This window comes from Eleutherodactylus coqui, chromosome 2, assembly GCF_035609145.1.
Source record: "Eleutherodactylus coqui strain aEleCoq1 chromosome 2, aEleCoq1.hap1, whole genome shotgun sequence".
Taxonomy (NCBI): Eukaryota; Metazoa; Chordata; class Amphibia; order Anura; family Eleutherodactylidae; genus Eleutherodactylus; species Eleutherodactylus coqui.
In genome coordinates, this window is record NC_089838.1 from 217,150,425 (window position 1) to 217,294,603 (window position 144,179).

Consider the following 144,179-nt stretch of genomic DNA (forward strand, 5'->3'; position numbering starts at 1 on the left):
AAAAAAAAATGCACACATTCTCTTCAATGGCGTCGCTGCTGCTGCCGGCGTCTCCATTGAAGACAATGGTCTGCTGGCACCACTGAATTGTTTTTCAGGGAAGAGCTTTACATATAGGCTCTTCCCTGAAAAGGAAAAATTTTGGTGTAAAAAAAAATGCAGCCATTCACTTCAATGGAGCTGCTGCTGCTTCCGGCGGCTCCATTGAAGACAACGGTCTGCTGGCACACCTGAATTGTTTTTCAGGGAGAAGCTTAACATATAAGCCCTTCCCTGAAAATCCAGTAAAAGTGATTTAAAAAACAAAAAAAATAGATACTCACCTCCCTTCAGCTGCCAGGGCTTAGCCGTGTCTTCTCCTGCTGTCCCCCGCACTGTGGTGCTGATCTATTAGCAGCCGGGGATTTAAAATCCCTGCCTGCTTAAAGAGCTGAATGCGATTGGCTGAGGTGCTCAGCCAATCACAGGCAGCTCTCCCTGAATGAATGACAGGTGAGCACTTCAGCTAATCACAATTAGAGCTATCAGCAGGCAGGGATTTTAAATCCCTGGCTGCTGATAACGCAGAACTACAGAGTCGGGGACAGCGGCAGAAGTCAATGCTGAGCCCCGGCAGCTGAAGGGAGGTGAGTATTGATTTTTTTTATTTTTTGCATTATTTTAAATGGCTTTTCAGGGAAGTGCCTATGAAGCCCTTCGCTAAAAAGCCATTGACGGGATGCCGGCAGCAGGATTCTCTACCGCAGCTGTCATGTGTGACAGCTGCGGTTGAGAATTGAAGAATTCCCTTTGCTGCATCTGCCACAGATGTGACAGATGTAGCAGCAGGGAATTCTTTTAATTAGTGTGGGTGAAGGAAACATCTGCCGCATGCGGCAGATGTGTTCTTCATGCCTGCGGGGGTCACAGCAGTGGCGGAGAGGTAAGTTTTTAAAATTTTTTTTTGTTGTTTTGCATTAAAATGTTTCTTTTTTAGGGAAGGGCTTATATGAAAAGCCCTTCCCTGAAAAAGAATGCAGGGAGCCGGCAGAGCATTGTTTTCAATGGAGCCGCCGGCAGCAGCCGCAGCTCCATTGACAACAAGCACGCAGCTGTGTTCACACATGTTTTTGCTCGTACCTAGGTGTGGACGTATGTACGCACCAAAACACGCTCGTGTGAACCCACCCTCAGGGTGTGCATACCTATGCAACCACATCACTTTAACCTGTTCCCGCTGCAGGGCGTAAGTTTACGTCCTGGCAGCCTGGTACTTCCCGCAACAGGACGTAAACGTCACATATGATCCTGCGCTATCCCGCAGCGGGAGTCGGCTGTCAGTCACAGCCGGCGTACTGCTGCAACAGCGGGGGGCATCGGAGATGCGCCCCCTGCTGTTAACCCCTCCCCTGCCGCGATCTAAGTAGATCGCGGCAGGGAAAGAGTTCACAGAGGGAGCGGACTCCCTCTGTGTCTCCGGCCGGAACTCGCGATGTCATCGCGAGAGCCCGGCCTGTCACCATGGCAACAGGACGCCAGACACTGGCGTTCTGTATTGCCTATGCCTATGATCGCTGTATAAGCGATAAGGCATGGCAGAGCAGTAGCTCTGCCATGCCTTATGACAGCGATCATCAGGGCAGTGGTTAAAGTCCCTCAGAGGGACACAAACAGTGTAAAAAAAACAAAGATTAAAAAAATGAATTAAAAAAATGTAAAAAAAAAGAGTAAAAAAACCCATTTTTTTATGCTTTTTCTCAGATTAGCATAAAAAAAGGTAAAATAAAAATAAAACCCCACATATTTGGTATTGTCGCGTCCATAACGATGCGTACAATAAGTTGCACATGCTTTTGATTGTGCGCGGAAAAAAACGCTAAAAAACTGAGGCAAAATGCAAATTTTGTAGCATTTTGCCTCACTAAAAACGCAATAAAATGATCAAAAAAGCCGTATGTACCCCAAAATAGTACCAGTAAAAACTACAGCTCGTCTCGCAAAAAATAAGCCCTCATAGAGCACCGTACATCGAAAAATAAAAAAGTTACAGGACTTTGAATGCAGCAATTTAGAATAGAAAAGATTTTTAAAAAAAGGGTTTTTATTGCAGAAAAGTGGGAAAACTTAAAAAAAATTTAAGAATTTTGGTATCGTTGTAACTGTACCCGTCCGCAGAAAAAATGGAATGTCTCATTTATGCTGCATGATTAACGCTGTAAAAAAAAATAAAAAATCTATGGCAGAATTGATGCGTTTTCTCTCTCTGCTATCATAAAAAAAAAAAAAAAGTTTTACAATATAGTCTATGTACCCAAAAGTGGCACCGATAAAAACTACAGTTCGCTGCGCAAAAAACAAGCCCTCATACGGCCGCGTCAACGGAAAAATAAAAAAGTTATGACTTTTGATAAACGGGGAAGAAAATCCGCCAAAAATTGTTGCGTCCTTAAGCCCAAAATAGGCCATGTCATGAAGGGGTTAATTTGTTTTTTGCCATTAAAAAAGTTCCATTTGTTTTTCAATGAAGTTGTGCAGATAATGGGTCATATTGAAGGTGGAAATAAATCTAAAATTATTCTCTTTTGTTGTATTTTTTAACATGACAAAACCATGGCAATTTAATAGGGGTGTGTGCACTTTTTATATCCACTGTATATATCAATCAGATCAGCTCCTCTTGCCCTATAGCATGTTGCCTGCAGTTTTAACACCAGTTTTGAGCTGACAGGTTCCCTTTAAGAACTCTGCATGAGTTTTGGGCATAAACTGTACCAAATATTTTTGCAAATCATGATGTGCCCGTAAATTGCACAAAATGTTTTTTTTTCAATTCACTTATTAAAATGTTAGAATAACCTGAAAAAATCGATGTGGTTTGCTAGGAGTAGTTGTGACCACTAAATGTAACAATTAGAGATGAGCGAGCGTACTCGGATAAGCACTACTCGCTCGAGTAATTGGCTTTATCTGAGTATCGCTGTGCTCGTCCCTGAAGATTCGGGTGCCGGCATGGAGCGGGGAGCTGCAGGGGAGAGCGGGGAGGAACGGAGGTAAGATCTTTCTCTCCCGCCCGCTCTCCCCTGCTCCCCGCTGCGACTCACCTGTCAGCCGCAGCGGCACCCGAATCTTTAGACCCGAGCACAGCGATACTCGGATAAAGCCAATTACTCGAGCGAGTAGTGCTTATCCGAGTACGCTCGCTCATCTCTAGTAACAATACTAAAGTCAGAAAAGGCTGCAAACTTTCGCACAAATTTACACCTGCCATAACAAACAGACATCATTTCTCTGACATCAGGACAGTCAAAATGTACCAGATATATTGAGACTAGTGTTGAGCAATTACTGAAATATTTGGCTTGTGAGTACTGGACCCAATTTTCCAAAAATAATCATGAATCTGGACAGTCCAGCTTCAATAACACGTGTGGGGTGGGTTTGCAATGAATGTGGCTCAGTTGTAAGCACTGTTTCCTTTCAGTCCTGGGATCCTAGGTTTAAATCCCATAAAGGATAACATCTGTATGGCTTTTGAAAAACTACATCTAGATGTTGCCCTTCTATGGGTTTTAAATGTTCTTTTTTGTGTTTATTCTTGTTGTTCTTCTCATTCTCTGGTGTAAAACAGGAAAGTGTGGTGGCTCAGTTATTAGCACTGCAGGTTTGCAGTGCTGGAGTTGTAGGTTCGTATCTGATCAAGGGCAACATTTTAATGCAGTTTTTCAAAGTCTATATGCAGATGTTATCCTTGATGGGATTTAAACCTGACTCCAATACTGAAAGGCAATACTGCTAACAAAGAGTCACACTTTAATAAAAAAAAATTGGGGTGGGATGAACACTAATTAAGAGGCATTAATAGAGATGAGCGAGCATGCTCGTTCGAGCATTAGCATACTCGAAAGTACTTATTACTCAAACGAGCACCATGTGGTTCTTGAGAAAATTTCACCCTCTCCTCCCCACATGTTTAGTGGCTTTTTTAGCCAATGAACATGTAGGGAAGGCTTTGGCACCTCCTGCTATGATGTGCCAACCCTGTGCACATCTATAGCAGTGATTGCCTGGCTGGATCAGGTGACCTAGGATCATAAAAACTCAGGTCATCTAATGCTCGCCTCACACGGAGCCTGGATTAGCTGAGGGACAGAGCTGCTGTGAATGAGGGAGATAGAAGCAGCGTTTAGGCAGGGATCCATCTTAACCCCTTGAGTGGCGGGTTTCCTACCACCCTGTCAGACCCACCAGGGCAGGTTTTTTAAATAGTCTAATCATTGAATTTCAACTAATTTTGCAGTTGCGTTCCAAGAGCCATCACTTTTTCATATTTCCACTGACACGGCCATATGAGGGCTTGTTTTTTGCGAGACAAGTTGTACTTTTTGATGGCATCATTTTTGGGTATATATAATGTATTGCATAACTTTTGTAAAAACATTTGTAGGGAGATTGGGGGGAAAAAAGAAATTCTGCTATTTGTTTTTTGGATTTCATTTTTACGGTGTTCAGCATGCAGAATAAATAGTGTGATAACATTATTCTCTGAGTCAGCACAATCCCGGCTATGCCACGTTTATACAGTTTTTATGTTTCGCTATTTTTGTACATTTTAAGCATTTTTTTTTTTAAAGGTTTGCTTTTGTGTCGCCACATTCCAAGAGCCGTATTCATTTTGTTTTCCATTGCCAGAGCCCTAGAAGGCCTTGTTTTTTGCGGGATGAACTCCAGTCTTCATTTATCTATTTTTTTGGAACATCTAAAATTTTGATCGCTTTTTATTCCTTTTTTTCTAGTGGCAAAATTAACAAAATCTGTAATTCTGGCATGTTTTTTATTTTTATTTTTCACTGCATTCTCTGAGCAGTACAAATAATGTATTAAAGTACGATTATGCCAATACCAAATTATAATAGTCATTTTTCTTTTTCATGACTTTTTCACACTTAAAAAAAAGTCATAAAAGTTTAAATCACATTCCTTTTGCCATATCTTTAATAAAAAAATCTAAATCGTAAAAGAAAAATACACATTTGATATCGCCGCGTCCATAAATGTCCGATCTATCAAAGTAGTAGATTATTTACCCTGCACGATGAATGTAGTCTGAAAAAAAAATAAACAACGCCACAAATGTACTTTTTAGTCACCCTGTTTCCCAGAAAAAATGCAATAAAAAGCAAACAAAAAGTCGTATGTATTCTGGATTGGTACCAACGTAAACTACAGGACATCCCGCAAAAAATGAGCCCTTGCTCAACAGAAAAATAAAAAAGTTATTGCGCGCAGAAGATGTCTTTGAAAAACAATACAAGTACTACAGCAAAAAAAAACTATACAAGTTTGGTATTGCAGTAATCGCACTGACTCATAGAATAAAGTTATCATGTCATTTTTGTTGCAGTTTGTGGGACATAGAAACAAAACGCACTGAAAGATGGCAGAATGTCATTTTGTTTTCATTTTACTCCACTTGGAATTTTGTAAAAGTTTTTCAGTACATTATATGGTACATTAAATAGCGCCATTGAAAAATACAACTTGTCCCGCAAAAAACAAGCCCTCATACAGCGACGTCAATGAATAAATAAAGGGCTTATGATTTTTTAAACGGGGAGGGGGGGGGGAGAGAAAAAAAGGAAATGGGGAAAAAAAAAAAAAGGGGCCGCGTTATTAAGGGGTTAAATAATGTATTAACTTCCTTCTCTGTGTCATTACGATGCAAGGATACCACATGTGTGATTTTATTTTTAATTTTTTACAACGTAAAGGGAAACAAGTGTTTTAATTTTTTTATAATTTTTTAACTTTTTTTTAAATTTTTGTCCCTTTAGGGGACTTCCACAGGGACCCATCAGGACCCCCTGATCACATTCCGGGAGTCCGATGGTGACATCCCTTTACATGCTGCAGTGACAGCCCTTTACATGCTGCAGTCACATAGACTGCAGCATGTAAAGGGTTAACACAGCAGAGATCGGAGGTTTTCTCTGATCTCTGCTGTAAGAGCTGGTGCCTGGCTGTCCTCTGACAGCCAAGCACCAGCTCTCCCTGCCACAGAGACTGTACACATTTTACACTATTTTTGGATTAAAGCGTACGTAAAATACCCTTATAGTGCGGATCAATAGGACACACACTATAACAAGACTGTACACATTTTACACTATTTTTGGCCTAAAGCGTACATAAAATACCCTTAGCGCGTGTCCTCTTGATCCACACTATATAACAAGACTGTACACATTTTAAACTGTCTAGTTTTGGCTTAAAGCGTACGTAAAATACCCTTAGTGTGTGTCCTCTCTATCCGCACTATTTAACAAGACTGTACACATTTTACACTGTCTATTTTTGGCTTAAAGCATACGCAAAATACCTCACAGTTTGCGTAGCATTTTGACGCAGTGCATTATACAACATGATCAACGCTAGGAGTAAGGGTCAAGGACGAGGACGTGGGCGTCCAGATGAGGGTGTGGGCAGAGGCCCAGGTCCTGGGGGAGTGAAACAGTGCCTGATGCCGAGGGAGAAGTAGAACACTGCATTTTTACGCTCCCTAGCTTCATCTCACAGTTTGCAGGTCCGCATGGTACACCATTATTAAAACCACAACAGTACGATCAGGTGATGACGTGGATAGCGGATAACATGTCCAGTAATTTATCCACCACCCAGTCTTCCACACAGTCCACTCACGCTAGCCAAGAGACTGGACCTGTGAATCCTCACGCTGATCCCCCTTCCTTCCAGCCTGGTCACTCCAGGAAAAGGAGAGATTCGGAACAGACATACTCACAGGAACTGTTCTCAGGTCCCTCCCTGAGTCGCAAACAATGGTTCATGAGCCACCTGAGGAGTTTGTCATGACCGATGTCCAAAATTTGGACCTTTCACAGTCTAAGGGTGATGAGGGTGGGGACTTCCAAGTAGTATCTCAAGACGTATTTGTTGATGATGATAATGATGATGAGACACAGTTGTCAGTCAGTGAGATTGTTGTTAGGGCAGTAAGTCTGAGGGAGAAGGAGACTGAGGATTCAGAGGAAGAGCTGGTGGATGATGAGGTGACTGACCCGACCTGGGTTGGTAAACCTACTGAAGACAGCACTTCAGAGGGGGAGGCAAGTGCAGCACCAGAACAGGTTGGAAAAGGCAGTGGGGTGGCCAGAGGGAGAAGCAGAGCCAGAGCAAGTAATCCCCCAACTGTTCCCCACAGCACCTCCTCGTGGCAAGCTCCCGTACAGAGGGCTAGGTGTTCGAGGTCTGGAGGTATTTTAATGAGAACGCGGACAACCGACGAACAGTGGTGTGCAACCTGTGCCGCTCCAAGATCAGCAGGGGAGCCACCACTACCAGCCTGACCACCACCAGCATGCGCAGGCACGTGATGGCTAAGCACCCGACGAAGTGGAACAAAGCCCATTCACCGCCTGTGAGTCACACCACTGCCTCTTCCCCTGTGTCACATTCTGGCACTGAGATGCAATCCCCCTCCAAGGATGCAGGCACGAGCGTCTCCTGCCCTGCACCCACCCCTTCACCTGCACAGTTCCTACACTGCCTCGACCAATGTTTCCCAGCACAGCGTTCAGCTGTCCATAAAACAAACATTAGAACGCAAGCGTAAATATGCAGCCACCCACCCACATGCACAATTGTTAGACGTGCACATCTCCAAACTGCTGAGCCTGGAAATGTTGTCATATAGGCTGGAAGAAACTGAGGCTTTCCGCAACCTCATAGTGGCGGCCATCCCTCGCTACTCGGTCCCCAGTCTCCACTATTTTTCCTGCTGTGCCGTCCCCACCCTATACCAGCACGTGTCACGAAATATCAACCGTGCCCTCACCAATGCTGTTACTGGGAAGGTCCACTTAATCACTGACACATGGACAAGTGCTGACAGGCAGGACACTACATCTCCCTGACGGCACATTGGGTTAACCTGGTGGAGGCTGGGACTGAGTCTGACCAAGGATTGCGGGTCCTACCTCAGTCATGGTTTCTCCGGATTATTATACATCCTCCTCCAACCCACCCTCCTCCTCCACCTCTCAATTACCATCTGTGTGCACGTTGCCTTCAGTTGGTAGCTCAAGGCACTGCAGCCGTGGGGAAGCGTTAACAGGCTGTGCTGAAACTTCAAAGCTGAGGTGACAAGAGGCAAACTGCCCAAGAGCTGTTACAGGGTTTGACGGAGCAGAGAGATCTGTGGCTTTCGCCGGTGAACCCCCAACCAGGCATGGTCGTGTGTGACAATGGGCATAACCTGGTGGCGGCTCTGCAGTTTGGCATACTAAAACATGTGTCATGCCTGGCCCACGTGTTCAATCTGGTGGTTCAGCACTTTCTTAAAAACTACCCCAAATTGGCTGAGCTGCTCAGCAAGGTGCGTCACATGTGCGTGCATTTCAGAAAGTCCACCACAGATGCTGCCACCCTCAGGACACTGCAACAGCGCTTCCAGCTGCCAGTTCACTGACTGTTGTGCGATGTGCCCACGCGCTGGAATTCAACTTTGCACATGAGCAGAAATGCCCCCATTATCAATGTAACCATCCTGCTGCTTTGCCTGCTGAGAAGGTCGCTGCTAAGCATTAAGGCCAATGCATTGCGGATAGAACAGGAGATGGGGGATGACAATACATCGCTTGATAGCCAGACCACCCTCACGTCTGTTTCTCAGCGCGTATTGGAGGAGGAGGAGGGGGAAGAGATTGCTGCCCACACTGTAGAGGGTACCCATGCTAGTTCCTTTACATCTGTTCAGCGTGTATGGGCTGAAGAGGAGGAGGAGACTGAGAGTCATCCTCCTAGTGAGGACAGCGCTGTGTTGCATACTGGGACTTTGGCACACATGGCTGACTTCATGTTAAGCTGCCTTTCCCGTGACCCTCGCATTAGACGCATTCTGGCCAACACAGATTACTGGGTGTTCACCCTTCTTGAGCCACGGTATAAGGAGGACCTTTCCACTCTCATTCCTGAAGAGGAAAGGAGTACAAGAGTGATGCAATACCACAAGGCCCTGGTGGAAAAGCTGATACTAAAGTTCCCATCTGAAAACGCTAGCGGTAGAGGATGTAGTTCAGTGGGTCAACTAACAGGGGAGACAAGGGAAACAGGCAGCATGTCCAGCGCAGGCAGGGGAACACTCTCCAAGGGCTTTGCCAGTTTTATGGCACCCCAGCCAGTCTGTGTCACCACTCCCCAGTCTAGGCTGAGTAGGAGGGAACACTGTAAAAGATGGTGATGAAGTACATAGCCAACTGTACCAAAGTCCTCCGTGATCCCTCTGCTCCATGCAACTATTGGGTGTCAAAGCTGGACACATGGCATGAACTTGCGTTGTACGCCTTGGAGGCGCTGGCCTGCCCTGCTGTTAGCGTGTTATCAGAGAGGGTGTTTAGTGCTGCTGGGGGATTATCACGGATAAGCGTACCCGCCTGTCAACTGACAGTGCCGACAGGCTTACACTTATTAAGATGAACAAAGCCTGGAATTCCCCAGACTTCTCTTCTCCACCGGTGGAAAGCAGCTTAACAAAGTATCTTTAAGCTGGAACTGGAGAACTATGCACCCTCTATCACCCCAAAAACAGGGAAGAAGTAGCTTGGTCTATCCTTCTCTGATCTTCCTCCTCCTCCTCCTAAACCAGCATGTCAGCACGCTGAACAGCCAATTCTTCAGAGGGCCAAAAGGTTCTGTAAAAACAATTTTTTTCAGAGGGCTGCCTCCAGGCTCTGTCAAAACAATTTTTTCTGAGGGCCACCTCCAGGTTCTCGCCCCCAATTTTGAAGAGGTTCACCACTAGAGTTCAGCAAATGTGCTGGTTCCAGCTTCATACGCCCACAGAGTCCACAAATGTATCCCAGCGCAGTGTCCAGCTATCTGACACCGAGACAGAATAAATTGTCCTGGTTTGGCCTTCATAGTACATGCTGTCTTTCCCTGGGGCACTGGTTAAAAAGCCCCTTGGGGAGAGGCAGGGGCTAGGACAGGTGGTAGCTTGCCTGTCGGTGGACCGCCACCTGGATCCCATTAAGCAAGTACGAGCTGTATGTTAAACAATATTTCAGGGGTTCACCTGCACTCTGGGTAAACAAATGTTTCAAGGGTTCACCTATATTCTTGGTAAACAAATGTTTCAGGGGTTCACCTATACTCTTAGTAAACAAATACCCTGCACTCTCGCTCAAAAAATCTTTCTGGTTCTCACCTGCAATCTTGGTAAAAAAAAGCTATCTGACACCGAGACATAATAAATTGTCCTGTTTTGGCCACTCTAATTACTTCATAGTACATGCTGTCTTGCTGTCTGGGGCACTGGTTAAAACCCCCCTTGGGAAGAGGCAGGGGCTGGGACAGGCGGTAGCTTACCCGTCAGTGTTCCGCCACTTAAATCCCAGTAAGCAAGTACAAGCTGTCGCTCAATAAATATTTCAGGTTTTTACCTGCACTCTTGGTAAGCAAATCTTTCAAGGGTTCACCTATACTCTTGGTAAACAAATCCTTTTAGGGGTTCACCTATTCTCTTGGTAAACAAATCCTTTTAGGGGTTCACCTATACTCTTGGTAAACAAATCCTTTTAGGGGTTCACCTATACTCTTGGTAAACAAATCCTTTTAGGGGTTCACCTATACTCTTGGTAAACAAATCTTTCAGGGTTTCCCCTGTACTCTTGGTAAACAAATCTTTCAGGGTTTTTTTGGCAAGTTGGGGTTACTTGCCCGGGATCTCCTGCTTACTTTCCCCTGCCCAGGGGTGGCAGCACCACAATGATGTCCACAAACACCAGGTATAGTCCAAATGCTGGTTTCTCCAGCATTTATTTCAGCATAGCAACGTATTCAGTATACATACAGTCCAGCATATCACATGCAACTTCACACTGTTGTCTGTCACAGTGCACACAGCAACGCAAACCGCTTCTTCAAGCGGACCTTCCAGGAAGGTGATTTCGCCCCGACAGGTGATGAGTGAGGGGCCGACTACCCCCTGTCCACTCCGTGCTTCCATGTCCCTCACAGACCAGCACCAGGTCTACATAGACATCAGGCACACAGGCCTCAATGGACCTAAGCTCTAAGCTCCAGAGGCTTCAAGGACCCTGAGTTTGTGAGGGAGGGGAAATTGCAGGTGCAGGTTAACTAAACCAAACACAGTGAGTGTGCTCAGAGGCCCCCTACTGGCCACTCTTGCTACTGAACTGTCACAGGTTCAACTACACTCCTAATAAACAAATCTTTCAAGGGTTCACCTATACTCTTGGTAAGCAAATCTTTCAGGGGTTAACCTACACTCTGGGTATAAAAATCTTTTGTTTTAGAATGGGTTGTTGAATTGTGGAGATGTGTAGAAGTACTGGCATCTGAGTCCTCTTTATGCCCAAGTTTGTGGCTCATGAAATTTTGTGATGGAGGTGGCATGGGATTGGAATTATGATCATACGTTAATCTATCAGCAATTCTCATCAGCATCAAAGAGGGTCGCTGTTGACCATATAAATCCATTTCATGATACCCCCGATGCACATTTCTTGTGCTGATCTAATTTCCAAGCAATTTTTACGTGGTATGCACTCAGCATTTGTTTCTCCTGCTCTTTGAATTTTCACAGTCTACTACTTTGTAGCTGAACTTTTGTTAGTCCATCCTAAATATAATGCCACTTACAGTTGATTCGAGAAGATCTATAATGGCCGAAACCTTTTGAAAAAAATGCATTCTTGATGTTTGATGACTCATACCAGCATATTTTTTGTAATACCACCATAAGACTATACATCATTGGAAGGATAATTTAATGTAGAATGCAATGCAATACGTATTGTTCAATTTTCTGAATTCAATCCAGAGTTTAGAGTTATAGGTAAATAACCAGAAAGAGGAAACACAACAGCCTCAGGTTGATATAAACTGACTTCCTTTGACTGGAATATAGACAATGAGCATGACTGTTTGGAGAATGCCATTGTGTTTTGGCAAGGCGTCAGTGAGGTCACAGTAGCATTCAGCTCTCAAGTTCTTCATTTATGTGAGTTTTTTTTACATTTATAGCCCCAGTAATCACTCAAATTTTTCCCACACATTTTGTTGTCATACATCTCCAGATCATAAAGCTAACTGGGTGCTTCATGGTAGCTGTAAGGCAACCAGGGTGCAAATCTTCCACAATTCTTCTCCTTTTGACCACATTTATGGTCACTGACATCAGTATGACCCATACTAATACCAATATTTGTCTATGGAAATTGCATGGACATGTGTTTTATTGTATACAGCTGTTTGCAAATATCTCGATAATTAGGAGTGATGAACACAAACATTTAGCTATATTGGGGCAGATTTACATAAAATGATCTTGCATGTTCGGCACCACATTTATAATCTTTTTTAGAAACCTTTATACATTTTTTCTGACAAATCCCAAAAGGAAGCATGACTTCACAAGTAAGGGGACTTCAAAAGTACAATGCGCATGCGCTAGAGGTTTCACTATTATGAACGGTCATGGAGGTATCCCCGCTCCGCGGAGACACCTGTATACAATGGCAAACAGCACTCTATGTATATAGAGCGTTGTTTGTAAGTAGTCATACAAGGAAAACTAACTCCTACCCACAAAATAGATATAAATATACCGCTAAGCAATATATACATTAGATAATAGTAATAATATTAGTCGGCTCCATATATTTATATGTAGTTTTAACAACAACCTTTTAGCCGAGGAGTGAGATATGGAGAGGAAGATAAGTAATATTGAGAAAAATATCATAATGGGAATCATCTTGGGTAAAGACCCTAATATGTAAATAATCAACCATCTATCATATCTCACAGCATAAATCTTTAATCAGAATATATATCTCGTGCAAAAACCTCATGGGTCTAACACTTGGATGGTGGATCCAGCAGGACGTGCACCCCCAGAAGAGGACCCCATGATGTCAAACCCCCTGGATGATGCTCCAGGCTCCATTACCAGTTTTTCATATACCGAAGATGAGGTCAGTAACATATTTGCGGGGCTAAGATGCGACACTGCGTTCCTGAGCACCCCTTCTACTGAGAATCTATATCGAAGGTGGGAGAATGACAAGAAGAAAGAAATTTCATTGATGTTGCATCTTTCCACACTTAGTGAATATTACAGAGTCAAACGGATACCGCGAGGATTGCGTCTACATGTACGTCCTACCCTGTTACCTAATAATGAAGCTTTCTGCAATAAGTTTGTGGCCATCATCAACAAATTTTCGTTTGACATTATTCTCCTTAATTTGGGGTATCTACAAGTTGAAATAGAGACCTACAGGAAAAAGATTGCAGAAACTGAAAGGATGCTCCTGGAGAAAATCTCTGCGCAAGACTGCGATGTCTTTTTTCGCAGTAAAGCACCAATTTTGATGAAATATAAAGAAGAACTTGAGAACAATAAGCGGTCGAAATGGTTCAGAGATTTTGATGACTATGCCCAGAAAAGGGTGTTTAATTGGCAGAGCGCCAAACAGAGAGATATGTCTAAATCAGGAGCTAGTAATAGACGAATTAAACCTAAAAAGAGATATCCTAACCAGAAGAATAGGGCGGGTTTCTCCACTGCCGGGTCTGACTCGACTGATGATGCCTCTAGGGGCAATACCTCTGTAGAACCCCCTATTCCTGCATCTTCTTCTTTTTTAGGGATCCATATGCGTACCAGACACAAGAGGAAAGAGGCCCCTGCATCTTCCGGCGGAGAGGCGGACAAAGACACTCCAGGGCACGGAAGAAATGCTACAGGCCTGAATACTCTACCACCGAACTGGCAGTTACCACCAATGCAGAAGAGACCCTAAATAAGGACATCGTGGTAAATATATCATCCAGACAACTGACTGATACTGAAATTAAGGTATTGGCAAAGGGTTTATCCTTTTGCCCGTCTAATCATATAGACTGGTTTAGCCTAGAACTAGATCTACAGAGGTTTTTTAGAAATCTTAACCTTAAACAATATTTTGGTTCACAAGAACATATGTCTAATGAGGCGGCAGCCACCCCCTTGGGGGGATTTTCCCTCAAGGAAGTGGGTCTACGCAATAAAAGACGGTTTGTACCACCTATAACTAACTATGCCATCGAGACTTTTTCCTCCCTTGTATTGAAAGACATCTCCAAATTGAGAATGATATCCCAAAAAAAACAGGCCAATTTCAATTTGAATTTAACTAAAGCAGAATATCGGGCTTTGAACTACCTGTCCCAGGATAGGTCGGTCATTATAAAACCCGCCGATAAAGGCGGAGCAGTAGTTGTTATGAATGCAAACGACTACTGCTCCGAGATAGAGAGACAATTGACTGACCAACAAATCTATGAACCTTTGAGGGGAGACCCTACCCCAAAATTTCAGGTCCAATTAAGGATCCTACTACATGATGCACTTTTGGAAGGTACAATAGATAATGCACTGTACAAATTTTTGGATGTAGAACACCCTATCGTCCCGGCGTTTTACACGCTTCCTAAAATCCACAAGGATTTAAACCATCCGCCCGGAAGACCTATAGTGGCTAGTTGTGACTCACTTTTTTATCACAGTGCGCAATTCCTTGATAAGATACTCAGGTGTTTCGCCGAAAATGCTCAATCATACTTAAAAGATACAAGCGACTTTCTGAGGAAACTCAGTAATAAGATGGTAAATGATTCCACGATATTGGTCACGTTTCACGTGGTCAGCCTATATACGTCCATCTCCCATACGCGAGGTCTGGCGGCAGTCAAACATTTTCTGGACTCCTCCTCTTACCCTGTCAACTGTCGGCAGTTTGCCCTGTCGCTGCTGGGGTACATCCTGGAGAATAATTATTTTTTGTTCTCCGGGGTGTACTACCGGCAGCGACAGGGCACCGCAATGGGCTCAAAAGTAGCACCCACGTACGCAAATATATACATGCGTGCGTGTGAGGAACAATATATTTATTGTTCCGAACACTGGAGCCATATTATATGCTGGTACCGCTTCATAGACGACGTTTTTGTCCTGTGGGGCGGTACAGAGGATGGATTGACTGCGTTTAACCATTTCCTGAACAACATCTTCCCTGAATTGCACTTTACCATGTCCTATTCTCATACGGACATCCATTTCCTGGATGTCAGAGTAATCCATGAGGGTACTGTATTGAGGACTGATTTATATGTCAAAGAGACTGACAGGAATTCGTTATTGTACTATAATAGCAACCATCCTCGCTCTATGGTGAATTCCCTTCCATGGTCACAATTACTGCGAGTACGACGGATTACTGACGAAAGGACAATAGATTTACGGATTGACGATATGTGTAATAAATTCACACAAAGAGGGTATCCCCCTCTTTATTACAGTCAACAAAGGAAAGGATCAGACAAGTGAACAAGGTTGAACTATTGAATGATAGGATTCGTAAATCAAGTGCATCTAGAATTCCCTTCATTTCCACTTATGGCCCGCTAAGTGGAAAAATTAAAAACATCATAATGAAACATTGACCTATCATTGGTAATTGCTGCAGTAATATTCCAGAATTCTCGCAGCCACCGATGTTGGCGTATAAGAGAGGAAAAAATCTTAGAGATAGACTTGTGAGACCCCTTATTTCTCCACATGGAGGATTAACTCAGCGAACTTTTGGGCAAGTCAGGAGAGGCAATTTTCCATGCCTTTCCTGTTCTTGCTGTAACAATATGCACAAAGGAGATTCTTTCAGACATCCCACTACTGGTAAGAAGTACATGTTGAGAGACAGATATTCGTGTCTAACATCTTTTGCCATTTATCTGATTACTTGCCCTTGTGGCCTTGCATATGTGGGGGAAACAACCATGGAGGTACGCAGTCGCATCACCAGCCATAAAAGCACCATGCGAACAAGAAAGACAGATCTACCAATTCCAAAACATTTTATTGAATATCATCATACAATCAGTCAACTTAGGTTTAGGGTCATTGACTCTGTTACCCCACTACCCCGAGGAGGGGACCGGGAGGGTATCCTCAAACGCAAAGAGATCCGTTGGATACACGAACTTGATACCCTTTCCCCCCAAGGGTCTCAATATAGAATACCCTATTATGTCTTGTCTATAAATTAGTTAGTTGATAATTACCTGGTCGACTGGTGCGTTTGTTCTTTATCTGCAAACTATGTGTTCATGATCTGATCTACGGTATTTGATTTTAATTACCTTTTTATTTTTATGTTACAGATATCTGTTTGATGCATGTGCTCCAGACTCCTATTTGCTCGTTTATTTACTGTTTGGCTTCCAGTATATATCGTCTCCCCTTCAAATATATTTTTTCTTCTTGCGCATCAATGTGTGCCAAATGTGCATAATAAATAAATACTATTTCATTATATGTATTGGCTGTTTTATGAGGTATCACTGCATGTTATGATTACCAAGGAAGCTGTACTCTAAGTGTTGGACCCATGAGGTTTTTGCACGAGATATATATTCTGATTAAAGATTTATTGCTGTGAGATATGATAGATGGTTGATTATTTATATATTAGGGTCTTTACCCAAGATGATTCCCATTATGATATTTTTCTCAATATTACTTATCTTCCTCTCCATATCTCACTCCTCGGCTAAAAGGTTGTTGTTAAAACTACATATAAATATATGGAGCCGACTAATATTATTACTATTATCTAATGTATATATTGCTTAGCGGTATATTTATATCTATTTTGTGGGTAGGAGTTAGTTTTCCTTGTATGACTACTTACAAACAACGCTCTATATACATAGAGCGCTGTTTGCCATTGTATACAGGTGTCTCCGCGGAGCGGAGATACCTCCATGACCGTTCATAATAGTGAAACCTCTAGCGCATGCGCATTGTACTTTTGAAGTCCCCGGCACCAAATGGAGCCTAATGGTTATACCAGCGGCAACATAGGACTCCAGGCGCATGCGCAATCAGTCTCTCAAGATTCCCCCCGCTCTCCTTAATCTCGCGATAGCGGACACATTATGCACAGGCGCATTTGCACGGAAGACAACCCGGAAGCATCAGGAGCCATGGAGGACGTGAGCACATGCGGATTAGGTACTGTTCAGCTGTTTCTTGTGGTTTTAATTGTTGTTCTACTATATGTAGTCTGTAACTAAGGGTGTATGTATACTTGACAAAGATCACTGTGTTGATCGAAACGTCGTATGTGTATGGAGAAATAAAGGAAGAAGTTTTTACTGCATCGCTGTCTGCTGCCACAGTACTTCCCTTCTTGCTTGCATTATTTTGGGATCTAAGGATCCGGATCCCTATTGTGGCGTGCACAAGGTTGGGTAAAGTGGAAGAGTGCTATCCTGAATTGTACTACACACACCAGATTTATCATCCGGCATGAGTCTCTATAATAAATCTGCCTGTCTAAGTTTGCACTAATTATTAGACAGCATTAACAAATCTGCCCCACTGTGTATGTATGTGTCTTGTAAGTGCAGAGTAAACTTCACTGAGATAATGTGACATCATTCAAAAGTATTTATTCAAATAAGTGGTACGAAAAAAATCCTGCCTTCGGCATTTAATAAAAGATGGACATTTGCCACATCATTCCAGTTATTAGACTTTGACACAGTGCAGTGGATTACATTGGCTTTTACTAACATTCTAATGCGAGAAGAGATGACAGCAATAGATGCAGAAATTGATAGATTTCCACTACCCATGTGCACAATCACTTACTCTCCTCTCCGGGGAATCTTTCCTTTGTCTTTCAACAATAATAAATCAGAGACAAGAGGGTACTGGCTTCAGACCAAACCTTTATGTGCTAATTATGATGTGTCCCACATAGAGCTACTTCAATGTCATCACTATATACACAGTGTAATCATAACTCAGGCTTTGTTAAACACCATAAAAACATTGTGTACTTCTCTCTCCATTTACAGAAACAGTTTAATGTGATTTAGTTCCAACTGCTGAATGGTGGATGAATGGTTGCAAAATACAGCTGTGTTCCCAGCACTACCTAACACAATAACAGAAGCTAAGCTAAAGTTGACAAGAGTCTTTTGCTCTTTCCTATAGACAGACAGTCTTCAGAGATATTTTCTTCAATGTATTGCCAATTATCTAGATTCGGGTCTAATTAAATGTTTTTCGCGCCATGGACTTGTTACTCTATTACCATTGCAAATATATTTTGGAGGAGGTATTTCTTTGGGATAAAGAAACATACCAAGTAAAAGATTTCTGGTGGTTTCCAGAAGTTCACAGTACAGACATACCACACACATTAAATGTAATGTATGCAATACATTCATAGACAGTATTGTATGGACAATTATGTAGGTATGCATGTGCTGTCTGTATAGCTGTGATGTTCACTTGGAAATTGAAATAGAGTAGAATGTAAATTAGGAAGTTTCTACTTGTTAGCAGTAGTGTTGAACAAATCAGTAGAACCACCGGTGTAACTATAGGGGATGCAGGGGATGCGGTTGCACCCGGGCCCGGGACCCTTAGGGGGCCCATAAGTCCTCTCTTCCCCATATAGAGAGCCTAGTACTATGAATAAAGCATTATAGTTGGGGGCCCTGTTACAGGTTTTGCATTGGGGCCCAGGAGCTTCTGAGTAGAACCCTGTTTGGGTTGAACTTTGCTAAATGTTCCATTCAGCATGAACCAGAACCAAGCTTTTAGCAAAGTTCTAACGAAAAAGGGTTATGCTGGTTCGGTTTGCACAACACTAGTCATGAACAATCGTGTATACCACTGTCTAAGAGCAATAAAGGCACAGTATAACACTCTCAGAGTGTTATACAGGGCTGTTGTGGCTCTTAGACAGTGGTATACACCAGTTTAAAAGGTTCTGGTTAACTGCCAGCTTGGGTCAAACTAATTTGGACAGAATCAAATCTTTTGCAAAGATTCAACGAACTGGCAAGAATGAACTTTTCAAAAGTGTGCTCATTACTACTTAGCAGTATTGGGCTTCGAGGGAAACCATTTCTGTTACCAATATTGTAACATACATAAAAATAGATTTACTCCAAATACTTAAAAGCTAGTGTCATGTTCTATATAATGCATCTTGCAAGCAGGGTTGGCATAAGCTCACTGGACTTTGAGACATCATATAAGTGTGGATAAACATGCTCTCTGCTTGTCAAGCTGAAGGCAGAAGTGGCGGGGGGCCCAGGAGTTCTCAGGCACCTGGAGCCCATCCTGCTCCCATACTCCTGTTCGATATTCCTGATCACAAAAAAAAATACATTTTTATGTACTTTTCTATTCTTTATTGCATAGCTGTAATCTTAAGAAGCTACGCTCTTTTCTTATGCTACTTCCATATGGAATAAACTGTTATTGAACAGATGATAAAACATCCTGGAATTACTTCTATACAACCAGCTGTACATTCTGATACAAGGTAACACAACTTGCACAGTTCAAATAGGAAGGGTCTGCAGGAAGAAAAATATGGCTTCAGCATATGTTACAAGTATGTAAAGCTATTAAAGGGATTCTGTCATTGGGTTCCTGCTGCCCCATGACATGGAACTCAGCTCAGAGTCAAACTTCAAAGTGTATTTATTCTGAAATGCTGCCATATTTCAAAATAAAACAATCATGAGGGCAACATACATCCTTGCCTTGGATTCATGCTGCTTATAGGTGGGCAGCATGAAACTGATGACAGAATCCCTTAAAATGCCTGTATGAAATTACAAAGCTATGTAACAGATTGAGAAATTAATTTGACCTTATGTGTATTTAGGAACTTATGATTTTATGTCAGTGTATTTGGTCTTCTTTCAGTCATTTAAAGCCAGAATTCATTAGGTCAAAATTAGGAGTGAGCACATACTGTAAGAGGGCAAATACTCATGCATATATATCTATATTGATATAGATATATATGATCGCTGGAGATTATATATAAATTCCTCCAAGAACCTTCCATTAGGTCACATGACTGTTTTTTTACCCTAATTTGCTGCTGTGGCTTTACAGGGAATGAGTAACCCGTTGATTGCCTGGGTATAAAAGGCAGGTCGTGCTCCTGTACTGTGGTTTGACTCAGCAGTTTTTGCAGAGAGCCTTGTGAGGAGTGAGCTACCCAGTGCTACTGGAGAGCTAGGCTTTCTTGTACCAGAGAGAGAGAGTGGAATAGGAGTGTCAGAGGTAGGTCTGCTGATTGTTCAAGGTAATGTCAGCTACACTTACTGACCGAAAATGTCGAGCTATCAATAGGATACAAACCATCAGCAGGGGCAGATAGACGGGCAGTCAGTATTCGGATATTCAAGCTTCATTGGCATGCAATTATGAATCCCAGGCTCTTCACAAGTAAAAAGGATTACTTTGACAACATTGCTGCACAGTCTCCCAAAAGGTACTGTGGTAATCATTTGTTCAGGTTACAGTGGCTGCATAGTTAGCTGATTTAGTTATATGGTTAGCCAACGTTCTTTCAACATTAACTTACTTTAGAGGAGACTCCTATTTTCAACTAGCATCTTTGGAGCTATTTACCCCTAGCCAGGGTAAACCATTTATTGACTTTGATAATTCTATATTGTTTTCACACTATTAAGGACACCCTATTTGTAGGGTATGGACCGAGTTATAGCGTGAATCAAATATTAGTAAACCGTTTGTATTCTATCCAATAATAGTGATGTACGTCATTACCATAGTATTCTTTAGTGTACATTCAATAAAGCATTGTTTGCACAACTGAAATGCTGTAAAGACTCTCCATAATTGGCATCATATTCCACACCTGATAGAATACCAAAATAGTAGGATGCATGTATTCATCCCGGGTCAGAATTAAACTTGTGTTGAATTGGTTAATGGATGACAGAACATACGAAAACTTACTTCTCATTTACAATCTCAAAGAAAATTTCTAGCTAAAAAAAGTGGCTATGTATTAGTAAATCATGCATCAGAGTAATGACCGGAGTTTGGTAATTGTGGGTTTATTTTACATAAGGAGATATTGATATTTTTCTACTCAATTGTGGTTGTCAAGTTTAATAAAGTAACAACAGGAAGTGCAGCCATATTGGATGCCAGTTTTAAATTAAATTCTAAGAAACTGATAGTAAAATACAGGATGAGTCAAAAGTCACCATACAAATGTGTTTTGTCTTTTGCATGACTGATGGCAGAGGTCAACATGTCCAGACATTCAGTATGACACAAGCCACATACGTTGCACATGATTGTTTATCCTGTAACATTTGTATGGGTATCAACATGTATGCAGACTGTATGGCGAATTTTGGCTCAATCAATCAATATAAAATCAGTTTATGGGAAGATAATTCAAATGCGACAACTAGTATGGCTGCACTTCCTGTTTTCACTTTTTACCTGCATCAATGGAACTAAAAATGTCAATATCTGTGTAAGTAAAGAAAATATATGATGAATTTTATGTTTCAGGTGGACATCCATTGTGTGGATAATTTAAGGAGCTGTATCTAAAAATATAATAAATTACTGAAATGTTATTAGCAAAATATAGTTTGACTTAATATCACCTAGTGTGTACTTGGGGCAACTTTGGGGGTAGTGAAAATGGGAAATTGAACAAGGCTCTCATTTCTTAGGAGCCCTTCTTAAAGTTAGGGCTACACAGCAATTTTGGTCATGTGACTCCCATTGCATTCAAAATGGCTGTGTAGCCCTAGCCTAAAAAAAATCACAGGCGTAAACTAAAACCACCTAGCACTACTTACCGTTGCGGTGTATGGTGACATTATTTGGGAGTCAAATTGCAGCATTATGTGGGCTTGTTAGGTTGGTATTATTTGAATGCTGCATATTATTTACTAAGCACATAGTAGTATTATATGGGCTGTATATGGCAGTATGGTCTTGGTATTCACTATGTGGCTGTATAGCAAAATTATAAGGGCTGAAATTACAAGGAAAAGTGCTTTGTTTCCTGCCTACAGCAAAATTTTCTATATAAACCAGTGTGTGGTTCTATGATTGGCTCGATCAGGCATGTTAAGACTAGAGATGAGCGAGCGTACTCGGAAAAGCACTACTCGCTCGAGTAATTTGCTTTATCCGAGTATCGCTGTGCTCGTCCCTGAAGATTCGGGTGCCGCTGCGGCTGACAGGTGAGTCGCAGCGGGGAGCAGGGGTGAGCGGGCAGGAGAGAAGGAGAGAAAGATCTTACCTCCGTTCCTCCCCGCTCTCCCCTGCAGCTCCCCGCTCCGTGCCGGCACCCGAATCTTCAGGGACGAGCACAGCGATACTCAGATAAAGCAAATTACTCGAGCGAGTAGTGCTTTTCCGAGTACGCTCGGTCATCCCTAGTTAAGACTCATTTTATTTGGCACCTTGGCACATAAGATTGTAGCAAATTGCAGTTTACCGTACAGGCTAATTCTTTTGCCATAATAAAAGAAAACATGTCTTTTAGATGTAATGATAACTCCTTCCAATAAAATAATGTCAAGAAAATTACAATAGACTATCATCAATGGAAAAAATGATGGAGGTGCTACTATAACCAATAACATTCCAGTATTAGAAAATATAACAAATACATTTTTCCAGTATTCACTGTACATAATTTTGCATAGTTTCATCATAACTTCTTCCACTGATGATCCATTCATCTGGCTGGAGGCATGAAAAACCTCTCGACTATTATGTTATTTATTGGCCAGTATCCTGCTTACATGTGTCTAATGTGCAGGGCTATGAGTGGTTTTACAGGACAATCAGTTTTAAGTAACATCATCCATCACATAATGGGATAGAAGGTACAACATTTCCTTGGATGCTATGAATTATACAAGGGTCAGCAAGTTAAAGTCGCGGTTGACAACACAAACATTGGCCTGAGGAATCAAAACCATCTAACCAGCTGTTCTCTTCCATATGGGTTCAATGAACTGCGGAGAGTACAAGACTTTGCTCGTTGACAACGTTTGTGCGCTTCTATTTCATGTCAACGGTATCATAAAACAACCATCGGAGAAGGTGCCTACAATTCATCAAAAGCTCATCTGGTAGCCAGCCGCTGACAAAAGGAAAAATATCGATATTAGAAAGAAACAGATGTGTTATGTCAATTCAGGTGCTAGAGACATTCAGAAAAGCTAAAATTTGAAGTATGAGGAGAAGTGGGCATTGCACCTGTGCTTCATTCACCATATGGATAGTACATTAGAAATCATAAAAATGTTGCAATCCTCTTAACAATGACTCTGACACTTAATAATGTTAATAAAGGCCAATGACCAATTCACTTATGATATCAGCAACTCCATCATGGCAGGGCAAGTGTTCAGTGATCCTGAGGTCACTAATCAAAACACAATGCTCTTCTCTCCACGTGTTTTTTTACATTATGGTTGGCGTAATGTTTTAGAAAACAGATAACAGTTAGTTAAAAACCTCTCAGCTTTCTCCTCCCCATGAGACATGGCCACCTGAGCGGTCAAACCGAAAAGGCAAACTGGTGCGAGTTTCACAATTGTTGAGCATAAACCTATGTATAATGTGTACCAAGGGAAAGTTTTTTTTGCAAACTAACTTTTGTAGAATAACCAATGAAATAGGAATTGGTACTTTAAATGAGATGTGGTTTTAGATGTTACCTGCTCCCTACAACTGCTTTTGGCAAATGAAAAAAAACTTCTTGGTCTGCAAATGCTAATTCTGTCACACAGATTATTAGCAAAACTGACTCATTTTGGCCTTGCAGGTTTTTGACCACAGATTCAGATGTGGCATTGAGCGAAAGTCTCAGTCATTGGTCTACCCTTGTCTAACGATAGATAGATAGATAGATAGATAGATAGATAGATAGATAGATAGATAGATAGATAGATAGATAGATAGATATTGAGCGATACAATATTATATGTTATATAATCAAGGGTTGTTGATTCCAAGATTATACCAACTGTCAGATTGGAGTCAGAAAGGAATTTTTTCCTCTAAATGGGGAAACTTGGCTTCTATCTTATTGTTTGTTTGTTTTTTTGCCTTCCTCTGGATCAACATTGGGGGTTAAAAGGCTAAACTGGATGGGCATATGTCTTTTTCTGGCTTTACATACTAAGTTACGATGACAGATAGATAGATATTGATCTATCTATATATATAGTGACAAGTCGGGGTTTACTCACCTCTAGATCGCCGTCCACATGGTCAGGAAGTGGCGCACTTTGCACGAAAATATGCTCCAGCAACAAAAGATTTCTTTAAACTCTGGCCCCTGCCAGCCTTTACTCACATCACATCACAAATCATACACAGTCCAACATAGCTTGGAGTTCACAACCCACAGGGTCCTGTCACTAACCCCTCCTGGGGAGTCTGGAGGGCATCTTCCTCTGTCAGACAGGGTGACAGGCTCCAAGTCCCTGATGTGGTTCCCTTCACCACCTCTCTGGCTCTCTCAGCCAGCGTCTCTCTGGCTTTCTCAGCCAGCGTCTCTCTGACTTGGCTGCGAGTCCAGGGTTGTCGTCCCTGTCGGACTCGGGCCTTTGCTGGTCCTCACTGGACCCCAGCTTGCAGCCTGTCCTGCACTACCAAGCTGTAACTTCCCCCTGGTTCTGGCAGGAACTGGCTCTTTTGTAGCCATTTCCTGCTACAACCATCAGGTGTTAACCCTTACTTCTCCTTTTGCAGGTGTCAGAATGCCTATCTAGCACCCTCTGTAGGCTAGTCTGACAGTGCCCTGCTGCAATATATATATATATATATATATATATATATATATATATATATATATATATATATATATATATATATATCAGGTATAAGTTGGCGCAGAGTTCAGCTATAATTTGTGGCAGTTTCTGGCATGAATTATACAAAATCTAACAAGCCTGCAATGCCACGGCCCCCTTTTGTATGGCAGAAATGGCATTACACGATTTAATAAATATGCCCCATTGCATTTGAAGATGATGAGTGTCGGCCTGTAAATTCTTATTCCGCATCCAATATGATAATAAAGTAAAAAAGTGTCATCACTCCCGAATACTGCTAAAAAAAAGTGTCTCCTTAATTCACCTATATGAGCAATGTTCGAGATCTAATAAACTGAATACATGTGAATGCTCAAGCACTAAGGTTTGGGGAGGTTTTTAAATACGTTTAATATTAAAATTATGTAGAACAGATGTCAACTATGTTAACCATCTGTGCCAGAGGTCCCCAAGCTTTTACACTATGAGAACCAGATGCAAATAGAAATAGAGTAAAAAACCCTAAAAAAAACTGAGTAGATATATATTAAATATGGAGAAAAAAATTGTGAATTTGCAAACATTTATTTCACAAAATTTGCCTCTAGTGTTATACCATCCATATTGGCATTGTTTGATGGTTAGGAATCTGTTTGGTATAAATGCAAATCGTCAGTGCATATGGTAATAACCTAGGATTCATATGGATAACCACACCGCATGGGGTTGCATACCACATGTGCCTCCTGAGCCACTGATCACTGATTTATGAAAGCAGAAGTATTTCCCATTCCAACCACATTTTTTTCTTGTTCTGAATAGAGCATCAATATACGATGTACACACAGGATGGACAGACAGACAAATTCTTTATAGTTAACAGGCTACTACTATTTCCGTGTTGTGGTATTCTCTGTTAAGGCAGAACCGTAGTTCTTGCTGTTGTGGTAAAAGCGGAGTTAATAGACTATAATAATCCGTGAAATTGAGGATAAGAAAGCATATTGATTTTGTGTCACTGAAATGTAGGTAAGAACATCTAAGTATTAAATAATGTTCCTTGGACACTTGCAGTATGACCAGCGGAAGCAGGAGAGCACAACATATTTAATGATCTGTAGCACACGGCTTCTGGGAGGTCAATCACGTGTACTTAACCTCTGCACTTTCCATGTTGTCTGCTTGTCTAACTGGTTTATGAAGTGTGTGTTAGCAGGGCTGGGGATTTAGGGCAGCAGCACCTTGATCTGGAACATTTCTCATAAATTGTAGAAACAATTATTCAAGCCCAACGATATCATGTAGCGGCTGTCTCTTACCTCTTGTATCTATAATGTATAAAACTATTATTTGCCTTAGATACTATAATAGTTCATAGCGCCAGCATGTAACATCTCCAATGACATATATGCCAAGTACATTATCTTCACATACCTTGGTGTCAGATTTAATTCCTACAAAGCCTTAGGGCGTTTTTATATATAGCAGTTTTCAGAAAAATGCAGCTTTTTTGTGCTGTTTTTCCTGATGTTTTTTTCTCTTTTTTTAAGGCAAAAAATGCTTTATGCAGTTGTCAGCTGAAAATCTATAGGGAAATGCACTACAAACACTGAGGCACATTTATTATTGGCGTTGCTGCAGAATGCGGATTTTAGACCAGTTTCACACGGGCGTATTCGCGCACACAAAATTTGCACGCGCAATAAGTAGGGAATAGAACTCATTGATTTCAATGGGTTCATTCATATGCAAGTATTTTCCTGCACATTTTGATCATGCAAAAGAAAACGCAGCGTGCTCTACTTGACCAAAAACCCCTATAGAAGTCAATGGGGATGCCTGAAACATTAATTGCGCAGTAAAAAGAACACATTTGAAACTCATTCAACTTATTAGCCAATTCAATTGGTGTGTCTTTGTTTGCCATGCAGAAATGAACATGCCTTGCGGGCGCAAAAAGCACAGTGAAATATGCCAATGCACTTTCAAAAAAGCATTATTCATAAATACACAATGCTCAGGCGTGCGCAAATACACATACGCTCATGTGAAGGGGGCCTTAATTGCACCTTTTTCAGTGCAAAATAACTTATAAAGACTTACTATTGATTTGCACCAAATAGAACAGATGTTACTCCTCTCAGGCCGGCTGCAGACGAACGGGTCAGATTCTACATATGGATGCCCGCCATGGAATTTGGCCCTGCCAGACATGCGCATACAGATTTTTTTCTCAAAAGTTTATTTTTCCCATGACGTCGCTAGGCAATGACACGGGTACCCACGAGCTATCCGCAATGTCAACTGCAAATGGGCTGCAAGTCAGATGGCTTCCATCGACTTCCATGGAAGACGTCCATGCAGAATCCGCACTGATTTTTAAGTGTGCAAGAAGAAGTGCTTTTACATAGCAAACAGTATTTGCTGCGGATCTGCGGTGGGGAGGCAGACCGCGGATTCCACAATGCAAATCCATTTGTGTGCAGCCGGCCTTACTCCACTTTTCGAAAATGTCTAGAAAGGTGTTCAGGGTTTTAGTGGAGTGACCTTTAGTGCCCAATGCCCACGGACGGATTATCGTTGCGGAATTCACTGTAAGACACCCGCCACGAATTCTGCAGCAATGTTTGTCCATTGACATGCTGTGTTAAATGATTCTAACCTGCCCACAAGCAGCAATCAACTGCGATTTTCCGCTCAAGGAGGAGAATCACAGCATGTCCTATTCTGTGCGGAAAATCGCATGGACGGCTTCCATTGCAGTCAATGGAAGATGCCTATCCAGTGATACTTCCACTGTGAGCACTGTAGAAGTACTGCAAGAATCCACGTCACCACCCACCGCCTGCACGTCATGCGCTGCACTGCTCATGTGCGCTAACTCGCCGGGCAAGACACTCGCAGCGGATCCGGATAGGTAAGCATGGGGTCTCTGGGGGCACCGGGTCTGATTCCGCTGCGAGATTACGCAGTCGGTTGTCTGACCGGCCATGGGCATGAGGCCGTAGAGATATTTAGGACATGAGACCTTTTAAACAGTCACAACATTTGTCACAATCTCACTCCAAGAGCTGGGTAGCACACAAAGCTATGTTACATCAGCTGCGACATGTTTATAAACATCATGCAGCATTTGATACATTTGTTGAATCTTTAAAATGCAGAAGGGAAAAATAGCTGCCAAAAATTTGTGGCAAAAATGTGCCTGATAATTCCACCCAGTATTCTTTTGGGTTTTTTTTTTGTCTTCCTCTGATAAGTGGCATTTTCTTCATTTTTTTCCCCATTGGATTCTCTAAAGAACTGGAAAACTGAAAAAATGCTTGTGAAAGTAATCTGCACAGACAAAACACCAAAAATGTTTTTTAAATTCATGGCTCCCTTTAACATGCCTAGAAAGCACTAGAAAAACTTTGAGTAAAGTAAGCCTCAGGCCTTCTGCAGACAGGGGATTTTGTGCACATTTTTGTACGTGGAAATACGCTCACAAAAACGCATAAAATAGAACCTATTTATTTCAATGAGTTCCCTCACATTCTGCCTTTTTGCTCTCAACTTACGTGCACGCAAAAATATATATGCGACATGCTCTATTTTTGCATGCATTTGCGCACCTATGACACCATAGGAGTCTATGGGGGTTTGCAGCCGATCCACACGAAAATCGCGCACTGAACTGCGTCGAGGTCAATAACATCAGGGACAAATTAGGCTGCTCAGCTTGTTCAATTACGGCATGGGTGTGTCATGTACCGATGTGAACGGTCCTGGCAGCACAGAAAAATACAGTAGAATACACAAATACGCGCACAATAGCTAACAACAGCACTCCCTTTACAGCGCAATTACGTCATGCTGTCGCGATGCTCATCTGCAGGAGCCCTTAGGCTGGTGTCAGAAGGGCGTAAGCACATTTACGTGTGCATTTGCTCTGCATATTTGCACAATGGGCACTGTGTATTTGTGTGCACGTGTGTGTGTTTTACTGTGCATGCAAATCATGTGCATTTGTGCATGCTAAAAAACATGCAAGCATGCTCCCATTTATTGAAATTGGCAATTTGTGTAATTAGTTTAATATGTACTTCTTCCCTGCGCAAATAAAGCATGCTGTGTATTTTTTGCGGAAATAAAATGCACGCGCAAAATACACTTATGTGAACAAAGCCATTGAAATCAGTTGGTTCTATTCACAGCGTACTGTAAATACGTTCATGTGAATCTGGTCTTAAAGAGTACCTGCAATTTCAGAAAAATTTTGACATGTCATAGAGACATGCTAAAAGTATTTATCAACGGCTGTCCTGCTATTGAGGGGGTTGCAGAGTTCACCCAAGCAATGTGCCCCCTCAACTATGTTTGCTAGTCTTCGGCTGCTTCCGGCAGCTCATAGAAGTATATGGGAAGCTTCTATATACCTCTATGAGGCCATCTTCAGACTTCTATGGAACACAAATACACACAAAAAAGGAGATTTGAGTAAATTCATTTAAATCATTCAGTTCTATTATCTGCGTATTGCGCATTAAAATTTTGCGCAAAAATGCGCACAAATACCGCCATGTGAAGGAGCCCTACAGCAGAGGTCTCCAATCTGTAACTGGCTGGCTGTTGTAAAATGACAACTCCCAGCATTGCTAACAGCCTGTGACTAATTAGCAGCGTTTATACATTGGTCAAAAGTCGTGCCCATCTGACCCATTGGTTTCAAATGTATTCATTCAGATTTTTAGCTGCGTAAAAACGTCATGCTGGAAATAATAGGACATACGCAACCAAATTTACACTCTGACGGAAAACATAGGTCTTGCCGTATCTTTCAACCAATATTCACTGGCGGCTCCCATAGCTTTAAAAAAGGGAGGGGGAGGGAGTTTAGCAGCGCCCAACGCAGGGAAAAGCTTGCAGGTGCCTCTATTTAGGCATTAGAAGTCATTCTGAGGATTTATACAAACCGAGGGATTTCCAGGGTGCGATGTATTTTTTCGCTAATACGTCACACCCAGTTGTGTGAATGGACGAGAACACACTAATTAAGCTCGGGACTTGATTGCGGCTTTTCTTCATTCCTGCGATTTTCGGCCACAATGCAGCCAGCGTGAAAATGCATACACTCATGTGAAGGAGGCTTTAGGCCACGGTCACGCAGGGCGTATTTCCGACAGAAATGTCGCGGTTTGGCCGCAGCGAAAAACAGCGACATTTCCGCCGGGAGAACCGCCGCTGCAAAAGCCGCGGTGGCTTTGAAGCGGCCTGGCCGCTCGCTCTTCCGCTGCAGCTGTCACTCCCATAGAGGAGAGCGCAGCCGCAGCGGAAAAAAAAAAAAAAGACATGCTGCAGTCGGCAAATCCACGCCGCAGCAGTGGCTTCTGCCGGCTTAGCCGCAGCAGATTTGCCGTCCTGTGTGGACGAGATTTCTGAAAAATCTCGTCCACATGGCTGGCTAATCCCGGGATTAGCGGCCGCATGTGGATTTGCCGCGGCGAAATTCCACACAGAATTTCCGCGGCAAATCCGCCCTGTGTGAACCCAGCCTGAGGCCTCGGTCACCCGGGCGATTTTTCGCGCGATTTGCGCATGCGCATGCGACCGGCGATTTTATAGAACCATTGCTTTGCAATGGTATTGGACACATGGGCGCTTTTTATGCGCTTGTCCGATAAATTATAGAACAGAAATCGCAGATCGCGCCTATCTGCGATCTGCGATTCCTTGTGTTCTGTATATGCGCTGAATGGGGCCAGCGCTAGCAGCGCCGGCCCCATTGAGAACATATACTACACAAATCATTCTCCTCTGCCACAGCTGTATTAGCTGTGGCAGAGAAGGATGATGTTTGCCCATTGAATTCAATGGAGCCGGCAATACAGCCGGTTACATTGAAAGCAATGGGCTGCTGGCGAGCGCAGCATGAATTTTCGAGAAGGGCTTAAAAATATAAGCCCTTCCCTGAAAATCATCCAAAAATGTGTAAAAATGTTAAAAAAATATATACTCACCTTGTCCCCGCAGACATTCAATAACTGAGAGCTGCCCTTGATTGGTCCCTGCGCTGAGCCAATCAGAGGCAGCACTCTCTCACCCATTCATGAATTCATGAATGGGTGAGTGAGAGCTGCCTCTGATTGGTGAGGGCTGTGACCAATCAGAGGCAGCCCATTCAGCAGGCGGGGATTTTAAATCCCCGGCTGCTGAATACTACTCAGAGCAGTTCAGGAGAACTGCCGGCCGGCTGCGGCTGAACTTCATCTGCGGGGACAAGGTGAGTATATATTTTTTTATTATTTTTACACATTTTTAACCCCGTCCCGAAAATTCATGCTGCGCTCGCCGGCATCCGATTGCTTTCAATGGAGCTTTCATTGAATTCAATGGGCTGGACAGCGCTTCGGTGCTCCAGCCCGTTTCAAAGGAAACGCGGCTAGGAGCAGATTTTTCCGGCGATTTTTCGGCCCCGGTCACGCGATTTGCGGATGCGCATCCGTCATGCGATCCGCAAATCGCAGAAAAAAACGCCCGTCTGACCGAGGCCTTAAGGTGAGCAGGGAGTTGTAGCTTTGAAACAGCTAGAGAGTTACATGTTGGTAAACAAAAACCTTACTCAAAACATGAAGGTAATGCTGTTGGTAATCCCATTTATTCTATTACTCTAGAGACTTTGTGATCTTGAAATCAACCAGAGTTGTTTCAAAATGTTGGGGTCTTATCAAACCCCCCATCCATAGAGATGTGGAGAGACAAATTAAACCAAATTTACCAGTTTGAAAAACTACTCAGCTGGTCAAACTTCTCCCACACTTCCTTCATTAAAACATGGACTCCATGGGAAAAACACGTCACACCTGGGACAAGTCAAGGATAAACTATTTAAAACAAAAATATAAAAATGCACAATTCAAACTAGTGCATTACAATTTTCAGACCTCAAATATTTAGAAGATTCTCTAAGTCAGTATAAGAAAGATCACCTGTACCGTTATACTACGTGAGCAAATGATATTGGTGAAAGAAGAAATCCAAGGTGTTTATGGGAACCCCCCCCCCCCCCCCTCCCGGCCCCATACCTCCCTCCCCATCCCACTCTTTCTCTTCATACTAGTTACAGTATTGCCTTTATAACAATGCTGAAATACAGAAATAACAAGTTACTGTTGACAAATGATATTATTAAAATGTTGTTACTCCACCTTATAAACGGAAAAATAGACATGCACTGTTAAATTATATAAAGTTAACAAAGCTGTAACAAATGTTTTATATCATCAAAAATCTCTTCAATAAAAAGTGATTCAATAAAAAAAAAATGTTGGGGGCTTTCAATGGGTGGGACCACCACCAACATGTACAGCACTTGGTTATCAATGTCAGTGCTATAGACAGTCAAAGGAGGGGTAGTGCATGTGTGTGGCCACCACTCTACTCATAGGGGGCTTGAGACCCTCATTCTCAAGAGCAGTGTGAGTCCCAGCGGTCAGATATCCAGCAATCATACATTTATTACCTACTTTGTCAATAGGTGATAAATGTTGGTGGGCCAAGCCCATTATTGAAGCTCAGCTTTTGGCATATTTGTGTAACAAAATATAGTAACAAATCATATGGGCTTTGTTCATGTCAGCAATGTTAAAATGGAAACCATAAGAGCAGTTCCATCACACATTAGACATCAGCAATGTTGAACAGATCCCATTGACTTACACTGGTGTATCTCAGGTTCTTTCATGTGATCATGTGTATATGTATTTATATAAATGCGTCTTCAGATCTGTTCCATTATGCCTGAGGAAGAACCCTGAGTAGGTTTGAAAGCTCGCTGTAACATCATGTACAGATAGTCCCCTACTTGCGAACAGGTTCTGTTCCAGGAGCCGGTTCGCAAGTACATTTGTTCATATGTCCGAACAAATGGTTGTATGGAGGGGATCCTGGGTGGATCCTGCTCCATACAACGTCTGGTGCCGGCTGTTTCTTACAGCGCACAGCCGGCGACAGCAGTTCTGACAAGCCATGCCGCTCATCGGAACCGTTAACACTTTAAATGCCGCTGTCAGAATAGACAGCAGTATTTAAAGCGTTAACAGTTCCGACAAGCGGCACGGCTTGTCAGAACTGCTGTCGCCGGCTGTCCGCTGTAAGAAACAGCCGGCACCCGAAATTTGGGGGTCCCGTACGGCAAAGCCATGATAAGATCGCAGGACACTGTGCGGTTGCTTGGCAGCCGGGAGCCTTCTGAAAGGCCCCAGGGCTGCCTATGCAGAGCGTCTATCAAGTGCATGGCTGCCTAGGAACCGCACAGCGTCCCGCGATCTTACCGGACAGGCTTGATAGAAGCCTGTCTGGTCCCTGCACAGTATGATGCAATGCCATAGCATTACATCATACTGTGCAGAACAGATTATTCGTATCTTACGAAGTTCGTAACTCGAACGTTTGCAATTAGGGGGCTATCTGTATTTTTGTTAGCCATTAAAAGGTATCATATCTACAAGACTACTTGGTTTCGTTTACTAAAAACAATCATATCAGGTTCTTCTGACATGTCCCTCATTTTGAAGGGAAACGTAGCACTGCATGCAGCACTATTTTTCATGGAGGCTTAGATGGAGCTTTTGATGTAAATGTGAACATACAGTATATTTAATGAACCCAAGTTTTTATCAAATGACAACATGTATTTTTGTTTAGTCCAAAGCAAAGGACTTTGCATATTTTGTCATTGCTCACCCAAAATAACTGAAACGATTTCCCTTTTATTCTTACTAGTTAGTACTGTACATTGTAAGGAAACATAGAACAAGTAATTTAATACTTAACCTCAAGAATAAAGTTGTCAAAATCAGATAGTTGTCACCATGCCCAACCTTTAATATGGGAGTTTCCCTATATCTGCAGCCTCGCAGGTTCCCCGGAGTACAATATATCACCGATTATGATGTTGTCTTTAAGTTGTTCGTATCTTATGTTTTAATGTTCTATTCACATTGAACTCGATGATATGTTTAACCCCACTGTCACTAGCACACACCCAGGGGTCTTTTTCTATTAACGATACAATTCGACATGTTTAACCACACATTGAAGATTACATTATAGATGAGATTTCTTTATCAGAATCATTAACAGACTTCTGCCTGTTCACCACATTTCAGATGAACTTCCTCATCTTGATAATCGTATCTAAATGCAATTGTAATTGTCCGGCTTTTAATTGGTGTTGAAATCTACCATGCAAGAGTTTGTCTTTTTATGTTTGTGAGCTAGACAGGCAATGATATGATGAAAGATATGGAAATATATCCCTCCTGGGCAACTGCAAAGAGTCTAGTGATGGATGAAAGGGTTAGCTGTTCACTATAACGATTACTACCAGGAGAGGTTGTACTGCTGTGGGCTTCTTGCAAACTCATTAGGCAACTTGCATTGTCTTAATATGACTCTCTATGTATCATGAAGGTATTTGGTTAGAAACCTTGTGCTGAGATGCTGCCCATGGCTGAGGACATACAGCGCTATATGCACTATAAAGAAGACGGTCAAGAAGTAATTGGAGAAAAATACCTACGTGGTGAAGGTACTTGCTTTGCGAAGGGATGTTCTGCGCCAGCATAGTAGACCTGCTGTGAATATGCATTAATATAAATAGTATATGAAGGTGTGAAATTCAGTCCTAAAAACTAATCTTTATAGAGAAAATAAAAACATGCTCTAGAAAAAAAAGGGTCAGATTTACGATCGGAAGCACAACAGTTTATTGGTGTCAGGTGTGATAGAAAACTGTCTTACATGCCCCACATGCATCATGGGTTTTTAGACACTTTTTATAACTCATCTGACAAAGAGTGCGGCTTAGCAAAAAGGAGTGATCTAATTGTGACACCTTGTGCCAAAAATTGCACCAAATTTTGGCACAGTTTTTGTCATAAACCAAGCTACCTAATGAGTGGAATGACGTTAGACTAGACAGTGTAAAGATACATCAGATTTAGCATTCAGAAGAGTCACTGTGCTACATCTGGAACTCTTAAAGACTGTTTAATCTAAGGCCCTTTTACATGAGCTGATAAATCGTTCAGATTCCCCCGTCCATTCAGTGTACATGCCTGCCCCGACTGAACGACAAACAAGAATTTGTTCGCTCTCGTTCGTTGTTCAGTTTCTTCATGCAGAAAACTGGACAACGGATCAGCGTGTGTAAACTGGTAGTTGTTCACTTATGAATGACTGCCTGCTTAGGGCTCAGTCAGATGAGCGGCGATCCGTGTGTATTTTCGTGCGGAATAAACGTCCGCACCGCATGCAGACAAAAATCCACATTACCACGTCCATTGCCACCCATATGTTCTTTCTTTGGCAGGTGCGGATTTTCGTCCGCAACTGCAGTGCATTTTTTTTCTGCGCGGAAATACGCGCGGATTTCTGCTCGCGTGATTGAGCCCTTACTGTGAATGGAGGTGGGTGGGCTGGAATGACCCCCTCTCCACCTCCATTCACTAGCGATGATCATCCTAGTGATAACACTGGCCAACACGTATTTTGGTGCAGAGCGTTTGACAGCTGTTATAAGGTATATTTTGTGCCCTGATTTCAAATATGCCATCCATTTTCCCCTATCAGCTCTAGTTTCTGTGATATAGGCACCGACTGAATTTTGTTACCCTATTCCATATTAGACATATGATTGATATAATTAAACAAATACCGTACAAATTAGTGTTTTTTTTCTACAATATTGTGATACAAAGAACAAAACAAAGTGGACTATGTAACAATTTATTTTATCGAATCAAATTATTTTCAACGACAACCATGTTCTCCCTCACAGGCCACTGTCATTTCACCCAGTGCTCTTGTTTGGCCCTAGTGTCCCAGAGGCACATAAAACACGGATATTTTGTGTACCCGCTTTGTTGGCCTAATGGGAAATTGATAGAGATGAGCGAGCATACTCGTTAAGGGAAAATACTCGAGCGAGTATCGTCCTTTTCGAGTACCTGTCTGCTCAGCAGAAAAGACTCGGGTGCCGGCGGGGGTGAGCAGTGGGTATGCCGAGTGCTTGGCTGGCTGGTCACCAGCAGTGTGTAGCAGCTGCGGGAAAGGAGGAAAGGATGCCGGCCTAAGATCACCCCAGTTGTCCTGAAGAGGAGAGGACAGCCGCTGCTATCATTCACCTCACAGCCGTCTCACATGGACCCCCACTGGCAAAGCGGACAGCAGCTTCCAGGACCTGTGGTGATGTCACCAGTGTCGGAGGAGTCAGCAATCACATAGTACCCTAGTGTGTGTGTATTCTAGTACTCTAGCGTGTGTGTAGGAGTGGCCAAAGGGGCTACAAATAAATTTTCATGTAGCGCAGGAAATGTGTTATATTTGGAAAGATTACACCAAGGGGCTAGTTCATGTATGGAAATGTGTTTTGCAGCTGTATGCAGCACGATTTAAGAAGAAGGGAGGGGTCCAAGCTGAACTTTTGCACCTGGGCCCCTAAGCCTTTAGGTACGCCCCTGAACACAATGATTGTATAGCTACAACACCCCACAACACCTCGGGCGACAAATGTACACAACCATTCCTCATTACTGGTCGGGACAAACTAAATGTACGAATAAGATTGGCTATGTGACGCAGCATGGCTGGCAATGCGCAAGCGCCGAAACTATAGCTGATGGAGAGAAACTGTTTGCATATTTGCAAATAAAAGGTCAAATATACACTAAATCAGTTGTAACATTCCCGGCACCAAACAATTTTTTCAATTTTGTTGGCCAGTGTAATCGTTCATGTGCTTTTATACAGGGACAACCTGTTTGGCATCTGCGCCCGACATGTTGTTTTATGTAAAAGGACCATAGGTTTACACGGTCTAAATTTACATAAATCTGCCTGATTGTGTGTTGACACCATCTAGAATGAGGACATGCTTTTTGGTATACACACGTTAATGGATGTGATACAGATATATATACACATTAAAATCAGTTAGTTTGGACACACTTATGTGACTAAAGGCCCATTTAGACACAACGATTATCACTCAAAATTTGCTCAAAAGCCATCTTTTGAGCAATAATCTATGTGTGTAAATGTGCCCATCTTTCACTATTCAGTTCTGCCTGAAATCCACCTTCCACAGAACAGCTGATAATCAGGACCGCATGCTGTGTTCTGCCAGGGGAGCGCTGATAGCAGCTGATTGCATTGTATCTGCCTTTTTTTCAGCTGTCAGCCCCATGGCAGATCAAAGGGAATGTAATCAGGGAACAGTGGGTGGTTTATTCCCTGAATACAGCTCCCAGCGGCTCACACCCTACTAGTCGGTACTAATAGGCATTAGTATCTAGTAGTAGTTTATGCAAAAGCCATCTTTTGAGCGATCATCTTTGTGGTTTACATGCACCTTAAGGCCTTAAAGTAGCAGTGAAGTGGATGAGATTTTCACAAATCTTACCTGCACACTATGGAAAACAATCCTAATGTGGAAATTAGGAAATTACCTGGGCACAGATTTTAAGCGCACAGCATGTGAATTTTTTTTGCAGACTTTCACAGCAGAACTTTGCAATTCTTAGAGCTTTTTCAGATGAACGTATTAAGCGTGTTTTTAAGCGCATAGAATAAAACAGGGTGAGGAGTATGTTGTGCACTCATATGAAAAGGCACTGCGTGCGCAAAAAGGTACAGAACAATGAACAGAAACGTGGGCAAATCTACGTTGTTCACGGCGCAAATACATTGTGCTGAGGCGGGCGTATTTGTGCATATGCTCATCTATAGCAATCTACAGCAACCCAACAAAGACTATTGTGCCAATCTGTTTATGCATGCATCTTTTTTTTTGTGTTACAATTGATATTTGATTACACATGCCTGGATTGCTTAGCACATATTTATGTTGAATCTAAATGTATAAGTGGTGCCCATTAAATAGTACCTTTGGATTATTAGCGAAAATATATACACCGCAGCCCGGAAATCCCTCGGTCGGCATAAATCCTCGGCATGGCTTCTAATGTGTAGCTAGAGCCAGCTGCAAGCTTTTCCCTGCGTTGGATGCTGCTAAATTCCCTCCCCCTACCTTTTTTTTGCAGCTCCCATAGGAGTCTATGGGAGCTGCCAGCATATATCAACCAAAAGATAGGGCAAGACCTATACAGTATATTGTATACAGAATACAGTATATTGGAAACCAATTTTTCAGATGGTCATCAGAGCAGGATGCAACGCATGTCATGTATCTGCTCCACTTTTTCTTTAGACATGTGAACTAAATAATGTTTAAAGTTGGATATACACTGAAATATTAAAAATGTTTCAATAATCCAACTGAGAAATCCAGAAATGAAGCACACAGGTGAAAGAGCGTGATCTCGAAGTTTGTAGTGCAGCCATAATAAATATTCCCCTATCTTTGGTTGGAGCTCACCGGTGTATGGCATAGATTATTCTGTCACATCTCATCTTTTCATTGAGTAGTGCAAGGATTATGTTATTGACTCTCTGCTGCTGCGTTTAGACAACTCTACATATTGCACCAATGTGCCCCTGGCATATGTAATAATTAGATACAGCAGTCCAATTCTTTGTCAATCGACAACAATCTTTTGCAATTCTCTATCTACAATCACCTACCTATATGAATAGAAGCATCATTTTTAATTATGTACAAAAAACATACTTTGTATCAAACCCAAAAGAAAAAAACCTAATATTAAAAACTCACAAAATAATCTGCTGCACTCTCTGTGTTCTTTCCACCTGCCCCGATCTGACTATACGTGTAATTAAAAATACAAATGTTCCAAGCTGGCGGCTTCTTATTAGTAAGAATTTTGGAAACAAAACTTAATTTATTCACATTCGATATGGTCCGTAATACCTACTATTACATGCATTCTGCTGGCCTTTGATTAGCTATGGATTAATAAAACTTTTATATCTTCTTTGTCAGCCTCATTTTGAACTCTGTTTTTGCATACTGTTACTATTAAATAAATGAATTAGTGTCTAGAAATGTGTCATGCATATTACCTAGCAGCAGGAAGTCTAATACAGTGGTCAGCTCCCCGAGAGCGTTATAAATCCGAACACGCACACTAACCTGCTCGTGTGGCCCTATTAAAAGCATGGTGATTTAGTGTGAAGCTGTATTTGTGCTTAACAATGAAATTTCTGTTAATTCAAAACAATGTAAATCATACCCAATTACTGTATTTGAATATTCACAACTTCTACACAGGAATATTTGCTGTTGCCTAGGAAAGCAATGTAAAGGTTGACTGGAGCTTAGATTCTGGCATCTAGTGTTTAAACAGAATGTTTTATAGTTCGATGTAACCAGATGTAATATTGTTATAGCTTATTTACAACATTCAGCATACTGCATCTGCCAACTATGTCCATTAATTTGGCGAGCATAATACCTATAAATTGCTATAGGCTGGATGCCAAATTGAGAGTAAAATCTACATAGTGATTGTAAAACCCACAAGTGTTAGATTTTTCTGTTCATGTTAGCATTTTAGTGGTTTGACGTGTTTTTTTTAATAGTGTGCTAAGAAGAGTAAGCTTTAAACTTCTAGCGACAAGTGCCTAATAAGTGGAAAGTTTGTAACATACATTCCAGAACTTCATATAACCTTACACAGTAGATGTAGGTTGGCTGAACCCAATAATTTTAGCAGGACCAACTAACCATCTAATGTGTATTGGGTGTCCTGATGTCAGGGAAAAGAAGGCTCAAGCTGTTAGATTTTGACATACCCAGCCCTTTATTTCTTGAAAGAGAGATAAGCTGGCAACATAAGGCAGCGTCTAATTCCCCTCTCCCTATTGAGAACACATGCACACTCAGCTTGGCTGAGCATGCATGTGCATGGTGGGTCAAAAGGATTAGCCCTCGATTTACACTATCCAATGTGTATGGCCATGCTTAGATCTTGGAGACTATAAATCCCCATGCACATAAGAGAAAAATCAGCCAAGTTCACCAGTTTAGTTGGGACAAGATTATCATATGTATATGGCAGATTCCTGACTCTACCTTGACAGATCATGTAAATATGGATTGGGCATATTTAATTTTAAATGACAAACATTTTGTTTTCATAAGAGATAAGCCACTACAAGAGGTGTCTGGTAGCAGCTTACTTCCTTCAGATCATTAAAAGCATACCAGCTGAACCTACATGTGTATATGGACTCAGTAGGAGTAGCTGGCAGCCAAACAAGCATTTCGCAGACAGGGATTGAAGGTATCTGACACTTAATGTCTGTATGCACAAACAGTATTGTGTTGACATGCTTGTTATCTGTGGTAGATTATTTTAGATTGGTATTGATTTGTAGAGTTTACTGGTGCTATGTTTGGAGCCATGGGAGTAGTTACCATGAAGGTCCAGAGAGTAATCAGGGGAAAGCCAGGGGTTGATATCAGATGGTCTCTGTTTCAGTACAAGTGGATGAGGTGAGTAGTGTAGTCAGAAGAGAAGCCAGGGGTTGGTATCAAATGGTCCAAGTAGAATTCCAGAGAAGCAGGAGGAACTGGAGCTTGATTAACCCTTTCCAATCCACTGTCTAAAGACATTCTGATTGAAGCCTGTACAGCTCCGATGTCGGAAGACGTCTGGCAGGGTATTTTTACTGTATATTACTGGCTGCTCTGTTGTTGGGGGCCTTTCCAGCATGTCCCATACCACAGTACTGCAGATGGCGCCATTGTATAATGGCAGAAAGAGAAAGCCCCCTAGTAAACCCTGAATCCAAAATTGGATTGCAAAGGGTTAAGGCTGGGAGCACAATAACCACGCAAGGAACTGGGGTAAGGGACAGGCTTTTACAGGACGTCCAATTAAAAGGTAAGGTGGAGCCAAAACAGAGACTGGATCAGAGGCACAAGAACAAGGCTAAGTTTCGGAAAGGGAACTGTCCAAGGGCTGGATAGCTCAGAGGAGGAAGCTACCAATTGGAGCACAGGAGGTTCTGGGTTTGATCCCCTACATGATTATTCTAATTGCAAACAGGAAAGAGTTCCAGTGGGTGTATGAAAACATGTTTTTAGGCAGTTTTTTTTTTTTTTTTAATATGGAAATTAGCTCATATCTTGCATTTTTAAAGCTTAGCATGTAAATATGTATATTTGACTGCAATGGTCATATAACTGAAAAAACAAAATACTTACCAATACAAGAGCAGGTAAAAATACAATTTGCTGATAAAATGCAGACAATGTTACTTAGTTTAGTAATGTTATTTAGGCAAAATGGAGGAACGTCCACTAATTTACCTGTCGTTCAGGAGTTAGGGCTCATTCAGACGAGCGTATTTATGTGCGTACATGTGTCTATTTGAACCATGTGTTTTCCTATTATGTGTTCACATGTCCGTGTTTTACAGGCGTGCAAACGCACGTACCTGCAAAAGATAGGACATGCGTGCATTGCTTAGGTCCATGGTGTGTGTAAATATTCCACATGGGGAGTCCCCTTGTCACTGAACACTGTGACAGCACTGTCACAGTGTTCAGTGACAAGGGGACTCTCCGTAGGGAGTAAAGAATCCTCTGCCACAGCTGTCACAGCTGTGTCAGAGGATTTCAATGCTCTCCCATTGCTTTCAATGGGGCCACTGGTGCTGCCAGCGGCCGCATTGAAAGCAATGGGCTGCTGGCAACCCCTGCAGTGATTTACAGGGAAGGACTTTAAATATAAGCCCTTCCTTAAAAATCATCCCTGGCATATGTAAAAAAAAATATATACTGACTTTTCTGATGCTGTGGGGTCAGGCGCTTCTAGCCGCTCATCTCCCTGCACTGCTCTGAAGCTCTTTCAGCAGCTGGGGATTTAAAATCACTGCCTGCTGAAAGGGCTGTGTTTGATTAGCTGAGCGCTCAGCCAATCACAGGCAGCACTCAGCCATTCATTGAATGACAGCTGACGGTGATTGGTCACAGCGCTCAGCCAATCACAGGCAGCGCTCAGCCATCCATTGAATTGTGACCACAAAATCTGCATTATGGCTCCTGTTCTAGCCCCAAACCGCTCAATAGCAATTGAATTATTTTAATTTGGTGGTATATGCGACCTTACAAGATGGCTGCATCTCTTGCACCAGAGTAAATAGTGTACATTAAAAATGCATTTATACTGTCAAGTTACATTCACAGAATATAATGGCTTAAGCAGATGATACTTTCATAAATGTAAAAACAAAAAAACATTGAAAGCTAAAACAATGACGTATCATCAAGTGATTTTCATGGATGCCTATCATGGATGTGTCTGGTTTAAACAATGGTGAAGAATGATTCACACAATGGTAAGCATACATATACAATGGTGTCAACAATACCATAATAGAAAGAATTCTGCAGAATCCCTTGTTCACCAAGTTGGGTGATCCAGTTTAATCATTTACCAGCAGTTGTCAGTGGTACAGGTTCCCTAGTCATTGCTGACTAAATCTTTAGCTTCCTGCCATCCTCTTAAAGGCATTACTTTTCACAAGGTCTTTAGTTCATTCATTCATCTTGATTGATCGATAATTAGTGCTGACAAAAGAACAGACCAACACAAGCTACCAGGACAAAAACATCTGGGACTCTCCATAATATGAAAGCCTCGGCTCCTCTTTAGTGCTAATTGCACAGTATGCAAAAGATTGTATTCACAGTTGTCTTTGCAAATGGCACACATTAACACATCATAAAGCACTAAAGTGGCTCAATATGCTACTTTAGAGACATTATGTTGGTTGATATTAGGTTACTAGCTCTTAAATATGGAAGACTGTTATAAGCTTCCCATGCATGAGGAATCTTCAGGCGAAGGTAGATAAGGCTTATTAATTAGCTGTGCCAGATTTCTGAATAACAATCTAAAATAATTCCAATGCTTCCATTGTTTCTATTACAATAAAAAATATAACATGAGATATTAAGGTAAAATATTAGCTGCAACATAATAGTACCATACTGTATGGAGCAAAATATTACATATCTATTTATTAGTTGCCCAGTGCTAACATCTCTCCAGCACTTTTTAAAGAATATACTCCAATATCAACAGAGAGACTCACAATCTAATATCCTTAGGACTAGGATAACGGGTAGGAGAGAGTAAGTGACTGCCTATGATGCCACAATGCCACAAGTGAAAGGGGGGAAACAATTTATTCACCATTTTTTTTGTGACACAACATTCTACACGGAGTCGATGACTCCCTCCTTTAACAAGCTCTCTCCTCACTTGGCATCACAAACTTGGCCCTCTAAAATATATAAAAAGAGGTCGGCAGCAAAAACAATGGGTCAATCCACACATATATTGACTTGGTATGAATACCATATGCACGGTATCCAAAATGGGTTTGGACCACAACCCACAAAAGTTCCCAAATAGTAAAGGGTAGAGCAGCAATCCAAGATGCAAACTTGGCCCTCTATTGAATCTCCTCATACCTTACTGACAGAATATTTAGTGTCTCCCACTCCTTACCTTGCCCTCCCTCTGTTGGTGTCCCTCCAGGCTTTTTCCTGTAGCTCCTCTTGTTCTCCATCTATACCTAGCTCATAGAATACTCATGACAAAGTGTCAGCTCTGCATACAAAATATGCCTTATTTGCTTTATAGATAGGACATCACATAGCACAGAAGACACATTTCTACCGACAAGCGTTCTTGATCACTGCTTGTCGGTATAAATGCGACTTCTGTGCTATGTGATGTCCCGTCTATAAAGGAAATAACGCATATTTTGTACGTAGAACTGACTCTTTGTCATGTTTGATTTGCCTACAATTACTGTTCAGGACTTATGGCTGTGTCTTATGCTCTGTACATGTATGCACGCATGACCCTGGATTTTCCCGTTATACAGGAGGTCAGCTGACCATTTCTTTTCTTTTTAACATAGAATACCCATGTCTACCGCTCTGGCCCAGATGTTATCTCTTTTCTATCCAGAGTCCCAAAGGGTCTATCGGTCATATCGTCCTTCTACTCCCACGTGCTAAAACTCAACAAGGAGAAAATTGAATTCATCATCTTTCCCAATTTCACTCAACACCTCCACCAGACCTATCAGTCACAAGCAATGGCTTCATACTTTCACCAGACCCAAAAGTCTGTCGTCTCAGGGTAACATTTGACTCAGTTCTCTCTTCCAATTCACACATACTAGCCCTCGACACCTCCTGTTGCCTTATAGCTCAAAAACATCTTTCCTTGACCCTAAATCACCAAAAACACTAGTGCATGCCCTCATTATCTCTCATCTAGACTACAAAATCCTTCTTTATGACCTCTCATCTAACACTCTGCCACCCCTCCAATCTATCCTTATTTCTTCCCCATGCAATGCCTTTACTGGCTACCTATCATTCAGAGGATCCATTTCAATATATCAATGACATACAAGGCTGTCCACAACCTATCCCCTTCATACATCTTTGACCTAGTATACCGATACCTTCTCACACGACCTCCTTCTGTGCTCTTCTCTAGTCTGCCCTTAACATAATCCTCTCCAGGATTTCTTCAGTGCATCACCTATGCTCTGGAACTCATAACCCCAACACATCAGACTCTCCAGTACTTGGAAAGCCTAATCTACAGCATTCACACATATACTTGGGACAAGTATTCCCTGCAAAGTGAAGCTAACCATACATACCATGTTCCCCTGAAAATAAGACCTACACTGATAACAAGCCCTACCTTGATTTTCAGGAGAAGGGAAAGATGGAGCATGAAATATAAGCCCTACCACAAAAATAAGCCCTAGCCACACTACATGAAAAAAAAAAACTTACCTAGTAGGCGCTGTCCGGGTCCCTCCCACTGATCACCGGCACTCCAGCAGGCTTTCATGTGGTCCTCAATGCCGAAGGAGCATCTCTTGTTGGTGACGGGGCTTGAATATCTCAGTCAATCAGAGTTGGCACTCGATAAACCAATCACAGCCATTCATTGATAGACATCATTGGCTTATGTACTTGAGAACAAAAAGATTGGGCATGTTTAAATCTAAGAAGATGATCCTTCTCTCCTTTAACATCTGTCATTGTTGAAGAGTCAGGATGGCCCAATACACTTTAGCTAGTCAGCCAATGCTATGGTTGGTTCAGTGAATATTAATCAGAGACAGTAATGACAGGTCCCCTGATTTCAACAGATTGTCTGTCAAAACTTACATATTATTTGTTGCAGCACATTGTGAGCGCTATGAGCCAGAAATCTGATGTATTCACAAGCTGCTTGCTACCTCAAGGAAAAAGTGGTTTTGATGCCAGGAGCAGCCAAAAATTGTCCATATTTCCTTTTTTGATTGCAGTGTAGAGAAAATAAACTCTGTTACTTTGTTTTTCACCTTACCTGGTTCAAGCTTCTGATTTAGCTGTTGAGAAGCTGCAGCTTTAGACAACAGCCACGTCCAGTTGCTGGCTACACTGCCACCTACTCCTCTGTTGCCCCAGCACCCACGCGGTCTTCTGTTGGAGCACTACAGGTTCTTGCTGCACTAACAAAGCTCAAGCATGTTGTTGACCCTCGCAGCTTATTTGAAGGAGAAGATGCCATGGAGTCATTGCTTGGTGATTAAAGGGGTTGTCTCACGGCAGCAAGTGGGGTTATACACTTCTGTATGGCCATATTAATGCACTTTGTAATATACATCATGCATTTAATATGAGCCATACAGAAGTTATTCACTTACCTGCTCCGTTGCTGGCGTCCCCGTTGCCATGGATCCGTCTAATTCTGATGTCTTCTTGCTTTTTTAGACGCGCTTGCGCTGTGCGGTCTTCTCCCCTTCTGCTCGGTCCAGGCACGAGCGGCGTTCTGGCTCCGCCCCCTTCTACGCATCATCGTGTAGCTCCGCCCCGTTACGTGTGCCGATTGCAGCCAATCAGGAGGCTGGAATCGGCAATGGAACACACAGAGCCCATGGGAGCCCATGGGAGAAGACCCGCGGTGCACCATAGGAGAAAACCGCAGTGCATCCCTGGGAAAGGACCGGCGGCCATCTTGGGAGAAGATTTTTTAAAGTCCTTATTTCGTCGGATCGGTAAGTAGCAAGCGGCTTAAAAACCGCTTTACTTTGCTATTTTATGCCAGGGAGGTGACAGGGGGAATGGGGTAAGGTAAAATTTTGAGGTTTGCCGCGAGACAACCCCTTTAAGTCACACTTTTCTCTGGCTCTTGTCCATGTATATTGTTATTGCACTTGACTGCTGAAACGGATTCTAGCAGTGACATCTGGACCTTGTCTTGCTGCATTGTTTGCCTGGTGCATGTTGTTCTACTCTGGTACTCATGATTCTGACTTCTGGATATCTCCTGACTACATTTCTAGTTTATCGTATGGCTTGCCATATTCTGATTGATCTCCTGGTAATGATCTTTAGCTTTGTTACTCACCAGTCCACTGCGTCATCAATGCTACCGCTGTAAGTTCCAGCCCTCATCCTTGGCGATTTCAATATCCCTACTAATGTCCCCAACTTCTCATCTGCCTTCCAGCTTTTAACACTTACCTCCTCCCTCGGCCTATCACAAATCTCAGTCTCCCCCACTTACAGAGACGGTAACACTTTTGATTTAATCTTCCTCCATCTCTGCTCTGCCTCTCACTTTACCAACTCCCCCCTTCCACTCTCAGATCACAACCTCCTCTCTTTCTCCATCAGACACCCTAACATCTCCTGTGACCCTCCTATCTATCGCACCTCTAGGAACCTCCAGTCCATCGGCACTTAACAGTTCACCGAGACCATCCAGTCCTCCCTGTCCCCATCTCTCTCCTTCCCTGCCATAACCTGGCAAACGAACACTTACACACCACCCTCAGAGATGCCCTGGATGAAGTAGCACCACCCGTGACCTGAGCCGTCAACCTCAGACAACGGCAACCTTGGCTCATGTGCTTTAGGTGCGCCAAGCAGCTGTGGAGAAAAGCAAAGCTGCCTGCAGACTTCCTCCGCTTCAAATACATGCTTAAAACTTTTAATCTAGGCCTTCACCACACCAAACAAGTTTATTTCACCTTCCTTGTCTCCTCACTATCCCACAACCCCAAAGAACTCTTTGACACCTTCCACTTCCTCCTCAGCCCCAAAGAATAGGCCACCATGACAGATCTCAGTGCTGGAGAACTAGCCGCCTATTTCAAAGAAAAACAATCGACAACATCCGAAAAGAAGTCTCCAAAAACTGCACGGCTAGCCCCGATCCCAGTCTCCTCAGCACTGCATCTAGCACCCACTCACTTTCTATGTTAGAAACAATGACAGATGAAGAAGTCTCCAGGCTGCTTTTCACTGCTCACCCCAACACCTGCTCTAGCGACCCTCTCGCCACCTCCTGTCCCTTTCCCCAGCTGTCATTACTCACCTAACCACCATCTGCAACCTCTCCCTAACCTGGCACCTTTCTCTCCTCAGTCAAACACTCCATCATATCCCCTCTCCTTAAAAATCCAACCCTTGACCTAACCGATGCCGCCAACTATTGACCCATCTCAAACATCCCCTTGATCTCCAAATTACTAGAACACCTGGTCAACTCCCGCCTCACCCGGTTTCTCTCTGACAACTTTCTCCTCGACCCCCTACAGTCCGGTTTCCGCTCTCTACACTCAACCGAAACCACCCTCACAAAAGTATCAAATGACCTGATGACAGCAAAGTCAAGAGGCGACTACTCCGTATTAATCCTCCTTGACCTCTCTGCTGCATTTGACACTATCGACCATGGCATCCTTCTCACTATGCTCCACTCTATCGGCCTAAAGGACACTACTCTCTCCTGGTTCTTCTCCTACCTCTCTGACCGCTCTTTCAACATCTCCTTCGTTGGCTCTATCTCTTCTCCACTTCCTCTCGGGGTACACCAGGGTTTGGTTCTTGGTCCCCATCTCTTCTCTATCTACACAGGCCCAATTGGACAAACCATCCTTAAATTCGGCCTCCAATACCATCTTTACACCAATGACACCCTACTATACATCTCTTCCCATGAGATCTCTGAACCATTCCTCCAAAATATCACCGACTGTTTGTCCACTGTCTCTAATACTATGTCCTCCCTTTTTCTCAAACTTAACCTTTCTAAAACTGACCTTCTTGTCTTGTCGCCTTCCAACCGACCTCTGCTTAGCATGTCCATTCCAGTGTCTGGCACCATCATAACCCTCAGACATCACGCCCGCTGCCTTGGGGTCACACTCTCCTTTACTCCGCACATGCAATCTCTAGTCTGAACATTCCACCTGCACCTCAGAAATATTGCTAAAATCTATCTGTTTCTCATCACGGACACGGTAAAGACACACGTTGTCGCCCTCATCTATTCCCGACTCGACTACTGCAACTCGCCATTCATTGGCCTTCCCCACACCAGACTGGCTCCTCTCCAATCCATACTAAATGCAGCAGCTAGGCTCATTTTTCTATCCAGCCGTTACTCAGATGCCTCTGCACTATGCCAGTCACTGCACTGACTACCCATCCACTGCAGAACTAAATTTAAACTCCTCACCCTCACCCACAAAGCTCTCCATGGCGTCGCACCACCATACATCGCCTCCCTCCTGTCCGTACACCACCCAGCCCGCACACTCAAATCCGCTAAGACACTCAGACTAAACTCCCCTCTAATACGAACCTCACATGCTCACCTCCAGGACTTCACCAGAGCAGCACCGTTCCTCTGGAACGCTCTACCGCAAGGCATCCGGACAATTCCTGATGCACAAAATTCCAGACGCACCTTAAAAACGCACCTCTTCAGGGAGGCATACCAAATCTCCTGACCTAGTCCCCCTGCCTCTACCTATGGCTACCCACACCTTCCACACTGCTTATCACATTTGACCTCTACCCCTTCACCTCCTTATCGCCCCACCCTGTTTGCTTCTTAATAATGGATTTCCACATGTAATTCCCGTACTGCCTGTGCCTCAACCCCCCCTTCTTGTACCTCCTGTATCACCCCCACCCCATTTGTTTCAAACTGATTGTATATCACATGTAATTGTTGTATTGTCTGTGCTTCTCCCATGCTTGAAAGCGCTGCGGAAAAGGTTGGCGCTATACAAATAAAGATTATTATTATACCTCCTTGTGAGGGTCAAGGGTGACTCCCAGTAACATAGTTTGTAAGGCTGAATAAAGACAATGTCCATCTAGTCCAGCCTGTTTAGCCTCCTGTTTTTTTGATCCAGAGGAAGGCAAAAAACCCCAAGAGCAGAAGCCAATTAGGCCTTTTGGGGAAAAAAAATCCTTCCCGACTCCCTAATGGCAATCAGACTGTTCCCTGGATCAACCCCTAATAGTTCCTACCTGCCTGTATACCTGGATTAACAAATAACCTTAGATTTATAGCCTATAATATCCTTCCTCTCCAGAAAGACATCAAGTCCCCTTTTAAACTCCTCTATGGATTTTGCCATCACTACGTCCTCAGGCAGAGAGTTCCACAGTCTAACTGCTCTAACAGTAAAGAACCCTTTTCTATGTTGGTGATGAAACCTGCATTCTTCTAAGCATAGCAGATGCCCTCTTGTTACCGTCGTAGTCCTGGGTATAAAAAGATCCTGGGAGAGACCCTTGTATTGTCCCCTCATGTACTTATACATGGTTATTTGATCGCCCCTTAACCTTCTTTTTTCTAGAGTAAATAGTCCCAATTTTGATAGCCTCTTTGGGTATTCCACTCCCGTCATTTCATGTACTAGCTTAGTCGCTCTTCTTTGAGCCCCCTCCAATACCGTAACATCTTTCCTGAGCACTGGTGACCAGAACTGTACACAGTATTCCATGTGGGGCCTGGCAAGTGCCTTATATAATGGAAAGATAATGTTCTCGTCCTTCGCCCCTATACCTCTTTTAATGCATCCCAAAACTTTATTTGCCTTTACAGCAGCTGATTGGCATTGGTTACTCCAGTTTAGTCTACAATCCACTAGTACCCCCAGGTCTTTTTCCATATCACTTTTCCCTAGCAGTGCCCCATTAAGTGTATATTGGTAACATCCATTTTTGCTGCCCATGTGCATAACCTTACATTTATCAACATTGAACTTCATTTGCCATTTTTCTGCCCAAGCCCCCAGCTTATCTAGGTCCGTTTGTAGCTGCACATTGTCCTCCATTGCATTAATTATATTGTATAATTATGTGTCATCTGCAAATATTGAAATTTTGCTGTGCAGCCCCTCTATCAGGTTGTTGATAAATATATTGAACAGAATGGGGCCCAATACTGAACCCTGTGGCACCCCGCTAGCGACGGTGGCCCAATCAGAGTATGAGCCATTTATTACCACCCTCTGCTTTCTATCATTGAGCCAATTTTTTACCCAATTACACACGTTTTCACCCAATCCGAGCTGTCTTATTTTGTATATTAGCCTATTATGTGGCACGGTGTCAAATGCTTTAGAGAAGTCCAGATATATGAGATCAATAGATTCTCCCAGGTCCAGCCTAGAGCTTACTTCATTGTAGAAACTGATCAGATTTGTCTGACATGAGCGACCCTTCATGAATCCATGCTGGTGAGGAGTTATTTCCTTGTTCTCCTTGAGGTGCTCATCGATGGCGTCTCTCGGAATCCCCTTGAAAATTTTTCCCGTTACTGAAGTGAGACTTACCGGCCTGTAATTACCAGGCTCACTTTTGGTCCCCTTTTTGTAAATTGGAACCACGTTGGCAATGCGTCAATCCAATGGTACAACACCGGTCTTGATAGTGTCTAGAAATATTAGGTATAGCGGCCTAGCTATCTCATCACTTAGTTCCCTTAGTACCCTTGGGTGTATTCCATCTGGGCCTGGCGATTTATCGATTTTAATCTTTTTTAGGGTGCGGGCAGACGAGCGCATAAACGGCGCGTTTTTGCGACCAAACGTATATACGTGACCATCTGAGGCAATGGTTTCGAATGTATTCGTTCACATGGGCGATTTTACGGCGCGTAAAAACGGCAATTCGAAAAAAAACGGAACATATGCGACCGAAATACGCGCCAATGCATATTCGATCGCCGAAAAGACCGTTTGCAAAGTAGGAACAAACGAAAATACGCTTTCTAGCTTTGGTCGTGATCGGTGAAAAACGATCGCTCGGGCGATTATACGTTGCACTCGTGCGAACGTAAATGCGCCTACGCTCGTCTGCCCGCACCCTTAATCGGTTCTGCACTTCCTCTTGCGTTAGGTATGACATATTTTACGAGGGGTTTATTTTATTCCCCTGTATCTCGTGTGGTATTTCCTTTTCGTTTGTGAATAAGCTTGAAAAGAAACTATTTAATAGATTTGCCTTCCCACCATCATCTTCAATGATTTCCCCTGCATTATTTGTTAAAGGGCCAGTGCACTCCCTGCAAATCATTTTGCTGTTAAAATAGTTGAAAAATAGTTTCTGGTTTTTTTTGCTCTCTTTGGCGATCAGTCTTTCCGCCTCCTCCTTGGCAATTTTGATCCTATCTTTGCATATTTTATTTTTTTCCCTGTACGATTTTAGCGCTTCTTCGCTGCCTTCCTGCTTTAGTAGTTTGAACGCTTTCTTTTTTTCGTTTATTGCCCCTTTTACCGTCTTGTCGAACCACTTTGGTTTCCTTTTAGTTGAGATTCTTTTATTTTTAAAGGGAATGAACTGCTCACATGAGGTGATTAGGATCCTTTTAAACTTTTCCTATTTGTCCTCCGTACTGGCATTTTTGAGGATGTTGTCCCATTTAATGTTACTGATAGTAGTTCTAAGCTCATCAAATTTTGCTTTACTAAAGTTTAGTTTTTTTGTCACTCCCTGATAAGGCTTCCTATTGAATGACAGCTGGAAGTTGATTATATTGTGGTCACTGTTCCCCAAGTGCCCCTCAACCTGTAACCCCTTTATTCGGTCCAGTTTGTTAGTTAGTACTAGGTCCAGAGTGGCCCTCCCTCTTGTTGGTTCCTGCACCAGTTGGTTCAGATAAATTATCTTTAATTACTCTCAAAAACATATTACCCCTGTGAGATTTGCAGGTCTCATTTTCCCATATTATATCTGGATAATTAAAGTCCCCCATTATAATTACTTCGTTGCGGTTTGACACCTCTTCTATCTGCCTTAAAGGGGTTGTCCCGCGCCGAAACGGGTTTTTTTTTTTTTCAACCCCCCCCCCGTTCGGCGCGAGACAACCCCGATGCAGGGAGGTAAAGAAAGCTCACCGGAGCGCTTACCTGAATCCCCGCGCTCCGGTGACTTCTCTACTCACCGCTGAAGATGGCCTCTTCCTCCGTGGACCGCAGCTCTTCTGTGCGGTCCACTGCCGATTCCAGCCTCCTGATTGGCTGGAATCGGCACGTGACGGGGCGGAGCTACACGGAGCTACACGGAGCCCCATAGAAGACTGCAGAAGACCCGGACTGCGCAAGCGCGGCTAATTTGGCCATCGGAGGGCGAAAATTAGTCGGCACCATGGAGACGAGGACGCCAGCAACGGAACAGGTAAGTATAAAACTTTTTATAACTTCTGCATGGCTCATAATTAATGCACAATGTACATTACAAAGTGCATTATTATGGCCATGCAGAAGTGTACAGACCCACTTGCTGCCTCGGGACAACCCCTTTAATAGTAAGTTTTCAATTTCTTCTGCTACTTTTGTCTATAGAAAACCCCTATCAAGATTTTGTTATTTTTTTCTCCCTTTATTTCTACCCACAGTGGATCCTTAAACTCTGCACCCTAGTGTAGGCTGTGTCAATCCACATTCTAGTATGTGATTATAACATACAGCACATGAGACTAAAAGGTTGTTACAGTTGTTCAGATTGCAAACCAATTTTGTTGTCTTCTTCCTGTGCTGTAGCTTTTATATAAGTCACTGCGCACTGCAATTAGCAAGTATCCAACCAAAAAGATATACTGTACACGCACTTCTCCTGTCAAATGTGTTCATTAGTTTAGGCTTCACTGAACTGTATGAAAAATGGACCAACTGCTTACAAGTGGTAGATAGGTCAAAGAAGCAACTTGTTGGTCTTCATTCATGATCTGCCAAGTGTTTATTCTGCATGCTTATGTGTACAGATGGTCAATTATTCAATGAGTTCATTAAATCCTAAATGCAGAGTTGACTCACTGGTGGAATATAACAGGAGTGCATGATGTATGTGCATTTTTTATGAGCCTTTATTTATGCATAATCAATTTTAATTAATTCAATCCTAAAAAAAAACACAGTTGAATACATTGGTTGAAATAAAAACATATGTTGCTTTTCAGCCAACCAAGTTCAAGGTAAAGAAAGGATGGAGGGAGTAATAAAGAAAAGCTGTCTATTTTGATGTTATTGTCAATTGGGTTTCATCAAGAAGTACAATATCTGTATAAAAGCTTTACAACAAATGCTAAAGAGTCAGTAGGCAACATTTAGTAAGATATACTATAGCATATACTATATCTATCTAAATAAAGGAAATAGTTGGAATGATTTGCCAAATGTATTAGGAGTCATACATCTTTTAATACATTTGGCACATTTTGAACTGTCAAACAGAGAATCAAACTTAAAATGTGCACCATTTTCACCTATAGTGTTTTTTCTTAATAAATGTGGCCCTTTAGGGGTTGTCCTGTTTAGTTTTTTTAAAAACAGTTGGCCATACCTTAAAATAATAAAAGAAGCAATATACCCCTCTTCTCCTTTCGGTAAGTAAAACAATGGCTCCCGCAGCTCCTCCTGTCTGTTTACAGAGGAACTCAGGTGACCAGAAGCCGCATTGTCACATCCCAAACTTCTGGCATCATAGTGCCCAGAATGTAGGAGCTTATGCCAGGAGAACCGACGGTGATGCTGCCACCTCTACTTAGCTGCAGAGTTCACTGGACTTCCGGGCTATAAACAGAGACCGGAGGCGCTTTGGGAGCCATTATGCAGCTTACCAAGGAGAAGAGAGGCACATATTGCTTTTATTGTTATTTTAAGGCATGGCCAGCTGTTTTCATTTTTTGTAGTGTGTCAACCCCTTTAACTAGATCTTCTTGGAGATTATGCCCACTTTCCAGTTGTTTTTTAAAATCTAGCAAGTGATGTGAAAAATCATAGATCTGATCTTAAATTTGTCATTCATCACTAAAGCCTGGATAAACTCCATAACAAGTTTTGGAAATTAGTTATACATCATACGCTGACTGTCAAGAAAGAAATCAAGCACCTAGAAGGACTTGTCAGAAACTTTATATTGTTATGTGATTCTAACATTGATATCAATAAGTGATTACAATATCAGAGCAAAATAATGTATTGCAGAAAACTGGACACTTAAAAGGAGGCTCTAGTACCCTGTTTGGCCACCTTTAGATTGGATGCAAGATATGATACGCGTGGACAAGGAGGCATACAGGTTCCGTATAGTATCTCAGTTCACATTTCCTGCAACTGAGCCTCTAGATCGTACAAACTCATAGGGTGTCGAAGTTGGCATCCCAGATGGTCCCATACATGTTCTATTGGCGATAAGTCTGGCAACCGGGCAGCCACAGAGGTGTGACAAGGTTGTGGAGGCATTCCTGTGACATCCTTGTTGCGTGCGGCCGAACACTATCTTGCTGGAAAATGCCTCTTGAAAGCCGCCATGAGAGGAACTTATGTGGCTGCAGAATGTCCTGAACATGTTGCTGAACTGTCATTGTTCATTAAACTATTACTACGGGTGACTGACTATCATACGTGATGGCCTCCCAGATGATCATACTAGCAGTGAGGGGATGCTCCACAACAAATTTAGAAATAAAGGAGGTCATCCCTAGGTCTCCAGACAAGAACACAGCTGTCGTCAGTGTCCAAACTTAACCTAGATTTGTCTCTGAAGACAACCCGGTTCCACTCCATAATAGCCCAGCTTCGTCTTTCACAATACCACTGCACTAGGTGGGAGTCAAAAGCAGTACACATAATGGGTGCTGTGAAACCAAATGTCCCTCAGCCAAGCACTTAGAAATGACATAGGGGCCTGTTACAATTGTACCAGCTGTCTCTGGATGGTGGTCAATGCAAATTGTTTTCACGGTCGGCCTATATACGCTATGATCTGATGCATTGGATTCCAATGCATCAGATCACATGGTCGTATTCCTGCGCTGTAAAAGCGCCCGGCTGGTCAATATAGCACCAAGCAGTTTTACGTTGGGCCCAAAAGATAGTTTCAGGACTGGAATACGTCAGCCGCTGCATAGGCTCTTATGGGAGCCAATGACAGTGGCTGGAGAAGGGAGGTGGGAGGGAGTTTAGCAGCGTGACTGCTAAACTCCCTTCCTCTTCTCTCCTCCCCTCCAGCTGACTGCAATGGGAGGGGTGGGCCAGGAATGGAGCTAAGTGCCCCGTCTTCTCCCATCACTGGCTGCGAACAAGGGGCGGGGACGGGGCAGGAGCTTAGCTCCACCCCATCCCACCCCCTTCCCATTGCAAACAGCTAGCGGGGAGAAGAGTGGAGGTTATCCAGCAAGGAGGAGGGAAGGGGCAACGGCATGGCGGCCTCGGCGCATATGTGCCAGGACCCATGCCATCTGAACGGGTGTACAAACGTTAGATTTGTGCACATGTTCACGAGTTTTTAAGCCTTAAAAACGGCGGACGATATATGCTCGTGTGAAAGAGCCCTAAGCCTAAGGTCTAATTAGCTGGTTCTAACACAGAGGAAACTCTACCCTACTACACAGACTGCCTAAAAAATCTTTACTTAAGCCCGCTAGTGGCCACTTCAGTAGCTGCACTGGTACACTATTTAATTTTTTTTTTAAAAGGTGGGCAGGGGTGCACATTCACTTTAAGATCTTTAGTAAATCAAGCTCATTAACTGCTTGGTGCATCAATGAAGAAAATAATCTCTAATGATTTGCTCATAATTTTAGCAACTTTTGCCAATATACAGTATCTTAAGCTGAAAGATGATGATACATTTCTCTATTGTGTGTAGTAAATAAATAATGATGCTCAGAATTCAGAACGGAATTGTCATGTGAAAATAATGTGCCTCATATGGAGCCACCAGGTCACTTTCCAGTACCATCTGTATGTGGCATCTGTGTGATGCTGAAGCACAACATCTGGAATTCCGTCTTCTTGCTGAAATACATCCTATTAAAACTGTATGAGGTGAAGTTGCCTAAAGTGGCAGCCTATTGTGTTGTGTGAAAGGAGAAAACTCTGAATAACTATGTTTATCATCATGCAAAATGCAGTGAGCTATTCTCCCACAGGGTGAGCATCTAGAATAGTATTAGTTGTGCTTTTCCACTGTAATGAATTCCCAGTCTAATTTACTATGAGGTTTCAATTTATACCACATTTAAAGTACTCCAGATCCAAGTAATCACGGCAGTAATTAGCTTATTTCCACTCTTTCAAAATGAACCCACTAATTTTTGCAATCAGCCTTCATTTGGTTAATCACCAGTTTAATTGATTTAATTAGTTTGATCTGCAAAATTAGTCAAGTGTAAATACTGTTTTGTAAACAGACTTTAGCTTCAAGCTGTAATATGGGGAATACTAATTTAAACCTAGAATTAAGAATAAAACCAACAAATATTCAATTGTGAAATCATGTTTATCAAGACCAAATTTGTTTAGATTTAAGTTTTACAGAGTCGATTTTAATTAATTGGATCAACTTGTTTTATCATTGAAGGCTGTTTGTAAGGGTGTCCTTATACATAGCGGGTTTTTACAAGTGATAAAAACCACATGTATTGGCACCTTCATGGGCATGGCTCTACTGAACTCCAAGATTAAAGTTGTAAAAAGATATTTATAATTAAATATCAAAAAATATTAATTCTCAGTTGGGTTTGTAATGTCATAGGCAATCAAATATTACTTTACATATTAGAGGGGTTTTCCAAGATTAAAAAAAATGACAGAGGGCAAATAAAGGTATGAAATAAAATTTTTAAAAAGCCTTACCTTTTCTATGGCTTCCCTCGTCCAGCCTTGATCCCAGAAGTGATTGCAGTGGAACTCTCTGCCTGAGGACGTGGTGATGGCAAAATTAATACAGGAATTTAAGAGGGAACTATTACAGAATATAGATATTAAATAACCAGCGGGCTGTTGATCCAGGACTTAGAGTCAGGTAGGAAGTCAAACGTTGATCCAGGGATTATTCTGACTGCCATTATGGAGTCGGAAAGGAACTTGTTTCCCCCACATGGCCTAAATTGGCTTCTGCCTCATTGGGTTTTTTTTCCATCCTCTTGATCAACACGGGTAGTGGAAACAGGCTGAACTAGATGGACATTGTCTTCATTCGTCCTACCATACCATGTTACTATGTTACATGCCATTGATCGATCACATGACTACTCACCAATCACTGGCCTCAGTGGGCATCTGTATGAACAGTACAAGACTGCTGAGGCCAGTTATTGCAGTCATTTGCAGGAACAGCAGCGCTGGATCAGGGAAGATATTGCAAATGTTAGTATGGCTTTATTCTTTATTTTACCCCTCTATTTCCCCTTGTCATTCTTTTTGAAACTCAGAAAATTCTTCTGAATTAAAAATTGCATTTATAAAAAATGGAAATAACACTTAGCTACTTAAAGGGGTTGTCCCGCGCCGAAACGTTTTTTTTTTTTTTTTTAACCCCCCCCCCCCCCCCCGTTCGGCGCGAGACAACCCCGGTACAGGGGTTAAAAAAACAAACCGCTCAGCGCTTACCTGAATCCCGGCGGTCCGGCGTCTTCATACTTACCTGCTGAAGATGGCCGCCGGGGTCTGCTTCCTCCGTGGACCGCAGCTCTTCTGTGCGGTCCATTGCCGATTCCAGCCTCCTGATTGGCTGGAATCGGCACGTGACGGGGCGGAGCTACACGGAGCCGGCATTCTGCACGAGCGGCTCCATTGAAGAGAGCAGAAGACCCGGACTGCGCAAGTGCGGCTAATTTGGCCATCGGAAGGCGAAAATTAGTCGGCTCCATGGGAACGAGGACGCTAGCAACGGAGCAGGTAAGTATAAAACTTTTTATAACTTCTGTATGGCTCATAATTAATGCACAATGTACATTACAAAGTGCATTATTATGGCCATACAGAAGTGTATAGACCCACTTGCTGCCGCGGGACAACCCCTTTAACTACTAATAATAAAGAATTGTGCGGTTTTTTTTTAATTAATTGATTTTACAGATCTCTACTTGTTGACAATAAATAGTACTTTTTATTATTTACATTAATGTCCCGCTCGCACAATTTTTTTTATTGTATGTGTGTGTTTCAACATCTTCTAGCTTATTGTGCACCTTTACGCATCCCTATTGATTTCTATGGGGACTTAGAGGGTGTAAATCCACACGAAAATAGGGCATGCTGGATTTTTTTTTTTTGTGCAGCCAAAATCTGGAGGAAAAATACATACACGTGAATGAAACCATTGAAATCAATGGGTTCTATTCACTGTGTATTGGGCACAAATGGGTTCTATTCACTGTGTATTGGGCACAAATGGGTTCTATTCACTGTGTATTGGGCACATAGATTTTGTATGCTCAAAAACACAAGCAAATATGCCTGTGTGAAGTTGGCCTTATTCTAGATAGATAGGTACAAGATGCTTTTGGAAATTGGCACATGCATTGTGAGAAAGGCTAGTTTGTCTCTTTTACTAAGCTGGAATATACAATATTTCAGTCCTTTGATTTGTTTTGTAGCACAATTATGTCCTTCACCTTGTTATACATGAATATTAAAATCTCAATACTTACTGATCTGTCATGTTTCTATAATAACCCTTTAGGTTTAGTTATATTGAGTATTCCATTCAGTAGGCCTGAAATATTTTCTCACCATGCAGTCCTTGTAAGCATATTTCTTACTTACAGGAGTATTTTCGCCCAGTAAAATTGTCATATATTTATAAACTACTAATTTAGAGCTGTAGCAAAAGGTTGGTTTTATTATATTATTTTTGTATTTTTCAGTTGCCTTGTGGCCATCATTTTGCAAAAATTATAATGGGATTTGGAGCCATGTTTATTGAGATTTTTCAATTATCTTCTCAGCAATGGGCCGTAAAAGTATCTGGCACATCTAACCTGAGCCTAATTCATCCCACACCCAGGAAGAACACGAATAGAAGGGGAATGCACACAAATGGACACCAAAACAGACTGAACAAAAAATGGGACTTGCGAGCAGACAGCCAACAACGACTGACAAACACCAAAACACTTACCTAAAATACCAACACATATTTGCAGATGGAATAGCTAATGTATGTACGAGGTATTGGTTCATATTTTGGCCAGGATACGTAAGCCCACGACAAGGGTGCTCATTGTTCCGTAAATCCCTACTCAAACCCCAGGAAGCCCTGCCTACAAGCGGGGTGATCATCCCAATAGGGACGGCCTCACGCTGGAACCTAGGGGGTCTGACTTAACATTGATGGTAAACAGCATAGAAGCAGAACAGGACACTGTTCACACCAACAGACAAGGGATTCCCACCCAGAACCTCATGCATGCAGCAACACCAAGCAAAACATTCATGGCTCGAAACACCAGGGTTCTGGGAGAGAATGAGGAGAAAGATAAGTGACCAGCACCCTCTAGCAAGGAGTAGCTGGTATTTTTTGTGCAGCAAACCACTTGTTATAGGCTGACTGGAGAAGGTCACACCCAGCCAGCTCAATTATCCCACACCTGTGAAAGTGTGCTCCTGGAAACCCCTTAGAACTGCAGGTCCCAGGAGCACAACCTGACAGTATCATTTTACTGCCAGTATGGTTGATTAACAGTTTCTGTGAAGCTAATTCAAAAGTAACAACTGATATGGTTGTACATTCGTGTCCCTTTTTCAAAATAGTAAAAGAAAGATTATCATCAAACTTTGACTATAGTTCCAAGTGTTGATATACTATGTTTTGAGTAGAAACCATTTTTAGAGGAACGCTTTGGGCAGAATTGATACACAGTGTAAGTGTAATGCAGAATTTGACATACAGTAAGGCAACCTGCACATGAACGGCTCGGACTCCACATGCAGGAGCCCACAGCGGAATCCGACCCTGTGCCCGGCTGGTATCCATGTGTACCTGTCTTTTTCTCTTTTCATCTGTACTGCAGATGGTCATGGCAAGCGGCCATTGGACATGTGTAGTACAGATTTTTTTGTAAATATTTATTTTTTCCGCGCTTTCAATAAGCGATGATGCAGAATCCGCGACCTGCTCGTAATGTCAATTGCAGATGGGCTATGGAGGGAGTCCCCCATAGCGGAGAGAGGGGCGAGGATAGACTACCAAATATAGGTCAGGGCCTGTGTTTTCACGCAGCATGGACTTTACATTTCAGTCACGCATGTCCTATCTTTTTTAGGTGCGTGTTTTTAACACATCCAAAATTCTTTCATCTCAACGTTCCCATAGGAAAGCATTTGTTGTAATAGCCATGAGTTTTTTACATATGGTTTTCGCGTGCATAGGTCCCCCTGTGAATGAGCCCTGAAACAGTTTTCTTTTTCAGTTTTAGACTTTAAAACGATAAAACGCCGGCCAAAAATCGCAACCCTCTGAAGCATTTGATTCCAATGCATTTGTTCAAATAGCCAATTTGGCCACGCGTAAAATTGGCTATCCATATAAAATAGTAAAAACAGTGCTTTTGCGCGCGGCCAGAAAAAAATAGTACTTTTCTTATCTTTTGGCTGCTATTAGCCAATGGGAGCTGCTGACAGGCAGAGGGGGAGGTAGGGGAAGGTAATTTAGCATGACAAGCTCTGCTAAGCTCTCGCTTCATCCCACCCTCTCCCCTTTCCGGCAGCCGGCAAGAGGCGGAGAGTGGGAGGGAAGTGGAGGGAGTTTAGCATAGCTGAACTCCCTCCCCCTGGCCGACAATATCTGGGCTGCTTTGCGACCGAAAATCACAGCACCTATATGAAAGAGGCCTTAGTGTAGGCTAGAGTATTTCTTAAATTTAATAACCATTTTAATTAATACAAAAAGCCAATGCTATGTTCAGTAATTAACGTAAATTTAAGAGCCAAATTTTAGAACAACTCTGCTTTTAGTTGATATAATAGCAATAAGTATTATTCAATCATCAAAAACTGCATTCATGCACACTATGCCAGCTCACTCTCTCCATTTAATTAAACAAGTGGTCATTTTGTTATACAGATTAGATTCAGTTATGCTTCCTCAAGGACCAGTAATTACAGGGATTTGCAATTTCACATTATTTTATAGTTAACAAGCACAAATTCTCATTAACAACATGCCTTCATAAAGCCTGTCATGGTCTTTAATGCAGCTTTATTTATTAATTGATAAGCTGGTTCTGAGTGATTGATGCATGGGCTTGCTGTTTATCTGGAACACATTGTAACAATATTATATTTAGTGAGTAAACACATTAAGCCCCTTTATTCATATATTTAGTTGTGTGTGGACTGTGCTGAGTACTGTGCCAAAAAACAATGCAACTAGCAGAAGACAAGCTATGTTTTCTCATTAAAACATGTTATATAGTACATATACATTTCTATACTGTGAGGACAGAAATAAGCACAATAAGGGTTTGTTTTTATCAGCCAATCTTCTTCTGTTAAAGGGAATCTCTCACCAGTTTATGCTGCCCTATCTGAGAGTAGCGGAAAGTATAGGCTGAGACCCTGATTCCAGCCTGGGGTCACTTACTTGTGAGAAGGCAATAGTTTTTATAAGATTTTTGTTTGTCCACTGTAGCGAGCCCCAATAGCTTGAATACTCTCAATGATGTCTGCATACAGTGTAGTTCTTATATTCATGAATTAAGGCTCCCCCATCCACTCTCCATTGATGATAGCTTTCACCCTATGCAACACTCCACACTCCTCTCTCACTGATAAACAGTAATTTTATGAAAACTACATTCATTTTCATAAGTAATTGGCCAAGTGTTGGAATCAGAGTCTCCACCACTACTTAATACTGGCTTCAGATAGGGCTGCATAAACCTTGTGGAAGATTCAATTTAAGGTATGGAAATAAATGGGACTGAGCTGAAGTACCAGTCACAGCCACTACAAAATGTATGGAGCTGTGTCTAGTTAACATTGAGTGGTAAGTGATACTTGCAGGGCAGAGTCAGCAGTTAACACTTTTGCCTTGAGGCACTGGGGTCCTCAGTTCAAGTCTGACTAAGGACAACATCTACTGGTTTGTGTGGGTTTCCTCTGAGTGCTCCAGCTTTATCTCACGCTTCAAAATAACTAACCAAAAAGTGAATTTAAATTGTGATCCCTAATTGGGACAAAACCCTATAATGCACATGACTATAATGTACAGTGATGCAGAATATGTCCTACATAAATTAGTAAAATAAAAAAACTTGCTGAAGCATGGTGGCCCCTTCAATAAGTTGATCACCAAGAGTAATCAGAGTCCCACAATCCCATATTGATGACCTATCCTACGACTAGGTCATCAATATTTTAGTTTGGGAAAATCCCTTTAAATTACCTGGAAACTTTAGTATGCTAAAAAGGTATGGCCACCTTTGAACTCTATTTTACAGTTTAACCCCTTAATAACAGGCCCATTTTTGATTGCTTTTTATTTTGTGAAGCACAAATCTTCAAAATCAGCTATTTTGGCTAGGTATGTTTTTTTAATATATATATTTTATTTTCATAGCGTTCACCATGCTGGTTAAATAATCTAGTAGCTTTTTATGTATGTCATTATGAAAGCAGCAATACCAAATTTGTGATGTTGTTGTTTTGCTTAATATAGTAAGGGGGGAAAGGTAGGGTTTTGATTTTTTGATTTTTTACCACTTTTCACACTTTTTGGTTTTGTGCGATTAGGGGACTTGAATTACTTTTGATAATTTCTATAATGCATTGCAATACTTCAGCATTGCAGTGTTTTATATTGGTCTGCAAGCTCATCCAGAGGCTGAGCCCTATAGGCCACTGTTATGGAAACCAGGCGGCCATCTCCAAGACTCTGCGAGTCACAGCAACCAACAATCACATCGTAGGTATCCAAAGGGGGGACAGAGGGAACACTCTCCCTCTGTCAGCCTTCTACATGCTGTGCTTGCATTGATTCCAACATGTAAAGGGTTAAACGGCTGGCACTAGTGATTTCTCTGCTCCTAGTAGTTACAGCTGGAGCTCTGCTGTTATTGGACCCCTGAGCCTCTGTTTCCTCTGACATGGAAGACCTATGCCTGGCTTCTGATGCAGTGCTGTAAAAAAAAGTATATGCATCGGAATAAGGCTTCTTAGTAAGAAGTTGTAAAATGGGTTGTCAATAAGAATAATCTAAATTCAAACTGGGTAACTTGGTTAATGTATTGCATTACTTTTCTTGTCCTGATCCTGAGTTACAGTCTGTATTAAAGAACTGTATTATAAGATTGTTTGTATGATTCTGCAAGCTTCAGTGCCGAAATCCCTCTACAGTTAATTATTTGAATTCTGGCATATATAGCCTTCAGGCTTGAATACAATAGAATAACTTAATGTAGAAATGAACAATCTCACTGCATTAGAGAAGCTCATCAGAGCTTTCAGAAATGTGTCTGATAAGAAACTTGTTGATTGTTTCCAATGATGACTTGCAGAACAGTGATTGCAGTGTATTATAGCTATCCAATATAGTCATATCTTGAAAATAGAAACATTAGTTAACATCTGTCTGGAGATGAAGGTTAGTCTGACGGATTTTGAAATCTCATTGATTTCTATGGCAAAAACTGACACGCAAAACAAAAAAAGATGTGACATGTCACTTCTTTTTGTTCCGTGATGTTTATTTTAAATGTGATTTTTCTCAGTGAGAGAAACTAAAGGCCCATTTACATGGAGTGATGATCACTCAAAAATTGCTAAAAAGCGATCGTTTGAGCGATACTTGTTGCGTCTAAATGCACACCCATCGTGCACTTTTCGTGCACTGCTAGCTGATTGTTAAATTCAAGCCAGCCTAAAAATCATCATTCAGTCTTATCAGGACCGAACGCTGAGTTCTCTGCGGGTAGTGCTGATAGCATTGTTTCCCGTTGGAGAACAAAGAAACTGAAAGCAGATAAAAGCCCTCAGGCTTTTAACTGCTTTCAGCTAAAGGCTTCATTTGCACACTAAATTGCTATTAAGTAGCTGAGTAGCCACTTAATAGTTTATGCAAAATGATTGTTCAAAGCTGTCACTCAAACTGTCGTTTGAGCGATTTTTGAGTGATCATCACTCCGTGTAAATGGGCCTAAAGTAATCTTGTAGATATGATTCCTTTTATTGGCTAACAAAATTACATGATATTATTGCAAGCTTTTGGACCTCTCAGGATACTTTCTCAGGCATAATTAAATACACATTGGGAAATAATATGTTGTCAAGACAGGGGCACGGTTTCCCATTACAAATCAATGGGACACATATTGTAAACATATTTCAGAGCAGAATAGTGTCATAATACATTCCAAAATACGCTGTGTGAACATACCCTTAAGGCTGGGTTCTCACACTCCAAAATCCTGGCGGGAATCTTCTGGTTTGGCCACAGCGAAAAAACGCGAAATTTCCCCCGGGAAAGCGCAGCTTCAACACCCGCGGCACTTAGCCACAGGTTTTGAACATGCTGTGGCTGGCGATTCCGCGCCGCAATGCCTGCTGAGAAATCTCGTCCACATGGCTGGCTAACCCTGGGATAAGAGGCCGCAGGCGGATTTGCCGCGGCAAAATTCCGGACGGAATTTCCGCGGCAAATCTGCCCACTGTGAACTCAGCCTAAAAAGTTATCTTTATGAGTAGCAAAGAGACAAAAAAAATGATTATCTTTCCTTTAGATCCTCTGTTTCTTACAGTCGGAATGTATGTCGAGTAATAAACTAAAACCTTCATCTGTAATCACTGCTGTTGAGTAGGATAGTCTCTAAAATGAAATTATTCACCATCCATTGAAGTTCAATTTCACGTTTCATGGGGTCACTTACAATTTTACTCACATGTAAAAACTGTGATTTAGTTAATGAGTGCATTAAATATAGAAGGTGGTGGTTCATGTTATGTAAATGATGATTCATTCTAAAAAGTCTCTATATATTCATGTTTACCAATACAAGATCTGATGTAGTGAAATAATCAGTGGCAGAATCTAGACAACCAAGTGTTGAAGATATTTTAATTCCACACACATAATAAGTAAAGGCATTTCATCAGATGCAATATTTCATAAAATGGAAATTTTAGAGTATGTTCACATGCTGCAGATTTGTTGCAAAAACTCCATTGACTGCCAATCCATTCTATATATTTGAATGTTTTTTTTCTGCATGAGAATAGATTTATGCAAGCCTCAATCATATGAATGCGATAGTAGCAGGTATTTGAACATGTGAATATATTAACAGGCAGGACTTAGGACCCACATTTAGAATGAACATTCATGCTGTAAGCCTCCTGTTTGGTACCTTTCTCAGGGCCCTTATTTCACTTATGACTTTCCTGTTCTCCTACACAACATAGGAAAAATTAACAAGGCAAAATGCACAATAATTGTGGTGGAAATTGTGTAAAAAAGTAGATCATAAACTAAATTGAGCAAACGTTTGAAAAGTTTGGCCCAGCCGGTTCCCTAAACCTTTGCAAAACGTTCAGTTAAGTCCCAATCAGTTCGAACCAAACCGGAAATTCATCAAAACCCCTAAAACTGGCGAAGAACACTTTCTAAGTGCCATAAAAGCTCTGTATAACACTCTGAACTTTTACAGTTCTTAGACAGTGTTCTACACCAGTGTTCAGGACTAGTGTTGAGCAAATTGAACTAGTAGAACCATATTTTGGTAGAACTTTGTTAAAAGCTTGGTTTGGGCTCTGGTCAAACATCATTGTCATTGGCTGTGATTGGCTGAAGGCACGTGTGTTTTCTGGAGGCGGGGATTTCAAGCCCTGTGTCCAGAAAGCAATGCTCTGCCGGGGACCAGGAGGGAGCGACAGCCTGCAGCAGCGCCGCAGAACGCCAGGAGAAGTGAGTAATGATTTTTATTCTTTGCTCCGCTGTATTCCCGGTGTATAAGGTGACAGTTGGGGGGTCGTCTTATACGCCCCGTCGTCTTATACGCCGGTATATACGGTATATATTTTTATTGTAACACATTTCTGGATGAATTGCAGGGAAGGGCTTATATATTTAAGCCCTTCCCAACAATTCATCCCGCGATCGCCTGCAGCCCATTGCTTTCAGTGGAACCTGCTGTATTGCCGGCTCCGTTGAATTCAATGGGCTAACATCGTTCTTCTCTGCCACAGCTGTTACAGCTATGGCAGAGGAGAACGATCTTTATGCTGACAGTGGGACAATTAAGCCCGCTATTGTGGCTTAATAGTGGGACCTGTGAACTTGAGATGCAGCCCAACATGTAGCCCCTCGCCTGCCCTATCCGTTTCTGCGTCGTTCCCATCACTTTCTTGAATTGCCCCGATTTTCACAAATGAAAACCTTAGCGAGCATTGGCGATATACAAAAATACTCGGGTCGCCATTGACTTCAATGGGGTTCGTTACTCGAAACGAACCCTCGAGCATCGCGAAAAGTTCGTCCCGAGTAACGAGCACCCGAGCATTTTGGTGCTCGCTCATCTCTAATTTCTATCTATGAAAAAAAAATTTACATTTCTCACCAGAGTCACCGAAAGGGAGTCTGTCAGCTGGAATATGTTGCCCAAACTGCAGGAATCATGTTCGGGCTGATTGATTTCCCTTAAAGCTTGCTGGTCATTTCAGGTGAAGACTGCCATATGTCCATGAGGAGTAACAGTATTTCTAGCCATTATATGCTTTGTATAAGGCATTTTGTATATGGTTTTTAAAGTAAATGAAAAGTTTAGGAGGGAGAGAAGAAAAGGAGCCTGATAAGTAGTGAAAAAACATTTTTCATGTGAAGAGTAATTACAAAGTTTCTTACATTCACCTGTACTACTGATGTATGCAAAGCTTGTTGAAATGACAGTGATCATTTAGGCTATGGAAGGTTAGTTTAGTTTACAATTTATTGTTTAAGATTTTTTGCTTACTTTATAATACCCTAGAATAGTACACAGAGTAGACTTCCAATACATAATTGGCCTGCTGTGCTCTCTGCATTTGAGACAATATTTAGAGAAGGGAACTAGAGTTTCTCAGCATAGCAACAATTTACCAATATTTAGTGCTATCAATATATGCACTGAAGGTTCTAGCAATACCAATTTGTATCAATAGAAAATTGGCATATTGGATTATGTCAATCGACAGTTCACATCCAAAGGAGTTGAACCGTCAGTCTGACCTAATGTACATTTATTAAGAGTGTGACCTTACTAGATATTTCTTGGCATTTAATATTTGACATCATGTGACTGCATGCACTGAGGTATGTGAAGAGTTAATGTTGTATGTTACCTAATTATTCAGTGCTCACATTAGTTGAAGGTAGTGGTTAGTTTTTTATATGGATGCAGTATTTTGGAACTTTGCTATAACTAAGAATGGGTCAGATTCCGCTTGTGGGTATCCGCAGCAGAAGACCTGTGACTGATCGCACAAACATATTGCAAATGGTCGCACATGCGTGTAGTTTTCTGTACGGATGTACGCGTATGGACAGTGCATCGTCCACGCAGAAGATAACTCGCAAGCATTAAACGTCATAAGAAAACTGGAATTCTGGCTTTTCCACCTGGTCTCCTAGTAAGTTGCGAGTGATTCGCCATCCATACGTAATGTCAATTGCGTATGGGCTGCGGGTCGCACGCATCCATAGACATCAATGGAGCCTGTCCATGCGGAATCTGCGCTAAAATAGAGCCTGCTGCAATGTTTTTTTCTGCTCACAGAATACGCAATTCATATCCGCAGGTGTGAAGGAAACTTCGAAACGACATGCCTTTCAATTTCTCGGTATAATCACGTATCATCCGTGCAGACAGCGATTGCGAAATCAACAATTCAAATCTGGTCATATGAGACCGGCATAAGAGCGAGGATTATAGGGCTTGAAACATGTAAGCGTTCCCGTTTTTTATCCTCTGCTCCCCACAGTGTTGCCTTTAAGAAGATACAATAAAAGCTGCATATTTATGAGAGTGCTCAACGTTCTGCTTTTCCAGCGTCAATTTGTGCAGGCCCAGTTGGATGCCCTGGAAAATGAGACTCAGTCTCTAGGGACAGCTTATCATGCTATTTGTTTTTTTTTTTACTTTTTTTGAGGTCCTGATGGTTCAGGCTATACAGTAATCCTGGCTCCTTAAACACTATTTTAAGGATGATTTGTAACTTGCCAGAAAATGCATGGTTATGAACTGGGAGAGTATGTCCATCCAGGACTGCTTCAGGCTGGGTCACAGCCTTTTTAGAGACTACTCCATCATAGACAGTTTGGATAAAGAAGAAGAAAAAGAATTCTGCTATTCCTCTCTTTCCTATTCTCTCAGTGTGTCTTTCAATAAAGCTTCGAGCCTGTGATGTCCCTGTTTCCAACTTCTCTAATACTTATCTGTTGTTTGTTGATTCTTCTTGTAATGCATAGTGTAATGTATAGTGAAGGATTTGTGCCTATACTCCATCTTATACTACAATATACAGGTGTGATTTTTACCATCCTGTTCTGTAGCCTGCTCTGTATATAAAGCGATTTTCAACACAAAGAAGGAAAAAAATATGAGATGTATTAAGTAAGAATTCAGGATTGATCATACTGACCAGTATATACTACATAAGGAGAAAAAGAGGAAATCCTTAAAATTAATTTCAAACAACATAATTTACAGCTATTAAAACGCAATACTTCCATAATATCAACAACAATTATTCCTGGGATATCGAACACACTGACTATATAGAACTACAAATACTGCAATACCTCAATATGACAGACCAGTGAAATTCCGCATACTAAAAAAAAGCCTTATTTGCATTCTCTAAAGTCCTGAGTTTAAAGAATATTATGAAGTCGTCAATAAAGGGACAATGTAAGAGCAATATACTGAGTACGTATAGAGACCGACGTATAATGTGGATGATTTGTGCACAGTAGTTATATAAGAGTAATTTTTACAAATTCCTTAATTTATAGCTTCAGCAGCCGAATTTGTCAATAATTAGATGGGGCGCAACTTTAATACTATCATTTTTCTTTGATAAATATACATTTATTTTTCAATTTGTTTTGCAATTGTTTGTAAAATGACCTCTGTACTATAATTAAAACCGAATGCAGTATTTCATCCCTTATTTTCGGAAAGGAAATACTTCTGTCTTTCCTTCTAAAACCGTTGATTGGATGAATACTAATGTGTTCATCTTTTCACTTGGGATACCACTTGATATATCCCATTTTCTAGAGTCTAATTATTCCATTTGTAGACATGAATGCCATTTAGATGTAAGCTAATTCAGCATGGTAACTCAATTAGATTTGTAGTGACTAGGATTTATGAAACATCAATGGGTTCTTGGTGAGACCAATGGGACTGGTAGTTATTTATCCCTATGCCTCACTGATATTGCATCTCAGGAGTTCAATTAAACAGGCTGGAGATGAGTCTGTTTTGGAGGAGTCGTCTTTCACAATTAGACAACTTCTTGTAATACACTGTATATGACTCCAGTATTAGAAAGCCTACAAAGCAGATTTTCCTTTTGTTGATTATGATTGGAAACAAAGCAGCTGGTATAGTACATCTTCACTATAGAAACAATTTAGTTACATTCAACTGATTTAAGAAAAGGTAAAGAAAAAAAGTTTACCATGCATTATTTTAATTTGTCCTGTCAAACATATAAGCTGCTGATACACATTGTGATGAGATATTGTACAGTGGTCAGTATTTTGTTTCAGTATTTGTAAGCCAAAGTTAGGACTGGGACTGAAACATAAAAGATGTGCAGATCTTTCTATTATACTTCTTCTCCGGGGAAGTTCCCTCTCGGTACCAGGTAGGTTCTCTCTTGGTATTGGCTTACAAATACTGATGCAGAATACTGACCAAAATACTGCTGTGTGAAAGTAGCCTTGGCTTCTGAACAAAAGTGTGAAATACAGAAAGCTTTTCCTATCTCCTCAGTAGAATGCCTAGTGTCTAAATTATAAGGTCTATACTCTTTTATCCATAAGATTCTTTACAGCCAGAGTTAAGGCGCATTTGGACACAACAATTATCGCTCAAAATTCGTTCATCTTCCATCTTTTGAGCGATAATTGTTGTGTCTAAACACGTGGCTGTCCTACACTTTTCGTGCACTTTTCGCTGATCGCTGACTCTTAGCTTACTAAAAGTCAGTGATCAGCCTTATCAGGGCAACGTGTTGAGTTCTCAGCGGGATACCAGCTGATACTTTTGTTTCAGCTGGTATCCCGCTCGGAGAACAAATCACAAGTATGCAGAAACAAGTGGTCCGGCTTCTCTTCTGCATACCCCGCTCAGAGCACTCAGCTTTATACCAGCTGTGTGCTCTGAGAAGAAAATAGTTGTATACAAAAGGCAAGCGGTCCCGCTTGTCTTCTGCATACTCCACAGCTCAGAGCGCTCAGCTGCATACCAGCTGTGTGCTCAGAGATGAAAACAGCTGTATGCAGAAGACAAGTGGCCCCGCTTGTCTTCTGTATACACCACCCGGAGTGCTCAGCTGTATAACAGCTGAGCACTCTGAGAAGAGAACTGCTGTATACAGAAGATAGCGGTCCCGTTTGTCTTTTGCATACAGTGTGAGCTTCATTTCCACACTAATAAGCTGTTAAGTAGCTAATTAGCTACTTAACAGCTTATGCAAAGTGAAAGCTCAAAACTGTCACTCAAACTGCCGTTTGAGCGAATTTTGAGCGATCATCTTTTCATGTAAATGCACACAATGATTGTTGCTCAAAAGATGGAAGATGAGTGAGTTTTGAGTAATAATCGTTGTGTCTAAATGGGCCCTTTCCCTTCATTATGGTAATACTCCAGCCATCGCTCCAATCAAAGGACTTATACTCACAAGACATATCTATTTTACATATAGGTGCAATAAATGATTAAATACTGCCAGGAATGCTAAAAGTTGAGGTTAAAAGGTGTACAATCAAGACAAACATAAAGTAGAGATCTCATACACTGGTTTAGATTTCACAAGGCCTGGTCATGGATACAGTATAGTAGATTAGATCACCCCGAAGATCTAAAAATTGAGAGAATTTAAAGAGGTAGTCCACCAAATCCCAGTCAAGTGTGCTGGAAGCAAAGGTCAGTAGACATTGTGTGACGCTTCTCTCATTAAAGATCTGGCCGCAATAACAATGCTGTGGAAGGAGTATGTGACAGTTCTGATAGGTAGATAGACAGTAGTGTTGAGTAGAACTTTGCTAAAAGTTCAGTTTATGGCGTTCCTGAATGGTTTGTCCTGACCGAACCTACCAGAGAAGATGGTGGTTCTCTTGTGGCTCAGTAGTTAGCACTATTGCCTTGAAGTGATGGGGTCTTAGATTCAAATCTGACATCTGCATGCAGTTTGCATGTTCTTCCTGTGTTTCATATTAATCACCTTTATTTATATAACACAGTGCTATAGATCACTTGACACTTTCTGTCCTCATTGAGGCTCACAATCTGTATTCACCTGTTAGTATGTTTTTGGAGTGTGGGAGGAAACCTACACAAACTACATGTAGATGTTGCCCTCAGTCAGATTTGAACTTTGGACCCCAGTAAGGCAAGAGCACTGAGCCACCATGCTTCTTCTCCCCTTCTACTTCTTTTTCCTCCTTCTTCTCTGGAACAGTTAGCTCTAAAAGTAGATGTATAAGGCCAATTTACTCTGACAAGGGACAAATTCTGATGGCGAAACAACTGGATCAGAGCAGGTCTAAAGGCCCATTTACACTGCTAGTCGGCGATCATTTTAGTGATAATCGGTGTGTGTAAATGTGTGCCCATCGTCCGCTTTTCGGGCACTGTTAGCTGATTGTTAAATGCAAGCTAACCTAAAAATCGTCCTTCACTTTAATTAGTAGTTCTCCATGGGGGAGTGCTGATAGCATTGTTTCCTGTGGAGAACAAGGGATCTGAGCACAGATAATAGCCTCAGGCTATTAGCTGTGTTCAGCTAAGGCTTCATTTGCATACCTAATTGGTATTTAAGTAGCTGAGTAGCTACTTAAAGGGGTTGTCCCGCGGCAGCAAGTGGGTCTATACACTTCTGTATGGCCATAATAATGCACTTTGTAATGTACATTGTGCATTAATTATGAGCCATACAGAAGTTATAAAAAGTTTTATACTTACCTGCTCCGTTGCTGGCGTCCTCGTTCCCATGGAGCCGACTAATTTTCGCCCTCCGATGGCCAAATTAGCCGCGCTTGCGCAGTCCGGGTCTTCTGCAGTCTTCTATGGGGCCGCTCGTGTAGAATGCCGGCTCCGTGTAGCTCCGCCCCGTCACGTGCCGATTCCAGCCAATCAGGAGGCTGGAATCGGCAATGGACCGCACAGAAGCCCTGCGGTCCACGGAGACAGAGGATCCCGGCGGCCATCTTCAGCAGGTAAGTATGAAGACGCCGGACCGCCGGGATTCAGGTAAGCGCTGTGCGGGTTGTTTTTTTAACCCCTGCATCGGGGTTGTCTCGCGCCGAACGGGGGGGGGGGGGTTAAAGAAAAAAAAAAAAAAAACGTTTCGGCGCGGGACAACCCCTTTAAATACTAATGATCACATACCAATGATTTATGCAAAATGATCAATCAAAGCTGTCACTCAAACTGTCGTTTGAGTGATCTTTGAGCTATCATTGGCCCGTGGTCAGAGGAAAAATATGCAGTGATGCTGTAACAAGGTCATGGGCTTCCAAGATTCATTAATGTGTATGGGAGTAAAAAGTATAGCCTATCTAGTCCAATCCACAAAAAAGGCTACTGTAACACAACTTGCTGATAAAGTATGTGTTGGCTATGATAAAACAAAAATGTCAGAATACACATTGCATCAGAGTGTTGCGTTTAGGGTTTCAAAATCATAGACAAAATCAGAGGGCCTATTCTGATCCCTGTCCACCACCGAAAGTACTTACAGGGGGCACATAAGCATCATAACAGAGGCCTCCTGTCCACGGCTGTATTGGTAAAACGCTACAATCTCCCCGCAGTGTTTTATTGTTGTTTGTAAATACCGGCTCTGCTGGCAGAGACCACGTATGGCTGCAAGTGTACTGTGTATGCACTGACATCTGTGCTGCTGGGGAATTCCTTCTCCTCTGCGGGGGAACCCCTCTCTCCCCGTTATGGGAAAATTTCTTCTTCTCCTCGAAAAGAAGGGGGGTTTCCTGGAGCTTTACTTTATCTCTCTTTCTCCTACAGGAGCTGCAGCACTTTTTTGCTAAAACACGCAGCTTCCAATTGTTTGAATGGGCAATATCACAGCTCGGGACTTGATAGCAGGAAATTGTCCATTCACATGATTTTCTGCAGTGCTAGCTATGATTTTTCTGCATAGCTAGCCTCTGCTTGATTTTGTAGCCCATGTGAATGAGCCCTAAGGCAAGTGAATGTTCAGGTAAAAGACTCTTGTCTGAACTTGATTGTGTCAGAAAATTAGATTAGATTCCTAATGACCTGAGTTTGGGGAAATGAGTAGGGGTTTGTTTCCACTGGGTATTCATATGGAGCAGATAGGAGTCCTAAAAGCTGTTTAGAATAATTTAATTTGTTAAAAAATTGTGGTGATATACTAGTCCCATGGACGATCTCAGACAAACTACTATGCTAATGAATACACAGTTCTTTCTTTGTGCTTTATATTTTGGAGAAAGCAACGAGAGAAAAATAAATGTTAGGTGGCTACTAGCCAACTTCATAGAAGTGCTACAATGCCAACACATCTGTAATAATTTGCTAACAAGTTCTAATAATGCTATGACCTCCCTGGTGCCTCTAGTGGACAACACTATCTTGAGCTGCCAACATAAAGGGCGTTTGAGAGCTACAGGTGGCTAAAAACCAGTAGTTGAGGAGCAGTGTTTTAGGGCTGATTCACACAAGTGATATTTTTGTGCGCGTTTAGTGTCACGGATTCATTCACAAGAGCAATATTGTTCCTGTAGCATCCCTGCATGTTCTATCTTTGGGCGTTCCCACAGAACGCCTTGCCTATTGTTTCCAATGGGATCTTGAAAGACATCGCATTTCAAAGGGAGACACATGCGATCCTATCATGCACATGAGACACACGTGAGGTTCGCAATTTTACAGAAGCAATGATATTTTTAATCAAATACGCTTCGCATTGCTGTGAAAATTAGACAATGGCAAGTGTGATATTGAGCCAATTTTCTTGGCCCGATATCGTACTTGCCCGTGTGAATGTTGCCTCACTGGAAGAAATTGAATATAAAGGGAGAGTGTGGATTTTTGAAGATTGCAGAAAACTTGTATTTGAGTGATAAAATGTTATATATTATATAATATGTAGCAGAAAAGCTCCCAAAGTTGGTGGTCAGAGGTGATGACTTTTATCATTCAAAAGAGATCACCAATGGTATCATTTGTGTCAAGTAAAAAGAAAGTGACAGGACCTCATTAATAGGGTGTAAGCCTGCATTGTGTACTACACGTATCGGTGAAACTTGGCACCCTTTGTATGCCTTATCTATGTGCACATATAATATAAAACAGCCACTCTCCCCCAATATGTGGTAGGTATGAGTGGGTTGTTCATCAATGTCTTGCACTCATGCAATGCTCCTCCGTATAGCAATCTGCCTGTCTGCATTCTGTTGGGAAGTGTCTTTACCTTACCTTGTGTGTCTTTGTATTAGTATAAAGTTAAATATGGCCATTGACAGTGATATTTGCTCAGTGTTAGGCTTCTTTCACATGAGCGCATATCGGCCGGCGTTTTCACGGCCGGCCAATATGCTCTGTGATCTGATGCATTGGATTCCAATGCACCAGATCACATGGGCGTATTTGTGAGACATAAAAACGCCCAGCCAAGGCAATATAGCGTGGGGTGTTTTTACATCGGACCAAAAACATAGTTCTGGAACTATGTTTTGGCCAGAATACGTCCAGCCGCTGCACGGGCTCCTATGGGAGCCCATGGCAGCGGCCGTAGGTGGGAGGGCGTTTAGCAGCTGCTTTATCGGAGCGTGCTCGCTCATCTCTAATCGCTAATTTTTAGCAAGCTAAAAGTCAGCTATTACTTTTATCAGCATTGCGCGCCGAGTTCTAAGTGGGATACTGCTGATACAATTCTTTCAGCTGTTATCCTGCATGGAGCTCTCAGTGATAGCTCTGAGAATGAAGCAGCTGTATGCAGATGACAGCGCTCCCGCTGTCTTCTGCATACAGTGGTCGCCTTCATCAACATGCTAATAAACTCTTAAGTATCTAATTAGCTACTTAAGAGCTTATGCAAAGTGACTTATCAAAACTGTCCCTTAAACTGCCGTTTGAGCGATTTTTGAGCGATGATCTTTCCATGTAAATGGGCCCTAAGGCCATTAGAAAGGAAAGCTTTCAAACTCAATTGTTGCAGATAGTAAGGATAATTGAGGCTCGAACAATTATGACATTTTACAAAACCAGAAGCAAGCCTGGATATTTACGGATGGTGCAAATTATTTAGAGAGTAAGTGAACTAGGTTCTAGAGTCCGCAAACTCAGGCTAAAGCTTTATTTGTGAATGATGCTGTTTAACCTTTTGCAGCCAAGATGTAATAAATGTAACGTGGCAGCAAGACCCCAGACGTAGAACGAGAAAAAGTTGTAAAACATATGAGACCTCGATTGTATTAGTAGTGTCTAGGGAGTCATGCCTCCTGGTGTAAGGATGTGGCCCCTATGGGGTGTAAGATGCCAAGCTACTGGAGTGAGGCCAGTGTAGAACGCTAGTTCGGAAAGACAAACATTTCTGTTGGATGTCTTGCTGCTGCTAAATGTGACCAAATATGAGAGGAAATATGTATATGAGGGTGCAACAAGCCACCTGATGTTGCCAGCAAGGAAGTGTGTCATAGCAGGGTAGACCTGAGGTAATTGGTTATAGTTGACATCTATGCCGTCAGGTGTCTTGTAAGAAAAGACGCATCCCCCTATGGGGAGGTGCAGACCTAGGCTCGTGGAAGCGAGTAGGCATCGGGCATACAAAGCTACTGTCAAAACCGGTCAGCTGACCTGTTGCCACCCGGTTCAAGAGGTGATGTAATGGAAATGTACCCAAAAGCTAGACGGAATGTGTTATAATTCTATGTGATGTTTTATACAACAGTCCAGTACCAAGTGCCTTATTATGGAGGGACCATCCAACCTTCGTTAAGTTTAATTTTTGAAAAATGAGTATTGCCTCCGCGTCGGCCAGTCACCGCCATATTATACACACCACCAACCTGCTTAACACTTTTTCTTATAATAATCAGCTACTATCACTATTCATAAATGTTTTCAGTGCTTTTTAGCCTATAAATATTAACTTACTGTTCACTAGTACTCATCAATAGTGAACTAACACGTTTAACACCTTGAGGACAGTTGCCAATTTTAAACTTGAGCACATAAATATTTTTTTTTATTTTGCCTTTTTGCATTCAAGCTATCGTTATGTGGGTCTCATGTTTTGGTACAAATACAGTAATGTTTAACTCACATAAAGGCTCATTCACACGACCGTGTTTGTCACGCTCTATTAGCATTGCAAAAAAAAAATAAACAGCGCAAAACGCTCAGGAGAAAATTGCGTGAACAGGTGATTTCCAGCTATTAAGTGCGGGTTATCCATGTTTTATTTTTGTTAGGTGCAAGCTTTTTGCGTGTCCAAAATTCCTCCATGTGAATGTTTTCATAGGCAACCATTGGTTCTATTAGACCCGATTTTCTCACACGCCTATACTGCGCTAAAATCGCACTCATGTGGACGAGCATTTAATGTTTATTTTTGAAAATGCAGAGAAAAAATGATTATAGTTTGCATCTATCTTTTTTATTGCATAAAGTTTATCATAAATGAGGCTATAAATTTATTTTACAGGTTTTTATGGGTCCCCCTTCTCAGTCTCTCACTTTGAATGCCACAATGAGCACTGATAAAGTTTCTTTGATCTCTGCAGTTAGAGCAGGGTTATGGCTGTATATTGCTGCCATTTCCCCACTGCTGATGGCAGAGGTGTGGAGGCAGTGCCATCGTGATGCAGTTACTACTTGTTGCTCATGGTGAGAATTCTTGTTTTTTTTTTTTGTTGTCAAGAGGTAATATTGACTAGGAGAATATTGTCTGCTTTGCTGCTTTATGAGGCAGGAAAGACAGAAACATATTGTACCTTAAGAGATACTCTTTATAAAACTAATATAAGGTATAGTCTGGAAGTATGCAACTGTATGCCATACAATTGCATACATTTGCTATTGAATACACTAAAAATAAGATTGTACATTTTTAAGCAATGCCCTTGTGTAAGGAATGGATGCATGCACATGGGCGGATCTGGTTCCGCAGCAATAACCCTCCATAGCATGCAATGGAAAAGTGATTTTTCACGCACATGAGCAGAAGACAATTGCGGTTTTCGCTCATGGAGGGGAAAAAAAATCACAGTATGCTCCATTTTCCTGCGGTGTCCTCATGGACGGCTTCAATGGCAGCCGTCCGACCTGCGACCCATATACAATTGACATAGCAGACGGGCCGCAGATTGCACGGGAAAAGCAGGAGTTTTAAAAAAAATCTGTACTGCACATGTCTGACGGTGAGCTGTGCGGACCATCCACAGTACAGAAAGTAAGAAAAGAAAGCAGGTACGCGCAGACGCTGCTACTGCCAGGGCTGGATTCTGCATGCAGAATCTGAAAAGCTTGTGTGCATGCGGCCTAAGAGCATAGTCAACTACCCTTTCCAATACAGATGAAAAGAATGTATCAAGTATATGCTAGTCAGATGTATTCCAAAATTATACCTACCTTTTATAGCATACATGCACTTCATTATAGACAATGGACAAGTTTGTTGTATGTGTGGGGAGGCTGGAGGAAATTTCCCCCCCGTCGCTTTCCCCCGCCCCTCTCAATTCACTTTAAGCAGCGGTCGGTCAGTACTGAACGGCTACTATTTATACTGAACGATCATCATTCAGGATTTTAGGCTGCTTTAAATACTGAACGATGATCGTTCAGTGTAAACAGCAGCCATTCAGTACTGAAGGGCTGTTGCCTAAAGTGAATTGAGAGGGGCGGGGAAGAGCGAGGGGAGAAATTTCCTCAGGCTCCCTGCTGGCCGCTCTGTGAGCAAGCCAGCAATACTTGCTCCTGTGTGACAGCACTGGAGCGGGTACATGCGGGGACGAGTGTCGGGCATCATTGGCCCATCATTCATCCAGTGAAAATGGGCCTTAAGCCTGATCAGCTTAGAGTTGTCCTCAACCTTATTGACTGAGACAATGTCCTCAAAAATAAGAGTGCAGACAATAAAAAGGAGATTTTTAAAAGCATCTTAAACATTCATTGCAATGCGGCAGCGGGGCTTGTCTTCTGCATACAGCTGTTGTCTTCTCGGAGCGCTCAGCTGCTATACAGCTAAGCGCTCCGAGCGAGGTATGCAGAACACAGCTGGAGCACTGTCTTCTTCATACTCCGGCTGTGTTTTTAGAGCGGGATACCAGCTGAAACAATAGTATCAGCAGTATCCCGCTGAGAACTCAGCGCGCGGCACTTATGAGGCTCACCGTTCTCTTTCAGCTTGCTGAAAGAAAAAGATGAATGACTCATTAACGAAAAGTGCCCAATGTCCGTGCAGTTAGACCCAATGATTCTCGCTCAAAAGACGGCTTTGAGCGATTTTTGAGCGAGACTCATTCGGTCTAAATGGGCCTTAGGAGGTAACATAACTTAGTTGAATAAAATGGTTAGTAACAGGAAAAATACAATGCGGCTAAATAAAGAAATAAATGGGAAAATAAACAACACAAATGAAGCATTTAAACTACTAAAACAGAAAGGCAGTGAGGAAACATTATAAAGATATAAGGGGGAAAAAAATAAATGATGTAAAAAACAAATAAAAGCAGCAAAGATGGAGACAGAGAGACTTGTTGTCAAACACAGTAAAACTAACACTAAACTGTTCTTTAATTACATAAATAGTAGGAATATTAAAACTGAAAGTGTTGAATTTTGTAAATGTGATAGGAAAAGTGAGTGAGGGTGAGTATATTTCATCCAGATGCTTTAGGGCTGATGCCCACAGCCAGGTCGGATTCCACCTGTGAAATATTGCAGCGGAATCAGAAGCGGCACCCGCCAGAGACCCTATACTCAGCTTTCCAGGTCCGCCACAAGTGTCTCGGCAGCCAAGCCGGCGCGCATGCGCAGTGCCACGCATGACTCGCCAGAGCTGGACAGCAATGCTGATTCTCATTGTACTTCCTCTGTGCTTACTGCAGAAATATTACAGGACAAACAGCCTCCATTGACTACAATGGAGGCTGTTTGCACAATTTTCCGCATAGAATAGAATATGCTGCGATTTTTCCCTCACAAGCGGAAAATTGCAGTTGATTTCCGCTCGTGGACATGAGAGAATCGTTTACACAGCAAGTCTATGTACGAACATTGCTGTGGAATTCACAGCGGGTGTCAGACCACGAATTTCACAGCGGTAATCCATTCGTGGGCATTAGTCTTAAGGGTGGTTTCACATCTGTAGCAGGGATTCTGCTTTCCTGCTCCGTTCGGGGATCAGGAAAAGGGAATCCCTGTTACACTTTTTTCTTCCCAGTGTTTTCAGCCGAATCTGCAATGGAACCTCTGGCTGAAGGTTTTGACACATTTGTTAAACTGGTCTAAGCTGGGTAAAATTAAAATATAGAAAGATGGTGTTGTTCAGCTGCCTAGTTCGTTGAACTGTTGTTTAAGTACATTATGGGCTGGACTATCCCTCACCCAATCCAGTATGGGTCTTCTTCCTGGTTCCCAGTCAGCGCAGCTGTTTCCACTGAGCTGGTTTCTGGAGCATAAAAGACTGCAATCCCAGGCAGTCTGGGCCTGAGCCTGGAAGAGACACTCAAGTCCACTGTGGTTAATTCTGACTATTTTCTGATTTCTGCTACGTGTTATTGCTATGTGAGCAAAGCATTGTCTTGTTAGTGCCCAGATGGGCAGGTGTTTATTTTATTAATGGTATTGGTCTATTTTCTGTAGGTGGCTGCGTTTCCACAAACCTTGTATTTCTGGCATAAAAAGAACATATGTACTTTTAACTGGACTCTTTAAGTAACTGTATCCTTACTGAACCCACTCCCAACAAATACATTGCAACACTTTTAAAAAAGTAATAGGGGAAGAACAGAAGAGGAAAAAGAAAATCTATTAAGTCATTTTTTCTCTCCACTGGATTTAAAGAGGAAAATGAAATGTTAGGTGAAATGCAAAGTGATGAAATAAACTTGCCATTAAATGTCACCAGTCTAACCTAGGAAGAAGTGTGGAGCTGCATTAAATAGATTAAAATAGACAAATCACTGGGTTCTGATGGCGTACATCCCCAGGTTCTAAGAGAATTAAGTAATGTGATATTTCTTATATTATATTTAAGTGACTGGGTCTTTTCCATTGGATTGGTGCAAAGCAAATGTGATGCCAGTATTTAAAAGGGTTAAAAAGTGAACCCAGAAACTACAGACCGGTAAGGGTTTCTAAGAGACATTATCCTGGAGTATCTCAATGAAAATAGTTGTGTAACTCCATATCAGCATGGGTTTATGAAGGATCAAGCCAAGCTGATCAGCATCTACGAGGAGGTCATATATAGACTGGGCCGGAGAATCATTGGATGTCATATATCTAGATTTTTACAAAATATCTGATAGTGTGCCAAAAAAAGATTGATATATAAAATGAGAATGCTTGGGTCTGTGGAAAAATCTGCGTAAGTGGGTAAGTAACTGGCTCAGTGGTAGAAAACAGAAGATGGTTATTTTTGGTATATACTCTGATTGTGTCACTTTTACTAATGGGGTACCACAGGGGGTCAGTATTGGGGCCAATTCATTTATAATATATTTATTAATGACCTTTTAGTGGGATTGAAGAGAAAAATATCAATATTTGCTTTTAGTATCAAAATATTTTATACGGGTAACTCAAGAAAGAAAATAACAGTTTAAGTCCCCATGTGGGCTGCAGAAAAAGCAAAAGGGCTAGAAATACAATCTTCAGTCATATAGCTCTATTTAAAAAGCCATGAACTAGTAAAAATCAAAATTTCAGGTTAATTACAGAGATTACATTATTGATAGAACTCTTTCATAAGGGAAATCCATAATAACTGTCGTATATAAATCTTGTTATTTGTATAGCACCAACTTATTCTGCAGTGCTTTCAGGTAATTATTATCGAGTATTTGCACAATAACTCTGCAATCCCACAATGCATGAGTATATGGGGATATGGTATAGATGACCTATTTAAGAATGAATTACACTGCGAAATTCATGTGGATAGATTCATTGTTACCGTGAGAGAGTGAACACTATTTAGGAAGATATCATTAGTTTGCAATAAGGTGCCACAGGCCTGAAGAATGCAAAAATGAAACCCAAAGCTGCCAGGTTAGTAGGAAGGTCTCCACTGCAGGAATTTTCTCATGATCATCATATTTGTGACCATGTTTATTACAGCAAAAATAGGCAAAAAGGAAGACTTCCATTGAGAGGGCAGTGGAGCCAGTCATGTGTTCTTTCTTCCGGCGGTGTGGAGGGTTGTCCGCACCTGCAATGCAGCCGTATTATCCTGCAGGAACACGGGCGCATCGGCGCCCGGATGCGCCCGTGTGACTGAGCCCTTACAGGATTCTGTTATTTTCATATTTTATGTCATTATTTGGAGATTGTAAGATCCTGAATGCTTGGGCTTTGTATGCTGGCGCTCTTTGGACACAAATGTAAACTGTAAGAATGTTTCAGGATTCATATTTCAAGAATTTAAGGTTTCATGTTAAAACTAATATTGGGCAATTTTTAATGTTCACCATGAGCTACATGCTGTAGAAATAGCCATAAATTATTTGAAAATACTTTTTATTGGTTTTAATAATAGTCCAATTTTGTGCCGACCGCGCGTGTAAGCTCGAGTCTGGATCACCCAGGACGCTGCTCCCTGATCATACAACCAGAGGAGAAAAAAGAAACCTATCTAAAGCCAATGTGGACAACAGATGCCAGAGGGTTAATTTCCTTATCATCGGGTTAACCCTCAGTGCACCAAGTGAGTCCTAACTTTTTTTGCAATTGCTATAAAATGTATGTGAGGCGCATCCTAGATTTTTAATTAGAGATATTTTTATTGGTTTTAGGAATATTAGAAAAGATTAAATAACTTTAATACAATAACATCTTATATACAGGACAACATTAGAGACCGTGGATGGAGTAAAATCAAAACATAACTTGAGCATTCAACAAGAAAACCAGGGAAAAAAAGCGGAGATAAAGAAAGGGAAGTGTGCAACTCTCGTCCTATCTCAGCCAAAGTCCAAGCTATCATCACTGACTGATCTAAGCTGTGAACTCATTTTTAAACACAGTAATTAGCGAGATTCTTAAGATAGGAAAGTGATGAAGCCACAGGTTCCACCAGGAGTGAAAGGCTGATCATCTATTCTGCCAAATTGAGAATATGCGTTCATAAATACAATGTCTAGAAACTGATTCTATACAGTAAGTGCCTGAATAAACAGAAATGTGGGAAACCTCCAATTTCAAACTATTAATAATATAGCTGACAGTAATATATAACAGGTTAATCTTCTCAAGTCCAATAGGGACATCTTCAACACCAAAAGCAAAAAAAAGCTAAAGCTGGGTTTGGGGTTAACGTGAAGCCTGTAATATCTTATACTAATTTAAAAACATTGGTTCACCATGAACAAATATTCGCTCAATCCCAAAATGCATGAAATAATGTGCCTGCATATCCAGAGACCTGCCAGCATAAAATAGAAGATCCCTAGCATATCTACATTATAGGCACAGCTACTCAATGCCCCCTTTCCTCTTCACGGACATGCATGCACATACCCACTGCATAAAGCAAAGTGAATAGGATAGAGAGGCCCACAGCCTTAAATAATCTGTCTGGGAATAGCCATGGCTTCATTCGCTATACTGGAGGTCAATGGCAGCCAAAAGGTCTGTGGGAATTCGAGAGCTACTCTTTTTAATTTTTCCACTTTACATTCATTGAATGGTGAAGGGGATATTGGATTGATATGATTCAGATTAGTGTTATTATTACATTTAGCAATTCATGAATCCGAACAAAGCAAATTATTTGATTTAATTCATAAAATGGGATAGTAACTCAGTACAGTGTGAAATCTGGAACTATGCCAGTGATCCAGTGGTAAAACTTTTAGAGAGAAGCTGCACTTTCAACTAAGTTCTGAAATGTCATGTTATAGACATGGCAAAAGTATTAAGCAGTGGGGGACCTGCTGCTGAGATCCCCACTGACCACTAGAATGCGGGGACTGCAGCACTCACCCGCACACTGGGGCCCCTCGACTGTCTTCACTGTCTTTTGTTTTTTTCTGGAAGCTTAAAACGGCTTCATAGAGGGGTATGCTGCTTTCTATAGAACTCTATGTGGGCCATCTTCAGTTGTCAGAAGGAGCCGAAAAGCAGCAAAAACAGATAGACAGGCAAGTGGCCACAGCACTCAGGTGAACGCTGGAGCCCCCTTGTTCTAGGGATCAGAGCGGGTCTCAGCTGCAGGACCCCTACTTTTGACATGTCTAAGTTAGTTGAAAGTGCAGCTACTCTCGATACAAGAATTTATATCTAGCATATCTACTATTTTATGAACCTGGTATTAAAGGAACAAGCCCCACCTACTATCCTTAATAGATCTATAGAGACAATCAGATATAAAATACAGCAAACAATTAAGTGTTGGAACTGTCCTTAGAGAATAGTGTAATCTTGGTTAGATATGCTTCTGTGTGCTAAAATAAAAACTTTGAACACTTCGCTTTGGTGGTGCTGTGAACTTTGTTACATATTGGACTTTGGCGGGTATGGTGAAGCTCCAAGCATGTACACCCATCCTTGCTCTGGTGCATGTTTTACTTCTGCCCAACACTGAACCATGCTATACAGTATATTTTTTAGATTTTGTAGTTGGCAGAACATAGTAGAGTGCTCAGAGTGGTGGCAGAGGACAGGATTAGTTTTAATTTTATTTACCAAGGAGAGTCCTGTGACATTTTCGCTGATATAGCAGGACCCATTGAATATTGGTGTGAATTCAAACAGATGCAACCATGTTCTAAGGGGTTACATTGACGTTGTCAATGAACTGTGTTCACATTGTGACATTAATATGACTATAACTTGAACAAATATCTATCAGTTAAAGGGAACCTGACACTAAGTTCATGCTCCTCGAACCACAAGTAACATAAAGACTGAATAGGTGCCCACATTACAGTGAAGCAGAATGTTTTATTCTGAAACACTGCAGGGCACTGGCGTAACTATAGAGGATGCAGGGGATGCGGTTGCACCCGGGCCCAGGAGCCTTAAGGGCCCACAAGGCCTCAGTTCTCCATATAGGGAGCCCAGTACTATGAATAAAGCATTATAGTTGGGGGCCATGTTACAGGTTTTGCATTGGGGCCCAGGAGCTTCAAGTTACGTCTCTGCTGCAGGGTATCAGAAAAAAAACATACTTTAAAAAGCCACCAGAAACGAAAGAGAGAAGAAATAGGGACTTTTCATACGGGATGGAATATTTCACAACAGTGCTCCTGTGAAACATTCAGCACTAAAATCCACACTGCTAATGAGCGGATTTTGATGTGAATTGAAAATGGCAGAAATCTGCCAGTAATTCTGTATCTAAACCCACACTTAGTCGTGCAGAGTCGTTCCCCACCCCCACTCACACCCAATTCCCCTACACAGACTAACCAATTCGAGAAGGAAAAAAGGCAGCTGAGCCCTACCCCCGTGATTTTTTCCTCATTCACAGTGGCTTTTGAAATTATATTTTTCCTCAAACCCCAGAGTGTTTTAGAATAAAATATACTTTACTGCAACATGCGCACTTGTCCAGTCTTCATGCTGCTCTTGGTCAAGGCTGCATAAACCTAATGACAGGTTCCATTTAAGGCTACAGATGTAGCAGTGTCATCCTTGAAGGATCAGAGACGCTATCTTTTCTCCTTAGGGAGAGCACATAGATGGTGAGTGAAGAGACTCAAAAGGCCATTCATGCTCCTCTGGGTAATATGCAAATAAGGGAGATGGAATAATACTTTCACAGTGCCACCTATTGGAAGGCAATATTCCTTCAAGCCAAAGTTAGACCCTTTTTTACAAGCCTTGTAACAATGACTGGGAATTACAGCCATCTGTACATGGATTCTTGCTTTGCTTTTAATTCCCAGTCATTGTTACAATGCTTGTAAAAAGAGTCTGACTTTGGCTTGAAGGAATGCTGCCTTCCAATAGGGATCACTGTGGAGGTATTATTCCATCTCCCTTATTTGCATATTACCCAGAGGAGCATGAATGGCCTTTTGAGTTTCCTCACTCACCGTCTAGGTGCTCTCCCTAAGGAGAAAAGATAGCATTTCTGATCCCCATCCCAGGCCTCTCACTAGCAAAGCCAGACTCCTACTGTACACTGATGAAGGGTAAATACCCTGAAACAGCTGTCTGTACATGGAGTCTGGCTTTTCCTTTTAATTCCCAGGCATTGTTACAAGGCTTGTATAAAGAGTCTAACTTTGGTTTGAAGGAATGCCTTCCAACAGGTGGTACTCCCTTATTTGCATCCCTGGAGGATAGAATGGTACGTTTCTCGCACAGACTGCCAGGCGTCACTACACTAGTTGTGTAGCATGACTACTACTATTTAGTTTGAATGGTGGCCGCACTACACAAATACCATAGCAGCACAAAACCGTGCTTCATTATCTCAGCAGCATGAGAGGCATTAGCGGCGCTACATCCGTATGATCACATCTTTAGCTCAGGCTCCATTCTGAGCCTCCACAGAAGATTTGGTCAAATTTTACAAAAAAATAGTTCTGCAAAACAACAGACATATCAGTGGAACTTGGTGTAATTTGATGAGTTTTGTCCGACACCAGAAGACTTTGTTATACAATGTATTACCAACAGAGAATCAGATATGAACAGAGCCTAACTCTGAATATGAAACCTCTTGTCATCTACTAGATTTCTGCACTAATGTGAAATTTCAAAGCTACCAGTATAGGGAAGTGTAAACTTCCAGCCTTCTTGCTATTGTTTTCCCTTGGTATTCTGTTTTATTGTGATGAATGTAAATCCATTAAATAACCTCTTAAAGAGTTGGTGTAATTATCTGTAAACAATAATGTTAGGGAAAAGGTCAAGTTGTCCCACTATTACAAGTTTATGGGTATTAAAAGGATTTATGTTTCAATAAACCACAACTAGTCTACCCAGATTAATTCTGGGAAACCTAAACCAACTGTGGTAATATTTAGAAACAATAAAACGATACCAATTAACACGTTTCTATTTTTTCACTGTCACATTGATTAACGACATATTAAAATTAACAGGAGACCTTAAAATTCTGAATGGCTTCAGCAAAGTATCCACAGCCCGGCAAAAAAAAAACACCAACAAAAGAAGCTGTTAAGTAAGACAGCTCTGCAATAGTATGAATATTTAATTAATAATTAGTCATGTAATTTCTCCTCAGGAATTATTATCCCTCAAACTGGTTTGTGAATTTAATTATTAGCAGGCTTTTTGTTTCCTTGTCCCCTCATTACTGTCAGGATTGATGTAACATAAACTTCATTAAAAATTAAAGCAAGAGTCTTAATTACAAGGCTACCCTGACTGAAGTTGGAATTAGCCAACTCAGTGATGTGCAAATGAAAGCATTATTTAAGGAACATGCTGGAAGTAGTTATGCTAATTTGAAAGGTTCACAGTTGCAGACCTTTCCACTTGCAGTTGCATATTCATTAAATGCACTATGCAAATTTAATGTAGCAGCTTTAGTAATACGTTGTTAATTTATTCAGATTTATTGAGTACGACTTGTAAGGGAAAAAAAAGTACAAATTTAATTACTCCTCCTACTTTGATATGAAGGGATAGTCTAAGCTTAAAATGTGTAAATCTGGATTATTGCGTTTTGATGGAGAATGTGGTATCAAAGGACATGATATCTATTGCTACTCAGAAAAAAAATGTTTGATTTACTTAAAGAATTATCTAGGAAATCACTAAAAATGTGCATCTTCCTTCCCAACAGGAATGTAAAAAAGTCTCAGTTGTACTAAGTGAAGAGCCAAAGCAGTGCTGAGTCTACAGTCTAATGGATCTAATGACCCTATGGAGACCACTAAAGGTTATATATTGATGTCTGTGCAAGGAAAACGGTCTTTGGCAGAAGTTCATTGGCTATACAGTTTCTCATGCATGCTGCAGATGATCAAGTGTAACAACGGGGAGCCTGTCTTTATTCCTAAACTGTTACATCACAAAGAAGCCTTGACAACTTGCTAGGATGTATAAAGTGAAGATTTTGCTACATTTTATTAGCAGCCAGCTTGATATCTACAATGTTTTAATGTTGTTTAAAACTCTTTCTATATATTCATATTCTGCAAGGATTCACTTTTATGTACATATATATAAACGTGCTATAAAGTCACCTTTTTTTCCTTTTTTTTTGCTTTCATTTACATTTTAAACATTCCTCATACACAACAATATTCTTTATACAGCACCAGCATATTCTGCAGTGCCCTACCATTATACAAGGGGGTGCTGATAAGTCTTTGGGTTTGCCCAGAAAGAAACGAGATAGGAAGATGAATCTTTACCTTTATTCCACATACTCTCCACTGATGTCAGCACACTTCTTACATCGGTATTCCAAGTTTTGTAAGCCTTGCAAAAAGAAGCATTTCTGTTGTGCCTCAAACCAGTCATCAGTAGCAGCCATGGCATCAGAAATGGTGTGAAATTAGGTACCCTTGAGGTGTTTCTTCAGGTTTGGAAACAGATGATAGTTGGAGGGAGCTACATCTGGTAAATAAGGTGGGTGGTCAACCTGCTGGAAGCCTAGCTCCACCAGTTTCGCCATGGTCGCTTGTGCAGTGTGAGTGGAGGCGTTGTCTTGCAGGAACAAGATTCCTTTGGACAGCTTGCCGCGCCTTTTGGCCTTCAGTGCTGCCTTCAATTGGTCCAAAAGTTCAATGTAATACCTTGCATTGATGATGGAACCATTTTGAAGGTAGTCCACTAGCAGCACGCCCTCCTTATCCCAGAACACAGACACCATCACCTTAGTGGCTGATTTTTGCACCCTGAACTTCTTTGGGCGAGGAGAACCACTGTGCCTCCACTCTTTTGACTGCTCCTTGGTTTCAGGGTCATACAAATAAATCCAGGTCTCATTCATAGTGACCAGTCGATCCAGGAAGTTCTTAACAGTCCGGAAACGCTGACAAATGGACCGGGAAGTTTTCACTCGCATGCTTTTCTGATCTGTTGTCAAACATTTGGGGACCCAGTTTGCAGATAGCTTCTTCATGTTCAAATGTTCATGGATAATGACACAAACACTTCACGAGAAATCCCGATGATGTCTGCTATTCCTTTAGCTGAATTTGGCCGATTCTCCAGTATGAGGTTGTGCACAGCATTGACGTTCTCCGGGAACAACAACCTCTCTCGGTCGTCCAGGACGTTCCTCATCATTGGTGCTGAAGTGGCCCGAATTTATATTTGGCAACCCAGTTCTTAACTGTAGAATATGAAGGGCATTGATCCCAAAATGTCTGCGACATATTACCATGAATATCCTTCGCCGACTTTCCCTGCAGAAACAAGAATTTTATCACTCCTCTGCTCTCATTTGCTGTGAATATTGCCTTAGACTCCGCCATTTTGTTTTCCCATGTGCCTAGATCACTGTTGCCATAAGCTACAAACACAAAATTTTCAAAACATATATTAGACACATAAGGCTTTCATGTGATGTAACATTTGTTACCATAGAAACAAAAAAAGAACACAAAGCCAAAGACTTATCAGCAGCCCCTCGTATATGGGTATACAAATGGGCTTAATTACATTTGATGCTCAGGTCAGGATACATCAGTCAGGTCAGGACACTTATCCATATTATAGACACATAAATGTGTCCGGAGTATGGAATATGCTAGTGTATCACAGATTTAACAAACTACTGTATTTTTCTGACTATAAGGCCTCATTCACACAAGCGTATGCATTTTTCCGCTCGACGCATTGCAGGCAAGAATCGTGTAAATGAAGAATAGTCGCGATCAAGTCCTGATCTAAATTAGCGTTTTCTCATCCACTCACACTGGCAGACCTTTCAAGATGTTATGACCATGAAATGGGTGGCAAGTGTGGAATATGATACAGTTTATGGAAAGGCTTCACACAGGTTTCTAACCAAAAACAATATTTTACTGCATATATGATTAAGAATAATATGGCAATGACATACAAGAATAGTAATTGGAGACAATTTTAACAGTTCACCAACATTCAATTAACACTATATTTCAGTACCTTCCCAACAAATAGAATGCTCTTAATATTATGCAGGCAACATGGAATTGCCACTATCCATAGATGGTTTGCCCTGGCCAGGGGCAAATAGCTCTGTTGAGGCTTTTTGAAAATAAGTCTGCTCTGAGGTAATTCAGTCTTACAGGAGCTTCAGTTAACAAAAAGAATAACTATGGTAGACGAAATATGCAGTCACAGAACAAACTATTAGCACAGAACCTGAGGGGGAGCTGTATAGTGATGAAGTCAAAATAATGTTTTACTGGTGATGAGCCTGGATGTACTCACGATTAAACACCACTGAAACATTAATATCTACATACTGGCTGTCTATCTATCTGTATGTACAGTATATAAACAATGGTGTTTAATCACAAACAACCACACAATCAGGGTGGTTTCACATGAGCGTGTTTTTTTGCATGCATAAGCGCGCACAAAAACACACTTCTATTAGAACCAGTGCATTCCCTATGGTGTGTGCACATGTTCGTGCTTTACAGGCGTGTACCTGCAAAGATAGGACATGCGTGCACCACAGGGAATGAACGCATTGTCTTTAATGGAGTCACGGCTGCTGCTGGTGGCTCCATTGAAGACAATAGTCTGCCGACATCCCTGAATTGTTTTTCAGGGAAGAGCTTTAGATATAAGCTCTTCCCTGAAAAACAAGAATTTTAGTGTAAAAAAAAACAAACTTACCTGTCCACCGCTGTGACAGATGCAGCAAAGGCATTCTTCTTCCCTGCGGGGGATTAAAGAATTTCCTACCACAGCTGTCACAGATGACAGCTGTGGTAGGGAATCTAGCTGCCAGCATCCTTTAGTTGTTTTTCAGGGAAGGGCTTTAAATATAAGCTCTTCCCTGAAAAACAAGGAAAAATGGTGTTGAAAAAAAAAAAATCATACTCACCTTCCTTCAGCAGCCGGGGCTTAGCCGCATCCTCTCTGCGCTGTCCCTGGCTCTTCAAAGCAGTTCTTTCAGCAGGGGGGGATTTAAAATCCCTGCCTGCTGAAAGAGCTGCTTCTGATTGGCTGAGGCGCTCAGCCAATCACAGGCAGCTCTCGGCTGTAAGTCATTTAGCGAGAGCTGCCTGTGATTGGCAGAGGTGCTCAGCCAATCACAGACAGCTGCATCTGATTGGCTGAGCACCTCGTGAGAAGCCACCCTTAGCCCTGCCTGTGAGAAGATATACTTAGAATTTACACTAGATAATACATTACACTTATAATATTATTAATAAAACCAATTTGTAACAAGCATAGCTTTCTTCCCCCTTTTTATGAAAGTGGCAGAATGGCAGAGTTGGAAGAGACCTCCAGGTCATCAGGACCAATCGCCAGAAAAAGTGTGTCCATTGTAGGAGAACTCACCACCTCCCATGATAACCTGTTCTACTCATTAATCACCCTCAGGCCTCGGTCAGACGGGCGTTTTTTGCCACGATTTGTGGATCACATGACGGATGCGCATCCGCAAATCGAGTGACGGGGCCGACGATTCGCCGAAAAATCTGCAGCTAGCAGCGTTTTCGATGAAAAGGCCCCCATCAAAGGAACGCTGTCCAACCCATTGCAATTCAATGGAGCCGGCAATACAGCCGACTCCATTGAAAGCAATGGGCTGGCGGCGAGCGCGGGATGAATTTTCGGTAAGGGCTTAAAAATATAAGCCCTTCCCTGAAAATTATCCAAAAATGTGTAAAAAAAAAAAAAAAATATATATATATATATATATATATACATTCACCTTGTCCCTGCAGCCGGAGTTCAGCCGCGGCCGGCCGTCAGTTCTCCTGAACTGCTCTGTGTAGTATTCAGCAGGCAGAGCTCAGTGCAAGGACCAATCAGGGGCAGCTCTCAGCTATTGAATGAAAGAAAGACTGGGAGCATATACTTTAGATAGGAGGAAAATCACCTTCCTCTGAATTATAATTTAGTCATGCCCAGATACTAAAAAATAGAGGAAATTGGACAACGGATCAAAATACACTCCTCTAATGGAGTTTTGAAAGCGTATACTCCTCATAGGACTAGCATCATCCTGACTAAACATAACTTATGCACAATATCATAACATCTGCTCGTAACTAGAGATGAGCGAACGTACTCGTCCGAGCTTGATATTCGTGCGAATATTAGGGTGTTCGGATGCTCGTTACTCTTAACGAGCACCACGCGGTGTTCCGGTTACTTTCAGTTTCCTCTCTGAGATGTTAGCGCGCTTTTCTGGCCAATTGAAAGACAGGGAAGGCATTACAACTTCCCCCTGTGACGTTCAAGCCCTATACCACCCCCCTGCAGTGAGTGGCTGGGGCGATCAGATGTCACCCGAGTATAAAAGTCGGCCCCTCCCGCGGCTCGCCTCAGATGTCTTGTGAGTTAGCTGAGGGACAGTGGTATCGTGTTGGAGCTGCTGTAGGGAGAGTGTTAGGAGTTAGTGTAGGCTTCAAGAACCCCAACGGTCCTTCTCAGGGCCACATCTATCCGTGTGCAGTACTGTGGAGGGTGCTGTTAGCAGTGTTGCACAAATTTTTTTTTTTTTCAAAATCGGCAGTCTGCAGAGCATTACGCCTTGCATTAATAGTACAGGGACAGAAGTGGTGGTTAGGCAGGGAGAGTGTTAGGAGTGAGTGTAGGCTTCAAGAACCCCAACGGTCCTTCTTAGGGCCACATCTATCCGTGTGCAGTACTGTGCAGGCTGCTGTTAGCAGTGTTGCATTTTTTTTTCTTTTCAAAATCGGCTGTCTGCAGAGCATTGCGCCTTGCAGTAATACTACAGGGAGAGAATTGTGTAGGCAGGGCCAGAAGACATATCTTATCTGATTGAATATAGTCAGTGGGCCCTCCGTTTCCCAAAAAGGGAAACATTCTATTTGTCCTGCAGGCTTGCGCCAATTTATTTCCTGCCTGGGAAAAGTAACCGCTGTGCTGCACTTCATATAACTGCATTTCTGTGCAACACATATCTTATCTGATTGAATATAGTCAGTGGGCCCTCCGTTTCCCAAAAAGGGAAACATTCAATTTGTCCTGCAGGCTTGCGCCAATTTATTTGCTGCCTGGGAAAAGTAACCGCTGTGCTGCACTTCATATAACTGCATTTCTGTGCAACACATATCTTATCTGATTGAATATAGTCAGTGGGCCCTCCGTTTCCCAAAAAGGGAAACATTCAATTTGTCCTGCAGGCTTGCGCCAATTTATTTGCTGCCTGGGAAAAGTAACCGCTGTGCTGCACTTCATATAACTGCATTTCTGTGCAACACATATCTTATCTGATTGAATATAGTCAGTGGGCCCTCCGTTTCCCAAAAAGGGAAACATTCAATTTGTCCTGCAGGCTGGCGCCAATTTATTTCCTGCCTGGGAAAAGTCTCCGCTGTGCTGCACTTCATATAACTGCATTTCTGTGCAACACATATCTTATCTGATTGAATATAGTCAGTGGGCCTTTTCTTTTTAAAAAAAGGGAAACATTCTATGTGCCCTGCCTCTGTCAGTCCTCAGCGTTCTGTGTACCTGTGTGGTGGGTGGAGATAGTAAACAAATCATACGCAGCCAGCTACGTTTAACAGCAGGCTTGCGCCAATTTATTTCCTGCCTGGGAAATCAAATCACTGGTAATACACCATGCTGAGGGGTAGGGGTAGGCCTATAGGACGTGGACGCGGGCGAGGATGCGGAGGCCCAAGTTAGGGTGTGGGCACAGGCCGAGCCAGTGCGGTGGCCAGGGGTAGAGGCAGGGCCAGACCGAATAATCCACCAACTGTTTCCCAAAGCGCCCCCTCGCGCCATGCCACCCTGCACAGGTCAAGGCGCTCTACGGTGTGGCAGTTTTTCACAGAGACGCCTGACGACCGACGAACAGTGGTGTGCAACCTTTGTCGCGCCAAGATCAGCTGGGGAGGCACCACCAACAGCATGCGCAGGCATATGATGGCCAAGCACCCCACAAGGTGGGACGATGCCCGTTCACCGCCTCCGGTTTGCACCACTGCCTCTCCCCCTGTGCCCCAACCTGCCACTGAGATCCAACCCCCCTCTGAGGACACAGGCACTACCGTCTCCTGGCCTGCACCCACACCCTCACCTCCGCTGTCCTCGGCCCCATCCAGCAATGTCTCTCAGCGTAGCGTCCAGACGTCGCTAGCGCCACAGTTTGAGCGCAAGCGCAAGTACGACGCCACGCACCCGCACGCTCAAGCGTTAAACGTGCACATTGCCAAATTGAACAGCCTAGAGATGCTGCCATATAGGCTTGTGGAAACGGAGGCTTTCAAAAGCATGATGGCGGCGGCGGCCCCGCGCTACTCGGTTCCCAGTCGCCACTACTTTTCCCGATGTGCCGTCCCAGGCCTGCACGACCACGTCTCCCGCAACATTGTACGCGCCCTCACCAACGCGGTTACTGCCAAGGTCCACTTAACAACAGACACGTGGACAAGCACAGGCGGGCAGGGCCACTATATCTCCCTGACGGCACATTGGGTGAATTTAGTGGAGGCTGGGACAGAGTCAGAGCCTGGGACCGCTCACGTCCTACCCACCCCCAGAATTGCGGGCCACAGCTCGGTGGTGGTATCTGCGGGGGTGTATGCTTCCTCCACTAAACCACCCTCCTCCTCCTCCTCCTACGCAACCTCTGTCTCGCAATCAAGATGTTTCAGCAGCAGCATGTCGTCAGCAGTCGGTGTCACGCGGCGTGGCAGCACAGCGGTGGGCAAGCGTAAGCAGGCCGTGCTGAAACTACTCAGCTTAGGAGAGAAGAGGCACACGGCCCACGAACTGCTGCAGGGTCTGACAGAGCAGACCGACCGCTGGCTTGCGCCGCTGAGCCTCCAACCGGGCATGGTCGTGTGTGACAACGGCCGTAAGCTGGTGGCGGCTCTGCAGCTCGGCAGCCTCACGCACGTGCCATGCCTGGCCCATTTGTTTAATTTGGTGGTTCAGCGCTTTCTGAAAAGCTACCCCCACTTGTCATACCTGCTCGGAAATGTGCGCCGGATCTGCGCACATTTCCGCAAATCACACACGCACGCTGCCACCCTGCAGACCCTGCAACATCGGTTTAATCTGCCAGTGCACCGACTGCTGTGCGACGTGCCCACACAGTGGAACTCTACGCTCCACATGTTGGCCAGACTCTATGAGCAGCGTAGAGCTATAGTGAAATACCAACTCCAACTTGCGCGGCGCAGTGGGAGTCAGCCTCCTCAATTATTTACAGAAGAGTGGGCCTGGTTGGCAGCCATCTGCCAGGTCCTTGGAAAATTTGAGGAGTCTACCCAGGTGGTGAGCGGCGATGCTGCAATCATTAGCGTCACCATTCCTCTGCTATGCATCTTGAGAAGTTACCTGCAAAGCATAAAGGCAGACGCTTTGCGCTCGGAAACAGAGCCGGGGGAAGACAGTATGTTGCTGGATAGTCAGAGCACCCTCCTGTCTATATCTCAGCGAGTTCAGGAGGAGGAGGAGGAGGAGCATGAGGAGGATGAGGAGGAGGGGGAAGAGACAGCTTGGCCCACTGCTGACGGTACCCATGCTGCTTGCCTGTCATCCTTTCAGCGTGTATGGCCTGAGGAGGAGGAAGAGGAGGAGGAGGAGGATCCTGAAAGTGATCTTCCTAGTGAAGACAGCCATGTGTTGCGTACAGGTACCGTGGCACACATGGCTGACTTCATGTTAGGATGCCTTTCTCGTGACCCTCGCGTTACACGCATTCTGGCCACTACGGATTACTGGGTGTACACACTGCTCGATCCACGGTATAAGGAGAGCCTTTGCACTCTCATTCCCGAAGAGGAAAGGGGTTCGAGAATGATGCTATACCACAGGGCGCTGGTGGACAAACTGATGGTAAACTTCCCATCCGACAGCGCTAGTGGCAGAAGGTGCAGTTACGAGGGCCAGGTAGCAGGGGAGGCGCAGAGATCAGGCAGCATGTACTGCGCAGGCAGGGGAACATTCTCCAAGGCCTTTGCCAGCTTTATGGCTCCCCAGCAAGACTGTGTCACCGCTCCCCAGTCAAGGCTGAGTCGGCGGGAGCACTGTAAAAGGATGGTGAGGGAGTACGTAGCCGATCGCACGACCGTCCTCGGTGACGCCTCTGCCACCTACAACTACTGGGTGTCGAAGCTGGACACGTGGCCTGAACTCGCGCTGTATGCCCTGGAGGTGCTTGCTTGTACTGCGGCTAGCGTCTTGTCAGAGAGTGTGTTTAGTGTGGCTGGGGGAATCATCACGGATAAGCGTACCCACCTGTCAACCGACAGTGCCGACAGGCTTACACTCATCAAGATGAACAAAGCCTGGATTTCCCCAGACTTCTCTTCTCCACCAGCGGACAGCAGCGATACCTAAACAATACGTAGGCTGCACCCGCGGATGGAAGCATCGTTCTCTCTCACCATCCAAAACGGGGACATTTCTGCTTCATCGATCTGTGTATAATATTCCTCCTCCTCCTCCTCCTGCTCCTCCTCCGGAAACCTCACGTAATCACGCCGAACGGGCAATTTTTCTTAGGGCCACAAGGCTCACTCATATAATTTTTCTAAACAATTTTTATACGTTTCAATGCTCTTAAAAGCGTTGAAACTTTAACTTGAACCAATTTTTTGTTAAACTGGGCTGCCTCCAGGCCTAGTTACCACTTAAGCCACATTAACCAAAGCGATTAATGGGTTTCACCTGCCCTCTTGGTTGGCCATGGCCAATTTTTTGGATGTACATTAGTACTGTTGATACAGCAATTTTTGTGGGCCCTCGCCTACAGTGTAATCAAATGAATTTTTAGCCCACCTGCATTACAGCTGACGTTACATCCGCTGTGTTGGGCAATGCAATGGGATATTTTTATGTACCGCCGGTGGGTTCCAGGGAGCCACCCATGCTGTGGGTCCACAGGGACTTCACAATAGGGAGTTGTACCTGCCTGTGTCTATGAATTAAAAACCGGGGCATGCAGACACCTTGACAGAATGAATAGTGTGTGGCACATAGGTTCCCCATTGCTATGCCCACGTGTGCAGCTCCTGATGGCGGTGGCACAGGATTATATTTCTCATTGCTTCTGTACAGCATTGTGGGCTATCGCCCCGCCCCTTTTAAAGAGGGTCGCTGCCTAGCCGTGCCAACCCTCTGCAGTGTGTGCCTGCTTTTCCTGTGGCAGACGCACTTATAAATAGACATGAGTGTGGCGTGGCATGAGGGCAGTTGAAGGCTGCGCAGGGACAATTTGGTGTGCGCTGTGGACACAGGGTCGTGCAGGGGGGGGGGGGGGTTGGGCAGCATGTAACCCAGGAGAAGTGGCAGCAGAGTGTCATGCAGGCAGTGATTGTGCTTTGTTGGAGGTAGTGTGGTGCTTAGCTAAGGTATCCATTGCTAATGAGGGCTTTTCAGAAGTAAAAGTTGTTGGGAGGGGGGGGGGGCCACTCTTGCCGGTATTGTGGCTTAATAGTGGGACCTGTGAACTTGAGATGCAGCCCAACATGTAGCCCCTCGCCTGCCCTATCCGTTGCTGTGTCGTTCCCATCACTTTCTTGAATTGCCCAGATTTTCACACATGAAAACCTTAGCGAGCATCGGTGAAATACAAAAATGCTCGGGTCGCCCATTGACTTCAATGGGGTTCGTTACTCGAAACGAACCCTCGAGCATTGCGAAAATTTCGTCCCGAGTAACGAGCACCCGAGCATTTTGGTGCTCGCTCATCTCTACGTCGTAACACCTAAGTACCAATCCTCCTGAAGATCCACTCACATGTAGTGGTGAAACGCGTAGAGTCGTGTACTGTATATTAGGTAGACTATTACTAAATTTAAGCAAACTACCGTTAAGAGCTATCTCAAAAGCATATTGCGAGCTGTTACTGGTTAATACGTAGATTATCACTGAACCCGAGTGAACTACCATAAAGAGGCTAAGTTGGGAGCATATCGTTTAAACCATAACATAAGCATTACTTTTGACTATTGAAACAGTCATCAAGGAAATAAATTTCGAACCACAGTGCCTAGATGACTAAGTTTTTCATAGTCTACAAAACGATTTTAACCAAGGTCCCACCTGTAAGGATGACACTTGTAGTGTTAGTCTGAATCATTCACTATAAGACTCACCTGTAAGGTCATTCACTGTGGGTGGACTTAGGGTAATTATACCCACCGAACTGGTATCTTATTGGTCATACTACAGTCCGCCATAGTGCTCACACAGAATAGGAGACCAATTTTAGTGGGATGAAATAGAGACAATGCCTCTCTGAAACCATTCCCTAATTAAAAACCGTATGACATTCTCACTACGTCAAGGATACTAAAACCTCTAACGGGTGGTGACTGAACTTGTATGTGATATGTTCTAGTCTGTTCTTCATTTGGATGTGCCGTCATGTCTTTAATGCGACACACATAGCTTGTTGAATGTTGTGCCCTTGGTGTGTTTTTAAAAAAAAATTCAATAAAATTCGTAATATCTTTTAATTCTAAGTCTTTACTGTGATAGGGCTTTGTTCTTTTCCTGTTAGACTTGCTGCCTCCTCTGTAAATTGGGTTGCGTCTTATAGTGCACAAACATTAGTGGTAGCCCACTTCCTCATCCCTACAAAATTAGTGATCTCCAGCCACTGGAAAGACTCGCATCAAGCACACATTCAGAAAGGCATTACCCATGTTAGTATGACATTCTACTGCTTTGAAAAAAGTCTGTAAAAAAAATAAAACCTAGGCTCTTAAACACTTCCATTTCTCGTGTTTTTTCAAATGGAGTGGAACCATTTATGCCTGTAATCTGTTTATTCTTGAGATCAATGGAGTTTCAACAAACAAATGTACAAAATGTTACTTTTATGATTTTTATGATTAACGTATCATATCTGCTGACCTCTTTATGATTGTTTGGTAGTGTTGAGTAGAGATGAGCGAACGTACTCGGATAAGCACTACTCGTCCGAGTAATGTGCTTTATCCGAGTATCTCTCCGCTCATCCTGAAAGATTCGGGGCGCTCCGCTGCTGACAGGTGAGTCGCAGCGGGGAGCGGGGCAGAGCGGGCGGGAGAGAAGGAGAGAAAGAGCTCCCCTCCGTTCTTCCCCGCTCACCCCTGCAGCTCCCCGCTCCGCAGCGCGTCCCGAATCTTTCAGCACGAGCGGGGAGGTACTCGGATAAAGCACATTACTCGGACGAGTAGTGCTTATCCGAGTACGTTCGCTCATCTCTAGTGTTGAGTGAACTTTTCAAAAATTTGGTTTGGTTGGTTTTGAACAAAATATTTTATTTCGGTCTGAATTAGTTTGAATTGCACCCAAACTTCACCAATACTCTTAGAACTGGTGTATAAAAAATAGTGCTTTTACACGGAAAGATTATTGTTAAATTGAAAAAAAAATGGCTGGATAGTTCAAATTTGAACAATAATTGTTCAGTGTAAATCACAGCCAGTGATTGAATGATGAATGATAATTAGTTCGCTTATCGTTCATCATACATTTTATGCAAGCATAAAAATAATCATTGGCTCGTTCGCTAAGGCTGTGGTCACATGGGGCGTAAATCCCGCAGGGGGACCGCACGGAAATTCTGTGAAATTTACGCAGAAGAAAGGCTGCTTTAAAACATGTGCCATTCGATGCGGGCTTTGAAGTGGCTTCACCGCTTGTACTCCGTGGCAGCCATCTCTCCCCATACAGAGGAGAGAGCCAGCAGCGGAAATGGCGATACTATTGACATGCGTGGCATGTCAGATTCATCACGGCCTGGTTGCAACAGCTTGTCCGCAGCGTGTGGACGAGATTTTTGCAAATCTCATCCACTTTGCTGCTTAGGCTCGGGTTTAGATTGCCAGCGGAATATCCAGGTGGTCCAAAAATTATCCCTTTTTGGGAGTAGCAACATGTTTTAAGCCTGATGAAACAATGGCTTTTTACAAGCTGTTGTCAAGAAATGATCCCATTTTGATGAACAACAACAGGATTGGCATTCTTGAAGAAGAAATGGATTTTTTACAAATTAAAAGCTGAAAAAGAATATCCATTCTTTGGGATCATCTGGTTGATCTTTGGTTGTGTAGGCCTGGTAGTCGTAGCAGCAGGGGTGATGGAAGAAATAGCAGCAGCACAGTATTAAAGAAAAATGTCACCTGTCTAAAGCACCATAAACTACGTTTTGGTGCTGTTAGGGTAGGTGACATGGAGCCGGGTGTTGTATTTTTCATGCTCACCTGCTTCCTGGATCCCTCGGTTCTTGCCTGCAAAGTCTGTGCACAGGCTGCAAACCTGTCTCTTTTGAGAGTCCCATGCGCTTGCTTTCCCATAGACTTGTATAGGAAAACTAGACAACCTTTTTTTTATAACTAAAATTGTTTCTTATGCCATATTCTGATACCAATAACTTTTTTACATTTTTTTGTCACCAGGGTTGTGTGAGTGCTTGTCCCTTATGAGGTGAGCTGTAGTTTACAAGGGTATCATTATGGGGTACATATGACTTTTTGATAACTTTTTTGACAAAAAAATGTAATTCTTTCAGTTTGTAATTTTTTTGAAACTGCGTTCACTGTCCAGTATAAATAATACAATATTTTAATTATTTGAATGGTTATAATAATACCAATTATGTCAATTTTTTTTTGAAAATGGGAAAAGATGGGGGGGGGGGATGCTTGGGTAAATTTTATTATTTTAAATTTTTTTCCCAAGCTTATTCACTTTTTCTCTCCCACTAGGGGACTTGAGCAATTGTTTGAGCACTTAAATGATGCACTGCAATACTTCTGTATTACAATATATTGTACTTTTCACAAGTCCTAGCATGACTGCATCACTGGGGCAACAGAGAATGCTCCTTTCTATCCAACAAATAAGGAGCCATGGCCAACATTAATTGCAGCATCTAAGTGGTTGAATGACTGCGATCGAACCTAGCTCCAATTTTGGCGGTGGCTGGTGGATGTCAACTGTTTAACCCACTTGGTATAGAACAGGCTTGGCTCTTGAGCCTGCTATTCCCTCGTCATCTTTGTAGCTGAGGGCATACATGTATGCGTTCAGTTGTGCAGAGACCAATATAAAATCCTTAGATATACATATATGTAGGGCAATCCAAAATACATGTTTCCTGTTGCTTACTTGTCAAGATGTGCTGGAATTATTTTACAGGATAATGCTTGTAGCGCATTTACATTTATAAAGGAACATTCTAGGAAATGTATACACTGTGTTAAAGGGGTTTTCCAACCAGATAGGTGGGGGTTCACTGCCTGGGACCTCTACCGATCAGCTAAAAAGTAAATACGGACTACCACAACTCTCAAAATGCCATCCGTAGTGCAGTGTCCCAGTTTAGTATTGCAGCTCTCTCCCATTGAAGTCAATGGGAGAGAGCTACAGTACTATACCAGGACTCCATATTTTCAGAGTTCCAGCCATCCATAACTGCTTCTCATCAGCTGATAAGCAGGGGTCCCTGGTGGCAGATCCATGCTCATCTCCTATTGGTAAATTATTCTGAGGCTAGATCATCAATAGTTTTCCTGGAAAACCCCTTTAAGCCTAGTAAAACGACCTAAATAGGTGGTGCATGACTTCTCTTGGTAGTAAAAAAAAGGATAAAATAGGTCAGCCCTTCCCAATAAAAAAAGCCATTGATGTATGTTAAACCATGGTAGCAAAATACTAATAAGCACCCAAATACAGCGATAAATCAGATACATGCTTAGTATTTTACTTACACACAGATCAGACTCTTGGTACATGCCAGTTACATCTAGTGCACCATGCTAACTACCAGCGTATTGGTCACGCCCATACCATTATATTAGGCAGGCTGTCCAGCACCTTCTACGTACACTCACAAAATACTACTTCTATTCATATACTTCAGACATTATCTTAGCCAGTCCCCTTTACTGCTATCAGTTACCATCATGTTGGTCTTTTTTAAAGTTCTGATTTTTAACAATGTAATCAATAAACTACTGATGATGCTTGCAGGACTGCTTCGGTCTACTACCGTCTTCGGTCTAAAATCCATTGTGAAAATGATAATAAATGACCAATAGTAAACATAATGTTGGCAAATTCTCCAATGTATAAATGTTCTTTCACTGTTAAAATCTTGTTATATCCTATAACTTCCAAACTAATTAGTGATGCTGTAACTCTAACCGATTCTGGACTCACTGAAACACTGTTTTTCTTAATACAGGAAGACATGTTACTGCATTCTGAATAAATGTTATGTTTGATAAGATTAAACCCAAGAGTCAGAGGTGCAGAGTTAATTAAAGAAGAGTCACATTTCCACTTTCAAGCATTGTTAATACCTTCATCAATATGCTTCTCTGATTTACATTGCAATTTCAGATTTATAAAAAGGGTCTGCAGATTTCATGCCTTCGGTACACAAATATATATGTTTTATTACTTCGTAAGTGCATTCATTTGGATTTTAAGAGAATGGAAATTCTCACACTTAAAGGAAATGTATCTTTGTTTGAAATGTTAATATCTAGCCAAAAACATTTTAATACTTTTTAGCAGAAAGATTTCAAGTTCCTTCTTCTGAATTGTAGCATCAGCCAGCACCTCTGCGCAGTAAACCAAAAACTGTCACCTACGAGCTGGAGTAAGTTTCAACTATAATTTACTCCAGCTTCTGTCATAAATTATAGTAAGTGTGATGGGCCGTGTGCATACACACTACCTAATGCAAGATCCACTTACTTTTTCAAAAGGTATGGTTATCTGGCATAATCCCCCAAAAAGTTGCAATTTTTTGTTGCCTGAATTGTAGTGTAGGCTTATCTTCCTGTCCAGACGCTACTCGGATGCCTCTGCTCTGTGTCGGTCACTGCACTGGCTGCCCGTTAAATACAGAATTCAATTTAAACTCATCCACAAAGCCCTCCACAGTGCAGTGCCCCCCTATATCGCCTCCCTCATCTCAATCCATCACCCAGCCCGGGCTCTTCGCTCTGCTAACTAAACCAGACTGAGCGCCCCTTTAATTTGAACTTCTCATTTCCGCCTCCAAGACTTCTCCAGAGCAGCACTGGTCCTCTGGAACTCACTACCAAAGGCTACCCAAGCAATCCAGGACTCACAGAACTTCAGGCGTGCTCTAAAAACGCATTCCCTAAACAAACTCCTCTGTACGCCGCCTGATAACATGCTCCCTGACCTACTGACTGCAATCCCTGCAAGCCATCATAAACGGCTCCTGCAGTCATACCGATCCTGCCATCACATGGCTAAATGTCTGACCATTCTCTATGTGTATAGCATCCTTCACTCTCCACTTCGCCATACCATGCACATCTCCAGCCCTTTACCTTCTGTATCACCCCATTACTTGTAGTATGTAAGCTCGTTGGAGCAGGACCCTCACCCCTATTGTTTCCATCAACTGATTACTATGTAACCGTGGTTCTGTAATTTTTATATTTTGTCTTTCTCTATTCCCCCTGTCTGTAAGCGCTGCGGAATATGTTGGCGCTATACAAATAAAGTTTATTATTATTATAATTTTCCACATAACAGAATTTTGCCATCGCTAAGCGCTAAACCAAATTTTTCTGAAAAACATGCATAGTGTAATATCAGTGGGGGAAAAAATCCTACTGTATAAGTAATATCAGATCTCTGCTATGCCACACATCAAAGTCGTTACTAGAGATGAGCGAGCACCAAAATGCTCGGGTGCTCGTTACTCAAGTCGAACTTCCCGCGATGCTCGAGGGTTCGTTTCGAGTAACGAACCCAATTGAAGTCAATGGGCGACTCAAGCATTTTTGTATATCGCCGATGCTTGCTAAGGTTTTCATTTGTGAAAATCTGGGAAATTCAAGAAAGTGATGAGAACGACACAGAAACGGATAGGGCAGGGGCTACATGTTGGGCTGCATCTCAAGTTCCCAGGTCCCACTATTAAGCCACAATAGCAGCAAGAGTGCCCCCCCCCCCCAACAATTTTTACTTTTGAAAAACCCTCATTAGCAAGGCATACCTTAGCTAAGCACCACACTACCTCCAACAAAGCACAATCACTGCCTGCATGACACTCCGCTGCCACTTCTCCTAGGTAACATGCTGCCCAAACCCCCCGCATGACCCAGTGTCCACAGCACACACCAAAGTGTCCCTGCGCAGCCTTCAGCTGCCCTCATGCCACACGCTGGCCTCATAGCCACACCACCCTCATGTCTATTTATAAGTGCGTCTGTCATGAGGAGGAACCGGAGGCACACACTGCAGATGGTTGGCAGGGCCAGGCAGCGACCCTCTTTAAAAGGGGCGGGGCGATAGCCCACAATGCTGTACAGAAGCAATGAGAACTCGATTCCTGTGCCACCTCCATCAGGAGCTGCACACGTGGGCATAGCAATGGGGAATCCATGTGCCACACAGTATTCATTCTGTCAAGGTGTCGCATAGCTCAATCCACACTGCAAGGGGAAAACCGTCAGCGCTCTGCCCCCTACCCAAGTCAGTCAGTGACTTTGTGCCAGACAGGTCAAACACCGCAATGGGAACTAAGTTTGCACCAACAGCATAGGTGGGTCCTAGGAAACCCAAGACATGAACAAAAAATTGATCTTAGCGGCCAAACATGGCAGAATTGCACCGCGCCCACGGCATAGGCCTCGGCCCACAGATTCAGCAATCCTAGGCTGGAAGCGGACTTTCACTGCACCCAGGACATAGGCCTCTGCACAAACCCTCAGCAATCGCGTGCCTACAGCGGACTCCAATGCTAGCGTAGCTGTGCACGTCTCATCAGCGCTGTATTGCTCCTGTAGTTTGTCCCAATGCAGTGCCCCGGATAGTAGAGCTAACATCAGATTAAATAGAGGTGGGCTTCAGCCCACACTGCATGCCCCAGTCAGACTGGGGTTCTTTATAAGTAGACACAGGCAGGTACAACTCCGTGTGGACCGACAGCATGGGTGGGTCCCAGGAAGCCACCGGCGTTACATAAATAAATCCCATTGCATTGCCCAGCACGGCTGAGGTAACGTCAGATCAAATGCAGGTGGGCTTCGGCCCACACTGCATGCCCCAGTCAGAATGGGGTTTTTTTATAAGTAGACACAGGCAGGTACAACTCCCTAATGTGAAGTCCGTGTGGACCCAAAGCATGGTTGGCTCCCTAGAACCCACCGGCGGTACATAAACAAATCCCATTGCAGCGCCCAGCACAGCTGAGGTAACGTCAGATTAAATGCAGGTGGGCTTCGGCCCACACTGCATGCCCCAGTCTGACCGGGGTTTTTAATACATAGACACTGGCAGGTACAAATCCGTAATGTGAAGTCCCTGTGGACCCACAGCATGGGTGGCTCCCTGGAACCCATTGGCGGTACATAAATGTATCCCATTGCAGTGCCCTGCTCAGCAAAGCTAACGTCAGATACAATACAGGTGGGCTTCGGCCCACAGTGCATGCCCCAGTCAGACTGGTAATATGTACCTTAACAGTAACCGCGTTGGTGGGAATGTGGTCGCGACTGCGGACCTAGTAGCGCGGTTTTATTTAGTTGGTTTTTGGAATGTGGCCAGGATTAAGTGGGCCGTGGCGGGGGGATGGTGGGGGGCTCTCTTGTTGTGTCGTTAAAGGTGAAATTCTTTGGACTGCCACCAGACGGACCAATGCTAAGGTATTTGCCAAGAATGTTTTCATTGTTGGAGGAGGAGGGGGATGTTTTTGAGGCACTACGTGTCCTCTCCACGTGTCCGTGGTTATATGCACCTTAACAGTAACCGCGTTGGTGGGAAATGGCCTCACCGCCATCATGTCTTTGGGAAGCCTCCGTTTCCACACCCCAGTGACATAGCATTAGCAGCGGTATAGGCAGAGCCCAGAATTAGTAACATTTCAGCGGTAGCATTAGGGACAGGCCCCAGTAACATATCACTAGCAGCAGTATAGGGGGAGCACAGTATTAGTTCCATTTCAGTAGTAGTAGCAGTCAAGACAGGCCCCAGTAACAATTCCGAAGCAGCAGTATAGGGGGACCACAGTCTTAGTTCCATTTCAGTAGTAGTAGCAGTCAAGACAGGCCCCAGTAACATTCCCGTTGCAGCAGTTTAGGGAGATAACAGTCTCTTTCACATTTCAGTAGCTGCAGTACAGACAAGGCCCCAGTTACATTTATGTAGCAAAAGTGTAGGCCAACCCCACACACCTTGCTGTACCATGAGTGCAGGCGAAGCCCATAAAAATTACTAGGATTACACTGTAGGCGAGGGCCCCAAAAAATTGGTGTACCAACAGTACTAATGTACCTCAGAAAAATTGCCCATGCCCAACCAAGAGGGCAGGTGAAACCCATTAATCGCTTAGCGTACCGTGGCTTAATTTGTAACTAGGCCTGGAGGCAGCCCAGTTAAAATAAAAATTGGTTCAGGTGCAAGTTTCAACGCTTTAATGAGAATTGAAACGTATAAACATTGTTTACAAAAGTAATATGACTGAGCCTTGTGGGCCTAAGAAAAATTGCCCGTTCGGCGTGATTACGTGAGGTTTCAGGAGGAGGAGGATGAATATAATACACAGATTGATGAAGCTAAAAGGCCCCCGTTTTTTATGGTGATAGAGGACAATGCTTCCATCCGCGGGTGCTGCCTACGTATTGTTTAGGTATCGCTGCTGTCCGCTGGTGGAGAAGAGAAGTCTGGGGAAATCCAGGCTTTGTTCATCTTTATGAGTGTAAGCCTGTCGGCACTGTCAGTTGACAGGCGGGTACGCTTATCCGTGATGATTCCCTCAGCCGCACTAAACACCCTCTCTGACAAGACGCTAGCCGCAGGGCAAGCAAGCACCTCCAGGGCATACAGCGCGAGTTCAGGCCACGTGTCCAGCTTCGACACCCAGTAGTTGTAGGGAGCAGAGGCGTCACGGAGGATGGTCGTGCGATCGGCTACGTACTCCCTCACCATCCTTTTACAGTGCTCCCGCCGACTCAGCCTTGACTGGGGAGCGGTGACACAGTCTTGCTGGGGAGCCATAAAGCTGGCAAAGGCCTTGGAGAGTGTTCCCCTGCTTATGCTGTACATGCTGCCTGATCTCCGCACCTCCCCTGCTACCTGGCCCTCGGAACTGCGCCTACTGCCACTAGCGCTGTCGGATGGGAATTTTACCATCAGTTTGTCCACCAGGGTCCTGTGGTATAGCATCACTCTCGAACGCCTTTCCTCTTCGGGTATGAAAGTGGAAAGGTTCTCCTTATACCGTGGGTCGAGCAGTGTGTACACTCAGTAATCCGTAGTGGCCAGAATGCGTGTAACACGAGGGTCACGAGAAAGGCATCCTAACATGAAGTCAGCCATGTGTGCCAGGGTACCTGTACGCAACACATGGCTGTCCTCACTAGGAAGATCACTTTCAGGATCCTACTCCTCCTTAGGCCATATACGCTGAAAGGATGACAGACAAGCAGCATGGGTACCCTCAGCAGCAGGCCAAGCTGTCTCTTCCCCCTCCTCTTCATGCTCCTCCTCCTCCTCCAAAACGCGCTGAGATATAGACATGAGGGTGCTCTGACTATCCAGCGACATACTGTCTTCCCCCGCCTCCATTTCCGAGCGCAAAGCGTCTGCCTTTATGCTTTGCAGGGAACTTCTCAAGAGGCATAGCAGAGGAATGGTGACGCTAATGATTGCAACATCGCCGCTCACCATCTGGGTAGACTCCTCAAAGTTTCCAAGGACCTGGCAGATGTCTGCCAACCAGGCCCACTCTTCTGTAAAGAATTGAGGAGGCTGACTCCCACTACGCCGCCCATGTTGGAGTTGGTATTCCACTATAGCTCTACGCTGCTCATAGAGCCTGGCCAACATGTGGAGCGTAGAGTTCCACCGTGTGGGCACGTCGCACAGCAATCGGTGCACTGGCAGATTAAACCGATGTTGCAGGGTCCGCAGGGTAGCAACGTCCATGTTGGACTTGCGGAAATGTGCGCATAGACGGCGCACCTTTCCGAGCAGGTCTGACAAGCGTGGGTAGCTTTTCAGAAACCGCTGAACCAGCAAATTAAAGACGGGGGCAAGGCATGGCACGTGCGTGAGGCTGCCGAGTTGCAGAGCCGCCACCAGGTTACGGCCGTTGTCACACACGACCATGCCCGGTTGGAGGCTCAGCGGCGAAAGCCAGCGGTCGGTCTGCTCTGTCAGACCCTGCAGTAGTTCGTGGGCCGTGTGCCTCTTCTCTCCTAAGCTGAGTAGTTTCAGCACGGCCTGCTGACGCTTGCGTAGGAGGAGGAGGGTGGTTTAGTGGAGGAAGCATACACCACCGCAGATACCACCACCGAGCTGGGGCCCGCAATTCTGCGGGTGGGTAGGATGTGAGCAGTTCCAGGCTCTGACTCGGTCCCAGCCTCCACTAAATTCACCCAATGTGCCTTTAGGGAGATATAGTGGCCCTGCCCGCCTGTGCTTGTCCACGTGTCCGTTGTTAAGTGGACCTTGCCAGTAACCGCGTTGGTGAGGGCGCGTACAATGTTGCGGGAGACGTGGTCGTGCAGGGCTGGGACGGCACATCGGGAAAAGTAGTGGCGACTGGGAACCGAGTATCGCGGGGCCACCGCCGCCATAATGTTTTTGAAAGCCTCCGTTTCCACAAGCCTATACGGCAGCATCTCCAGGCTGATCAATTTGGCTATGTGCACGTTTAACGCTTGAGCGTGCGGGTGCGTGGCGGCGTACTTGCGCTTGCGCTCAAACAGTTGCGCTAGCGACGGCTGGACGCTGCGCTGAGAGACATTGCTGGATGGGGCCGAGGACAGCGGAGGTGAGCGTGTGGGTGCAGGCCGGGAGACGGTAGTGCCTGTGTCCTGAGAGGGGGGTTGGATCTCAGTGGCAGGTTGGGGCACAGGGGGAGAGGCAGTGGTGCAAAGCGGAGGTGGTGAACGGCCTTCGTCCCACCTTGTGGGGTGCTTGGCCATCATATGCCTGCGCATGCTGGTGGTGAGGCTGGTGGTGGTGGCTCCCCGGCTGATCTTGGCGTGACAAACCTTGCACACCACAGTTCGTCGGTCGTCTGCACTCTCAGTGAAAAACTGACACACCTTTGAGCACCTCGGCCTCTGCAGGGTGGCATGGCACGAGGGGGCGCTTTGGGAAACAGCTGGTGGATTATTCGGTCTGGCCCTGCCTCTACCCCTGGCCACCGCACTGCCTCTTCCAATCTGCCCTGCTGCTGCACTTGCCTCCCCCTCTAAAGAGACCTGTCCTCAGTAGGCTTAGCAAACCAGGTGGGGTCAGTCACCTCATCGTCCAGCTGCTCTTCCTCCGAATCCTCTGTGCGCTCCTCCCTCGGACTTACTGAAATTACTACTACCTCACTGATAGACAACTGTGTCTCATCGTCATCGTCCTCCTCACCCACTGAAAGCTCTTGAGACAGTTGCCGGAAGTCCCCAGCCTCATCCCCCGGACCCCGGGAACTTTCCAAAGGTTGGGCATCGGTCATGACAAACTCCTCCGGTGGGAGAGGAACCATTGCTGCACAATCTGGGCAGAGGCCTGAGAACAGTTCCTGGGAGTCTGCCTGCTCCTCAGAATGTGTCATTTTCATGGAGTGAGGAGGCTGGGAGGAAGGAGGAGCAGCAGCCAGAGGATTCAGAGTTGCAGCTGTGGACGGCGTAGAAGACTGGGTGGTCGATAGATTGCTGGATGCACTTTCTGCCATCCACGACAGGACCTGCTCACACTGCTCAGTTTCTAATAAAGGTCTACCGCGTGGACCCATTAATTGTGAGATGAATCTGGGGACCCCAAACTTGCCTCTCTCCTAATCCCGCAGCAGTCGGCTGCGATACACCTGGACCAGGAGCTCGGCCTGTGCCCACATCCTGACTTGGGCCTCCGCATCCTCGCCCCGTCCACGTCCTCTAGGCCTACCCCTACCCCTCAGCATGGTGTATTATGAGTAGAGCAGAAACAGAACGCTGTAATTAAATGTGTCGCTTATTGGCCTGTGGTTGGAGGCTGACTTCGCTTACGGAACGCACAGCAGAGCCAGGAAACAATTATGCGCAAGCCTGTAGTCAGACCTAGGTGCGTATGACTGAGCTACTGGAATTCACAGGGCAGAACCAGTCAAGTGGCCAAAGGCCAGTGGTAGGCCTTAAGTATTTTGCTTCAATTTTTTAAAATGGTGAGGTGAAAAACCAGACAGACACCGTATGCAGCGTATATATGTATCTTTCCCTCTGGCGGGATGACGGCGATCATGTAACGGACACAGCAGAACCAGGAAACAATTATGCGCAAGGCTGGGTATTAATCAGCGACTACTACCCCCAGCACACACGCCATAAACTGAAGACGGTCACAGGCAGGCCAAATATAGTATTTTTTTCCACTTTTTGAGAAAAAGCCCACTGCCTCTGATATACCCTGTATTTGGATTTCCCTGTTGGAGGATGACTGTGGTTACTGAAAGCCCAATGCAGCCAGGAAACAATTATGCGCAAGGCTGGGTATTAATCAGCGACTACTCTCCCCAGCAGACACGCCGTAAACTGAAGACGGTCACAGGCAGGCCAAATATAGTATTTTTTTCCACTTTTTGGGAAAAAGCCCACTGCCTCTGATATACCCTGTATTTGGATTTCCCTGTTGGAGGATGACTGTGGTTACTGAAAGCCCAGTGCAGCCAGGAAACAATTATGCGCAAGGCTGGGTATTAATCAGCGACTACTACCCCCAGCACACACGCCGTAAACTGAAGACGGTCACAGGCAGGCCAAATATAGTATTTTTTTCCACTTTTTGGGAAAAAGCCCACTGCCTCTGATATACCCTGTATTTGGATTTCCCTGTTGGAGGATGACTGTGGTTACTGAAAACCCAGTGCAGCCAGGTAACAATTATGCACAAGGCTGGGTATAAATCAGCGACTACTACCCCCAGCACACACGCCGTAAACTGAAGACGGTCACAGGCAGGCCAAATATAGTATTTTTTTCCCCTTTTTGGGAAAAAGCCCACTGCCTCTGATATACCCTGTATTTGGATTTCCCTGTTGGAGGATGACTGTGGTTACTGAAAGCCCAATGCAGCCAGGAAACAATTATGCGCAAGGCTGGGTATTAATCAGCGACTACTCTCCCCAGCAGACACGCCGTAAACTGAAGACGGTCACAGGCAGGCCAAATATAGTATTTTTTTCCACTTTTTGGGAAAAAGCCCACTGCCTCTGATATACCCTGTATTTGGATTTCCCTGTTGGAGGATGACTGTGGTTACTGAAAACCCAGTGCAGCCAGGTAACAATTATGCACAAGGCTGGGTATAAATCAGCGACTACTACCCCCAGCACACACGCCGTAAACTGAAGACGGTCACAGGCAGGCCAAATATAGTATTTTTTTCCCCTTTTTGGGAAAAAGCCCACTGCCTCTGATATACCCTGTATTTGGATTTCCCTGTTGGAGGATGACTGTGGTTACTGAAAGCCCAATGCAGCCAGGAAACAATTATGCGCAAGGCTGGGTATTAATCAGCGACTACTACCCCCAGCACACACGCCGTAAACTGAAGACGGTCACAGGCAGGCCAAATATAGTATTTTTTTCCACTTTTTGGGAAAAAGCCCACTGCCTCTGATATACCCTGTATTTGGATTTCCCTGTTGGAGGATGACTGTGGTTACTGAAAGCCCAATGCAGCCAGGAAACAATTATGCGCAAGGCTGTGTATTAATCAGCGACTACTACCCCCAGCACACACGCCGTAAACTGAAGACGGTCACAGGCAGGCCAAATATAGTATTTTTTTCCACTTTTTGGGAAAAAGCCCACTGCCTATATAGCCAGTATACCTCTTTCCCTGTATTACTGTCCCTGCCTCACCAGTACTGCCCCTATACCCTGTAAAATGACTGCAGACTGAGGACGCTATAGTCTGCACGCCCGATATACAAAAAAAAATAAATTGTGCAACACTGCTAAAAGCAGCCTCAACAGTACTGCACACGGTCAGATGTGGCCCTAAGAAGGACCGTTGGGGTTCTTGAAGACTAAAATAACACCTAACATTCTCCCTATAGCAGCTACAGCAAGACAGCACTTTCCCCGATCTCTCTCAGCGTGCATCTGTGGCGAGCCGCGGGTGGGACAGATTTAAATACTCGGGTGTCATCTGATCTCCCCAGCCACTCACTGCAGGGGGGTGGGATAGGGCTGGAATGTCACAGGAGGAAGTTGTAATGCCTTCCCTGTGTTTCTATTGGCCAGAAAAGCGCGCAAATTTCTCAGGGAAGGAAATGTAATGGAGTCGAGCACCGCGTGGTGCTCGTCTCGAGTAACGAGCATCTCGAACACCCTAATACTCGAACGAGTATCAAGCTCGGACGAGTACGCTCGCTCATCTCTAGTCGTTACTTGACGAAAACAAGCAATAGCAATAAAATTAATTTACCATAAACCACAAGCTGGCAATACTATTTTAGATGTCAAAAGTTCTCATCCTAAATATTTACTATCAGAGCAATACCAATTGGTGAATTTAGGAGAGCCAGAAGGATCTTTTCTACGTATGACATCTATTATGCATTATATAGGCAAATCTCCCATTGGTTAATACAATTAGTGGATGTTGGACAAAGCAGTCAAGTATGTGAGTGACAAAATCCCCTCTTCTTTGTTTTGAGGAAGTGGATTGACAGTATGTGGTGTCCCATATTCCTCACAGGCTATAGCCAAAATTTTAAGATTGAGAATATCATGCATAAGTATTTAACTCTCCTCATGCAGGACCCTGTTCTGGAGAAGATGTGGGAAAATGGATGGCATTGTGTTGCAAGGAAAGATAGAACATTGGCTTGTTTCAAACTAAAATAATAATTTATACAGTGTCAAAATATTCAGCAGCAGTTTACAAATTGGGGAAAACATACACAAAATAGGTCATAGGAAGTATATACATAGGATATAATACATATATAAAACTATGTGAATGGATCACCTGCCATGTTTGTGTATAAACAGATAAGAGGAGTGATGGGGCGTGTGCAGGATGCAGAGAGAAGAAGGTCAAGTTTCGAAGTGAGGTAGGGCAGATGAAGAAGGGCTTAGTTTAGGGAATATGATAGGCTTCCCTAAAAAGATGTGTTGTTAAAGCTCTGGGTGTTGGGAAATAACTTGATTGTCTGGGGTAGTGCATAACAGAGAAACATCTTGGAGTCAGGAGTGGGAGGTTCAGATTAGAAAGGAATTTAGTCTAAGGTCCTTACTAGAGATGAGCGAGCACCAAAATGCTTGAGTGCTCGTTACTCGAGTCGAACTTTCAGTGATGCTCGAGAGTTCGTTTCGAGTAACGAACCCCATTGAAGTCAATGGGCGACTCGAGCATTTTTGTATATGACTGGTGCTCCGCTAAGGTTTTCATTTGTAAAAAGGAGGAATTAGTGTAGTGACTATTCAAAAATATGAGCCTGGCTGCTGCATTCAGGATGGATTGGGAAGGGAGAGTTTAGTGATGAGAAGACCAATCAGTAGGCAGTTGCATTAATTAAGTAAAGCGTGGATAATGGCAACAATAAGAGTTTTTGCTCTTACCACAGTGAGAAAAGGGTGGATTCGGGAGATGTAATAGAACTAAAAAAAGTAATACGGTATGCCTATTTTAAGTGTGATAAAAAAGACGTGTAATATATTTTAATTTCCACAAAAAGCCATTGTTGGTAAAAATGGAATGCAGTCATTCAAAATCGAAGTGTATATTAACTGCTATATGCACAACATAATGTATACCATCATTTGTAAAGAATGCAATTTTCTGTACTTAACCCTTTCCAATCCAATTTTGGATTCAGGGTTTCCTAAAAGGCTTTCTCTTTTTGCTGTTATACAACGGTGCCATCTGCTGGCTAAAGCCATTGTGTGTACACCAGAGAGGCCCCGACAGCAGAGTGGCTGGCAATAGAGGGTAAGAATACCCTGTTGGACGTCCTCTGACATTGAAGCTGTACAAGCTTCAATCAGAATGTAGGAAGACGTCAGATGGTGGATTGGAAAGAGTTAAATAGCGTGATAGAGACATTAAAAACATGGCTTGCTGGATACAGAGGGGGGAAAATGTGTCCAGTACAACAAAACACTTTATTGATGTCCACAACGGTAGTACAAAGTGTGAATCCTCCAGGTGGAGTGGATGCCACCATATATATTAACTTTCCCAAAATTTCTACATCGCCCACTCAATGTTTCTTTCTCCACTTTATGTCTATAACATTCATACACTGAATGCTTTTTTTCTTGTTTTCTTTATAAACTTTCTCGAAATTCTATTTTGTGTAAAAACCCGAATGAATTTTTAGTCATAAAAAATTAAGGAAATTCTATGCAATAATATAAAAAGAAATTGTGCAATATGATTGACATTGTGTTTGAATTATTATAACTGTTAAATACCAAACAAGCTAATTTCTAATATGTTGATGTTTAATGTAAGGAATATTTTATGGTATTTATGATAATGATAGCATTTAGGTCAGAGAATCCTATATCTTTGTATGTAAAGTGTGAACTTCCATTTTTAGCTGTTTATTTAGCCTGTCAAAAGATGTCTGCCATTTGATGCACAATGAGGTGTCATCCTAGCCTTTAGAATCCACTTGAAAATGTCTTTTACATTATTAATATGGAAACCATAATTATCAGGTGTATTAATAAGCAGATTCCTGTCAAAAATCTAGTTTAATCAGTACAGTTAATTGGCTAGCTTTCATATTAGGAAAACGTAAATCATACATATCAAGGGTAGATTGTCAAAAATAATGATTATGCAGTTTGAATTAAACATAGTACAACCAAAAGGATCACATTAATCTTAAAAACAATCAATCACTTGCTCCCTTTCACTTTCCTTTTCTTTAAGGGCGCCTACCCACTGGCGATTTTTTTTCCTTTGCGTTTTGCGTTTTTTCTGAAGAGCAATTAGGATAGAATGTGTTCTTGTCCACTTGCGTTTTTTTTTCGGTCCGTTGCAATTTTTCACATAGGAACTGTCAGTTGCATATGTGTCCTTATTTTTCTCTTAATGCACCCATGAATGTCAATGGAAATTAACAGAAAACGCGCAAAAAACGCCACGGAAAACGCGCCAAAAACGCTGCATTTTTCACGCACGAAAATCGGCAACGCCAGTGGGTAGGCGCCCTTATTTATACTTTTTTTTTCAGATGAAGCCTTAAAAGTTATATGAAATTTATGAGTAAGTCTTATATATGTGTGGGTTATTTTTTCCTACTTATTTGCTTAATATATCATGTCTTTCTGAGCAGAAGTTTTATAAGTTACATGTTGTCTTTTCTTTAGGAACTACTCTGTCAGTGCCAAATCATAGATTTGCATTTACTGCATAATATAAAAAAGTGTAAGAAGCACTGCAATGTACTAAACATCTAAAGTAGTCTTTTTGATCTTGTTCCTACTTCTAAAAGGAGTTTTGTTGTAATTGGTATTTAGGCAACACAATAGGGTACAAAAGTTGTCATTCTTTTTTAACATCTATTGTGCTTAAGTTTTTCCATTACTACAGAATGCATTGGGGTGTCAGTTACTATATAGGGTGCAAACTTTGCAATTGTTATCCAGCCCTGATGTCTGAGTGGACCAATAGCCACATAAGAAAACAGTAGCAGTATAAATGACGTGATAATTGGGAGGTCCACTATAGATTGATTATCAGCACACAGGCATCAAGTTATGCACGTAGGCCTATAGGGGTTACGGGCTTGTGCTCTACTTAACACAATAGGGCAGATTTACTAATCCTTATAATAATAGTTGTATAGTGAAAACAGTCTTAGGCCTCTTTCACATGAGTGCATATCGTCCATCCGTTTTCACGGCCGGCGGATATGCACTTTGATCTGGTGCATTGGATTCCAATGCATCAGATCACATGGGCATATTTCTGAGACGTAAAAACGCCCAGCCAAGCCAATATAGCACCGGGCGTTTTTATGTCAGACCCAAAACATAGTCCTGGAACTATGTTTTGAGCCAGAATACGTCGGACGCTGCATGAGCTCCTATGGAAGCCCATGGCAGTGACTATAGGTGGGGGGGAGTTTATCAGCGTGGCTGCTAAACTCCCTCCCTCTGATCTCCTCCCCTTCCCCATGCAGGCTCACTTCTCTTCTTCCCTGCTAGTTCTGTGCAATGGGAGCAGGCGGAGCTAAGCGCTGATCCACCCTGACTCCTCCCATTGATGACTATGGAAAAGGGGCAGGGCACAGATGGAGCTAAGCACCCGCCCACTCCCTGCCCCTTGTCCATAGCCATCAATGGGAGGAGGCGGGGCAGACAGTCGCTTAGATCGACCCTTATCCCAACACCTCCCATTGCACAGAACGAGCAGGGAGGAAGAGAGGTGAGCCTGCACGGGGAAGGGGAGGAGAAATGGGAGATGGCCATATGAACGGGCACACAAACGTTTGATTTGTGCACCCCTTCACCAGCTTTTTTGCCCCCATCGTGCTTATATCGTCCGGCTGTGAAAACAGCCGGCCGATATGCGGTCATGTGAAAGAAGCCTTAAAATGACCAGATTTATCACAATAGTTCTGCTTAATTATAAATCTGTCGAATCTTTAGACTGTTTAGTCTAACTTTATACTATCTATTAGTTGGCATAGTTTACATTTAAAAAAATATACACCAAAATTTGAAACAGTTTTTGGTGTACAATGTCGCATTTAGGCAATGTTGCCCCCTTTTCATGAAGCCACACCCTTTGTTAGATGACTCATAAAAAAAGTGTCTGAAAGTATCTAAAAACACATGATGGATGTGGTGCAGAGCTTTTAATTTTGCACTAGAAGACTAGCATCTTCCTATAGTAAATCTGCACCAATGTATATTGCAAAGTGTAAGCATTTCATGAACTCATATCTTGTAAATTAAATCCAGATTAGTGCAGAAACCTTTTAAGAAAAAAGGAAATATATCTCCTTTATTGCATATAACATTTGCAACTGAAATGTTTAAACTTTTGGAAATCCTTGAAATTCTGTTAAATACTGTCAAAATCTAAGTATATCAGGCATGTCAATTAATACAGGCGATTCAGATCAGAAACATGGGTAATTAAAGGAAAAAGACACATTGTGAATCACGTCTAGCATAAATTCTATTGTGTTTCCAAGATCATATTGGATATGACAAAAATGAATAGGCTTTGTAGCTAGTAAATGACAACTGATTCCTTTATCTATGCTGTTAATATTAAAATCAATCTATTTAATGAATTGCATCTGATGTGTGCCAGGGATATTTCCCTAGCAATACAGCAGAACCTTTCTATAGGTAATGAGAGTTTCACTCTCAGGCAGTTACATGTAATTATAAAGTCTGTGCTTGATTAGTTTAATCAAGTTCATCAGAATGGACAGTCTGTCTCATCTCATTGTCTCCCAAAGCTCTCTCGGCACCACACTACCTTGCCCATTAAAAGAAAGAAGAATTTATGGCCTCGTTAGATTCTGTGTGAGTTCACTTAGGACAAATTGGTCCTTTGGATTATAATTCACTACAAGACTCCTTAACAAAGATTAAATTTTCTCAGAACTTTAAAGAAAATATTGAAAATGGGAATGTACAGTGCAGGCTCCAGCCAAGAGAAAAACAATGAACACTTAATTAAAATCAATATATAGATACATAAGAGTGTAATATTTACATGCAAAGGTAATAATGTATAGCTATTAGTGTTGAATCCTTTTGTGATCAATATGGTTTAATACATTTTTTTACAGATTTTGATGTTTATTTATGGAAAATCTATTTCCTTTGAACTGCTTGGATTAAAAATCTATGCTTCAGTTTCCATGATAGTGGTATGATTTTGGTGAATGAGTATGATAGAATCATAGAATGGTAGAGTTGGAAGGGTAATCGGGTCCTGCTCAGTACAGGATTTATGAAATCATCCCAGACAGATATTTGTCCAGCCTTTGTTTGAAGACTTCCATTGAAGGAGAACTCACCACCTCCCGGGGTAAACTGTTCCACTCATTGATCACCCTCACTGTCAGAAAGTTTTTTCTAATATCTAATCTGTGTCTCCTCCCTTTCAGTTTCATCCTATTGCTTCTAGTCTTTCCTTGTGCAAATGAGAAACGGGGCTGATCTCTCTGCAATGTGTCAGCTCTTCAGATATTTGTAGACAGCTATTAAGTCTCCTCTCAGCCTTCTTTTTTGCAAGCTAAACATTCCCAGATCCTTTAACCATTCTTCATATGACATGATTTGTAGACACTCACCATCTTGGTAAAAAGTAAAGAAAAAAGTGGAGGATAGCTGCAACCCTAAAAGTTCTCCTTTATTGGTAAAAGAGCATAGCACACATGGATATGAAATGTGAGGACGCTGAATGCATATCAACCGTCAAGTCTTTCTCAACAGCTGTTGAGAAAGACCTGACGGTCGATACGCATTCAGCATCCTCACATTTCCCATCCATGTGTGCTATGCTCTTTTACCAATAAAGGAGAAGTTTTATGGTTGCAGCCATCCTCCACTTTTTTCTTTGCTCTTTATTGGACTTCAGCTGCTTGCTGACAGCTCTGTGAGGATTCGGCTCCCATTACTTTGAACATTGAAGCACTTGCAAACTTTTTTGGACTCCATTACCACCATCTGGGGAACTCTTCTCTGAACTTGTTCCAGTTTGTCTATGTCTTTTTTAAAGTGGGATGCCCAGAACTAGACACAGTATTCCAGATGAGGTCTGACCAAAAAAGAGTAGAGGGGAGTAATTACCTCATGTAATCTAGACTCTATGCTTCTCTTTATACATCCCTGAATTGTGTTTGCCTTTTTGGCTGCTACATCACATTGTTGACTCATGATCAGTCTATGGACTACTAGTATACCCAAATCTTTTTCACATGTGCTGATGCTTAGCTCAATTCCTCCCATTCTGTATGTGCTTTATTTGTTTCTCTTTCCCAGATGTAGTACTTTGCTTTTCTCCTTGTTAAATACCATTCTGTAAGTCGCCGCCCACTGTGTAAGCTTTTCTAGATGTTTTTGAATACTCTTTCTTCCCCAGTTTTAACTATCCCTCCTAGCTTTGTGCCGTCTGCAAATTTGATCAGTTTTCCATCAATTCCCTCCTCCACATCATTTATAAAAATGTTGAACAACACTGGGCCTAGGACAGAGCCTTGTGGTACCCCACTTGATACATTCTTCCACTTGGGTGTGCAGCCATTTATGATCACTCTTTGAGTACGATCACTCAGCCAGTTGTAAATCCACCTAACAGTTGCCTTGTTAATCCCATATTTGGTCATTTTTTCAATAAGTATGGTATGAGATACTTTGTCAAATGCTTTACTAAGGTCAAGATAAACTATATCCACCACATTTTCCTGATCAACCCAGTCAGTGATACTGTCATATCTAAATGGAATATCAGGACACATATTGGATTGTACATCTTTGTAAATTTGTGTACAGCTGAAAGAAAACTGACGTTACACATTTCTGAAAGTTATCAACTTATTAGCAGAATAATAGAGAATCTCAAAACAGATCTTGTTGTTGTTAGCAGTTTAGTCATTCACAACCCTTGGTGACCCTAAATGCGAGCTCCCTCCATGTTTTTCGGTTTTGCACTGCTTCTTTCAGTTGTGTGATATCCATGCCAGTATCAGCTTTTACAGTATCAAGCCATCGTGTTTTTTACAATGCTCAAAGATGGAGACTGGCAGCACAGTCTCTTATCCCAATCTGGTTAGGACTAGAGATGCAACAGCCACAATAGAACAAGAACCATGTTGACAGGTGAGAGCTGCCTGTGATTGGCTGAGCGCTTCAGCCAATCAGAAGCAGCTCTTTCAGCATGTGGGGATTTTAATTCCCTGCTGGGTGAAAGAACTTCAGTGCAGAGCTGGGGACAGCAGAGACAGGATGAGCCCCGGCAGCTGAAGAAAGGTGAGTATGTCTTTTAAAAAAAATTTTACACCAGTTTGGCTTGTTTTTCAGGGAAGTGTTTATATGTAAAGCACAAGAAAAATGCAAGCATGCAGGAGCCCTAAAAGGGATGATTTTTCAGGGAAGAGCTTATATTTAAAGCTCTTCCCTGAAAAATCACTTCAAGGGTGCCGACAAACCATTGCCTTCAATGGAGCAGCCAGCAGCAGCCGTGGCTCCATTAAAGACAAAGCATGGACCTTCATTCATGCGTATTTTTGTGCGTACAGGTGTGTGCACCTATGTATGCACACACACATGCTCGTGTGAAGCCACCCTTAGAGGGCACATGCAATTATATAACTGGGCACCCCTGTAGAGTATTTTAATTCTCAGATCAAACCATAGAGTGTCATAGGGTACAAAGAGGAACATAATCCTGCCACAAATCAAAAACAATCTGTCAGAATTTAGAAATAGAATTGTTTTTTATTATCAAAATACATTCAATTCAATATGAGAGGAATAGCTAGTAAATGATCCCTTATGTATTATCAAACTCATATCAAACGTAGCATTAGTCAAAAAAGGTCTCCATTTGTTATAAACATAACTACACATATCAGCACCTAATAGATGCAAAAAGTAGACCTACAGACTATAACGTCCCAAAACGCATACTCAAATTTGTTAGCTAGGGAAACAAAATTCATCTGGGTTATCATACTCATCACCATCCCAAGGACAAAAAGCATCCTATACGGGAGGGCAACCTCACTCGAATGGATTTGTACGTGTATAAGTAAATGCGTCCCCTTGAATAAATAGGTGTGCATCATTGTAAAAAATGACATTTGTATTGAATGAGAGACACCAATACTCTATATTAAAGAGACAACACTCATAGCAAGTATGAATGAGAAAAACCCCACAAAAAGATCAAACAAAGCATAGTTTATTACAGAAGATATAGACAAGATGTGTCCAGTGTTCAATCACATGTTGTAGCCACTGCACCCAGCACATGGATAGAGGAGTATGTTCAACCTTGGCTTTACAAAATTCAATCCTGAAAAAATTATACAAAAGAATGAAATGAGACTATAAACATTATACAGAAGAACAAGATAAGACTACAATAAAAACAGACAAAAAGGAGCTGAACTAACCACCACAGAAAACAGTGGTGCAGCGGGAGAGCTTCGCTGATGCAGGAGCAAAAAGCGCCACCATCGGCGATCCAACAGTTGCCAGGATCACCGCCACCACCACCACTGTCCTCCAGGCATCAGAAGGAGTAAAGATAGGGTCTTTCCAGACCAAGCCAAGACCGCTGGAGCCTCTGGTCTAGTGCAGCCTAGTGAAGCTAGCTACATTTCTGGGACGGCCCATGACACTGATCTTTGAGTGGATCGGTATCAGCAGAAGCCAGCCAGCAACCCGATAAGAATATTGCAGTACCCCCTGAGGCCAGGAAGTGGTGAGGGGACTTCTCAGCTGGCTAGGGGTCCTGAAATTGCCGCCCTGAGTGCAGCTAACACAGCTTTCAGAGCAGCTCCCTGAGAGGGTAGGAGGCCCCCAGTACCCCTCTACTTACCTGGGTAAGCAGTCATTCCCTCCGGAGACTCCTCTCTGCATCCTATATCCCGAGTTGTGCGGGCTCCCTGCATGTTTGAGCCCTGTGTGCTGTATGGGCCCCTGGATCAGTGAGGCTCATTTTCCAGCAGGTGGCCATCTTGACTGATGGCAGAGATCAGACGGTTCTCCGCTGCAGCTGCAGAGGAGTGAAATTAAAAGTTAAAAGTGAAAATTTTAAAAGAAAGTATATAAACACAACATAATAGAAGGGGGAAAAGAAGAAAGGAGAAAGAAATTAAAGTAGAAAATAAATAAAAGGAGAAATTATAAAGAGGAAAAAAAAGTAGAAAAGGATAAGCAGAAGTAAAACAAAGTACCTGACCTCCCCCCTTGTCCTATGGTTGGAACCCTGCACTCATAAAACTACCATCTACTTTATGGCATAGACTATGCCTACGCCCCACCATCAGTGTGCGATGCATGGGTGGTCTGAGAAGGATGTTCTGATGTCCAACTAGATCACGCTTAGGCTGGACCATCACACCCTCCGAAAAAGGCTTTACATATTACGCAGCTGAATGCTCATCATCTTAAAAATGACCAGAACCAAAGGGAAAACCCCTCAGGACTCTCAAACTGCAATATGGGGTACACTCCCAGAACTATTTGCATCTCAATTCCAAGCCGATTCACAAGGATGATCAGGGCCCCCGAACCCGGCCACTTCTGATCAACTATACCACACCCCCGTGCCGCAAAGAAACCCTGGTCCGGCTTCCCCGGCTCTTACGGGACCACAGTCGACTCTCCTGATCCAAATGAAGTACAAAACAGAAAATTGCCTCAGTAGTGAAGGATTTTACTGAACAAATAAAAGATCTAGGACAAAGAACAGAAGAGTTGGAACAGAAAGCGAATGAAATAGTGTTGGATCTGGAGGACGATAAGCAATGCATTGAGGAGCTCGAGTTCAGATTAAACCTCCTGTAATCCAACCAGGCTTGCTAATATCCGGATCCGTGGGCTCCCAGAAACGGTAACTGCTCTGAGGGAGACCGCTACCACCCTTTTCTCCGCACTCTTGCCCAACACTGATCAACAAATGCTATGGATTGACAGGATCCACCAGGCCTTGACCCGTCCTTCTAACCCTGATCTACCCCGAGATGTTATATTAAAATTGCACTATAGTGAAGTACAGGACCAGCTTCTGATAGCAGCAAAGCAGATTTCCCAACTCCCGGGACTCCCTTCCTCAGTCCAACTTTATGTGGACATTGCTCCCACTACATGCACAAAACGCTGATCGCTTCAACCAGTGACTCAGGCTCTCCAAATAACAAATGTAATATACAAATGGGGCTTCCGTTTTGCCCTCATTTTCTAGCATCAAGGTAGATCACACTCAACCAGAACCCTGGAGGAGGCCTATCAAGCTGTAGAGACTTCAAGAATTCCAGTGGCGACAACTTCTGAACCAAGAGATCTACCATTGCGTCCCAGATGAACTTGGACAAAGACAGGCCCACCCATACAATCAACTGGACTTGCTGCCACCCCATTTCAGCCCTGAGTAGAAATAGACACATGAGCAAAGAGTCTGAGGGGCATCTTTGGAGGGTGCAGAGACGTTGACATACAGGTCGGGTGGGATTGGTGTTGGGTATGCCCATGGTTTTGAGAGCTTTATGCCCATTGAGAGCTTAGCTAAAATGTGGTTTGCTTAACAAGTTAAACTTATTATGTGCCTGCTCCTTATGCGCTCTGTGGCCGGCTCTCCTCTACCCCAGGAGAGGCGGCTTTCCCTTGTTCCTCGTCCAGGACAGGGAGTGGCTTGTGCACTGCATACCGGAACAAGATGAATGTCTGTGGGAGTTGGGGGTCCTCTGCCCTCTCCCTGACTTCAAAGCGTAAAGCCTTATTGATGTTCATATTTCGTAAAGGTTTGTAGGAATTTATCACACATTTCTTTGAGTCTTAAGTCAATATTGTCATCATGTGTAATCCTTCTCTCTTGTAACAGCTGGCTTCAAGGAAAAGAATGCTTCATTGGAGTCGGATGGCAGCCGTCATACGTTAAAAGGCTGTTACCACCATTGTTTTGACATGCAAATCTGTTTTTAATTTTGAGTCAACTTTTGTAACCAAGACATCCAGAAACTGGACTTCGGATTTGGAATGAGTTAGGATGAATTGTAACCCTGGATAGATGCTGTTCAATATGTTATGGATCTTACAGAGTTCTTCTTCAGAGCCTTCCCACAGCATGAAAATATCATCAATGGAGCGCCACTAGCGTGGGATTTTATTCTAAAACTGGGAAGTCTAGATAAAACTTTCTTCAAATCTACGCATATACACATTGGCGTAGGCTGGCACCACATTAGATCTCATTGCTGTGCCCTGTCGCTGTTGGAAGTACTCCCCCTCAAAGACAAAAAGTTATTTGAGAGGATGTACTCCAAGATCAACAGGGCAAAATGTCCACAATCAGGAGGAATCCTCAACATAATTCTTCACAGCTTCAATACCTTTCTAATCACTAATAGAAGTGTACAAAGCCGTGACATCAAAGGAAGCAAGAACAGTATAACTTTCACCATCGTATCTCTGGTATATGAACTGGCCCCCTCTGAAAATGTTCTCAATATCCTGCGCATTATCGGCACGGCTGGAAGTTATGGGAAAGGAGTAGAGATGAGCGAACGTACTCGGATAAGCACTACTCGTCCGAGTAATGTGCCTTATCCGAGTACCGCTGTACTCGTCTTGAAAGATTCGGGACGCGCTGCGGAGCTGCAGGGGAGAGCGGGGAGGAACGGAGGGGAGATCTTTCTCTCCTTCTCTTCCGCCCGCTCTGCCCCGCTCCCCGCTGCGACTCACCTGTCAGCAGCGGAGCGCCCCGAATCTTTCAGGACGAGTACAGCGGTACTCGGATAAGGCACATTACTCGGACGAGTAGTGCTTATCCGAGTACGTTCGCTCATCTCTAGAAAGGAGTCCTTGGTTTTTATCGTGAGACCTGCTCTAGCTCATGCACAGTTCCAGTTTGGCGCATGCACATTGGACTCATTAGACGCCGCTGCATGCTGGATAGTAGTGGATTAATCAGCATTGGTATACATGTTTTATAATATATGTATATATTGTATATATGGTTGTAATATATATTTTAAAGTATAGACACCTGATTTACATGCTTGGTGGTGATGAAACGGGGTGTAAACTAGAATTTGATTGATGATGTGATTAACTGTGATAGTTATTTAAACTGCACTCTGTTTTGTGATGAGTTAGCTTGACAAAGACCATCAGGTCAAAACGTAGCTGCTGATCTTTTGTGGTATGGGAGAATAAATCTTCACTATATATTTGCACCTATCTATTTTGCCATCGTGTTTTTTGGTGGCCGGGTTTTCTTTTGCCAATGATCTGTCCAAGCATTATAGATTTTTCTAGTGACTCTGCTTGCATTACATGGCCAAAATACCTGAGTCTGAGCCGGGCCATCTTGCCTACTAGTGATATATGGGGTTATATACGATTCAGGACTTCTCTGTTTGTTAAAGGGGTTGTCTCGCGGCAGCAAGTGGGGTTATACACTTCTGTATGGCTATATTAATGTACTTTGTAATATACATCGTGCATTAAATATGAGCCATACAGAAGTTATTCACTTACCTGCTCCCTTGCTGGCGTCCCCGTCTCCATGGCTCCGTCTAATTCTGATGTCTTCTGGCGTTTTAGACGCGCTTGCACTGTGCTGCCTTCTGCTTCTGGTCAGTCCGGGCACGAGCTGCGTTCTGGCTCCGCCCCCTTCTACGCGTCATCACGTAGCTCCGCCCCGTCACGTGTGCCGATTCCAGCCAATCAGGAGGCTGGAATCGGCAATGGAACGCACAGAGCCCATGGTGCACCATGGGAGAAGACCCGCGGTGCACCATGGGAGAAAACCGCAGTGCATCCCTGGGAAAGGACCGGCGGCCATCTTGGGAGAAGAATTTTATAAGTTCATCTCATCGGTGAGTAGCAAGCGGTTTAAAAACCGCTTTAAAATGCTATTTTATGCCAGGGGGTGACAGGGGGAATGGGATAATGTAAAATTTTGATGTTTGCCGCGAGACAACCCCTTTAAGGCCCATTTAAACACAACAATTATTGCTCAAAATTCGCTCAATAGCAATCTTTTGAGTGGTAATCATTGTGTGCATTTACACAGCAAGATGATCACTCAAAATTCGCTCAAATGGCAGTTTGAGTGACAGTTTTGAGCATTCACTTTGCAAAAGCTCTTAAGTAGCTAATTAGCTACTTAAGACCTTATTAGTGTGTAAATGAAGGCTCTCGCTGTATACAGAAGACAGCGGAAGTGCTGTCTTCTGTATACAACTGCTGTGACGACTTTTGAGTGATAATCGTTGTGTTTAAATAGGTCTTTAATCTTGCTGCCCAGGGCATACGCAGTAGCTTTCACCAGCACCACAGCTCGAACGCATTAGTCCTCCTATCAGCTTTTTTCGCAGTCCAGCTTTCACATCCATACATGGCTATGGGGAAAACGGTGGTTTGCACTATCCTGCGTTTAGTTGCTATACCGATATGCCTACATTTCCAGATTTTGTCCATGCCCAATGCTATCCTATGTTTTATCTCTAGCATAAATTCTCCATTCTGGTCAATTTTTGAACCATTCTACGGCCTCATTGTCGATTTTGATCTGAATTTGGCCATTTTTTGCAGTTGTCAAAATTTTTGTCTGCTTTAAACTCAGGTAGAGGCCCAATTTTTTACTTTCCGTTTTGAACTTACATATAAGCTGCTTCAAACCTGCTTCTTTTTCTGCAAGCAGAGTTGTATCATCTACATAACAGAGATTGTTAAGGTTTCTGACACCTATTCTCACCCCAGGTTTCCAATTCATCCATTTTTCGCATGATCACTTCTGCATATTAGGTTAAATAAGAAGGGTGACAGGATGCAGCCTTGTCGGGCACCTTTCACCTTTCCCAAACCAATCTGGAATCCTGCCTGTACATCAGGAAGTGCCATGTCAACTACTGATCTCAGTCTTTCCTGTATTATTTTGAGAAGGATCTTACTTGCATACGGAATAAGGCCATTTTTTTTGGTAGAGGGATTGAAGACAGATCTTTTTCAGTCCTGTGACCATTGTGTGGATGCCCATACTGCCTGGCACAGCGCTGTGATGGTTTTCACTAGAACTGGCAGCAATAGCTCTGCCGATATGTTATCTATGCCTGGTGCTTTATTTTTGGATAGTTGTTTTACTGCCATAACCACTTCTGACTCCATAATGAAGGGCTCCAAGTCCACAGGCTCCGCCTCATGCAATGGTCCAGGTATGTGGTTGCAGGCATATAGGTCTTCTGTTGTATTCCTTTCGCCTATTGTTGATACTCTGTTGGTCATTCAGTTCCTTACCATTTTGCCTTTAATTGTGCCATTGCGTGCCATGAAAGGTTTTCGGTCCATCTTGACCTGTGAGAATAGGCCTCGCATATGCCCTTTCATGGCTTGTGCTTTGAGTTGTTTGCAACGTTCATTCCAGTCCATTTCCTTGTCTTTCCTTGTCGCTCACTGAAAATTGGCATTTAGTTGCTGATCTTTGTCTTTGTGAATGAATGAATATTCTCTAAAAGGAATATCAGGGCACATATTGGATTGTACAACTTGGTAAATTTGTGAACAACTGAAAGAAGACTGAGGGTATACATTTTTGAAAGTTAGTAACTAGAGATGAGCGAGTATACTCGTTTCGAGTAATTACTCGATCGAGCACCGCGATTTTCGAGTACTTCTGTACTCGGGTGAAAAGATTCGGGGGGCGGGGGGAAACATGGCGGAGCAGGGGGTAGCAGCGGGGAACAGGGGGGAGCCCTCTCTCTCTCCCTCTCCCCCCCCAATCCCCGCTGCAACCCCCCACTCACCCACGGCGCCCCCCGAATCTTTTCACCCGAGTACGGAAGTACTCGAAAATCGCGGTGCTCGGGTGAAAGAGGGGCGTGGCCGAGTAGGCTTGCTCATCTCTATTAGTAACCTATTAGCAGAATAACAGAGAATCTCACAACAGGTACAAATCTTAGTATAGTAACATAGTTTGTAAGCATGAAAAAAAGCCATATGTCCATCCAGTTCAATCTGTAACCTTAAAATGTTGATCCAGAGGAAGGCAAAAAAAAACAAAACCTGAGCTAGAGGCTTCATTCACATGAGCATAGATCGGCCACGTTTTCACAGCTGGTCGATATACACTCATCTGATGCATTGGTTTCCAATGCCTCAGTTCAGATGGCCATTTTTGTGGTGCGTAAAAACGGCCCGCCGAAAAAGATAGCGTATATGGTGCACATTGCAGTCGGACATTTTTACGCCAGCCAAAAAAGATAGTTCTGGAACTATATTCCATCCGGAAGAAGAGTGGGTGGGAGATCAGCACACTAGCTCCCGCCCCCTCCCATTGCAGACAGCTGGCAAGGGGCGGAGAAGGGGAGGGGGTTCAACAGAGTACTCGGCCATCTGAACAGGCGCATAAATGGGAGACGCAGCCATGACTTGGTCACGGCAGCCTCTTGTTTATGTGATTTCCGGTCATGCTGTGGCCGTGTCACGGCCGCCTGAAAGTCGCAGCGCCTGTGTGAAAGAGCCCAGAAGCATATAAAAATCTCCCATATTAAATAACACATTTAAAAGGTTCTTTTCACATGCAATTTCACAATGCACAGAAATCGTGTTTGTAAATTGTGTGTGTGAATGCACCCTCACAGAGGCACTCAGTGCTGCATCTCCTATGAACAGATTATTTTAGTTTATGGAGCTAATAGGTGATGAAAATTCCCTGTAAGGGCATCTCTATGCTGGTCGAACTTTGCTTTTCTGAAGGTCAGTATTTTTGTAGTTCTTCAATAAAACATCCTATTAACCCCTTAATGATGAGGCCCCTTTTATCCCATTTTCGTTTTTTCCTCCCCCCTTTAAAAAAAATGTAACTCCTTTAATTATCTATCGACGTCACTGTGTGAGGGCTTGTTTTTTGCGGGACGAGTTGTGTTTTTCATTGGTGCTATTTAAAGTACCATATAATGTACTGAAAAACTTTTAAAAAATTGTAAGTGGAGTAAAATGAAAAAAAAAAGGCATTCCGCCATCTTTCAATGTGTCTTGTTTCTACGGCGCACAAACTGCAACAAAAAGGACATAATAACTTTATTCTATGGGTCAGTACTATTACTACGATACCAAACTTGTATAGCTTTTTTAAAATTATTTTCTGCCGCCATCTTCTGCACGTAATAACTTTTTAAGTTTTCTGTCAATGTAGTTGTGTGAGGGCTCATTTTTTGCGGGATGTCCTGTAGTTTAAGGAAGTACCAATTCAGAACACATATGACTTTTTATTCACTTTTTATTGCGTTTTTTTCGGAGACAGGGTAACTGAAAAACTGCATTTCTGGCGTTCTTTATTATTTTTTTGGACGATATGCGGGGTAAATAATGCACTACTTTGATAGATCTGCCTTTTACGGATGCGGCGATACTAAATATGTATTTTTCGTTTATGATTTAGATTTTTTTAATTATAGATATGGCAAAAGGGGGGTGATTTAAACTTTTATTACTTTTTTTTTACAATTAATAAAACTTTATTGATCTTATTTTCACTTTTCTTTTAAGCCCCCCCTGGGGGACTACAACATGCGATGCTTTGATCGCTCCTGCAGTATGACATACTGCGATTTGACAGACAGTTTATCAAGCCCCTGGCTGCCATGACACCTGCATGGCTCCCCCGATCTCACTGCTGGGGGGCTGTACGGGACCCCCGAACATCGTTTGGGGGATTTAAATGCTGCTGTCAGAATTGACAGCGGCATTTAAAGGATTAATAGCCGCGATTGGCCGTGTGGTTGATTGCCCACTGGTGTCAGCTGTAATAAACAGCTGACGCCCGTCCTGTATGAAGAGAGGTTGCTTTGCGACCTCTTTTCATACATACCCCGACGCTCTAGGACGTAAATGTATGTCCTGGTGCGGAAAGGGGTTAAAGTGGAAATTGATTATTATGGTCACTATTTCTTAGGCATCTCTTGTCCTGCAACTTTGTTAATCTGTCAAGTCTACTGGTTAATAGGCCATCCCATGCAGTTGGGGGCTGCATTCACACGAACGTATATCGGCTCGGTTTTCACGCCGAGCCGATATACGTTGTCCTCATGTGCAGGGGGGGGATGGAAGAGCCAGGAGCAGGAACTGAGCTCCCACCTCCTCTCTGCCTCCTCTCTGCCTCCTCTCCGCCCCTTTGCACTATTTGCAATGGGGAGAGGCGGAACGGGGGCGGGGCTAATTCCCTCTCCTTTTTTACATTGGCCCCGCCCCCGCCCCACCTCTTTTCATTGCAAATAGTGCAGAGGGGCGGAGAGGAGGCAGAGAGGGGGCGGGAGCTCAGTTTCAGCTCCTGGCTCTTCCATCCTCCCCCCTGCAGAGGAGGACATCGTATATCAGCTCGGCGTGAAAACCGAGCCAATATACGCTGGTCTGAATGCACCCTAAAGGTTTTTAGTTATCTTTTTTTTCAAACTTATTAACTATGCTAATCTGTCCCTCTGTTCAAACCACAGTTTCACTCAGACCCAGGTCACTATCTGCACTATCTTCCCCTCTTACATTGTAAATGTCCTTGAAATCATCTTTAAGGCCCATGTAGACAAAATGATAATCGCTCAAAAGACATAATTTTAGCGATAATCGCGTGCATTTACACGGCAAGATGATCGCTCAAAATTCGCTCAAACGGCAGTTTGAGGGACAGTTTTGAGAGTTCACTTTGCATAAGTGTGTAAATGAAGGCTTATGCTGTATGCAGAAGGCAAGCGGGACCGCTATCTTCTGCATACAGCTCTTGTCTTCTCAGAGCGCTCTGCTGTTATTCAGCTGAGCGCTCCAAGCGGCGTGTGCAGAACACAACTGCAGCGCTGTCTTCTGCATACTCCTGCTGTATTCAGGAAGTGCACAGCTGGTATACAGCTGAGTGCTCTCAACAGGATATGCAGTACAAAGATGGAGCGCTGTCTTCTTCATTCTCCGGTTGTGTTCACAGAGTGCTCAGCTGGTATACAGCTGTGTGCTCCATGTGGGGTATGCAGAACACAGCTGGAGTGCTGTCTTCTTCATACTCCGTCTGTGTTCTCTAAGCGGGATACCAGCTGAAACAATAGTATCAGCGGTATTCCGCTGAGAACTCAGCACATGGCACTGATGAGGCTCATCATTCTCTTTCAGCTAGCTGAAAGACAACGATGAATTACTCGTTAACGAAAACTGCACGATTCTCGCTCAAAAGACGGCTTTGAGCGGTTTTTGAGTGAGAATCGTTGGGTATAAATAGGCCTATAAGGACTTTCCACCCATCTCTAACTTTGCCACTGGTATCAAAGTGCACCATGACTGCTAGGTTCTCACCAGCCCTTCCTAAGAATTTTTTGACCTCATCCACAATGCGTCAAACTCAAGCGTCAGTAAGAGCCCAGACTGTTCAACAACCCCAGCCTTTGTTGCAGTCTGCCCTGTTTGCGTTCCCCCCCTCCCTTATAATTGAACTACCAGGACCTGTCAGTCCTGCCTTGAAGACCCATTCTACTCCTTATTGCAGCAGACATTTCCCTGGTTATTAGAGAAGGTGTTTTGCTGCAGCAGTGATAAAAATCACAGAAAGCGGCCATACTTACTGGTATACTGGTACTAAACATAAGGGAAGATATAGACACCACATCCCCCATGTAGATAGGCAGTTTGATATATGAAAGGAGCATTGCACAGGTGCAATATGCCAATGAACATCCACCCACATTCCTACAACACATTGGGGGTGGCTGCTTAGTATTTTATTTGCACATAGAAAAGGCATACAAATCTTGCCAGTTCCACCGATATGGGTAGTGCACCATGCAGGCTTACAGGCTATTAATGGTGCTCTATGCAATAAATCATGGTGGGCTGCCCTGCACTTCACAAGTGAACCCCACTGGTTCTCACACCCTGGGCTCCCTCAGCCTTTCAAACCAGACTGCTTACTGAAAAAATAATAATATGAGGCATTGGTTAATATTTTGACAAAATATTCATAACCCACGCCAAGGGTCCTCAATATCTTGCGATACTGAGGACCCTAGCTACACTAACTACACTAGCATTACAAATAAATTACAGTAAAAATACATATCAAGTCAAAAACAACAAAAGGCGGCCATACTTACTGGTATAATGCTAAGAACCACAAGGGCAGGTATAAGCATCACATTCCACAGCATGCAGAGAAGAAAATTGCTAGATGGAGGGGCGTTGCACAGGTGCAATATACCGTACTAATAAAGAATAACTCAAATGTCTACCACAGTGGGAACCCTGAACTTATTTCCTATTTGACAAACTTGTTGAGGTATGCCAGATGAGAACTAGCTTCCATGACACTCTTACCTCTAACCAGGCTTATAGCTATCACCCAGCTAGTTGCCCCATTATCCTGCACCTCCATGCTACCACCCTCCCCCACATCTATTCCAGCAAGTGTTTGCAGGGGCCGGATTTTTAACTTCAGCAAAGAAAGCTCATTGCATAATAAAATGTTACGCGATTTTGTGATATACACCCATTGTCACCAAAATCAAGCACCTAGAAGGAGTTGTTGGCATCAATGAAACTTAAAGGGGTTCTGACATGAAAAAAAAAAAATTGTACTCACCTTGCCTGGCCTGGCCCGATCGCCAGGCATGTCCCCCTCCAGCCGGCATCTTCTTCTGTGCCTTTAAAGCAGAGCAGGAGCGGTCAAGAAGACCGCTTCCTGCTCTGGTCCGTCCGTCAGGCACTTCCGAGGTCAACGGACGGACCGCCACAGCAAGCACGTCACAAGCAGTGCTTGCTGTGGGCGGCCCGTCCGTCCGGCTGAACTCCGGAGTGCTGAGCATGCGCAGTGGAGACGCAGCCCGTCCTGACTCCTGTCAGAGGGCACCTCTCCACTGCGCATGCACGCGATCCCGGAGCGGCGCGGCTGCTGGAGAAAGAAGACTGCCTGCCGGGAGGCATACTAGCACTTCTGCTTAGGTTAAGCAGCACTGCTGATTAGAGCCACCTGATTGGCTCTTCGGCACCACGTGACTGCACAGCCTGCACCAATCAGGTGGCTCTAGTCAGGCTGCTTAACCTAAGCAGAAAGTGCTAATATGCTGCCGGGAGATGACCCCCGATGTCAACAACAACAGGAGAACAGGTAAGTGTTATCTTTTTATGCTTTAGCAGCCATTAACCCATGGGTTCCCTGGGTCCATTAGGCAGACCAGGGAACAATGGCTGCTAAAGCATAAAAACATTATTCGTGTCAGAACCCCTTTAATATGTGTGATTGTAATATAGATGAAAGTAAGTGATTACAAAATCAGAGCAAAAGGATAATTTATTGCAGAAAACGAAACAATTGAAGGGAGGCTCTAGTACCCTGTTGTACCGCCTCTAGCTTGGATACAAGATGTGATACAGGCAGGCATGGAGGCTCTAGTACCCTGTTGTACCGCCTGTTGTACCGCCTCTTGCTTGGATGTAAGATGTAATACGGACGAGCATAGAGGCTCTAGTACCCTGTTGTACCGCCTCTAGCTTGGCTACAAGGTGTGATACGGGCGAGCATAGAGGCTCTAGTACCCTGTTGTACTACTTTTAGCTTGGATGCAAGATGTGATACTGGTGGGCATGGAGGCTCTAGTACCTTGTTGTACCACCTCTAGCTTAGATGTAAGATGTGATACCCCTGGGCATGGAAGTACACTGGCTCCAGATGTTATCTTGCGGCATATCAGTCCACATCTAGATTGTGCATACTTGTTGACTGTCTAAGTTAGTATTTCAGATGGTCCCATGCATGTTCTATTGGGGATAAATCTGGTGACCAGGCAGCCACAGAAGTGTGACAATGTTGTAGGGGCATTCCTGTGAAACCTTTGCTGTGTGTGCGCCCTCATACAGCCACTGGTCTCAACACCTCCTAAAAGTCTTGTCAGAAGAGCCCAGGTGATGGGTAATATGTCTATACCACCATCCAGCTTCTTGCATTCCAATAATGCGCCTTTCAAACTCAAACTCTCTTAACTGGGTGAAATCTTTTTGATTGTGTCGTAGGGGCGTCTAGTGGTCAACAACCTCTATACAAGCGGATAAAGAGGTCACTACACACAAGGAGCATCGGAGAGCCTTTTTATAGGTCAAGGGTGAAACCACATTTAGAGCCTCAGGTGGCAAGATAGTTCATCTAATGATGCCACAACTCCAAACCTTTGCATATCTGCCTTAGATATAACTGCATGCCGAGTTTTACAATAAAATAACAATTCATTCTAGGTGCCTGACATTTTTTAACAAAGAGTGTACTTGGTGTATCAATTCCTCACTGTTTTCAAAATCTTTGCTTACAGTCAGTAAATGTAACTTATGGTGGGTGGTCCAAAAGTGCCTCACCACTTCCTAACTGCTCACAGGTCCAAGTGTCCCATACCTGGTAAGCAAGGAGTGTAAGATTGTTGGTCAGTAAGTGGTTAAAAAAAAGTGCTTACATTGAATTCAAAGTCTTTGATGAAACAAGAACATTCCTTTACACGAAAGTTTTTATATTAAAAAAAGTATTTTGGTTTTTTTTTTGGCAGAAATGTATAACTCTTGCCCATGGACTGTACCCAGCATCACTGTCGAGCCTCATAAAGTGAATTGATCCGAAAATTAAAGGGGTTCTATCATGTCATGTGATGTCATCACTTAAAAACTAATAGGAGTCCAACTGATCCTTAAAAGTAAGAGCAAAGTGGCCCCCAACTAATAATAATGTTATGACCTTTCCGAGCCATATGCCATGAGAATACACCTTTAAAGATCTTATCTGCTGGCAAATGCCAATGCTTGTTAATACACGCACTGAACTATGGGAAAAGTACTGTAGGCAATTGTAATAGGCGGTTGATATTGCTTTGAACAGTCTGCTCTGCTGTAATTGGAAGCACTTAGTTAGTATGAGTAAATTTGATTGAGGTAAAGAAGAGCCTGTGAAGGTGCCCAGACAAGCACTAGGAGAACTTGAAAACTATTGAGATCAATTCCAAGACCTTGGGGCTGCATGACTCTAACAAGTACTTGTGAAAAGAAAGACACGCAGTATATTCCTTCTTTGAATTGCGCTACTGCCATTCCACCTAGATTTAACATTAATTCTTATGAAATTGTTCCTAACCAGAATCATTACATCAAACTCTAATCAAGGAGATCCATTCCTGTAATACATCGCACTAATTGAAAAGGTAATGTGCTGGAAAATGCAAATTTTAGATAGATCATTCCACCAATGTAATGAATTCCCAATCTGATATTACTGTTTGATGTATGCGTCCGGTTCTTTATTTGTAGAACAAAAGGATATTCGACAAAACAAGAAAAAAAAATGTCCCCTTGGCCATGATGACAACAAACAATATGCAAAAGTTAGGTTAATTGATGATGAGGGAGCGTTCAAACAGCTCGTTTCCTGCAGATGACGTACAGCTGAAAAAATCCGCAGCAAATCCGCACAAAAATTCTCATAAAAATCTGCAGCATTTGGTGTTTTTATGGGGATCTGCAGCTGATCTAAATAAGCCTTCAATTTTTGCGGATTTTGACACAGATTTAGGGTGCCCACCCACTGGCGTTTTTTTTCACTGCGAAATTCGCAGGTTTTTTTTTTCTGCAGGGGGTCTATGGGACTTGTAATGTAAAAATCGCGATCGCGCAAAATCGCGATTTACCGCAATATCGCGATTTTGCGCGATCGCGATTTTAGCTTTGCATGTCCCATAGCCCAAAGACCCCTGCAGAAAAAAAAAACGCTGCGAATTTCGCAGTAAAAAAACGCTAGTGGGTGGGCACCCTAAGGTGGGGATTTTTTTGCTGTGGAAAATTTGCACTGAATTTGCGCACGCCCGAGCACAACTTTTTTGCCCACTGAATTTTAATTTAGAGAACTGTATTTACGCAGGTACTTTGGCATGTAAAAAATTTCCCCTATAAAATGAGACCATGAGAAGCATTGGATTTCAAGGGCTTCATTAAGGGCTTATTCAGATGACCGTATATCGGCTGGGTATTCACGCCCGGCCAATATACGGTGTCCCTCTCTGCAGGTGGAGGAGGGACGTAAATCGGCTAGGTTTTCACGTCCGGACAATATACGCTCTCCTTCTCTGCAGGGGGAGGAGGCGGGACAATAGCAGTGCAATGAGCTCCCGCCCCCTCTCCACTTTTTGCAATGGGAGGGTGCGGGATGGGGCAGAACTTAGCTCCACCCCTTCCATTGCAACACAGTGGTGAGGGCCGAAGAGGAGGTGAAGAGAGGGTGGAAAGGGGACAGGAGCTCATTGCATGGCTCCCGGCCAAAGCATTGGATTTCAATGTATACATCTGAAACAGGTATCCATCCGAAGCATTGGATTTCAATGTATACGTTCAGATGAACAATTTTTGCCTGTGTAAAAAAATTGCGCTGGGAAAAATATCACATACACGACCATTTTCGGTCGCTGATTTTATATGCGGTGTGAAAAGATAGGTCTTGCCCTCCCATAGACTTCAATGGAAATTGGGGAAAAGTCATATTCACTGTATGTGTCCCCTAAAATATAACTTTTATTCAAAAACTTCTTAAAATCGTTAGGCGCCTCACAACACACTCAACAAAAAAAGAGAGATAAAGACAAACAACAGAACAATAAGTTCCACATTGAATCAGAACCAGGATGGTAAGGCCTCAGCCCCTCGACCAATAAATCGGGAAGCCAGGTTGTGTCCAAGGTCACGAAAACCAGAAGCAGTGGCCACTCAAGCAGCCCCTCAAAGAAAGGGGTAAACCCACGATTGTTATCGATATGCGTATTACTGGGCAAGAAAAAGCCACGTTGTATAACTATGTTGTGGTCAGAGTCAACAGCTTTATTCAGTGATCGGTTATTTCGATGGTCCCTAGTCCTGAAGTACGTAGGTACTGGAGATTCTTAGATATTGATAGAGTAGAGACCAAAGTGAATTCCCCAATCAGGATAGGGAGATACAGATCACTAATGGGTGCCCAAGCAGGACAAGTTCGAATCTCCTGTACCTACGTACTTCAGGACTAGGGACCATCGAATTAACCGATCACTCAATAAAGCTGTTGACTCTGACCACAACATAGTTATACAATGGGGCTTTTTCTTGCCCAGTAATACGCATATTGATAACAATTCCCCATCGTGGGTTTACCCCTTTCCTTGAGGGGCTGCTTGAGTGGCCACTGCTTCTGGTTTTCGTGACCTTGGATTTATTGGTCGAGGGGCTGAGGCCCTGCCATCCTGGTTCTGATTCAATGTGGAACTTATTGTTCTGTTGTTTGTCTTTATCTCTCTTTTTTTGTTGAGTGTGTGCGCCTAACGATTTTAAGAAGTTTTTGAATAAAAGTTATATTTTAGGGGACACATACAGTGAATATTCTACAAAAGTTTTTTCGTGTCCCCCTGCCTCAGTGAATTAAATTGGGGAAAATGGAGAGGGAAGGAGTCACCCTGCATACAACACTGGGAGAAGAACACAGCTGGCCCAATTTAAGCATTATTGGTCCTTCCAAGCATTTTACAGCGATTGATGGTTTTCATCGCTTTTGCGGTTTTTCTTGTCAATACACAGCAGAGGCTCATGTGATTGGCTGAAAATACGCAAATAAAGATCGGGATTCGATCTCAGTAATTATTCATTCATGCAATTATACGGTGCAGACAGGCGAACGTAAAAACGCGTTCAGTCGTGTGAAGGAGGCCTTATTCTGACACTAGTACAAGACAATTTCAATAGTATGTAGCCCACTCGGTTCTCTGTAGCCCACCCTGCAAAGAGCTAATGAAATAATTAGTACAGTAGTTTAACATTATTTGTACTATTAGCCAGAGTCTACTGTACTCTCAGCATCATTATCTTGTTCTAAAGCTCGTTACATCGCTTCTCTTAATGTTTGCATTCTAGTTGCTATAGCAATAAGTATAGAATGAAAAAAGTTCTGTTTCATATAATAATAATAAAATGACTACATATTTACTATTTTATACAACAGTCTCTTTATGTAGACTAGCTTGCCAACTAGTTATAGTTTTGAGGATGAGGGCAGGGTACATATTCAGATGGGTTGAACCATTGCTATCACTCTATATGATGACTTGGGTTTAACAAAGATGGAGAATTAATGAGATGCTGTTGCGTGTCTATTTTTCTGGATTCCTGTTTGAAATTGCAGAGCACCTATTAGTTGCGTACTTGCATTCCTCTTCTGGTGCATGGCTTTTATTTGCCTTTCAGGGAATGTGTCACATATGTAATCTTATGCAATTTCAAGCGCCAGCTCACCGCATGGATACACTTCCTGCTGGGGACACGGATAGATGCTGGTACACCGTCAACAGCCATAGAAGCAAAACTCCAACACTAATGTGGATTCCAGAATAAAAACAGTGTTTTATTTAAATTTCATGGGTAAAAACATCTTCTAATATTGCGTTTACATGGTTCGGACACAATTCTTATTCATAGCATAATCTTTTATAGAATGATCATCCTTTTAATACACAATAACGGAATGATATTTGTTATATTACATCTGTGAACAGAATGGCATCTAAAAACCAATAGATGTTGAAAATAATTAAGTCGCCGGATTAATACTGATCGCACAAATCATCCCTTTGATTCAAGCTTATTGGACATCTAGTCTGCAAAGTGAATATCCAAAAGGCCTCACGTTTTAGTAAGTCTTCTCCTATCTCCACCTCTCTCTGGTGATTTAGCCCTCTCTATACCAATTACTTTGCAAGCTGATGTGTCTCCCTTGTCCACTCCTGAAAATGCTTGGAAACTGCTGATGCATTAACTGCAACAGTGTGAACACTGTCAGACAGATGTTTACGGATCTGGATCTTAAGGGGACATGTTGTACAACTCACTTATCATATCTGACATAACCCCCATGTGACTACACACACACAACACATGTGGTGTTTCAATAGATATAAGATTATTGTATGTCTTATCATCACTATAGGAGGAAAAAGTGTCAGTTTTTACCACATGCTTACATAAGGTGACCAGACATCCCGATTTAGGCGGGACACGTACTGTTGTATCTTGTCTCCACCAGGGTGGAGACAAGATCCATGCCCAAAACTAACGCCTACAACTTGATTGGCTGGCCCTGATAATCAGCTCTTCTAGTTTCAGTGGTGTCTGTTCCCCCCTCTCCCCCACTACATTCCCCTGCTGTCAGGCTCCCAGGGTGACAAACCCCTGAAGGCGGCACCGCTGTGGGCTCGCAGCTCCGCAGTGCTCGGAGACGTTCTTCCCTGCCAGTGTCGGCCCTGTCATTCCCCACCCCCGCTGTCAAACCCCTGATGCTGTAGGCTCGTAGCTCCGCAGAGCTCCTTCCTTGTCGACGTTGGCGCCTTTTATTCCCCCCTCACCCACTGTCACTGCCCGGCGCTCTGCTGTCTCCCATCCCTGGTTCGCTGAAGTCGCTCACCTGCTGTCTCTCTCCTCGCTGCTGTTGCATAATGCTTGCAATATGTGATGGCAGTGAGGAGACTGATGCAGCGTCCCAAAGGCTGACCCCAAAAACAGGCCATGCGTTGAGGAGCTGGGAGGGCAAGTAGGAAGAGCGTCAGAGTGTCACTGGCCCCCAGCGCTCTGCCTTCTCCAGTCCCTGTTCCGGCGCAGACGATCGCCCGCTGTCAGTCTCCTCGCCGACCTCGCATAATGCTTGCAATATGTGAAGCCAGTGAGGACACTGACAGTGCAGAAGCCAGTAAGCGTAAGGGGACAAGGGAGAGCAGCGGGGCCCAGACAATCAAGTAGTGTGCGTTGCTTGTGGGCGTTCATCTTGTCTCCACTCATTCTTCTGGTGGAGACAAGATACAACAATACCGGCAGGACAGTCCTGCTTTGGGACCTTTTGTCCCGCTTTCCGCTGGGAGCCCACTGGGACAGCCATTTGTCCCGCTTTTGGGATGTCGGGTCACCATTATAGTGCTTACCAGCCGTGGTGCTGCAGCTCCTGGGCCGATAATCACTGTGCAGCATCGCGGGCCACATGCACTCACTGACAGCAGTGTGTGCATCTGGGATCTTCATTCTCTCCTCTCCTCACCTCTCCTCTTTGGTTCCACTAGAGAGGAGAGGAGGCGCTGCTGCGGGCGCACACACTTCCACGGGTAGCAATAAGAGGAACGGCAGCGCTGTGAAAACAGGTAGAGGTAAATATATGAATTTAAGGGGACACTATTACTACTGGGCTACTGTGGGGGGGGGGGTCACTATTATTGCTAGGGCTACTGTGAAGGGGCATTATTATTATTGGGACTACTGTGGGGGTCACTATTATTGCTAGGGCTGGTATAGGGGGGCACTAATTCTACTGGAGCTACTGTGGGGGTCACTATTATTGCTGGGGCTGATATAGGGGAGCACTTATATTAATGGGTCTACTGTGGGGGTCACTATTATTGCTGGAACTGGTATAGGGGAGTGCAGATACTACTGAAGCTACTGTGGAGGTCACTATTATTGCTGTGGCTACTGTAGGGTTTCACTATTACCATTTGCGCCAATATAGGGGTCACTAATACTACTGGCAGCATACCTCAAGCTGACTTAGGAGATGTTTAAATATGGCAGAAATGCTGCAGAATGTCGTGGCGGAAATTTACACAGCAAATTCTGTACCTTAAAAAACAGTCAAATTCTGTACCATTGGTGCAGATTTGGACCTGAAATCAGCTGCATATCACCTCACCTCCTCTGTAAGCTTCACGCTGTCAACGCTCCTGGCTTCCAGTTCCCTGCAGCCTGGTCAGGTGAGTACACTACAGGCCGCTGGGAACCGGAAACTGGGGAGCGCTGACAGCAGGAAGCCTTCGGAGGGAGTGATTTCCAGTCAAAAAACGCACCATGGGCATGTATTTTTACTGGTTTTTTGATGCAGAAAAGCTGCAGGATTTGCTCAACGTGTTTCTTTGAACCAGCGCTGTACTTTTTACAACAATGGAGGTAAAATCATATGTCATGGTAAGCCCCTCCCCTAACCACACCCCTTTGTTTTGCTTTGAGTCTGGAAAATCTTGTCACTTTGTTCTCAGAATCCAAACTTGGAATCAACTTTTGCGCCATGTAGGAGCCCTTTTGGTATACATCTCACTCCATCCTTAAGAAAAATATCAAGGATCCTGTCCTGGTGCAAAATTGGTAAACAGTTCAAAAAAGCATGAGTGAAAACATTGTAAATCATTGGTCTCATAATTCTGCACTTTTGCTGATCTCACATCACGCTATTTTATCGACTATGTAAAATTACCCTCAGGGCTCCTTCACACTGACGATCGCAATAGTGCCGCAAAAAAATCGCAACTTTGCTCGGGATGTCTGAGCATCAGCATTGCTTTTTCTTGCAAAAATATCGCTGCTGCTTGCAATTTGCTCACGCGTTTTTTCTCATGTGTTTTTCTCGCAATAGACAATAGGAGTTTCTAATGTTAACAATGCATTGCATCGCACAAAAATGGCAAGTTTGTGCTTTGCAATGCAAAATGAAGGAGGCTTCATAGGAAAACATGGGAAATAAAAAAAAAATTATGAAACCAATGATTTTCAGTGGTTTCCTTCACATTTGCAATATTTTCGCTCACGATGTTGGGTAAAAAAAAATTGCAGCATGCCCTATCTAAGTTTTGCTTAATGTCCCATGTTTCCCTGCGGCGCCTCCTTTTGAGCACATGGCAAAGTACGAATTTGCACTTTTTGTGCAATGCAATACATTTTTAACATTAGAAGCTCATATTGACTTTAACACAATACAATTGCGCGATCTTATCGCGCTATAAAATCGCGGGTGGCAGCAAAGCGATGTGGGATTCTAAGGAAAAAGCATCGCTGACGCTCAAAAACTGCCGGAACAAAGACGTGATTTTCTCGTGGCTAAATCGCAATCGCCAGTGTGAAGAAGCCCTTAAGGTAATCCTCGTTCTCTTAAATGTTTGCTCACTGAAATTTCAGTTGAACAATTTCTCCTTGTTCTCCTGCCATTAAAGCAGCCCTCCGATCCTGGACAAACCAAGATGGCCACTCTACTTCTCTGACTACCTGTTGCATACTGTGAATTAGTATGCATTATTAGTCAAAGACACTACACCTGCTTTGATTGGCCAGTGATGCCCACATGCGCAGTGCTGGCCAGTCAGAGCAGCATGTGGTGTCTTAGTGCCTAAACACATGGGCGTGGTTCTTTCCTGTTATGTGATAATCACAGCAGCATAATGGGAGAAAGCTATTGATTTCAATGGTTTCATTTTCACTAAGCTCTTTTCTCGGGCGTGAATTCTACACCTGAGAAAAGATAGAGACTCCAGAAGGCAGGGTTTAAACTTTTGAACAGTGGAACAGTTTATTTCCTCAGATGGAAGGATCTTCAATATGCTTCATACAATTAGCATTTCTTTGCTACTTGAGGTAGATACATACATATGCTGAGTTGCAGACATTAAGTACAGAAACTATATCATTGAACTTAGGCTCTATAACAGTGTAAAAGCATGGGAATTCTTTCTATTTGCTATGCTTTGCCCTTTTGTTTAACTGTCTTCTTCTTCTCATTACTTGAGTACGAATTCTCTTCTCTCTTCAATTACTGTTACTTTAGCTGATCCTTTCTTCTTCTATCCTTACATAAACTGGTTCCTTTCTTTCTTAATGCAATACTTTTCTTGTACTCATACTTTCCTCCTTCTCACCACACTGTCTCTCCTGGTCTTGCTTTCTCTCTGCTCTTCTTTACTTAGTATTCCATTTCTCTCTCTCACTCCGCCAACCCATGCGTGAGTTCTATCCTCAATCCCAGGGCAGCTATCTTCCATCTAGTTAACCAACCAATAGGGACAAGATAGGGTTTTAAAATGTAAAGCGAGTGACAAAACAACCAAACTTTATACTCTTAAGTCATACATTAACTAAGGAGATAACCACACTGCTACCTAGTGTTACGTTTGTGTGGACAACTAAGCACTGGGCCCACATGAACATGACCCGAAGACACAGGTTAGGAGAAACTGACCCTGTGCTGAAGGAAAGATGGCAAGGCCCTACCTAACAAGTGGAGTGATAGCCTCAATAAAGGCAGCCCCACCCTGGAACTTCGGCCCTGGCTTCCCCTGAATAGGTGGTACACAGAACCAGGACAAGTACAGACAAACCAAATGCACAAACACACTTATCACACAACCTTGCACACTGAAGCAGATCATAACGCTGGAAATAAAGACGAGATATTAGTTTGAACATTGGCCAATGAACTTAAGCTGCAAGGCTGCTAAAAGGCTCTTCATGTCTTGCAGTCCCTACTCTAGCAAGACACAAAACAGATAACACAGGACACTAAACACCCAGCAAGCTGCAAGCTGACTAGACACTACACACACAGCAAGCTGCAAGCTGATATGACACTACACACACAGAAAGCCTCAAGCTGACCTGACACAAAAACAAGCAGACAAGACTGAGGAAATACAACTTCCTCTTGCAGAGGGGCTGGGGTATATATCTACACCCAGACCCAGGGGATTGGCTGACCAGAGCAACCACACCCAGCCAGCTCAATAAACCCTCACCTGAGCAGGTGTGCTCCTGGAACCCTATAGAACAACAAACTCTAGCAGCACAACCTAACACATAGTATGTTAGGCTGAAAGATGACAATGTCCATCTAGTTCAACCTGTTTCCACACCCCACCCCCACCTTGTTGGTCCAGAGGAAAAACCCCAATGAGGCAGAAGCCAATTTAGCCCATTTGGGGTACAAAATTCCTTCCCGACTGCATTATGGCAGTCAGAATACATCCTGGATCAAGACCCGGATCAGCAACCCCTCTGGTAATTTAGGGCTCTTACCCACTGGTGATACAACTTCCCTGCGATGCAAGAGTGAGTGAAAACGCATGTTAATGAAACCAATGATTTTCAATGGTTTCATTCTCATTAGCGATGTTTTCATTCCAACCTTGCATTGCAAATAAGAATGTGCAATATCTCCAATTGTTTCCAATGGGGCTGGCAGCAGCAGCGCTGGCCCCATTGAAATCAATAGGAGAAGATCGCGAAGCAGGCTAGGAATCCCCCCGGAGAGACGAGAGAGGGGGGGGCAGAGCTACAGGGGATTTCTGACATATCTCCCCATATTTGGAGAGAGGGGGGCAGGGCTAGTGGGCTTCCCTGAGAGCAGGGCTTGACAGGGGCGGGGCTAGAGGGGTTATTATAGTAATCTCTCTCTAGCCAATTGTGGGGGTGGGGCTAGCATGTGGAACCAGCTTGCCCCATTCCCTTATTTGGCTAGAGAGGGATCACTATGATAAGTGTCTCTCAACCTGCACCCCCATGATTCCGTCTGGTTTGTTAGTTAATAATAAGTCCAGAGTGGCCCTCCCTCTAGTTGACTTCTGCACAAGTTGGGTAAGGTAATTATCTTTAATTGTTCTCAAGAACCTATCACCATTGTGTGATCCGCAGTTTTCATCTTCCCATAGTATATCTGGATAATTCAAGTCTCCCATAATAAATACTTCATTGCGGTTTGACACCTCTTCTATTTGTCTCAATAATAAGATTTCAGTTTCTTCTGTTATTTTTGGTGGCCTATAGAAAACTCCTATCAGGATTTAGTTATTTTTCCCTTCCTGTATTTCTACCCATAGAGATTCCATGTGTTCATCTCCTTCACGTATAGCTTCTCTGATCTTCTGCATTAAGTAGGGTTTAACATACAGATATACCCCTGCCCCCACCCCCATCCTCCCCACCTTCTGGTTCCGACAGTCTTTTCTGAAGAGATTTTAACCCTGTTAATTCACAGCCCAATTGCACTTATCATCAAGCCATGTTTCCGTTATTCCTACTATGTCATAATTTTCTTCAGACATTCTCACTTCAAGCTCATCCACTTTACTGATCAGACTTCTTGCATTCATTGCCATACAATTTATATGATTGTTGTTCTTTATATTCATTATGCTACTTATGGTCCTCTTAGCTGTTCTGTCAGTTCTAACTGTACTAAACCCACCCCAGGCTGGACCCCCATTCCCATTACTTGCTCACAGATCACTGCCTACACTGTCTATCCCCCCATTGTTGCCCTCTCCCCAGGTCTCCAGTTTTAACACTCCTAAAACCTTCTAGCCATCTTCTCCCCCAGCACAGCTGTATCCTCCCCATTGAAATGCAGCCGGTCCCTACGGTAGAGCCT